The 108,195-nt window shown below is 38.2% G+C and overlaps 4 protein-coding genes and 2 long non-coding RNA genes across 13 annotated transcripts; 2 read left to right on the top strand and 4 right to left on the bottom strand.

Moving 5' to 3' along the window:
- Positions 1–5,006: 5,006 nt before the first annotated feature.
- On the bottom strand, positions 5,007–41,416 carry ttc9b (tetratricopeptide repeat domain 9B). Its single transcript, XM_082182633.1, has 3 exons — positions 38,487–41,416; positions 12,583–12,765; positions 5,007–9,208 (listed from the first exon to the last, which is right to left on the bottom strand). Exons 1-3 carry the CDS (start codon positions 38,929–38,931, stop codon positions 9,114–9,116), a joined length of 723 nt encoding a protein of 240 aa, XP_082038759.1. The 5' UTR covers positions 38,932–41,416; the 3' UTR covers positions 5,007–9,113.
- Positions 41,417–41,562: 146 nt separating this feature from the next.
- On the bottom strand, positions 41,563–49,175 carry cUnh19orf47 (chromosome Un C19orf47 homolog). Of its 3 annotated transcripts, none has more exons than XM_082182588.1 (8): positions 49,067–49,175; positions 46,988–47,075; positions 46,263–46,377; positions 45,834–45,915; positions 45,558–45,671; positions 44,723–44,866; positions 44,503–44,579; positions 41,563–42,470 (listed from the first exon to the last, which is right to left on the bottom strand). In XM_082182588.1, the coding sequence occupies exons 1-8, from the start codon at positions 49,083–49,085 to the stop codon at positions 41,934–41,936; spliced, it is 1,176 nt and encodes a 391-aa protein (XP_082038714.1). In that variant the 5' UTR covers positions 49,086–49,175; the 3' UTR covers positions 41,563–41,933. The 3 variants fall into 3 exon arrangements, with proteins under 3 accessions (XP_082038714.1, XP_082038713.1, XP_082038715.1); XM_082182587.1 differs by having other exon boundaries at positions 44,723–44,872; XM_082182589.1 differs by lacking the exon at positions 44,723–44,866.
- A 701-nt stretch (positions 49,176–49,876) lies between these two features.
- Positions 49,877–57,340, bottom strand: fosb (FBJ murine osteosarcoma viral oncogene homolog B). 5 transcript variants are annotated; one of them, XM_082182569.1, is made up of 6 exons: positions 57,101–57,340; positions 56,775–56,962; positions 54,818–55,150; positions 54,618–54,725; positions 53,841–54,215; positions 49,877–52,988 (listed from the first exon to the last, which is right to left on the bottom strand). In XM_082182569.1, the coding sequence occupies exons 1-6, from the start codon at positions 57,162–57,164 to the stop codon at positions 52,935–52,937; spliced, it is 1,122 nt and encodes a 373-aa protein (XP_082038695.1). In that variant the 5' UTR covers positions 57,165–57,340; the 3' UTR covers positions 49,877–52,934. The 5 variants fall into 5 exon arrangements, with proteins under 5 accessions (XP_082038695.1, XP_082038694.1, XP_082038692.1 ...); XM_082182568.1 differs by having other exon boundaries at positions 49,877–53,701; XM_082182566.1 differs by having other exon boundaries at positions 49,877–54,215.
- A 147-nt stretch (positions 57,341–57,487) lies between these two features.
- On the top strand, positions 57,488–73,768 carry LOC309508109. The gene is made up of 3 exons (XR_014209382.1): positions 57,488–57,544; positions 58,466–65,860; positions 65,941–73,768. It is a non-coding gene; the product is annotated as an uncharacterized lncRNA (long non-coding RNA).
- Positions 73,769–73,929: 161 nt separating this feature from the next.
- Positions 73,930–101,830, bottom strand: capn12 (calpain 12). 2 transcript variants are annotated; one of them, XM_082182510.1, is made up of 21 exons: positions 101,561–101,830; positions 99,499–99,568; positions 96,966–97,084; positions 93,088–93,221; positions 92,684–92,855; positions 92,278–92,361; positions 91,295–91,380; positions 91,003–91,080; positions 90,320–90,495; positions 89,345–89,607; positions 88,572–88,583; positions 88,249–88,451; positions 88,091–88,127; positions 87,903–87,977; positions 87,750–87,795; positions 87,198–87,259; positions 85,410–85,478; positions 85,018–85,096; positions 84,172–84,288; positions 79,221–79,273; positions 73,930–74,719 (listed from the first exon to the last, which is right to left on the bottom strand). In XM_082182510.1, exons 1-21 carry the CDS (start codon positions 101,744–101,746, stop codon positions 74,693–74,695), a joined length of 2,148 nt encoding a protein of 715 aa, XP_082038636.1. In that variant the 5' UTR covers positions 101,747–101,830; the 3' UTR covers positions 73,930–74,692. The 2 variants fall into 2 exon arrangements, with proteins under 2 accessions (XP_082038636.1, XP_082038635.1); XM_082182509.1 differs by having other exon boundaries at positions 88,249–88,457.
- LOC309508130 lies at positions 79,280–83,946 on the top strand. The gene is made up of 2 exons (XR_014209403.1): positions 79,280–79,679; positions 80,237–83,946. It is a non-coding gene; the product is annotated as an uncharacterized lncRNA (long non-coding RNA).
- Positions 101,831–108,195: the final 6,365 nt, after the last annotated feature.

Below are 108,195 nucleotides of genomic sequence, written 5' to 3' on the forward strand. Positions count from 1 at the left end.
AAGTCAAAAAATATGAAATAACACATGAAAAGATGGGAGTATGTTTACTTATATATAAATGTTTACTTTTTTCAATTAGTTTTATTCATAAAAACATTTTATTTGTTTTCAAAATGAACTGAAATATTTAAGCATAAGATTTAAATTTAAAGGTTTTAAAAAAATAAAAAAAATAAAAAACTGTCCAAAGCTAAATTTAACTTTTCACATGTTGTACTAAAAATCTTACAGCAGATCTGTTATGGTGAGGATTTTGTCACATGTCTCAAAATGAAAATGAATTCAAGCCCAATGCATCATTTTATTCCCATAATAAAAAATAAAGCCAGGTCGAGATTTGTTTTAAATGGCCACTAGATGGCGACTAAGTCCCGCGCTGCAAGTTATGACGCAATGGATTCCTAGAATGAATGTTGTTTTGTGCTTGTTTCATGTAAACACAAATACAACAGCCTCATTATTATCAGTTCCGTTTGCTTTTTTTTTTTTTGCTTTAAAACATGACAAACATTTTCAAAGCCAACCCAAAGAAACAGTTTAAATAATGTACCTTTAATAGCATAGCCGTGGACAAAAGCATGACATAAGAAGTTCCATCGTGCACGTGCGCGCGTTCACAGACACTGGTCTGTTTACATCAGCGACTGCTGTGTTCTCTGAGGACAATGGGAAGATCCCACACTGAGGTATTCCTCTCCGCAGAGAGAAACCAATACATTGAGACAAAATTATTTTAAATATATGTTTAATTCATTATAATCCATACCCCCCCCCCAAACTGCTCGATAACAAGACCGACCTAACTGTTACCGTTTTTGAGAATAGACGTGAAAATGCACTATCCATGCTTTGGAATATAGACCTAAGTCTTGTTTTGCTGAAGGGAAATTAAAAGTAGGCTATGGAAAAAGTGATGCTGTAAATCAAGTGTACTGTACTAAACTTTAATACAATATACATTTTTCAAAATAATTTTTACTATAAAATTATTATAAAATCAAAGCCATAATTATATCTAACCAAGTTGTGTTCCAAATTTGAAGTTGATATCACAAAAATTGTAGTTCCTATGAGATTTTGTACCAAAAATAGCCGCCGGGTGTAACCCTCATTCCATTGATTATTATTAGATGCATTCTCCTGTAACAAATTAATACATTTCTGTCCAAATATAACTTCTAACACAAAATAGTAGCCAAATATGGAACCTTGAGACTTGGAAACTTGAGATCTTTCCAACAATATGTTTTTTTGTCAAGATTGGAAAAGGTTTTGATTATAAAGTATTTATAATAAATTTTGTAATATGAAACCTGACACCGCCCACTAGAGGAGGAGCCCACTAAAAGAATTTAAAGTACCAATTTCAAAATGGTTTTCACAGGATGAATTTTTAGTTTGTAAGCTTTCAAATGAGACCTAATTTATGATGATTACTAAAATATGTGATAAAAAAAAAGGCAATAATAAAAAGAGCGCCAGTTGTCCCCCTAGTGGGACGGTGGTCGTCAAGGGGTTAAAGGGTTAGATCACCCAAAAATGAAAATTCTGTCATTAATTGCTCGCCTTCGTGTCGTTCCAAACCTGTAAGACTTTCGTACACATCTTCAGAACACAAATTAAGATCTTTTTTATGAAATCTGAGAGCTTTGATTAACAGGTAGTAAAGAAGACATCATAAAAGTAATCCATGTGACTCAAGTGGTTTAACCTCAATTTTATGAGTGCTATGTTTGTGCATATAATTTTTTTCGACCTCTTTATTTACAAAATATTAATCTCCAAAGCGTGCATCTCATTTGTTCCAGAAACATTTTTGTTATGCTGGTTGAAAGTCTCTTCACATCCTGATCAATCTATCAAGTTAAGTGGTCTAAATGTATTTATATGGATGTATATCGTCTATGGAAGGCGTAGAGCAATAAAATGTTCGTCCAATCATTGCATTCGGTCTGCTCGCGTCGACATCACACGTCATCAGCGCGTTTCATGAGTTAGACAGACGTCAGTCATCGAGCACCACAACCGAAACAGCAGCCGCCGTTACAGTTCCTCCTGAACCCAAACAACCAGCTTATGCTGCGCTCACGCCATAAATACTTACGAAGAGATGGAAACCCGTGACGTTATACTCAGAGCGGTTTGCGTTTCAATGGCAACACTATCAACAGAGAAATGAATCTGCAGCAGTCAGGTGGTACAGGTCAGAGCTCTTTAAGTTGTTTATGTTATTATTATTGTAATATTATGTGCTTTGAGACATACGCCGTCTCTCGTCTCGTGATGCTTTGCAAACTCTTCTGTCATGTGCTTTGAAGAAGGCATGGCTTTGGAGACGCTCTGAAGAGAGGGTGGGATTTCATGCTTTGAAAGCTAACTGGCTATTGCTAGCCTCTCCAAAATTACCAACCCTACCTTTAATATTTATAACGACATGAGAGTGAGTAATTAATGCACGAATTTTCATTTTTTGGTGAACTAACACTTTAAATGCTAAAATTGGGCCTGACTAAAGAAAAAGCTGACCAGTAAAAGATCTGACCAACGTTGTTTTCATACAATAAACTACACTCACCGCTGCTCACCACACACTCAAACACTTACATAGCTTTGCTCTCGTCTGAGAAAGCAGAAGCAGACGCCAGCCAGTTACTAAGCAACCACTATTCACTTCCATGGCAATGCTATAAAAAGCAACAACAAAGAAAAAAACGGGAAGATGGTGATCACGGCAGAAATGTGTTAGGGAGTGTGTCAAAAGAATTACACACAAGAACCTATTTTGACCTCCACAGATGTACTGTGCATTGAATATTAGATTTAGCATGCCTTATTTACAGTCTTCTGCTGTAAAACGTTGTTTTAAGGATAACATAATTTCCAGTCAATAAAGTATTCCTCTCTGATTCCTAATATAATATACAAACTGGCCATCCATAACTGATCAGCATCCTCTTTTTTGATAATACAAAGGATTTTGTCAGTGTAACGATATGCAATTAAGGTCTGCTCTGTAATTGCTTCTTCATAGATTTCCTTTCCCATAATTTATTTCCCCCCTGCTTTTGTTCAAGTATTCAGATAGTTTTTTCTCTCACCTTTTACATTCACAGCCCTGGATGTCATTATGGAAGGAAGTCAATGGTGACAGACACAGCATGTCCCGCTGAGAGAGAGAGAGAGAGAGAGAGAGAGAGAGAGAGAGAGAGAGAGAGAGAGAGGAGAGAGAGAGAGAGAGAGAGAGAGAGAGAGAGAGAGAGAGAGAGAGAGAGAGAGAGAGAGAGAGAGAGAGAGAGAGAGAGAGAGAGAGAGAGAGAGAGAGAGAGGAGAGAGAGAGAAGCTGATGGATACAGATGCGACACCTCGACTGTTTGCACATTAAAGCAATAGTTCACCAAAAAATGTATATTCTGGCATCATTTACTCACCCTCATGTCGACCTTTATGAACACAAAGATTGTTTGTAAATTGTCCAAACTGCTCTCCATCGGCATACCAGGGGTTGTCAAGCTTAACATGTACAAACAGTATGATAAAAGTATAGTCAATATAACTCATGCACCATATTAAAAGCCTTCCAAAGCCATCTGATAGTTCTGTGTGAGGTGCAGACCAACATTTTAGCTTTCATTTCTCATTCATTTACAATGTCGTGTCATGTGTGGGATGCTGCAAAAGACACCAGACGTGAGCATAATGTTCAAAGACACTTATCAAGTGAATGTTTACATAGACAAACAATTAAAAAGTTGCTTGAAAATGATGCAGGGCAGTGGAGGTACGACGCAAGGTCTCAACTCGCTCAACTCGAAGAAAAAAGACGCTTTTTTTTTTAAGTTAGGGGCTGTTCCCACAAGAGTGCATTTTTGCATTCCACTGCAGCATTTTCTATTGTTTTTCTATGTAAACATGCGTTAGACAGACACGTTCGACCATTGAGCTTGCATCTTTTTCGGCATCTCGTGTATGACCCAACATTATAAAAATACTGCGCTCAAGTTAAAGGTGCACGGTTATAAAACAAAAGCGTATGCATTATGCAGAAGAACATTGTTTTGGTTGCGCTTCGGCTCTACATGACTGTGCGGATGAATATGGTTCTTTCTCATAACTAAAAAAAGAGAGAGATTATCCTTCTGCTCATAAAACTAACTACAGGCTTCCAGTTTAGATTCGAAAGGATCTCAAGCTGACTAGCTGAAGACATTACTGTAGCTTTACCCATTAGTAGACCTTGAAAATAAACTCCAGCACAGCGCTACAACAACCATAATGAAACAGCCTTCCACAATATATAATGATTTACAGTGAACTCTGTTAGAGAGCTACATATGGCAATTTAACGGTTCAATAAACTATCTTACTCGCCTGTTGAGTAAGAAAAACTCCATCTCTGCGTCGCTTTTACAACATTTAAAATCCCTCAGTTCTCGCCATCTCCGTAAACCCAAGCTAATGTTGATTCTTGTATTATTACGAGCTCTGTCGTTCTCTTTTCTCCAGCAGACTCTCCTCTGTTCAGCGTTTGTTTTTAAAAGGTGTTTCTCCTGAGGTTGGAGATTTAGCTGCTCCATGTCAAGCTTTCTCACTCTTTGTGACAACTAACCTCTGCCATTCCCACACCAGACACACACACACACACACACAGAGCAACTTTTCTCTATTTACTGATATAACGAGGCGCACGGACAAGTGACGTATGTATGCAATTCCCTGTCCCCGACTGGTCTAGAATATAAACACTTATAATAGGCTTACCATAGTGAATCAGGGTAAGACAAAAACATGTTTTGGAAGAAGGATTGATGATATATTGACTTAAATTTTGTTCATTTTAAAGACAGTGGTTCAACAGTAATAGTTCAGTTCTCATAATGAGAAAATGGGACATCAGAATGTCATTTACCTTTTGTTGGATTTGTATGGGCTGTAGTTTCCTTGTCATTGTGATTCTACTCTAAATGTTTGGTTTTGCATACAAAAAATACACTTACAAAAGTTTCTCTTTTTAAACTTTATTTGTAGACTTCATAAACCAATCAATAGTGCATTCCTGGACTGACTTGCAGGTAAACGTTTGCAGTTCGCAGGTCTTCTGATGTCCGGTGGAAGCATGTACAGTACTTCCCAAAAGAGGCATTGAATGACTGCAGTAATGCATTAACATTGTAGTAACCGGAACAACCAGAGGGTCCAAGTCTCTCTCTCCAGAACAGGCAAGAAAAAAAGGAAAAAGAAACCAGTGGATTTGTCTCTCTCTTTCAGGACAGTAGGGTACCCTCACCCCTTCTTCCTCTTCAGCGAAATCCCTATTGCAATTCTCTCCAGACACATCCCAGACGACCTTTCTTTCTGGAGGTCAAAGGGCAAACCCTGAATCCTTGGACTGGCAATCAGACAAAAAAAACAAGGCTAAGACATCACAAATAAGTCAAGATACAAGAGGAAAACTCAACATATACACAGGTACAAAGCTGCCCCTCACAATGTTAAATATATTTTCCATAAATCTTCTTTATGTATCCTTCTCATTTTCTCTCTCACATATTGATAAAAAAAACTATTTAATAAAGTAAAGCTTTCGACAACCATTTTAATATGTCTTTAAACCGCACAAGTCTACTTTGACATTCAACAAACACATACCTCAAGTGACATCCAAGAAAAAGTAAAGTACAGTTAAGTTTATTTGCTTGTCCATAAACCAGTTTGTGCTTTTGTTGTTGTCTATTGACAACAGTCAGATTTAATGTTTCTCCATCTGTGCAGAAAGAGATCCAGCACATGGGGACATATGGACCACAGCTGAAAGAAGCAAAGGTGTTGACCGATATTCCATACAGGACATTGTCAGCATTGCTCGGTTACAGACGAAATGACCTTTATCATGTACAGAAATCCAAAGAACATATCAAAGGTAAGGTGGAGAGAGAACGGCCACAAAACAGAGGAGACAAGAGACACAGCTGGAAAGAAGGAAAGAGTCAGAACAGCCAACACACTCTCATGGCAATTCGTAACCACTTTACATTTTGGTGTATGAATTTGTACAATGTCATTTGTAGGTTTTCGTACGATATGCGTAAGCCCCACTGAAGGTTAGGGTTTAGGGGTCGGGTTAGAGGATGACCTTCATGCTTACTTTTTTCAGAAAAATCATACGTTTCCGTACAAATCACATCATACAAAATTGCCACCACGCAAAATAGTTACATTATCTCATGAGGATCGGGTTGGAACAGCACAGAAATTGATCACTGGATTTCTCATGCCAATTTGTTCATGACTACATTATCAAGAGTTGATTTGAGCATTAAAAGGTGCACTAAGTAAGCTTTTAGGTTACACTTTATTTTGACGGTCACCTTTAGACATTCTGTTGACTGTAAGTACCGTTATACCTACATGTCAACTAACTCTCTTTAGTGTATTAGGGTGTGTTCACACTTGTAGTTCAGTTCGTTTGGACATTTGTCCTGGTCCACTTAGGAGTTCACATTGGCATTTTAACACCGAAGCTAAAGGCATAGGGATGTGTTCACAACCTTATTGGACGGCTTTTATTTAGTATATTTCACGGCAGAACTTACCGAACATCCAAAACAATGCTGTACTCTGAGCTAAATGCGCTCGTTGTATGTGCGTAGGCTACATATGATGGTATTTTGGCCAGCTGAGAACTCATGAAGAGCTTATAAAATGTGTAAAGGAGTTAAAACAGCGGCAGGAATCCCTCCATCACACACACACACACACACACACACACACACAGATCTGCTGCGAGGAGACGCGGTTCTGATGCCTGTACTGATCTGTGATGGGCAACATCGCGACTATGAAAAGAAAAAACAGGTGTGCTTAAGCATTCTGTCCTTTTTAGGGTCGCATCTTGTGACATCATGTCCCGTTTTTGGTTTGTTTACATGTCTTTGGTCCGCGTTGTGTTCATGTTTCATTCTAAACGCACAAGTTTGTTTGGAAGCGGACCGAGGCCGCTGAAAAGCTTGTTTGTTGTACACCAGGGTTCGGATGGCAGCGTTCACACTTATTCAAATGAACCTCACTAACAGAGCAATCACACCAGGGTTCGTTTTAATCCAACCAAACATGCCAAGTGTGAACACACTCTTAGTTGAGTATTAGTAGACTGTTAGGGGTGGGGATAGGGGTAGTAGAATAAGCTGACAAAGCTATACTTGCAAACTGACTTATAGTCAGTAGAAAGTCTGTTGGAGAACGATCACAGTAAAGCAGATATTAAGCAGACACTCCACTAATAATCTAATGAGAGTTAGTTGACATGTTGGTGCAACGTATAGTCAACAGAATATCTAAAGGGGACCATCAAAATAAAGTGTTACCAGTTTTTGTTTTTATTCATCCCAGAGAAGTATATACTGACACCTACTGGTGAGGATGTATGATATTTATGTATTCATTTGTTTATGTTTTGTGAAGTGCATTGAGCACTGAAAAAGTACTATAATATAATGAACATATTATTATTATTATTGATATTGTTGTCTTTATTACTATTAGACATGTTGATCTGAACATGGCGGCCCCTATGAGTGGGCAACCCACTCCATGTGGAATAAATCAGCTTTTATTAGACTACTGATATTACTGGAGTCTTGATTGCATGTGAGTATTCATAATTTTTATTATATAAACTAAATAAAAGTTCTGCTCAGTGTAGGTATTAAACTTTTGAATGAAGAAAATATAACAATGCACCTTATTTTATCAGTGCCACTGCAATAAAGAGATTAACTAGTTTTGAATCTCATCAGTGCGTCTTCTCATCTGAATCCCCAGAGTCCCACTGACACAATTAAATCTGCCTGATATTAGGTCAGATTTATAATTTCATCTGTCTTCCCCCATCTTCTCAAAGCCATTAATCCAAACTAGACTGACATGAGCTGTCAAAGGCATCTGCACATTCAAATGCATTCAACAAAAGATCATCAAGAGTTTTCATAACAAACCATGAAGAGGAGGACAAACACGTAATGCTTTTGTGAAACATTAATGGTTGTCACAACTACAATTCTCAGAGTTTTACTTATCGCTATTTTGTAACACTGATGTTTGGGGTGAATATATAATAAGTTTCACAGACCTTATCAAGCACTTCGTATGTTGTGGATCCCGTTTCTTGCGGAAACACAAGCATTTCAATATGGCTCCATTAGTTATTAATATTCCCACAGGCTGCATAACCATTGTGACATCATCAGGAAGCTCTTAAAGGGGAGGGGCTAAGCGACAGTCCAATACGAGGGAAATGGACAACGAGGTTCACAAAACACCTGCTAACATTAGTACGGACAATGTTGTACCTTTGAGAAAGGGAAAGATAACAACTTCCTCAAACCACTATAGTACAGCAAACTGAGAGGAAAAACAAAATCGATATCAAAGGACAAATTACAAACACTTGAATTAGCCCTTGAATTGAAACAGTTCAGAAATTGAGTTGAGATATGCCCAAATTCAAGAGAGAGAAAAAGGAGACGAAGTAACAAGCGTTGGCAGGCGAGCGTGAGATCTAGTTGTGAAACATTGCTTTTTTCTCTGTATTGAGTAGAGAGGGTATTTCTCAATGGATCAGAGTGAGTTCAAAGGTCACTAGCCTAATCGTTGACCTTCATCATCTGCAAGTATAAGTAGCAGTGTGGCTTTGATACGTGTGCTTTCCTTTCACTCTATTCTTTACCTATAGACTCAATTCAGCCACCCATGTTTTTCATTATGCACATTTTAATATCCTTATTCGATCATGTCATTTTAAATTCTAATGTCAGATCCCCCCCAGTGTTTATACAATTATAATAGAGCATTTCCTCTTTTCATCAGTCAGATTCTCAATACCTGGGAAATGAAAGCACCGGGGACGTTGGATTTAAAGGGACAGAGCGAGAAAAGACAGTCGCTGGGTGCTGTGCTGTAGCTGTGCCCGTTTCAGTCCGCTTTCAGAGGGGGCGCGGCACATGTGTCCTGGTTGTCCACGGGATGGGGGGCATTGTGGGAAAAGGGGGAGAGACTCGAGAGGAGAGGTTTTCTATCAGGGTTAGAGCGAGGCATGAGGGGCGGAGCAGTGGGCGTCTTTAACCCAAGGACTCTTTCCCGCTCTCACGCACCTGATGACTGCTCTTACTCATCTTCATCTCCGTCAGCTGGATGTATCGCAGCACGTTTGTGTCTGGATAGAGAGAAGATGAAGTACAGAATATAAGAAGGGAGGAAGAAATAAAGACACCAGCATCAAAGCTGCGTTCACACTGCCAGTGACTTTGGCCCTTTTACACCTGGGGCCCTATCTTATTCCTATTTTGCACCCGACGCACAGCGGACTTTTCCCTCCACAGACGCACGTCGGTAAATTAGGAAATTAACTTGCGCTCCCGGGGGCGGTTCAGCGAAAAGAGGAGGCGTGTTCCGGCGCAAACGTTCCCTGGTGCTATTTTGCAGGTTTAGAAAACAATTCCGCCACTGACCAGGAAAAACCTAGTCTAAAGTCAGTGGCACGTTGCGCATGTTATTCATATGCTATTTCAAGGGCGCATGCTTGGCCATAACCAATGTAGCGTGTGCACAACGCGCATGCACTTTGCTTCTCTCATCTAGCCTACACACAGACGCAGCAGTTCTCATTCTTGGAAAACCATACATTATTACAGGGAAAAATATTAACACACGAGAGAAATCATTGTGGTGTCCATGAAGATGTGAAAAAATAGGCATAAATCTAGCTTACACATTCACCCAAATTATTATACGCCTGTTTAACCGAAGCTAATTTGGGTGGGTTTCTCCCGTCCCCATACAACGTCACTTCTCTGTCTTTTATGGCCCTGACGAGAACGTCGGTCTCCTCGGCTGTGAACCGCTCCTGGCAAATCCGCCGTTATAATAGCAATCCGCCATGGAACAAGCGCGCCTGCTCTTAAAGGGAATGTGAGATGACGCTCTGATTGGTTTATTTCACGTTACGCCCAAACCACACCTGAGTAATGTAGCTACTTCAGACCAACACATTTTAGATTTGCGTCGGGCGCAAGAGTCATTTATCCCGCCGGTATAATAGCAACAGCGGCTGAGATCCGCCCACAAAGTTACTTGTGTTTCGCGCTTGATACTTGCGTTTCAGATCGTTAAAATAGGGCCCCTGGTGTTAAGATTTAATACCAGGTTAATCGTTTTGTTTGATCGCATCACAGGTAGACGAGGGAAACATACACTATAAACAATTATCGTGATTTTAACAGTAAAAGACTGTAAAAATGCTACGGTGAAAAACTGTTAATTGGTTAACAGAAAGTTTCCGCACTATATACGGTGAATAATTGTGATATATCTAACCGTACATTTAATGTATTTTTACAGTAAATTCGGTTACATTTATAGTTTTTGGAAGTGAAAAAGAAACAAGTCATTGTATAATTTACAGTGAAAAACCATAAATTGACATTCCCACAATTCCTTGCGTGACACTTCACATTTGATGCATTTTTAGTTTTTCTTTGTTTTTCTAATCGGTTATGTACATTAGGGTTTTATGTTACATTTAATGTTGTTAAATGAATGTTTATGGCGTTTTTTTCATTTTATGTGTGTTTAGTGTGTGTGTGGATGACACTGTGCAGCTTCTATACATTAGTATTAACTTTCTTGTGTATAAGCTGCTTGTGATGAGCTTTGATTTATCATGTGACTCTTATCTCCGCTGTGATTGGTGGATGTCAGTGTATTACAATGGTACAAAACAGAAATTAGTACTTCAATAGGTGGGTAAATTAACATTATAGCAGATAATGAAATATGTTTTTTACTGTAAATTTAAGTTAAGCCTGTAAAACCTAAAATGTTGCTACCGTATTTTACGGTAAATTTTTGGCAACCACAGCTGCTGTTTTTTACCGTAAATTTTTTTTTACAGCGTAGATGAGTAGGCGTCTTTTGCAGCTGTTTGATCACATGAGCTTTAACACTACGAAAGCAATCTGGTCGGATTTCGAGTGGACAAGCTCAAAACATTTAAGACCCCGTTTACACCTGTATTTAGCGTCGTCCACTTGTGACACGATCGACCAAAACGCATCTTAATACCAGGTGTAAACAGGGTCTTTGTTACTGCATGTTGCCAGTGGCTGGTGGAGAGATCGCCTGCTGCTAAAAAACATGTTGGAGGGAAAAGACTAAATATTTATGAAATCAGAACATGCTTAATATTATGAAAATGCATGAACGAGAAACAACGAGTGCTCTTTGCCATCGCGGCCATTTATCTGCAGTGAAAGTGCAAGCGTTGGTCTATTTGGGTTCACAAAACCATTTAGGCTCGTACCACTTTCACTGTATGTACACAGAAACATATAATAAATTATAGGAAAGTTGCTGACCGCTAAAATAACTTTTTCTACATCACACCGCCAACACTCTCCACTACAGGATGTATAGATGGATCACATGTGCTCCACTGACTCCTATTGGTTGTTGCTCCCAAAAGCCGCTCTTCATTTGCATAAAGATAAACATAACTTTGTTGCATCGCCAACGGTCACTGTCAGAAATCGCCAGCTCTCTATTGAAAATCAATGTCGCTGCGTGTCGCTGGCAGTGTGAACGCAGCTTAAGACTAACCCTTCTTAAAATCTTTAGTTGCTTCAGTAAGCATGCACATGAACAAACATAAATACAGGTCAATGGTTTATAACATAACAGCCATAATATAACACTAGACATGCACATATTCTATATATCAGTGGTTCTGAACGTTTGGGTCGCAGAAGATTCGTTATTGTTAACTAAAACTATTATTATTGAAATTGAAATAAGCTGAAATAAAATAAAAATGTAATATTAGGTGAAAAACTAACTGAAATAAAACAAGTTGTTATAAATTACTAAAATTACTAAAGTAAAAAAAAAAAATTATAATTTAAGAAATAATAAAAATAACAAAAGCATAAATTACTGAAAATATAAAAAAATAAAAGCTAATTCAAAATATTAATAAATAACATAACTGTATATAAATAATACTAAAATAACAGTGGGTCGTGGCTGTTTTGGAGCAAATAGTATATTAATAAATATTATGCATAATTAATAATAATATACAGTGTTGGATTTAAAGGGCATTTTGGTTTACTTTTGTAAAATAAACTTTATAAAAATTGTTTTAATTCATGCATGCTCATTTCTCATATATTTTTATAATTACATTACCTCCGCATCACCTAACACTCACCTAACACTCAAGTTAATCTTCAAAAACATTCATAATTTTATAACACAGTTAAATGTAAAATCTCAAAGATGAATATCATTTTTCAATGTTATAAGTTTTGTATCTAATTTCACTGGTGGCATTTAAAAAAAAATGTATTTAGACAAAACAGAGAATATTGGCCACAGCATGAAGATAATTAGCAGCTAATCAGCCAGAATTGCAATATTGTTGAATCCCTAATACACAATTTAGTGTTGAGTCACAGTTTAGTGTTGAGTCACAATGCAAAAGCATTTGAGAAGCGCCACTGTATATGATATTAAGGCGATCATAAAGCCCACCTGTGGGTTCACGGCACTTGGCATCGCGTAGGTAACGCAGGGCACACTCGTAGTCTCCGAGGTGGTAGAAGGCAATCCCAGCACGGTACATGGCCTTAAAGTGATCCTGCTGGTGTCCGAGGACCTTCAAACAGTATTCCTTAACCCGCTCATAATTCACCAGCTCCGACTGCAGCAAGCAGGCTATGAGGAACGAGAGAAACAGAAGAAAGGGGAATTAGTACGATGAAAAGGACACGACTAAACAATAACAACAAACAGCTAGGGAGAAAAATAGACATGAAATATATTGGTCCAAAACCCTGGTGTGAGAGATGAAGCAGAATTAAAGGGCAGTGTGTTTTCTCACAGTCATCAGTTGCACTGAAGTTCTGAGAGCAGCAGTTTTTAATGCCATTGGTTTCAGATAACCACATTAGCACAAAGTGAAGGTCTAATTGCATCTTTTAGCCACTCTAGGCTCAGTGACACAGATGAAGTAATTGTTTTATCTGCCGTCTAAAGAGAAAATAAACCAAACGAGACACATCCTAATCTGCTTAAAAGTGTTGGATGTGTCTGAAAATGTGCATGCTGTGTATCTAACAGGGGCGCAGGTCTAAAGGGTTTATATATAACCACAATAATAAAAAAATATTTGATGAATCTAATGACAGATCAGATATAGCAGATAATTATATGAAAATTTTCCACATCCATTTTTAATATGTCATTGAATTAATTAAATGTTGGAGTAAAAAAAAAAAAAAAAAAACGCAGCTAATTAGAAGCATTGGCCCTGAAAGAACATCTGCACAGCAAATGAATTACTGCGGCGCCTGCTAGGCAGCTGGTGTGTGTTTTCAACCCTTCATCCAATGACGGTTATTTATTCCAACAGCAGATGACATGGCTGGACACTGATGGCAGGGGCTGGGAAACTCAATTTCATATTTCAGTGTTAGCTCACTGGTTGTGTTGTGTGTGTTTAGCATGTGTTCAGGAGTTTAACACCCTGCAATTCAGTTGATCTCTTGCATGAGCTCACTTCTAATTATGACCTGAATTCACCTCTCACGTTATTTTTATGCACCAGCTAAATTAAGGAATGATGTACCACAGTCTTATGCTAAGGCTCCATTTATTTAATACAGTAAAAACAGTAATATTGTGAAATATTATTTCAATTAAAAATAAATGTTTTCTATTGCAGTATCTTTTAAAATGTAATTTATTCCTGTGATCAAAGCTGAATTTTCAGCATCCTTACTCCAGTCTACAGTGTCACATGATCCTTCAGAAATCATTCTAATATTCTGATTTGCTGCTCAAGAAACATTTTTTTATTGTTATAAATGTTGAAAAAAAGTTGTGCTGCTTAATATTTTTGTGGAAACCATGATAAAAAAAAATTCAGGATTCTTTGATAAATAGAGAGTTTAAAAAAATGCAATTTATTTGAAATAGAAATTTGCTTGTTTGACTGCCACTTTTGATCAATTTAATGCATCCTTGGTGAATAAAATGTAATTTCAAGAAATGTGTTTACCCCAAACTTTTTCAACAATATATATATATATATATATATATATATATATATATATATATATATATATATATATATATATATATATATATATAAGAAGATTTCAGATGCAAAAGCCTCTAAGTGCCATTTGAAATTTCCATCTAGAATGATCATTTTTATCATTTTTATCAAGCTTATATATTTATGTTCACTTATTTCACTTTAATGGCAGTGAAAATTACCTATTAATTGTCATTTAAGTGAAATTACTGAACTTAAATATACGAGCTTGATAAAAAAAAACCTCATATATATATACTCATATCAAAAACATATATATATATTTTTTTTTAATTTTAAGATTTAATTTGATATTTATTTATATAATTAAGGTTTATAGGGTTCATTTGAACTATTAATTATTGCCATCATCAAATATCAAAGTACAGTGAAACCACAGTAAAAATCTATGATCTTGCTGTATCTCATAAATGTGTATCTAGTTCAACACCTGTTTACAGCATCAGTGCGGCGCCACTCTTGAGGTCTGACCCTCGCCAAGGTTAATGTCTGTCAGTGCGGAGCCTGCTGACCAACACACACACACACACACTGACAAAAGATGCAGCTTTATACTGACAATCTCACTCTGTCCTTCCCTGTTACCTTCCACTAACCATCACTCATCCTGTCACTGAAACCCATGTGAAAGTCCTGAGTCAGGGATTTCTGCAGGACATCAGTAGTGACCGAGCACTGGACAGAAAACATCAGTCCATGACGATTTCTCACCACACATATTCTACACTGAAAGTGCCAAACCAGCACAATTTGGATTGAACTCGACACAACCATCTGTAAAAATCACAATTAAATGAGTGACGGACCAATATACGGGTCAGGATCAGGATGATTTATTCAGTACCCAGAAAATGCAGATCGCAGAGAAAAGGAAGGCCGTGTCGTGTGCTGCTGTAGAGACATAAACTAATATAAAGCAAACATCTGCTGACGGCTGTTAACAGCTGTTAAATCAGACACGTATAGTCAGTGGAGGAAAAGGAGAGAAAAACATGTTTTGCCGAACCTAATGAAGGTTATAAAGACAGAAGGACTAACTAATAAGAGCAGCCGTGAGATAAACGATGATTAGATGACAAATTAAAAGCTTTGAGGGAGAAAAATCTCATCTAAATGAGTTCATTATGGCTGAAATTTCATTCCAACTAGAGTTCATCAATCCTTTCTCTCCCACTATATTTTTTGGCTTTTTTCATTTGTTATAATTTCCCTCAAGATAACACAGTACACATTTCAGGACACAAAACGTCACATTTGGCTTTAAGGTTTGTATTGAGTTTCCCTCCTAAGACAATACAGAAATGTACTTATAGATTAAAAGTGCAGTAAGTGATTTCTGAGAAACGCTGTTGAACGTGTATCAGACCGAGCGCCAAAACACACTTGTAGCCAATCAGCAGTAAGGGGCGTGTCCACTCATTAGGGGGAGGTGCCTGTGTTGGGGGCGGGGCTATTGATATAGGGGTCTGACCATTTTGGGTCGGGGAGTGTTTGTTTTTCAGAACAACGTTTCTCAGAAATCACTTTCTGCAGCTTTAAGGGTGTCATTTCATGCGTCTTAACCGTGATCTCCAGTGATTAACTGGGCAGGCATGCCTCTTTTGTTCTGGGATGGAGAGAGAGAGAGAGAGAGAGAGAGAGAGAGAAACTGCCTTTCGGCACACCACCATCACGCTCATCGAGCGTCCTGTCCATCTTCATTCTGGGCAACTGAAACCCTGGCGAGCGCTCAGTGTATTCAGTTTCAGGCAATAATGGTCTAATGGATCCTAACTATTGTGATATCCTGATCTTTCTCTCTGGGCCTTTCTCTCTTTCCACAACACACCTACAAGCGCACACACACTCTGCAGCCTGATTCATCACACAAATGGATAAGGTGTGGCGTTGTGGATATTGAGGACTGCACTTAAGTGTCTGCTGAGTGGCTCTATGCGTGTAATAATGATGGCATCACATATTAATGGACCCGATGCTCTTTATGCTACATCATAGTTATATGAGAACATAACTGCACAGCTTAAACCAGAGCTGGTCCTCAAACACTAACAGGGTCAATCTCGAAATAATCCAACTTCACTGAGGGGGTTTGATAGATTTGTCACCCTTGATGAAGAATCACAAATCTGCTCTGCTATTTATTGACATAGAGAGAAGTCGGTTCTCTTTCATGGTTTGTTAGTTTTCAATCAAAGATCGATTCTTGTGCAAAGAACCCCAAAAAATGGTATGTAACCCAAAAGCGCTGGCAACAGTGGTTCGGCCACGTATACCGAATGAACGAACAACACTTACTTTACCGACTACTCATGCGAACTGGAAGGCCCAACTAATGGCGTCTAAGAAACCTTGGTTAAAAAGATAGAGGCTGACCCCAAAAACTAAATGATGCTTAAATGCAAAGCTTTCAACCGCCAAACTATTATACAAAACTTTTGCAATCCAGCGGCACCAAGAGCAACGCATTGGTTTAGGGACAAATCTCGTCCAAACGTTTGCTAAGGGACTCGCTAAGAGAATGTTTATTTTTGGATGATTTCGAAGATTATTGGCTAGAGTTTTCCAAAAACTGAACAGGTGCAGGGACAGCTGTTGTGTGTGTGTGTGGGAGAGAGAAAGACGTAGGATCGGTTAGCAAATGTTCAGGATTCCCCTCATTTTTACACCTTCACATGAGCAGAAAAGCTACCGGTTAGTCAGTAGAAAGGAAGGGAAATGAGCGAAGCAGGAACGCTGTGGTTTGTGGAGCGCAGAGAATAGCAACAAGGTGAGGGAGTGAGAGCTGGAGGGTAATCGATTTCAAACGCCTCCTACAGGAACATCCATCTCTCTCTCTTTTTTGCACTTTTTGTTATCTTCTCTCCCTCTCTGAGCTGTTTTCCTCTATTGACAGGTGCGGGGCTGACAGCATCAGGTGGAGGAGTGGAACGGTGTTGGTTTGTGGTGATTACCCTGCTGTCACTCGGGTGGTAATTAGTTCTCTCAGTGCTTAATGGCTGATGCAGGGACCCATCAGTCTGAATGACATCGTCCCTCCCTCTGTGTCCTTTCTCACCCGCATCCCGACCTCGTCTTGATCCTCCGCTTCACCTACGCCACTGATTAACACCTACTCTCAACATAGCCAGGCCTTTTACTAAACGGCAAAGGTCTGGTCCCCACCGCAGCTTATTCTGAACAAGAAACAACATGAACAAACTTTGAAATGATGGATGGGTGGATGGATGGATGGATGGGTGGATGGATGGATGGATGGATGGATGGATGGATGGATGGATGGGTGGGTGGGTGGATGGATGGATGGATGGATGGATGGATGGATGGATGGATGGATGGGTGGGTGGGTGGATGGATGGATGGATGGATGGATGGATACATAAACAAACACAACTTTATTTCCAGAATTTCTCATAAAAAAATATACCGGACGTTACATAACGACATCCAATCAGAAAAGAGCTTGCCAGATCGAGATCTGAAGCTGGGACTAAAAATCATCCTCTCCTCCATCTCACCTAGTGATCTAGTCAGATCTAGTCAGCACAAGCAACCACATATGACATCGCACATTAATGTGTTCACAGTTTACAGTGCAATGCTAAACACATGACTCATTTTGCCCATTTTAGCATGATGCGTTTGCTTGTTTACTTAATTAGTCACATGATTTCAATATCATATAAAACACAGCAGTATAAGCTTCCCTCCTCATGCAGTTTTTAATAAGGCAGTAGTTCAACTCTTAGCAAACAAAACATATCAACCCTAAACAGAAACAGTGACAGACTGCTTTAAAAGCAACAATAGCCGGTCTCAGAATAGTTTAGCAGCGGATGAGCTTGAGAGGGTTTTCAGCCTTATTTAACAAGGCTGAGGGACCCTGAGCTCACATGTATAATTCAAACATTAGCAACTGCAAAGTGCTAGTTCCTCTCCCTGCACTGAAGCCTGTTGATAATGGCCTTGTCAGTCGGTGCACTGTGGCTTGAAGGACGCTGCCCTAAATCATGACTTAGCAGCCACTATCGACTGTCTTTTCACCCATCCATCCCTCTATCCCTCCCTCCTCCTCCTCTCCACAGCTTCTCCTCTTTAGCTCACTATTTCTGATTAGGAGAAAATTACCTATTCATATTGAATGAATCTCATTTCCTCTCCGAGTCTGGCAACCGCATAGTCACTTTACCCATTTTCATTTATCATATCGCATACAAAATCATCTTCCTTTCACAGTCTTTCTTCTTATTATATTCACATTTACCACAAATGTAATACGTTTCTAACAGTTTACAGGTGCTATAAATAAATGTCCATGTATAACAGGCAAACATACGCATAACACACCTGACAGATATCACTGGATGAAAAGAGAAACCAGAAAACTAGCCAATCACAATCATTTTTCACATTCGCAAACCAGTACAAGAGTGTTCGTCCACTTTTAGCAGGCTTGGTTCCGGAAGTATTTTCCCCATTCATTTAGACTTTATTAAAGAGTTATAAGCCATGAAGCAAACTTTTGAAAAGGGATTTCAAAATTCAGGTTTTTGGAAGTCGTCTCCGTGTAAACTACAAAAGCACAAATTTGTGAAAACAGTGGCATCATGCGTATGAGTATTACATGTTCAGACTATAGGCAGGCGCAAGTTCTTTACTTGTGGACTCCCAGTCCACATTTTTCTGACATTTTGCCGCTTTATAGCCCGCATGTAGTAATAAACCAACATTATTATCCTTCCAGACAAGATGGCTCAGTGGCAATGCTTTCGACATCTTGCTTGTTTGTATTCACCGTTCTGTAGAAGAACACATAGATGCGCAGGCGTGTAGAGTTTCTTTACAAAGTGACATCGCCATCTACTGGCCTGGCAGCACAATACAGCGTTTTAGACCCTGTTTACACCTGGTATTAAGATGTGTTTTGGTCGATCGGATCACACGTGGATGACGCTAAATACAGGTGTAAACGGGGTCTAAAATGTTTTGAGCTTGTCCACTTTCCACCACTTCCAGAGGTAGTCGAAAACACATCCGACCGGATTGCTTTGGTAGTGTAAACGCTCATGTGGTCGAATGTGATCAAACATCCACAAAAGACTGTCTGCTCTCCACCTACTGATCTAATGCATATGGGACGAGCTCTAGCCAGACGGGATTTAAACTTTGTCGGCTGGAGACTCAAGTTTGGTTTGAAGATGAAAAATGTACCAAGCACAATGTTCTCTCAGCATTCCTGATTTCTAACACACACTCACAGCGATAGGCTGGTGTGACAGAGTGACCTTGAGGTTGCAGAGCAGACACTAAAGCTGATGCTCTCCGTGTGTTTTCTGTCGTCTCCAGTCGCGTTCATTTGTAAATTGCATGAGCTTATTTTGTCCATTAGATTGAAAGATCTAAAAAAAAAACTTTACATTTACCCGCCCATAGAGCCTCCCCTCAAAGAAATCAGGACAGAAGTGGTTGAAAGTGGACAAAAGAGACGGATTAAAACATCAGGTGTAAACGGGAATGTGTCTCCCTCGTCTACTTGTGATCCGATTGAACAAAACGCATATTAATACCAGCTGTAAACATGGCCATAGTCGTTTTCGCTGATCCGCGTGAACGGGAATCGTTTTGAACACAAAACTTTTCAAAAAGGCGAAGGAAAAACTTTCCGTTTTTAGTACATCATTGTCGTGTAAATGTACCCTTAAAAAACAGTTTCTTTCATTGAAAGATATATTTCTTTATTTTTCTACGAGTGACTACGCTTGTTAATTTCTTAGTGTTGCATTGTACATTTTTTATTCACAAAAACAAATTTCTCAATACTTTGCCTAGATTTGATGTCTTTATCGCTGAGATCTCCCTTTTTGTAAAATCTCTTAAACTCATTGACAACAATAAGAAAAACAAGTTTCTTAAGAACTATATATTATTCTTACTGGTTGAGGTGTCACTAGGCATGTTTCAATTACAGATTTGCGCAAAACTTTTGCGATTTTTTCTAAATGTCGACAAAAAACAATTTCGAAATGACGGCGTTTCCATTAACCGATGTTATGCGACTAAAACTTCGTTTTTTCCTCTCGCGATCAGTAAAATCATTCCAAAAATCATGGCAACGGACGTTGGTAGGTTTCCCAGCCACTGCACTAGCCATTATTATTAATCGAAGGAGAAGTATGTGTGTTTTCAAAGCATTAATGGTAAGGAATGACCCTTATTATACTTGAGAGCGGCTCATATGAGGTGTTTCTGGGTGTTTCTCCCTCATTTCTGCTTCGAGGTCTTGATTTTGGCATTTATTTAAGGTTTAGAATCCATTATTCCTGTAATTCTTTTGTCTTTTATGAATTTAATAAAGAACTCTGTCTCGTATTCTGTCCAAACACACCGCGTCATCTACGTCAGGTGACCTGCAAATGCGCAAAAACTGTTTCCATTGCTGTTTTGCGAAATATTTCTTTTTCGTATTGCCTGAAAAACCACCTCATGCGAGCGTAAAAACTTTTTTTGCGATAAATGCGAGTTTTTGTGAAATTGACGTGTTTCCATTGGGCGTAATTTTCAATTCGCAATTTCATTTTTGCGCAATTTGAAGGGTAATGGAAACGCGGCTACTGTTATTTCTCTGTATTGTTTTTTTTTCCCTTTTCTTTTCTTTGCATTTTATGTTAATGTATTCAATGCAGTGCTGTTTCTTTTCTTGCAATTAAAAAAACAAACAGTTTCTCTATGGAGAAAACGAATGTGAATGTTACTGGTGGAAGGGGTGGGGTTTGGAGAAAGCTCTTTAGTAAGAGACTGAAGTAACAGTGATTGCTTGAGTGTGTGATGGTGAAGTCTGCGGTCATGCACTGAACACTGAGCTCACTGCTGCTCTCTGAAGGGACTCGATGAAGCCCACTCACCATATTTTGCTTACCACCCCCTTCCCCCTCTTGTCTTTTCCCTCTGCCTTTCTCTCTCTCTCTGACCATCTGTAATCACAGAACGACAGCCTTGATCACCACACCATGCACATATACTCCGGGGGAGCGGACAGCATATATGACTCTGCAGTTTTTGACCTAATGAGAAAAAACAACCATCTCAGATCCTTATTTCACATTAGTACAGAAAATTACCACCACTTTTGACATCTCAAGCAGACAAAAAACACATTTTGCAGGTATATATGCATTAAATAGTCCCTGGAAAGTGGGCCAGAAATACTGATGATTCATCTTCTCCACATGGGTGTACACAAATGTTTGTCCATTGGGGCGTGTAAAAATGCTCTCTGGAATGAGAATGTCCTTGTCACCTTAATTATAAATAAAAAATCACTGTTGCAACTGATCTAAAGCTGTTAAAGACTGTGATATTTCCCTCCTCTTCCCACAAAACCCTCACAGTCATTGTTGTCTATGGAAAACAGCCTCACATCACCCCTATCTGCAGGGATTACCCACAGTGCAACATGGTTTGCGGGAAGAAAAAGCCTAGATTGCACAGTTAGATCTGCTCGTAAGCTCCAGAAAACATCTCAGAAGAGAGAGAATCGTTGAGCATGTTTAAGAGGAGAGGATGAAATATTAATGCAGCTCACTCCCATAATTCCCCCAAACACCATATGCACATGCTGACTGTAATCAAAACATCCCGGTATGGGCACTTGATCGTATGCCTGTGATTTGAAATGTGCAGAGATAGTTTTTTTTATATATATATATATTCCTTGATTGAATTTTGATGCTGATGTTAGAGGATGATGCTGGCTGGATTTCCAGTCGAAAGCCCTTAAGCGATGCACTTATCACCAGAAGTTTCAGTAAACCATTATGACTGTATGGAAACATCACGATGTAACTTCACTTAGACAAGGGCATTAACAGAGACTTGATGAATAAGCATAATAGCGGAAAGAGATTGATATAGATCCTTAGAGAGCTCCCTTAAAGGGATGGTTCGGAGTAAAATCAACCTAGGGTCCTTTGCACCATGACCTCGAGCCAAACACCGGATGGCGAGGTCACTTCCGTGATTTGGGAAAAGCCCGTAAAAGTCCTGGCAGAAAGCGATGCATAAGAATGTAGTGTAACGTCGAAATTATTATTTTTTCCAAAGTGTTGACAACTTAGTGTTTACTAATAATTGTTATAAACTGGTACTACCAACAAAATATTAGTGCATTCCTGGAACTGAGCGTCGTTACACTGAATCCTTATGCATCGCTTTCTGCCAAGACTTTTACAGGCTTTTTTTACGGGCTCATGTTAGCGGTAGCATGAGCCGTCAGGCAAGTGTTATTTAAATAAACTCCTGATGTACTTACAAACTTTCCAATGCCTCGTTTTATGAGTACAGAACCTATTTGCACTACTGTAGAAGTTTGGGACCATTCTGGGCATTATTAGTGGGGTAATTTACGAGATACAACCTTGGATCCATTAGCGCCTGCATTAAGCCATTTGGCTGATATCTCTAAATAAGCTCTAACTTTAATAATGTTCAACCAAGTGAAAAAAAGGCTTCTGGGGGGGTGTTTGGCTCGAGGTCATGGTGCAAAGGACCCTAGGTTGAAATTACTCCGAACCATCCCATGAATACTACTTTCTGTGATTTTTGTTTTTTTGGGCGAACATTTTCAAAATGCTTACGCACTGATTCATTTCTTATATTCAAATATTCAATATATGGTTTTGAAACTGATTACTTGTATTCGACTTGATGGCTTTAAAAATGCTAAAGTCTGGTGGTTGTGCATAATTACCAGCATTTTCTTAATCAGGATATCTGAATCATAAACTGTTGTACTGTTATATATATATATATATTTATTAGTTAACATGAACTAAAACTAAACAATACTTATAAAGAATTTATTAATTGTAGTTAATGTTAATTTCTACATTTAATAATACATTATTAAAATCAAAAGTTGTATCTGTTAACATTAATTAATGCACTTTGAAATAATATGAACAAACACTGAAGAATTGTATTTTTATTAACTAACATTAACAAAGGTTAATAAATGCTGTAAAATACATATTTCTCAAAGTAAGTTCATGTTAACTATAATGCATTAACTAATGTTAAGAAATGAGACCTGATATTTTTTACTTTTTTTGCAGTGTATTTTCTATGGCATCAGAAAACAGGACAAATGAACTTTTGGTCACACTTTAGTTTAGGGTCCAATTCTCACTATTAACTTACTATTAACTACGACTTTTGCCTTGATAAACTCCTAATTACTGCTTATTAATAGTTAGTAAGGTAGTTGTTAAGTTTAGGTATTGGGCTACAGCTAAGGGATGTAGAATATGGTCATGCAGAATTAGGCATTAATATGTGCTAATAAACAGCCAATATCCTAGTAATACACATGCTAATAAGCAACTAGTTAATAGTGAGAACTGAAACCTAAACTAAAGTGTTACCGAGGTATGTAGGACTATACTTAAGGTACTACTATGGACCCTTTAGAAGTAAATAAGGCACATTTAAAGCGTCCTGCCCCACTGACAGCTATACTGAGTGAGTGTAAATCAGAGATTTGAGAATTAATGACTGCAACACAGGGAGGTTTTCACTTCGACATCTCCAGGCAGAAAAGTGTTGTGTCTCGGACCCGTCGGGTTGAATTAAATGAGGAGGGCTGAGGACTGTCCCTGAACGACTCCGCGTCCTAGAAATGGCCAACGGTGAATCAGCGGTACAGCGGTCGCACACGGCTCGCATTCAGAGGACAAACACCACCAGACAACAGCTTTCTGCCATGACTAGGCAGGGAATATTACAACCTCCACTAAAGACAGCATCATTACAACTCTGTGAACAACTCACGCACCAGGAACTATAATCATCCTGGACGTTCATGGTTATGCAGACTCGAGTAGACATGCCCTGTTTTGCTATAGTGATATATCCAAGTTCTCAGGACCATCACCAATGATCTTAAAATATTCTTGGTGCCCCACTGAGGGTTAGGTTCATGCTTAGTTTTTTCCAAATATTCTCTAATCATATGAATTCGCACACCAATACGCCAGAACCTAAAATAGTTATGTTTTTTTATGAGATCATGTTGTGTTTTACATGCAATTATAATAAATGTGGACTGAAGTGTTCAAGCTGCATCATCATAAAAATATCACAAAAGTCGTCCAAGCGAATCATGCACCATATTCCAATTCTTCTGAAGCTGATTATATTTAAGCTTTCGAATTCATGTTGTGTTCATTTGTGAAGATTATCGCGATGAAAAAAAACTAGTAAGAATCAAAAGCTTTGCAAAAGCCAATGGTAAAATCCTACTGGGTTTTTGTCGAGAGAAAAACGAACTTCTGGATTGACCAACAAAAAGACTTCATCCCAGCACCCCTTTATTGCATTGTAAAGCTGGTGAAATGCAGCGAAATGAGGGTGAATACATAATGTCAGAACTTTCTCTTTACGAATTTGACTTATTTTTAACTTATGTTTTTAAGGAAAATCCTGTTTCTGTTTGAGATAGCAATGCCACACTGGACTTTTCCAGGGTTTTTCCATTTTAAACCCTGCACACAAATGCTGCATCTGGAGCTGTGTGCTGCTGTCAGCATCATTACAACCATCTCGAGCTGAAACCTACAGTATCTATCTACAACACATTCACATAAATGTGCAAGCTCGCATGTAAGGGTGCAGAGCTTCCCCAAGGCGCATCAAAGATTAAAATATACAACATCACAGAGACAAACTATCCTTAACGTCCCCCTGTGGTGAAAATCCAGCTTTTAATGTTGTTTATATGTCTATGGGGTGTTTTTAATGTGCTTTAAGCCAAACCATGTGTAAATTCATAAGTCGACACCATTGCTGAGTATTTTCTCTTTAAATCTGCAGTGAATCAAAGAAATCGCTGGTGTTTCTGACGTCACAAACTTGTAACCAATCAGATCAACGTGTGCTCGTCAATCAGTGGATCTCTGAGCTGTGTGAGTGAGTGGAGGCGGGGCTCATTTGCATATTCATAGAACCGCGTATACTAAATTAGGCAAGGGTGTCGAGTTACATACAATCTATTTTAAAGGCATGACGATTTTGTTTTCAAGGAAAAAACGTTTAAATATGTAATTTTGGTGATCAAAGATGAGTTTTCAGGGATAAAATTGTTGACTACAAAGGGATACTGCACTTTTTTGGGGAAATAGGCTCATTTTACAACTCCCCCAGAGTTAAACAGTTGAGTTTTACCGTTTTCGAATCCATTCAGCCGATCTCCGGGTCTGGGGGTCCCACTTTTAGCATAGCTTAGCATAGATAATTGAATCGGACAGGACCATTAGCATCTCTCTCAAAAAAATGACCAAAGAGTTTCGATATTTTTCCTATTTAAAACTTGACTCTTCTGTAGTTACATCGTGTACTAAGACCGACGGAAAATGTAAAGTTGCGATTTTCTAGGCTGATATGGCTAGGAACTATACTCTCATTCCTGCGTAATAATCAAGAAACTTTGCTGCCCTACCGTGAGTGCAGCAGGCGTAATTATATGACGCAGCGCCTGAAAATAGTCCCCAGCTCGGTAGACTATAGGGTCGACTATTTTCAGGCGCTGCGTCATATCATAACGCCTGCTGGACCCAGTAAAATGAGTTGTAAAATGAGCTTATTTCCAAAAAAAAGTGGAGTATCCCTTTAAGTGTAAGTAAAATCATGACAGAATTTTTGGTTGAACTATGCCTTTAATTTCGAGACACTTTGGTGGCTTCTCACTCCACTAACCTGTTTACACAGTATTGTTTGAGGTCAAGATAAGCCTTAAGTGGCCCTTGGAGAGGTTATCTTAGCGTTGTGTTGACGCACAGGGGTGTGCTCCCTCTCTCCCTCTCGCAAACACCCATCAGTACATGACTCAGCATCATTAGACATTGCCGGGAGTTGCTAGAGTCCTTACGGGAGAGCTTTCTGTTTTTATGACATGCTTACAATAGGTTTCAACACTAACCGTTCAACAATAACCACTGCATTGCAGGATATAAAACTGCAGCAGCATGTAAGAGCTATTACTATTAAAATATCAGCTGGGGTCAGAAATATTTCATTATTTATTTATTTATTTTTAAATAAATAATTTTAATTTGCAAGGATGCATGATCAAAAGTGACAGTAAAGACATTTGTAATGTTACAAAGATTTATATTAAAAACAAATGCTGTTCTTTTACACGTTCTGTTGTATCTCAGTTTACCACAAATACATTATAATGAATATTGAGCAGTTTGAACACTGTTAATAATTAGAAATGTTTCTCAAGCAGCAAATCAGCATATTAAAATGATTTCTGAAGGATCATGTGACACTGAAGACTGGAGTAATGATGCTGAAAATCCAGGAAATCCAGGAATAAATTACATTTTAATATATATTAAGATAGAAATCTGGGCCCGTATTCATAAAGATTCTAAGAATCCTCTCAGAAAACTCTTAATTTAGCTTAAAAACTTTTACGTAGGAGTCTTAGCTTAAGAGCAATTCGGGACTGATCTGAGAGCAACTCTGAGTAAGGAAAAGACAAAAACTTTCATCTTAGTAAGGAGGCGGGGTTGACCCCGTTGCTATGTATGACACAATCTTTTGACGACTGTGATTGGTTGGTTGTCCAAGAAGAAAAAAAAAAAGTGATTTTAAGTATAGGGTCTATTCTAAGCCTTCACTTTGAAATTACATGCGTAATTTTTCCTATTTGACCGTTCTCTCTCACACACACACACACACACACACACACACACACACACACACACACACACACACACACACATTATATATGTGTAGCCTATATAAATCCTTTTTATTTTTATTTACCATGCTGTTCATTTCCTATAAGGTATTTGATTGGCTTAGAATGATAAAAATTGTTCCACTCTTTCCAATTACACTGATTGCTGGCATGTCTATTTAAGTGGTGGTTTGAATGTTGGTTTTAATGTATCAAACATGGAATTTTCCCAGTTGCCAAATATCGTAATGTAGTGATTACTTTCATTTCTGGCGCTATGGCATATGCGCTGTATCGGATATTAGCGTGTCTCTAATAAGATCAGTCACAAACATGATCCCTGCACGATCTAATCTATAGCGTCTTATTAACTCACTGTTATTCATTGTCTGCAACACATTTCTTCTCCCTCTTCATCTTTCTGCCATTTTCTCCTCTGCTAAAGAAACTCTTAAGCCTCTTAAAAGTCCTCGTCCGTGCTCCTAACAATTTTGACCTTAAGACCTCTTTTAAGGGTTAAGATGCTTTCTGAATTACTTTTTTCTTTACTAGGATTTTTTCTTTAATTTTAAGAGTAAACGCCCACATTTCTAAGAATTTTCTTAGAATTTTGTCACTAGGAGCTACTCTTTGCATTAAGATTCTTTATGAATACGGGCCCAGTTGTTTTAGATTGTAATAATATTTTACAATATTACAGTTTTTATTGTCTTTTTGATCAGCCTTGGTGAGAAATATTACTGACCCCAAACTTTTTAATAGTTGTGCATGTTATATATTGCTTATGTTATTCATATAATCTCTCCACTGAGTTTTAGAGAGGAGGGATGTCACTGCACGTAGAAAGCTGAGCTCATTCTAGACATTTTAATTGCATTATCTATCATAATCTCGAACCTTTTTCACCTTGATACGAGTCGTCTGGCCTGAAAATATTCCACACTGATTTGGCATTTAGATATAATATCGAGCCAGTTTTACATTTACCCAGATATTTCTGTATGATCTTTTAATACTAATAAATAATGAATCCAGATATTGAGCTCATCTCATCTCTTGAGCTCATCTCTGTGGAAAACAAGTGAACATATCAAACAAATATGCTTTTAACGCAAGCATATTTACCAGCCAAGTAACTCTGGTTGCCTAAAGCGCTCATATTCTGCATTTATTTCTTCATACCACTTGTTCTCTCAACCAACTTAGTTGCAGTTTAAGCAGTTCTTACGGATGCCTTGCAAGCATTCTTAGCTTTGTTGGCCAACGATGAAAAATGGCCCAAAACTTGAGAGTGCAGAGGGACCTAAACAACATGTTCAGGTTCTAGACCCAGAATAGGGAAGCAGGCATTCAGTCTCTCTACGCACACACACACACACACTGCCAAACCTCCTCTCATCCAGTACTTTATGATCTCTCTCATTTTCTCCTCCATCCCCCCAGGTCGTGGCAGAGCGCTATAACATAATACAATGTACTGTACAGTAAGTAAAGCCTGTGCCCAGAGGAACCCTATGGCGATGCCATGCCATCTGCGGGCCTGGCACCAGCTCAACAACCACCATGATAATAACAGACACCCCACCCCGTCACATGTCTATACTCTTCACCTCGCGTTTGTCCCCAATGCACATCATCAGACAGTCTTCCAGACCGAGAGTCATCTGACAGATGAAAAGAGCGTGTTTAATATAGCTTTCCTTTTTAAGCGTTTGCCTATCGGGACAGTGATAAGACCTTGAGTTGATGAATGTAACGCAAACCACTATCAGGACTCTCCAGAGTCAGCCAAGCATAGAAAGAGAGGAATACGGAGAGGAAGTCTTGATTTCAGTTTAACACGGCCGCTTCTAATTGGACATCAGGGTTGAGAAGTTCATTGATTGCCGCTGTCAGTTGTAATGAGAGAGCAAAAGGTCAGTGAGAGTTATATACGCATGATTTCTCCAAGGCCTTATGTGAGGAAAAGAATACTGAAATATACCGTATCAAACGTTTTCAACATCGATTATAATAATCAGCATATAATAATGATTTCAGAAGGATCATGTGACACTGAAGACTGGAGTAATGATGCTGAAAGTTGCCTTACATTTACTTTACAAGTACAATCAACTTGGATGTTGAAGTTATTTCAACTTAAATTATATTAAATTATATTATTATTATATTAAACTGACTTAAAAAAAAAGAGTTGAATCTTGTATAACTTATAAAAGAAAGTTGAAAATTGCTTAACTTATTTTGATTAGTTAAAGCAATGTAAAAACATAACTGATTGATCATATATTTTTTACAGTCACATGAATAAATTATATATATATATATATATATATATATATATATATATATATATATATATATATATATATATATATATATATTCAAATAGAAAACTCTTATTTTAAATTATCACCATGTTACTGTTTTACTCCATTTTGATAAATATGAGACTTCTTTCCAAAAACGCACCAAGCCCAAACTTTTAGAGAAAAATAAATTTAGTTTTTTTAAAGTCACCATGATATCGAAATTGACAATCATTTTTTTACAGAATGTACATTTTTAATTTTATTTTTTATTCATGTGCGAATGTAATCTTTAAATGAAAAACGTTAACCTCCCCTCCCCCCCAGACAACATCTGTTCTCTTATAGGACTCTGCAGAGGAAGGGGCTTTATATCCTCCAATACTGACTGCACAGGCCCTGTCCCGAATGGCCCACTTCATTTGTCTATCCTCGTTTCCTTTCCTCGCGTCTCAGCTCCACCCCTGTAGGATGCGAGGGAAGGCTGGAAGGAAAGAAAATGAGGACGGAGGAATCGAATGAAAGCTTTTTTGGACATACATTGGAACACTTGATCACTCGAGCGTCACTTCACAGCGTCATCAGCGGCGCTCAAAGGATCTGCCCTTATGTTGTATTAGTTTGGTTATTTAATAAATTCACAATAAATAATAATAAAGCAAGATGCCCTGTTGAAATATGTGAGATGTGTGGTTTATATAAACGTGTAAAGTATAAATTAAAATTATTGTGACCGATGTGGAGGGGGAGGAGAAATTATATGTGCGTCACGTTTAGTCAATAAAACTCTTCCGCATAGGAAACACCCGTGTATCCTCGCTCTCATGACTCCTCGGGAAGCTTCCTCACTCCTCGCCTCGGTGCAATCATACTGTCTATGGGTGCAATTAGAGAATTGAGATGTCCTTCAAGATGGCTGAGCTCGATCGGTTTCCGGGTCATAGGATTGAGGACGGAGGAGAGAGGAGACGAGGAGGGATATTGAGAAGCACCCGAGGTCTGAGGACTTCACAATGGCCGCCGCGTGAGCATCAGAGCGCTAATATTTCCTCCAGAGCGACTTTCTGAAGATTCTGGCCGCTTCACCCAGAACGCCCTTTGGTTCGAGAACAATAAGCAATAGGTCTAAGGTTATGGAGTTCAAATATTGTTTTCATGAAGTTGCAAACCTTATACAAAAAGTTAAGAACGAAGGAGAAGAAATTGAAAGAGAGTGTGGAGAAACCAAGTTAGCAAAGATTAATTTTGTTATATACTCACAGAACAGTTTTTTTTCTTTTCTTTGCTTAGGGGTAAAAATAAGTTTGAAATACCTTTGCAGTTAACCAACATCCCGACCCCGTCTACACCGCTGAGAGCGATGTGGAGATGAACATGTTTCTCAATAACACAATAAACAACACAAATAACAGCCAGAAGGATGAAATCAAGTCCCATCCTACATTTTTTTTTTCTTTAAGTAAATTCATCTTGTTTAAAATTGCTTAGATATTAATACTGAAAAACAAGATGAAAATTTTAATGAAAACGTGTCAAAACACAAGCTTGATAAAAGCACAAAAGCTGGTTTTGTGAGTAATAATAAAATAAAAGCTTATCCAATTCTACTCACACTAGTATTATTGTTTTAGTCATCTCTAATAATACAGCTTGAAATGTGCTAAAATTACAGTGTTGATTTTATGACTTTTAGTGACTTCAAAATATCTCGGTTTCAGCACTTATATCTGGCACTGCCTCTAAATGAATGCAATATAAATCACTACACATTCCCAAACATCCACTATTCCCACCATTACCACCATACACTATTGAAGAACATGTTAGTCAGAACATGTTTGTCATGTTAGTCTAACCCTAACAATAGTTTAGCTGTGGTCAGTAGATGCTGGAAACTAAATCCAAAAGTGTACATATATATATATAGAGAATACATTATATATACAATATATTATTATTCATAATTTCTGGCTTCAGTGAAAGGCTACCCAAAAGCTAGTCAGGGTGTGTGCTGGAAAAGTAAATCAGAGTTTCTGCGTATCTTGCATAACTGCACAACCAAAAAAGAAGTTTCAATGTAGACATAACCCACTTAGAAATCCTGTTTTGTCGTCTCGGGAATTCTCGGCTTAGACGTGGTGTTTTGAAGCAGCATGGCAAATAAACCATTCATCTTCTTGCTGTCCAGACAGATTTAGAAAACTGTACTTGGCACATGTATTTCTTGATTTTTGTTTATCATATGAATAATGCAAAAGGTTTTCACCTGTACTTTCTTGTAAGCTATCTTCCTCTCTCTTTCGTAACGTCTCTTTGCTCAGCTGCTTTGACATCTTCCTCTTTCAGTTGAGTTTCAGATATAGAATTTTGTGCGGTCTCTTGGTCCTGTCGAGACTGACTTATGCCACCTTGCTGAGCTAAGACTCGTGTGTTCGCTAGCGGCGACTCAGCAGGCTTTAGAAGAGAGAGAGTGGTGCAGAAGTTGCTGTGGCTGGCTGAAGTTGAACAATACAGATGGAAGGCCTGGCCTTGTCACAACAAACCCGAGTTTAGAGGGCCGTTTCCCTCACGCAAACACACAACAGCCTCGTTCAGATTCGCAGAACACACAGTAGGCTATTCATCTGTCTCTCTCTCTCTCTCTCTCTCCTCATCACCCTTTACTTGGCAACACACAGAACAATCGCTGAGGACAGCGAGAGAGTCACGTGATTGTTGCAAACAGAACGCCATCTACGCACAATACAGAAATACAAAATCAGTTGTGTTATGGATCAAGGATTGTGCTGTGGTAGGGCTGTGAAACGATTAATCGTGATTAATCGCATCCAGAATAAAAGTTTGTGTTTACATAGGCTAATATATGTGTGTGTAATGTGCGTAATTATTTTGTATATATCAGTAGGGTTATGGATCAGTAGGGTTATGGACACATGCATGTATATATTTATAAAAAAAAATTATTTATATATAAAATATTTATATTTATATATAATACAAATTATATATGAAGAGTTCAGATTCAAAAGCCTCTAAGTGCCATCTGAAATTTTCTTCTAGAATGATCATTTTTATCAAGCTCGTATATTTAAGTTCAGTAATTTCACTTAAATGACAATTAATAGGTCATTTTCATTGGCATTTAAGTGAAATTACTGAACTTAAATATACAAGCTTGATACAAATGATCATTCTAGAAGAAAATTTCAGATGGCACTTTGGAACTCTTCATATATATATATATATATATATATATATATATTGTACATATATACAGTATGTATAAGCAACTATTTCTTAAATATATGCATGTGTGTATATTTATATATACAAAATAATTATGCACATTACACACACATATATTATGTAAACACAAACTTTTATTTTGGATGCGATTAATCGCGATTAATCGTTTCACAGCCCTAAGATAATTCTGAGAACGATCTATTAAAACTAGCATGACTTTACATGTCGTCCAAGGACCTGATGAGAGAAATCAAAGAACGAACTGGTGTGACGTTATTTTGAACAAATTCAGGCAAATATGTAGGGCTGTACTCAACCAAAGAAAATCTTGGTCGACTGAAGTCCTGAAATTTTCGACTAAAAATCGACTAAAATCGACTAAAAATGACGTTAGAAAAAAAAAACGTTAAATTAATTAGATGCGCACTGTGCGCAGTACTTGGTAGCCTTGTTGTCCGCCTAAATGAATTATAAATAAACAAACAACTAGTAGGCTATTTGCAGTATATTAAATCGTTTTTGACCTAATTATTTTGCACTGAAATGAGTCTGACACTTGAGTCTGTCAGCTCTGACAGCGCTGCATCACCTGCGCAATATCATAGCTTATGATTTCCGAAAATAGTACTATGTTGTCAACTAGTGATATCATCACAAGAACTGTTGAGGAATATACAACATAATTTAGACAATTATTTTTGTCATATGTTATAATAATAAGTTATTATTAGTCAGACACTATCATTTCACCGTGCATGTCCTCGCACCGAGCGAGGCTGATGAGCTTAACGTTAGCTTCGCAGCTGAGACACGAATAGACTATTAACTTAAAGCTTTTACTCTTAATAAACACAAAAGGCACGTCCACTTTAATAAAAAAATTATATTTATTAAACAAACCAGATCAAGAGCAGAAACGAAATAAAGTGCATAACTGAAAAATAAAGCATCCTAGGCTCAAAACTAACAACCAACAGCAGCAGGGCCGGCCCTGACCAATTTGCTGCCCTAGGCAAGATTTTACCTGGCGCCCCATGCATCACAGCCCATTTCACCCCGTCATTGTGTTCATGATTTAGCATATATTATATATATATATATATATATATATATATATATATATATATATATATATATATATATATATATATATATATATATATATATGCCTATATATACACACACACACACACACATTACAGCCTAAACACAAATACCAAGAGCATTACATAGCATTCAAGTCAAGTCCCCATTATCTTTTATAGCACGATTTACAATAAAGATTTAATGTGAACTTTGCTATTTTGAATAAACCTGTAAATAAATATCATTACTATGCCATAAAATGTACAGGCCGAAAGTTTGGAAACATTACTATTTTTAAAAGAAATTTCTTCTGCTCATCAAGCCTGCATTTATTTGATAAAAAATACAGAAAAAAATTTAATATTGTGATATATTATTACAATTTAAAATAATTGGTTTTCAATTTATTATACTTTAAATTATCATTTATTTCTGTGATGCAAAGCTGAATGTTCAGCATCATTACTCCAGTCTTCAGTGTCACATGTGACATCCGGTCTATCACATGATCCTTTAAAAATCATTCTAATATGATGATTCATTATCAAAGTTGGAAACAGTTCTGCTGCTTAATATTTTTTCATAACCTGTGATACTTTTTTAGGATACTTTGATAAATAAATAGTAAAAAAATTTTTTTTTAAATGTTTTAAAAATAGAAATCTTTTGTAACAACAATATACACTACAAAATCAATACTTTTATTCAGCAAGGATGTGTTAAATTGATAAAAAGTGATCGTAAAGATGATTTATATAATTAGAAAATATTTTTATTTTATTTTAAATAAATGCAGTTCTTTTTAACATTTTATTCATCAAATATATTAGGCAGCAGAACTGTGTCCAACACTCATAATACATCAGAATATTAGAATGATTTCTAAAGGATCATGTGATAGACTGGATGTCACATGTGACACTGAAGACTGGAGTAATGATGCTGAAAATTCAGCTTTGCATCACAGAAATAAATGATAATTTAAAGTATAATAAATTGAAAACCAATTATTTTAAATTGTAATAATATATCACAATATTTATAATTTTTTCTGTATTTTTGATCAAATAAATGCAGGCTTGATGAGCAGAAGAAACTTTTTTCAAAAACATTAAAAATAGTAATGTTTCCAAACTTTTGGCCTGTACTGTATCCCCACAACTGCACAACTGTAGAGTAAAACATAAATAAAAAAGTGATAATAAAAAATGCGTCTTAAAACTGACATGATTGTTACAAAACCACACAGTCTGGGGACTCTGGAGAACTCAGAACAACTGCTAACATTAAGTTTAAGGTAAAAATAACTGCCATGAAATTATAGTATTACTCCTATGCCATAAATTGTTCATTCACTACATCACTTTACCTCTGTCTTTATCCCCTTTTATCCTCTTCTCTTCTTTTTGGCACTGTATCTATCGCAGACTATGCTCATTTATAATGTGTCATGTAAATTCGGCCTTCCGTCACAATCAGGAAACTTTCACCGCGTCTAGAACTGGCGCGAGCTGCCAGGCCCGTTTCTACGAGCTGTGTGTTAACAAAAGCAGTGCTGTCTACATTGGATGCGGAGTCGCGCACGCTACACAACAAATTACCAACAACTGATCGCGCGCGCGCTCTGTTTCTGACGCACTTCAAGCACTCGATGGGCGGGGGACGAATGGTGAGCCGGACTTTTTTTTTTTTTGGTAGTATTTCGAATTAATGGTTTTAAAATAGTATTATATATAAAAAAAATAATAATGTAAAAAAAAAAAAAAAAAATTCACTCGTTCACTCATTCTGGCGCCCCTATGGATGAGTGGCGCCCCTAGCATTTGCCTATACCGCCTATGCCGCGGGCCGGCCCTGAACAGCACAGCGCAATTGCGCATTAGGCTCCAAATAAAAAATAAAAAAGTTAGGTTATCACACTAAAACATTGAAATATGCAAATTCTGATATGTTCATAGCTTACTCAAAACAGACAGGGCAAGCTAACGCAGACAAGTGAGCTTACCACTTTTACAGTAGATGATATGTCATGTTTGTCGTCAAGCTGTGGAAAACTGTTGCTTGCAAACTTTGCATTCAACCTTTTTCCTGTTATCAATTTTAACAAAATGCTGCCACACTGTCGATTTCTTTGTTGTTGACATGTTAGAAGAGGACTGACTATTAAACGCTCTCACAATTAAATAAATAATATTCAGCATCAAACCTACTACGCTCGACGCTCTCTCTTGGGTTGGACTAATCCAAAAAAGGTGAAAACAAGGGGGGTGTTTTGAAGACAGACTGTTACAGTGAAACAAGGGTATTCTGAAAACACCCCCATTAGCAGTTAGTGCTTTCCACCTGATGAAATGAGCGCGCCTCAGCGCGGCAAAACTGATGAAATAAACGCGGCAGAAAATCGACCAATCAGAATTTTGGTCGAACCAGAACGTATCGACCAACTAATCGACTAGTCGACTAGGACAGTACAGCCCTACAAATATGAAGTTCCTTTGGAGTTCATTTTGGGAGCCAAAGTGAATTTTCTGGAAAAGTTTGCTCCAGTGGGTAAACAACTATGACGTGGAAATCTTCTCCAGTTCAGTCCATCGAGGTCAGACGTCCACGAGTAAAGACATGAACACACTGGAGAGTCGCTTCATAGTAGAAATTGAAGCTGTACTTCTAACTGAAAGTGACACTGCCACTGTTTTTCATGTTTAATACTGTAAAGCTGTCTAAATGTGCGTTAAAATAAACGTGGAAAGCGTGCGGAACATATTTACATATTCCTCTAAACACTGCTCTCAGCAGTGTGGATGGTGTCGGGATGTTTGTTAATTGCAAAGATGTTTCAAACTTCTTTTTACCCCTAAGTGAAGAACTTTGCCGTGAGTTTTTCAAGGCCTTAAAGTCTTGAATGGGAGATACACATATAACTGATAAAAACTAGACGAAACACAAAACTCTGTTTGCATCCTTGCACCTCAACGAGCCTTAATACAGTATGACACTATAAAATCCATCTTTATGTAAGCATTTATATAAGTTCTCTCTATATATTTCCGGCTCATCCATCATCATGACTGCAGGAGGACAAACAAAAGAAGGTGACGGAGGGAGGGAATTCACACAAATGGAAATTTTGCAGAGTTTAGACTCTTTCACGCCTTGATGCTTCCCCCAGCGGGCCTGAAGTGTTCGCCACTTTTGTGACATTCAAGCCGAACCTCAAATCGAGCCCCGTGTGAGACCGCTAGAGACATCAAGGGCCACAAACACCAGGCATCACACACACTTCCAGATCGAGCAGATGAGCAGGAGTATTAACCAATATTCTCTCAGTGAGCGAACACAGTTAGCATCTGTGATTTTATGTTGTTATCCCCTCTTTATCGACAACTAAACTGACTAAATTTACTTCAAATGACTTTTGGGTAACAGTGTGTAATCACATAGAGAGGGTGTGTTTATTATAATGGATATCATTTACAGATTGTAGACACAACTAACGCTTGGAGAGTGTATCAGCTACACAAAGCCATAGTAAAATAATACTCATTAGACTATGATTTTGAAGCCATATCAATATGGTTTTAATTGTTTTCTGAATGAAAAATGTTGTAATTCTCCATAAGCTTTAATTTTGCTAACATGTATCAACAAACACTAAAACTACCACAAAGAAATTAATTCATGTTCTTGAAAATGTAACATTTGTTGCAGGTTTAAAAAAAAAAAAAAAATTTGATTTATGGGGAATTTCAACATTTTCCATCCACAAAACAAACAGCAGCATGCTTTTACACCAGAGATATGTATGATGTTGAGTCATTATAGTTGTTGAACAAAGCGTGAAAGTCTCTTCAGGTGGCTTTATTCCTCTCAATGGATATGGAATCTTATAGAACTGACACTCCAACCTTTTACCTCACATCACCAAGAATTTGAAAGAAAAAAATTAATAAAGAGATTAGCATACTAGGCTACGTATCAAAATATTAGTTCACGTGGTGCGTTTAATCTGCTTGCTCTCTCAAATAAAAGCAACGTGACATTAAATGAGCTTGGATTATTATGACACTGGCTGAATCTCACTGGCTCAGGAACAATGAAGGCCAAACAACCCAGCACACAAATAACGTTCCCCCTAACGTTAGTATCTGGTTCCCATTTGGCATTTTCCCATATTTTTATTTTTTTGGAACCAAATAATAACGTTCTAGGAATGTTCTTTTTAGGTTTTTTTTTTTTTTCAACCATAAAATAACATTCCCAGAACGTCGTAGGTGTTTACTTTTAAAACCTAAAAATAACTTATAGGCTAAAGAACGTTCCTTCATGGTTATTTTAATGGTTATTATTAAACGTTGCGTGTGTTTTTGTGTAAAGATATATCTAGAGCTCTGAAATAAGTGTAATAGGCTATGCGTTAATGTTGAAATGAGATAAATCAAAAAGCGTTATAACGATCATATAAATCCAACTTTATAGCTAAAATATTAAGCCAGGGTTAAGCATATGTGAAATCCACAGAAATCACAGTAAAGATATCGGAGTCGCTACAGAGGTTTGGGGAACGTTACAGAAACGTTAGAATAACGTTCTACAAACCAAAAACGAACGTTCCATTTCCGTTAAGAAAACTTTCCTGGCAAACCATAAACAAACCTTAATAGAACCTTCTGAGAACCAAACACTAACGTTCTGGGAACCCGAAATTGCTGGGAAAGGCTTGATCGATTGTTTTCAGTCTTGTCTGTATAAAAAGACAATCGTTTTCTTGCTGTGGAATTACATCTATATTTATAGTTAAGCCCTTTATTAGCCCCCTGGTCCTCTATGTAGCCTCCAGCACCTTCCCCTTATCAACAGCATCTCAGAGTGGCTTCAGCCTCATGCAACCTCCAGCGAGCGGTTCAGAACAATGGCAGCGGCCGTTCCCGAGTCTCACCTGTCAGGCTGTCGTAGCACTCGATCTCGGTGCTCTCCACCGCTCTCCTCTGCTCTTCTGTCAGCTTGGCAGCGGCTTGGTTGAGGAGGTTCACCTCAGATCCGGTGGTCCCGTCGACGACATGGACCCCTTTCAGTTGCAGCAGTGCCCTGTGATATTTCCCAATAGCTTCCCGGAATTTCTTCTCCTTGTAGCATCGGTGACCCTCCACTTTGAAGTCGATTGCTTTCTGTATTTTCGCCTCCATATCAATCTCCGCGCCGCCGACGCGATACCCTCCGCCGTCTCCACCCGCCGCCGCCGCCAGACTCCGGCCCCCAGCCTCCGGGTAGCTCTTCAGGCTCTTGATCGAGTGCTGCTTCGCTTCCATCTCGCTCAGGAAGCCATGCTGGTCCGACACGGGTGCCTGTGTTCGCTTTAAGGGCTGGAGCAGCGTGCTGTGCATAAAGGATGCGAGCCAAACGAGCGGCGAAAAACGCAGGCGCGACCGGATAGTAGGAAGTAAATACAACACTAAAGATTCCCGGCTGTAAAACGCGTAAAAGAGACAAAGAACTTTAAACAAATAGATGACGGGTGTCTCTGGTAACGTGGAGGAGAAGCTGGAGAAGGAGGAGGAGGAGGACTCGTGCCGCCGGCCAGAGCAGCTTCAGCACCACAGACAGCGACAACGAGAGCGAGGCATTATGGGAAGGATTTAATCGTGGCGAGATGATGCTGCTACTGGTGGATCATGATTACATTAAAGAGGAAAATCTACATGCGTAAAGCCAAACATGAATTTAAAAAAATGCAAAGGCTGCCCATCTTTATGTCATTATCGTTAAAAAGCAAAAGCAAAAGCGAGGCAATACAGCTCATCTGGTGACTGTTTTGGATATAGCTGCTTGATCAAACATGTAATAAAAGTAAATGAATAAAATCAATGCAAACCACGTTAAGATTGTATGACCAGCTGGTTTGTTGCGGGTCGCTATATTAAAAAACACCCGGTTCATGAAGCATGTCAAATATGCCCTTAAATTGTCTCCCAGATCCAAGTGGAATTAATCTCCCTGGGAGCTTGAATGATTAATTTTCCTGGCGAAACACCCAAGTCTGCTGAAGCTGAAGAGATAATTTACTAACACACATCTAAAGGCTGAATTGTTGTGTATCCAAAAGATATATTACTTTGCTTTTAATCTATTACTAACAACATAAAAAGACAAGTGAATCTCTTTGGTGTTAGTAATACATTGTAATTAATAACAGAAAACACCGAGTCAGCATTAAGAGCCAAATGTTGAACAGTGATGAAGTGCTGAAGTCGTTGTACAACACTATAGACACAAGGGCTTGTGTAGTCCTCGCCATCTGTCATTTACTAGAGCATGCATTAAACACACTTCAGTGCAACGCTTTTTCTGCAAGCACATCAGTTTCGACTCATCTATCCTTTCATTTTGGAGAAACTATAAAAATTGGGGGAAAAAAAAATTCATTCTCTCTAAGTGACCTTCTTTATCAAACTAATTATGCAGTAAACGTCTTTAAAGGGACAGTTCCCCCAAAAATGAAAATTCTGTCATTAATTACTCCTAACGTCGTAACAAACACGTAAAATGTTCATTTCATTTTCATTTGTATTCTGAAGATGAACGAATTGTATGTTTGTAACGACATGATAGGTTATACATTTTTTTTGAAATTTTCATTTTAAGTGAAATATCCCTTTAAACGCTTTCAAGCGTATATTGCGCCGATCAGTTTCTCCCATTGTGAAATGCACTCAAATTCAGATATGATTATAATGACGGCCCATCAAACCGCCAAGATACAGTAATAAGCATGATGTAACTATAATATGCTCTAAAACCCAGCTCAATGTATATATTCATGCATTTCACATGCCATTTGAAAAATAAAAGACACAATTCAAGGTTTTTTTCTGTTTTATCTTTTTATATTCAATCCATTCCAAAAAACAAATAATCTTAATATTTTATAAACTTACCCAGTTAAAATGTTTTCTCAGTTATTTTTCCTTAAAACAATCTAACTTAAATTCTGCATTTGAGATGCTTCAAATTAAAATATTTATAAAAACAGAATAACCATGACAGAAAACACAGAAAGTGAAGGTGAATACCCATAAGAACAGGATGATAAGTGGATACTGTAGTAAACGGTGTAAAGGAGTGAAAACGTACACAAGACACAAGGGTCCACCTCCACGTGTGTTGCTTGGCAACAGCATGCTATTACCAATGCTATATTTGCTCTGCTTGCCCAAGTACATCACAAATTTCCATTGGGTGGCATTTCAAATGTGGAAATTTGATAGCAGAGGCTCTTTTACACACGGACTGTGTAATTTCAAGCAAAGTAACAGTTGTGGTCATAAAGGGGCGGAGTCACACGACACTTAAATTCGAATCATATGCATGCGAATGTGGGAGAAGTTTTACATTTTGTTACATGGCGTTCAAAAGCCCAACTTTGGGGAACATGATTCTTTGAGTTTGTATGGTAAAGACATGCCACGTCACGGCGTGACCTCTTAGCTCTTTGCAAGGAACACAAACGTTCAAGCTGCAGGTTTATATGCATATTTATAGATCACTTGTTAAATATTGAATTTTCTTTTTTTAAAGTCCAGTGTGACCACAGCTTAAGGCGCATTAAAAGGCTTTTCTGATCCTTTAAGTTAAAGGGATAGGTTACCAAAAAAAAAGCACAATTCTGTCGTCATTTACACACCCTCATGTCCAAACCTGTATGACTTATTTTCTTTTTTGTTCCGCAGAAGTATGTTGATAACCAAAATCATTTAAATGTCCACTATTTAATCAACAAAAATACATTTCTTAAACGTCTTTTGTGTTCCACAGAAGGAAGTCAGAGTTTTGAAATGAGTAAATGGGTGAGTAAATGATGACAATAGTCATTTTTAGGTGAACTATCTCTTCAAAAACAGGAGGAGGTAAGAGGATGGTTGAACATGAGCTTTCTTCATGGAGGTGTTTGTGGTAAACAGAGCACATGCTTTCACTTACGTCTCTTAGCTACTTGTAGTAAAAAAAAAAAAAAAAAGATATTTCGAGCATTTGATGCTGGGCGCCATGCATTTTAAAATCTTCATTATAAACCCCTTTAATGTGGGGAAATGTTTCACTCACAGGGGCGCAGGAGAGTAGCTATCAAAGTAGGAAAGCAGGATAAAGAATGATTCCTACAACCAAAAATCAGGTATGTCCACACACACACTGACATTTAACATATTGCAGCCGTCCCTTTTCGTCCCCTAATATCATAACGCTTAATGAGGTACAGCATATCGACTTCCCAATCCATCAAGGGTGGTCCTAGTGTTTCTCCACTCACTCAAAGGGAAATTCAGGTGGGTTTTAGGTTATAAAAGGAGCAAGCAGGATAAAAAGGGTGCCCTTTTCAAGTTTTTGTGCATTAAGTTTTCCGGGTGCCCAGCCTCTTAAATACACTGACTGCCCCAGCGTCCATCTGAGCCCCGTGAGTGTCACCTGTGCTGCTACTGACCTTAGGGCTGGCCAGAGCGAAGCTGCCCTGGGCTTTGCTTCTGCTACTCGTGACTCGACTGTCCTGCGTGTCTGCAGGCTGACTGACTAGAGGAGTAGAGGAGGTAGGGTTGACTGACGGGGCCTTTCCCAGTCTCTGCAGCACACCCAGTTTAGGTGTCCCCTCCTGGATGGAGGAGGAGGTAGAGGATATAGGTGGTGTACCTTCAGATGGGGGGAGTTTGTACTTGTGGCCCAGTCGACGCAGAGTGAGAGGTTTTGATTTGGTGTTTACAGTCTCTTTTTTAGAAGAAGGTGGAAGTCGTTTGAGGACGCCGGCATACTGCAGCACTGAGCCTTCATCATCGCTTTCATTGTCCTCGAAGGAGTCAGTGACATTAACGGTCTTCACTCTACCCTCTTCATCCTCCTCTGCTTCACCCAGTCGGCTAAACACACCTGTTGGCTGCTGCACGACAAAAGAGACAGGAAGACAATGATGCAAAAAAGTTCTTTTTTGAAACACTTTATAATTAGTTCACATTAGTTAATGCATTAGCGATCACGAACGAACAACAAATAATACTCTTCTGAATACCTTATTCGATAATAAATTATCATCCCATATACAGAGGCAGACACAGTCACTCCTCATGTTTGCTGGATAGCAGCTGATCCAGGGGATAGCATGATATTACGCATAAACCTCTAAAATTCCTACGCTATAAACATAGTAATGAGTGTGTGAAGTGAAAGTGTAAACTACATGAATGAAATGATGCGCAAATATATACGTGGCCCTGGATGACAAAACCAGTCACATGGGTCAATTTTTTGAAATTGAGATTTATACATCATATGAAAGCTGGATAAATAAGCTTTCCATTGATGTATGGTTTGTTAGAATAGGACAATATTTGAAAATCTGAAATCTGAGGGTGCAAAAAAAATCGAAACATTGAGAAAATCTCCTTTAAAGTGGTCCATTTATGTTGGCGATTGTGCTGCATTCACTCACAAAAATAAATGTTTTATATATTTACGGTATGAAATTTACAAAATATCTTCATGGAACATGATCTTTACTTAATATCCTAATGATTTTTGGCATAAAAGAAAAAATCTATTATTTTGACCCATAAAATGTATTGTTGGCTATTGCCACAAATATACCCGTGCGACTTATGACTGGTTTTGTGATCCAGGGTCACATATAGCTGTATTGCTGTCTTCTGTGTGTCTCTCAGAAATCAGACCTTTGTCAAGAGTAATATCAGCTAAAATACTGAATCATACACATTTTCGACCATTTGATATGTCTATTTAAATGTTGTAAACTTTGTATAATTTGATACAAAATACGTTTCTCTGTCTCACTCTCTCCCAGAGCCAGCAAGCATTATATAATCTTTATAATTTGTTCAAATTTGCATTTATTAAGCATAGTAAAGTTAGCAATTTTCAAACACTGAATATTTTCTTTTTACTTCATTTTATATAATCATCTATTTTTACACAGAGTCCTATTATGAGGTTGTGGATAACTGCCTTCACATAACTCTGTACACAAAGTATTGGGGGGGGGGGGCGAAAAGATTTTTCCCCTTTTATTTATAAGAACTATATGTAGAATTCAGAAACACTTGATATTAGCGACACTGGTGGCCGTTGAGCAAACAGCAAATTGTTGTTTAGGGGTAAAAAGAAGTTGGAAATACCCTTAACAAACATAGACACCGTTCATTCTGCTGAGAGCGACGTTTAGATAATAATGTAAAAATGTCCTGTACGCTTTACTCTCAATAACAAAATAACAACAAAAATAACAGCGGTGAGAAAGCAGCAGTTTAGAAAGCATCTGATCATAGCGATGTGGATGTTTGCACCAGCTCATCATGCATCATGTCAGCAGATCAGGTCATTAAAATTACACTATTATGATAGTTTGATTATTAAGTATATTTGAGACTATATAGAGCTGGCAATGTGTGAGACTATAGTGAATGAATCTCTTTACAGTGCATCACAGCACAGAATGGCTCTATCCTGAACATTAAGAATTAATTTCATGTGTCACTGAATGGAAGAGAGGCACTCGGGAGCGTAAACGTCACATGCTTTTGAATTTCCTGGCAAAAACGACCCGAATCCTTCACATAAAAATCAGTCTACAGGCTTTCATAGACAAGCTAAGAAGTCGGGTAAGGTCTTGTTTTTAAAGTTTCGTTACAAGCTGCTCACACATTGGCAATAAAAAAAAAGAGATTAATAAATGAACATTCTTACATAGGCTATTGCTCGTTTAAAATTTAGCAATGATGTAAAAAAAAAAAAAAAAAAAGTTTCATGAGACCCAATACATTAACTAATGTGAACTACATGAACATTGTAGTGTTACAGAGTCAATAAACAACAATGTGTGTAATAAAGAGAAATCAATGATCAGTGTATGGGTTCATGCTCTCGTTTATCTGATAGGCAAAATCAATACAATTTCTCACCTTACTGGCCGAGACGGTGTCAGTCTTAGACTCTGCCCCGAGTCTGTCAAACACTGAAGTACGCTTTAAAACCTTGGCTGTGGCAATGAAAGGGAAGATGATAAGATTAAATCAATCTCATCTGTACCAACTGCAAATTTTCAGTTTGGCATGTCTTAAAATTACAGTAATAATAATATATAAAGCTCTAAGCCTCAACAAATATACTATGTCAGGGCACCTTTCTTGGCCTGCTGTGCCAGGATGCGTCGGGTGCGATCGGTCGTGCCTTTTGGCATGTTTATGATATATTTCCCCTCCATTTCTCTAGTGACTCGCCGGCGCTTCTTTTGCAACCCATTTTCTTCTGCTGGCTTGCTGGGAACTAAAACTGGGAAAGTTTTAAATCATCCCATTCCATTTAAAGAGTTCATCCAAACTCATCTACTCTACTGTTCAAAGGCTTGGGGTCAATGCTGGGGTTTTTTAAAGAAAGAAAGAAAGAAAGATGCATTCAATTGATCAAAAGTGAAATATTTGAATATGTAAATAAATACTTTTGCATTGTTACAAGGAATTTCTATTTCAAGTTTTCAAATAAATGTTGTTCATTTGAATTTTTCATTTTCAGGATTCATCAACAATCCTGAAAATAAAATGTGTCACGGTATTCCACAAATATATTGTGCAGCAGCTTCTAACATGGATAATAATTAGAAATATTTCTTGAGCATCAAATCAGCATATTAGAATGAGACAGAATCACATAAATTACATTTTAAAATATTAAAATAGAAAACAGTTATTTTAAATTATTCTAATATTCCCACAATTACTGTTAGTACTATATTTTGATCAAATAAATGCATCCTTGGTGAACATAACAGACTTCTATGAATTATATATTTTTTCAAATCTTACCAAACCCAATTTTTTGAACAATAGTGTAAATAATAAATAATATTTATAATTTCTGTGTCCTGTAATAATCTGAGCAGTTAAAGACTAGCAAGGTGCATTCACTAAACCCTTGCCTGTCGTCTCTACTGATCAACATAAAGTTCAATCACCGGTACCTGGTTTGGCACTGGCGTTGGAGACCGTCACTGATATCCGGTTGTCAGGGCGCCGGGCAGGAGTGCTTGGCGGGGAGTCCCGACTCAGAGCATTGGCAATCATGCGTGTGGCAGCTGTCAGAGTAACATGAACATTACCAGAGCTACAGCTTCAGCCCATTCAGACAAAGATAAATCACTCCCTGTATGAGCAACCAGTAAAGAACTGCAGGGAAACTGTCAATTAAGGACATGAGGAACAAGTAAGCAAAACAACTTAATACTTAAAATACTTACGAGTGTTAGCGGTACGTCTCAGTTCAGCCTGTACACTAGTTTGCCCAGCCGTAATGGCCTCAGTTGCCATTTTACACATATCCTGTATTAAGAGAAAGGAAGAGTAGCTCACATTCACCAAACTTTAGTGGTCAACAAATACTGATACCAATATCTAGAGACCAGGGTTTCTGATTGCTGCTGATTTATGTACTATATTATTTTATCTATTTTATTCCAAATTGACATTTAAAAATTAAATCTATTAACAATTCTGTCTGTAAATATTGGAACACTTACGTTAACCTGCCAAGCATAGATAGTCAACAGTCAATAATGTCAAACTGCCCAAAATATTGGCACATTTATTAGGGTTTTACTAAAAGACCCATTTCACTTTTTGAAACATTTACAGATGCAAATACATCAAAATCCAGCATTTGCACTAACCTGTCTATACACTTGCTTTGCATGTTTGAGAATAGCTATGATGTCCCCGATGACTGTGATTCCCAAGTCCATCATTATTTCTTTACTGAGGTCCATGAGCATGTTTTTCTGGATTCTGGCAAGAAAAAAAAGGTACTTTGAGACATTTGCAGCTTCCAGTTGTTTGTTCACATTTCAGAGCAGATCAGATCCTGACCTTTCAAAATAGTGAAAAACATCCAGCAAATTAAAGCACACATAAGCAGGCTGAGATCAATCCTTTTTTGAACAGTCTCTTAAAAACAGGCAATGTTGGGGGTAGTAATGCATTACAAGTAACGTGAGTTACGTAATCAGTCACAAGTAACTCATTACTTTCAAATTTACAACAAAATATCAGTGTTACTTTTTCAAATAAGTAATGCAAGTTACGCTGTTTTCCCATGTATTGACTGACAACTCTCCTGTCCTGATGTAGAGAGAAATCAGGAGTGAGTGCAGAGGAGTTGTGTGTGAACATGATGGGTATTGTAGATTAAGAGTAAATGCGTGCATGCATTTACTCATCTTACTTGCACAAACACAGATTCAGTATTCCTCAAAATGAATAAAAAAAATGAATCAAACCAACAAAAAAAAACAAGCAAGCCCAGCAGAAAAAGTAAGCAAGTAAAAGTAACTTTCCCCAACAGTAACAGTACAGATGTTCATGATCACTACATTAAAAGGCAATCATTTGTTTTTACCTGTTATCAACAAATGACACGGCATAGTTGACAGCCAGTCCAGGAGGGATCCCAGCATCTTTGAAGAACTGGATCCATTCTGAGGTGGCTAAAAGACCAAGGAAAACACAGTGATTATATACATTACGAAAAATTTGAATTCACAAGTTGTCTCTGAAATGATGCACTATACACTTACTTAACTGTGTAGTGTATGAATTTTATAAGGAGACTGATATAGCACCTCCCTATCAGCTACGTGAGGGAAACTGCGACGGTTAAGTGCATAAAGTGCCCAAAAATTCCACACTTGTTGTTTACAGTTAATTAAATTCATCATCCATATATTTAGAGCGCACTTTTTCTTTTTGGAATTTTCAGTGTGAACATATTAATCGCAGTATTTATACAACAAAACACTCAGTATTGATCAGTGCATAAGAATGCAAACTGGAATGCACTTAATGAGAAATGTGTGCATTTTTTTTATGTTACAAATGATTGTAAAAAGAAAGCAATCAGTACAGCAGTTTTACACTATCTTATTTGTTTAGCATGGCTTTTAGATTTGACTATTTAATGTCTCAGAGGAAAGTGTTGATGAATGTGCAAATAAAAAAAAATGATATTATATATTATATTATATTGCACAGATTGAGAATTTATTTTAATTTGCATATTTGGCATTAAGTGGATAATTGATTATGGAAAAACACCCTCATAAAGGTAAAAATAGGCACAGAAAATCCATTATATGGGGCAAAACTAAAAAAAATGGGTGTAGACCCAACTCAACATGGAAAAGAGGTCAGCAGCATATAGGATATGAACGACAAAGAGAGGACACATGGTCAGCCAGAGCAGCTGCATGGGTGTTATTTTTAAAGCTGTGAGTCTTGTGTCAGTAACTGAAGGTCATTCACAAGCTTAAAGGGATAGTTCACCCATCATTTACTCACCCTCAAGTTGTGTCAAACCTGTATGAATTTCTTTCTTCTGCTGAAAACAAAAAAGAATGTCTGTAACTAGACATCTCTTGGGATCCCACTGACATCCATAGTATTTTTTCCATAATATGGAAGTCAATGGGATCCATCAACTGTTTGGTTACCCATATTCTTAAAAATATTTTCTTTTGTGTTCAGCAGAAGACAGAAACTCATACAGGTTTGACACAACTTGAGAGTTGTTGACAAAACTAGCTGTTTGGATATGGTCAAAATATTTTTTTTATATTGAAACAAAAATAAACTAAAAGGGGTCTAAGGTTTTATTTCTATTTAGGATTAACCTGCCAGTGTTCAGTATGTCAGTCGTATTACTGGTCCACACTAGAGTATAGTCTAAACCCGGCTGAAAAACGCATTAAAATGGTTTGCTGGTCGTAGTTGATCTCAAAAGACTGACCAAGCTGGTTTAGCTGGTCAGAAAGCTGGTCTCACAGCTGAAAAGGTGCAAAAATCCTTCATAAATCAGCCAACATCACCAGGCACAGAGACTAGATAAGAACAACAAACCAGTTTATTATTTTTTTAGTGGAGTATCAAACAATTATTACTTTTTCTCATACAGAAAGGCACAATTATTTTAAGGGAATTGTTCTATAAACATACAGTAATACCAAAATGACTGAAAATGGTTTTAGAATAAAAAGCATAAATGTCTGTTGACATCTAGACATTCTTTTAAAAATACTAACGTTACTAATAAACAGGCTAATGTAACAGACAGCCTTATATTAACTGTTACGTATATTATATTACAAAAATGCCTATTAACAGTGTACACTAAACTTCACAACACAAACATATTTTACTCTACTCGCTAATAAGATATATTAAAGCAAGTTTGAGGGATATAAATAGCATATTAATAGCAATGTTGTGTAAAAACGAGACAATAGTCATACAGCGCGGGCCTGTTTCATTGAACCCAGCTGCTGTTCCTGCGCTTTAGCCCTTCGTGGAGACCAAACGTTAACCTCTCCGAGCCATTCCCCTCTGAATGTCCCACCACAGAAAGCTAAATGTTGATTTAAGCCGCTTTACGGACCTGTACAGTCACCTTATTCCAAAAATAAGGGTCATTTCTTTCTCTTACCTGTTGTGACGGTCGCCATCTTGCCAGGGAAAAACCGACGCGTTGCGGAAATCTTGTGACGTCACATCCTCTCCGTCTTCGGAACGAATCGGCTGACCGGAATGTTCCGAGTGAACTGAGCGATCCCTGGCTCCAAAACATGTTTTATTTAACGTTTTGTTGCTCCAGTGGGTCAATTTGTGTGCAATTACTGGTACAACTGGAAGGTTGTTATTAAGCGGAATTTTCCATGATAACATCAGTCGCCATTCATTACATGGAAAAGAGATGCAATGCTAGTTAATGGTGTAATTCTGTCTTACTCATCTGTTTTTCACCTGTGAAAGAACGCCTTCCAGCTTTATAAACAACAAAAGGGTTAGTACATTTATGATAATACTGTATTTTTGGGGGGGGGGGGGGGGGGGGGGGGGGGTTGAACTATCTCTCTGATTTTACAACTGTTTCTATTGTATCCACTAGATGGCGTTAAAAGCTCATTAATAACATATCTATATGAAATCATGTATGTTTGAGTGTCTAAGCTAAGGGTTTTCAGATGCCACAGACCCCAAAATATGGTTACACTTTATTTTAACGTGTGCCGGTTACATTGTAGTTATACATTTAAGTACTGAGTAATATTAATTAATTACATGTAGCCTACTTACTATAGGGTTAGAGTGGTTTGTTTAGGGTTAGTTGCAATTATGCCTAATTTATAGTTATTACAATAGGAAATACATGTACCATGTGTAACAAGAAAACATAAAAATATTCAATTTATACCATGAAAAAAAAATATTATAATATGTTTGAAAAACTAACAGATAGAGTCTTTGTGAATATGTTTATTTTGTAGACATTTCCTTTACAAGAAAAATTGGACGTCATACAAAGATATTATAAGATAGGACAGTACACCAAGATTTCACAGTCTAACAATATGAAATGCCATTCTCCATTCATTAAAGGGCTAGAAATATAGCATAATGGAGAAAGGGTGAAAAGAGAGAGAGTGTAGAACGTCAGATTATATAATTCACAAGGGTTGTTCAGTATGTATTAAATATGCTGTTCAATATGAGAACTCTGAAACTCACTCTGCAAAGCACTCTGAAATCATGAGTGTCCTGAACCAACAACCTCATATCTCCAACGACACGTCTGTCATCAGCTTTCTTAGTCAAGAATATACAAACAGTATTGAAAAAGCACCATATTATTTTCAGTTTGAAATGTTTTGTGATGATTCTTGTCACACCCAACTTTGATGATATAGGAGAAATAGCTCTTTAACAAGTAGATCTATTTCACTCATACTGAAGGCAATCTTAAAATGTGCATTAGAAAGTGAAACAGTTCACTTATCAATCCGTGCACTGACATACATCCTCGCAATGCATCACTGAGGTCTCAGCAGAGTAAACCATACACAAGGTAAACTGGAAAGACAAACCAAGTTGTCTCAAATCTTCACTGTGACACTGTAGCATCAGAAAGGACTTTTATCATATACAATTCGCTTGATTTGCTACATGGTTCAGAGTATCTGATATATTGCATTGCACCGTGTCAATTCAAAGCACTGTGAATTTGAAAATACCTAGGATGACCATAGCTAGAACAGCTTAATCTTAGCAAAGAGCTTCTGCAAAGTGGAAGACCACAGAGTCACTGATACTGTATCATTTAACCGACATCTCCTTATGCTATAATATCAGAGACAGATCATATTCGTAAAGATACAGTAATAATATGTTTTTGGTGCAGGAGGAACAAAAGCACCAACAGCTGAAAAATCAAAACAACATAAAACTGTTGTGACACACACGTTTGACAATGTGCTTTCTGATATCATATAATGTCCCACTTTGTGAAATCACAGCTCTGCCTTCGTTACGTCACTCTTTGAGACGCCATAATTCGGTTTTCAATGCTAAATGAGAAGAGAACGTAATTTCATAAAATGGCTCTGTTGGAAAGAGCTCATTCTCTGCTTATATTTGAACCTCTGGGTCTAAATTTGACCAACAAGGCATTGGTGCACTTGTGTATATAAATGTAGCAAGAAAAGGCATTTCGATTTAAACAACTGTACAGATATTGTTTCCACCCCGTAAAATATCCCACATGAAGAAGTCAATGAGAACAATGGACCTCGTCTGTTTGCAAAATACTTCCCATCTCTGTGATCATATCCGTATAACATTAATTTATTAGGGCTGGTTAAAAGTTGTCCATCAAGCCCGGATTATCACACACACACACGCACGCACGCACGCGCACACACACACACAAGCCAAAGGGCAGACAGCACACACTGGACATGATAAATCAATGCAACGTCACTGCTTGAGAAACACAGCTGAATATCATATGCTCATCTAGAATACATTGAGACACTCAATTCATTTCTTCTTTTTCTTTATAGCATATTTATTGATCTGTTTATGCATTTATAGATATTTTGCGTCCAGTGTGTTTTGTCCACAGGGTTTGATGAACAAGGGCTGTGGGACCAACCTCATTGACAAGTCAAGCACAGCACAAACCTGTGATACATATACGTGCACCACAGTTTCAATACAGTCATCATACATATTACACGTTTCCAATGAAAGGCAGTGACAATGCTTTTCATATTAAGGTAAAGCGGGGCTGTTATTGTTTATTATAATATATTTTTGTTCTTTTAGAAAAATATCTATATTTAAACCAAAGCCAAGTGCATCAAGCTCTCCCTTCTGTCTTCATTGACAAAAATAACATTTTCTGAACATTCATATATTACATTACAATCATTGTGTATATATATACACTGAATATGTATATATATATATATGCATACATAATAGATATTTATATATATATAGTTTTAGACATAAAAAAGGTTCATAGTGCACAACATGCCTTTTTAGTTGCCAACATGAGATAATTATGAAATAATAATAATAATAACCATAATAACAATATTCGTGATAACTGCAGAAAGACAACAGTAACAGATAGAAGGAGCAGCTAAAAGCCCCACAAAATTCTTCCATTTGGCAGCAACGGCACAATCAAGAGCAAAAGAGAAAAAGCGTCATAAAAAAAAAAAAAAAAAAACAGTAACTCAAAACATCAAAAACATTCACAGGAGAGTAAACAGTTCATATTCAAAAGCACATCCCGTCCTTTGGGTAGGTCACCGTTACGTGTTCCTTCCCTCTGCTGCCGACATTTGTGCTTTTTCCATTTTAACAACAACAACAACAACAAGAACAAGAACAACCCCCTAAAGAAAGAAATCAACTGGACATGTAGTCCTCTGTGGCTTCCATTCACAATCAAAGCCTAGAGGCCTCAACTCAAGGACAATGTCAAGGACTTTTAGAAGCACAGAGGCCACTCATCCAAAACCATGAGGTTGTCCTTTTTTTTCTCTTTATTTTTTGTTTTGTTTTGGGTCAACTCATTATAATGCTCTTCAAACCCAGAGTGTAGATCCACTCTCATATGCGATCATCAGATAAGCCGCTTTTTGAGATAATACTATCGTTGAAACACAGAACGAAACCCCAAGAAAGGGGAAAGGGGCGTAACACGGTGTGAAAGCTCTCAGTGGAGCATGACCAATGTCGAATACTCTCATCATCTCATACCTCCAGATCCTCTGTTGGCCTTGCTGAGGTCTAGCTAGTGTGTTTCCTCCGCTCATCCGAAATCAAATCCTCAGCGCTGAGGAGGAGTAAAGAGTCCCGTTCCTTTAGCCTGTGTGGTGGCATCTGAGACGGCGTTTGATCTGCGCGCTGTGGCTGGTTCGTTTAGTTGTCCGCTCATTGTGAAGTTCCTCTGTGGGCCGGTCCGTGCGAGGGGGGCGGGGGTTTGTGGTGTCGGATGGCGCTCACTCAAGGCTCCATGGGTTTTCAGGGTCCAACGGACTCTCGGGGGCTGAAGGCTTCAGTGAGAACCAGAGGTACATAAAGACAGGAGAGAGGAGAAACAGATGTGGAGATGGACAACGGAGGGAGAAAAAAAAAGAGAGATAGCTAGGTAGGTAGAGAGTGTGTGGTCATGTTCTTTTGTCATAGGAAGACGTCAGAAGAGGTGTGGATGAACTGGATGGAGACAGAAAGGGTAGCAAGGTAGCCCAAAACAAAACCCACAAAGCAGTTCTTTGCCCCCCTTAGACAAATACACAGCAGGCACCAGGCGTGAAGAGAGAGAAGGAGGGAGATGGTGCACCAATGTAAGCTGGAGCGAGAAAAAGATAAAAGATGTACTTGCATTGATATGTGTCAAACGGATTTAAATGTCTATGACAATTTAAGTGTGTGTGTGTGTGTGTGTGTGTGTGGGCAACTGACTCATCTTGATATTAAGCCTGAATTCATTGTGAATTAATATACACTTACATCATCTGATGAAGTCACTCAGACACTAACGCATCTGGGCCTCGCAGGGCTTAACTGTAAACGATCAATGCGATGTCTGAGAGGTGTTATGGTGGACGTTTGAATGTGTATGTACATATGTGGTGCTGTCGATAGGCAAGCAGAGGCAGAGAGACGCAGAGCTCTCAGAGTGCAAGAAGCGAGGGTGAGTTCAGGGAATCAGACGACTGATCGCTGCTGCTGGTTCGCTGGTTAGCGCTGGCCCCGCAGGCTCCCTCTGGGTAGGTGAACACAAATGAAGATGTGTATGAGGGGATGTAGCTGCCGGCGTCAGGGTTACCGCCACCGTCGGCAACAAGACACGGGCCGTCCGGCGCCGGCTGGCCCTGCCCATAGAAAGAACTAGAAAAGGCTACCTCCTGCATCATCCCTGGCTGCTGTTGTTGTGCTGGGGCCGGCTGTGTCTGCGTGGGCTGTGGAACCGGGATGTGCTGTTGCTGTTGTTGGTGGTGGTGTTGTTGTTGTTGGTGTTGGTGGTGGTGGTGGTGGTGGTGGGACGAGTAGGCGGGCGGCAGGTAGAAAGAGTCCTCCTTCACAGTCAAACCCACCACGGAGACAGAAGGCGCCTGTGGGGACGTCTGCGGCAGCGGAGCGGGGGGCTGGTCCTGATAGGGCATTTTGCAACCGGGTTGGTGGGCGACCAGGACGAACTCCAGACGCTCCTTCTCCTTCTGCAGCTCGGATATTTCCGCCTCTAGCTCGGCCTTCTCCTCCTCCAAAATGTCTGTCTCCTTATGTTGGAGAGACAAGAGGAGAGGGACACAAGGGCACAGAGATTATATGATCACATGAAATGAGCACAAAAACAAGGGTTTCCTTATAGCACTACATCAAAGTACGTGTTGCTATAGTTTCAGAGAGCAACAACACAAATAAACTTTACTTTCTTAATTGCGAAATTGCTAAACTCTGTTCCCACAGTATAATTACGGCGGGTTTATATGCTCTTTGTTCAAACTAGCCCTTTCAAATTACAATGCACATGTGTGTTGGTATCATTTACAAACTATCATTGTAAAGAGCAGAATGGCATGTTATGAATCCAGTAATTATGATGCCTGTTATCATGGATCAAATATTGTATGGGATGTAATGTAACAAGTGTAATTATATGTGAGTACAGCATCGCTCACCGACTGTAACCTGTCTGTGAGCTCACGCCGTCGGTTCCTACACTTAGCGGCGGCCAGTTTATTTCTCTCTCGTCTCACACGTCTTTTCTCCTCCTCCTCAGGGGTCAGCTGGAAACAGAACAAATTCAGTATCTTATTAAACCTTGTTTTAGGCTTTTCGAATCAAACGACTAACCATGCCGTCATGGTCCCCCACTCACCGCTTCATCCCGCGCACGACGGCGGCTCCGAGACTGTCGCACCGGGCCAGGAGTATCCGAGCTTGGTGGGGTGAAGCTTCCCGGGGATGAAAAGCTCGGGCCTGGGAGGTCGTAAGGATCCAAGGCAACAGGCTGTGTCATGGTGCTGGAGCCCGAGCCGCTTTGCCCCGGGGCCATGGAGGAGATGAGAGTGGGCTGCACCATCCACTGCAGATCCTGGCTGGTGGTGATGGCCGTCACTGTGGGTACAAATGAGCTGGGCATTTCCACCCCTGCCCCGGTGCCGGTCGACCCTCCACCCAACGCTACCCCGCCAGTGGCTGATACACACTCCTGGAATCAGAAGAAATAAGCAGCATAAAACTATGGGCCTCACCAACTTGGCATCCACAGGATTAATATTGTTAACTAAAACATAAAAAATTTAAACAAATTGAATGTTAACTGAAATAAAATTATTTCAGCTAAGGCAACACTTTCTCATTTTCATTTAGTTTAACTTGAAATGCTAAAATAACTAAAATGGGTTACACCTTATTTTGAGTTGGTGTAGTTATACATTGAAGTACTAAGTAATATAAGTTAACTACATGTACTTACTATAGGGTTAGGGTAGGATTAGGGTTTGTTTTAGGGTTAGTTGCATGCAATTATGCATATGTAAAATACACTGTAAAATAAAGTGTTTCCCTAAAATGAAATACTAAAATAAAAATGTATACAAACTACACTGTAGAAATAATTTTTCGAAGTTGGGAATGCAACAAAGATTATTGCAGTATGTTTTACAGGAAAATACCATTTCAATCGTTTTGAAACATACTTCAAAATGCCATGTTTAATTCAATGTGTTACTTGCAGTTCCTTTGTAATTAATTGTAAAATTTACTAGCAATTTCCGAGTGAAAACGAAAATAGTTTCTACGCTTAAGTATGAAGAAAAAAAACTAAGTCTAATTCAAAATATTAACAAAAACTATAATAGAATATCATGATATGAAAATAACACTGCGGTAAAGCTGGACTTTCCAGTGCCTCCACATAACTAAACATTATGAAAATAGAATCAAACAAACAACAAACATTTTAAAAAACATGGATCCTTATCAGAGCTTTCAGTTTTGTGAGAAAGAGTTCCAGTGACTATTTAGCCATTTAATAAATTATCTGTGCATAACTATTAAAGGGAAAGTTCGTTCAAAAATTAATGAACTATCACTCCATCAATGTATGAATGCTACATCATTTACTCACCCTCACGAACACAGAAGTCAATGGCTACCGTCAAATACATTCTTAAAAAAATCTTCTTCTATGTTCACCAGAAGAAAGAAACTCATACAGGTTTAGAACAACATGAGAGTGAGTAAATGATGACACAGTTTTCATTTTTGGGTGAACTATCTCTTTAAAACATATTTAGGAGACAAAACTATATTAGTACGGTTTCTTTTTTCAGTGATGCCAGTTGCGAGTCCAAAGTTCATTAATATTCATATGAAAGCGTGTTAGGCAGAGCGTGCGCAGTGTGACGCAGCCAATCAGCGGCCTAGAGTCGCCCTCCCGTGCCTGTTCCTCCGCCCCCGTCACACCCCCGGTGTTCCCCTTAGCAACCCAACGTAACACTCCAAAATAGAACGCATTGACGTCACGCAGTGAGCGCGAGGCGGAGCTTCGAGTGCGCGAGTCGGAGAGTTCCACAGTTTGTCATCTGTTTCTCGGCGTGCTGCTGTAAACCCACCACGTTGCTACCGGCCTGATTCCGCGCGCATGCTGACATGTCAGTATTCTATTCAATTCTATTCCGACTTTACACATCTAAACACACGCAAAACAACTCAAATGCATACCCTTTGCAGCTTCACTCAGACACAAATCTCGCAGCGACCGTGCTGTTTAGCAAAACAATTATTTGTAGCTACATGATGATTAAATGCGTTTAAATACTGTGACTTACTTGCGGTGCGCTGGTGGTGGGCGGACTCCCGAAGGATTCCACGGAAGACAGGTACTGAGATTCAAGAGAAGGAGATGAGCTTCCACGGGAGCCGGTGTCGGGGTCTCCGGGGAACCCCTGAAACATCTCCCCGGTGGAGCCGAAAGAAGCCGAAACACCTAGTGTGCCCGGTGAGAACGGGTAGTCACCTGTCACGCAACACAAGACACACTGAAGCGTTTTGGGCATTAACTATTTGCTTTTGTAATCCGTAATGCACTATAAAAGCGAAAACCGGGTGCGTTGTATTTAAATATGTTTTATTAGCCTATATTAAAGTCACCTACCGTAACCAGCTTTATTTTGAGTCTTCGTGAAGATGCCCTTGGTCTCTTTCCAAAATAGTTGCATTAAGACATCAATCCAGTTCCCTGCTGGAGGAAACTTCTATATTCCAATCTCTCCTTGGATAACACTTCCCCCAGGTCTTGGTACAATCCGTGAAATGTGCATTTATAAATCCATAAAAATAATCCGGCATGTGTTTATTATAAACGGGAGTAGAAAGTGTGCGGTGTTTCGGCAGCAGCGAAGCGCTCTTGTGAATGAAGCCTGAGAACGCATTGTAAAGTAGGGAGTCCTGGCTCCTCCTCTTCGCGGTGTTCCGCTGACGTAGATGCCCATATATGGTCTAAAAGCACTGTTTTTGTTTTCGGTATCTAAGCAATATGACGTGTAAGGGATTCCCTCACCCACAGAAAGAGACGAGAAGAGCTCGCGGTCAAGAATAGGTACGTTTACTATTGCTTCCACAAGATATTTTTAAGTGTTACATGGTTTTCACGGACAATATTTAGAAACGACACGGTTTGCACATATTTTGCCTAAAAATGCGTTATGTTTAACTGTTGCTTTATGTAATTTCTATGTCACTATATCAGCTCTAAATAAACAATTTTCTCTCCTAAATTATTTGACCTGTTTTCTCTCCTGCATTACTGGCCTAACATGCTTTATGTTTAACTGTAGCTTTATGTTATTTATATATCAGGTTTACATAAACCATTTTCTCTCCTAAATTATTTTACTATACACTGATTTAAATTACACTTAAAAAGTAGACATTAAAATATTAAAGAAAAGAGATCGGAACAGAATAATAAAACAAATTTAAAAACCTTGTTTCTGTTTAGAGCTATGAAAACTATACGCTGTACAAAACTTAAATTTTATAGTGTAATATCATATTCAATAGTCACAATAATTTGCCATGTCTACTCGATTTTAGTCAGTTTTTATTTTGCATGTTTTAACTTTCGCACAACATTTACTTAGTTGAATTAACAGTTGAACTTAAGTTTTTCAGTTTAATATTATTTATAGTGCATATATGTATATGTGTGCGTGTGTGTGTGTGTGTGTGTGTGTGTTTATATATACAGTAGGCCTATATATATATATATAGCCTACTGTAAAAAAAAAAAAGTTGCTGCCTTAAATTTTTAAGTACAGTCAACTTGAATGTTTAAGTCATTTCATCTTACATTACATTATACTGACTCAAAAAAGATGTGCATATGCATATGGCACACCTATATAAAACACCTGAGCAATCGTAAAGCTAATTTAAGAAGGCTATTTTGCTGAGGTAAGCAGGAGCACACGAGGGAAACCCTCTTTCAGCTGTTTTGACTCACTTGTAAACTTCTCAGCGACACGCCCCGCGGATTCCCCGATACACTGGATCTTCATTCGCTGCTAACAGTCTTGAGAACCGGTCGGTGCAGTGATTTACATTGCCTGTTTTCTGTTGTGGGTAAGTTTGGGAACTATATGCATCTATCTCTTTGTTATTATCATGTTATATAAATATGTTATAATTACAGTTGTTATATTCAATGACATTTTTTTTTTAAATCCTAATTTTAAGACAATTTCTTATGCTTAAAATGATAATGCACGGCGATCAGTGGGATCTGCAGGATTGCTCAGCAAACAAAGCGCTCATTATTATGGCTGATACCCTCGCCATTTACAAGAAGCATGTGTAGTACAAGTTCCAGGCCGGGCAGTGGGACGTAGTGACGGAAGTCATAGTGAGTGTCACATAGGCTACTGTCACATTTCACTTCATGTAGGAACAAAGGTGATTCATTGCTCTGTGTGTGCAGGGAAACGAGCGTGGCTTATTAGTAAGGTAACGCACTCAAATAAACGCGGTATAATAGGCAAGGTAAAACGGTGTACTACTAACCAATACCTTAGGCTATATCTCGACGGTGGGGAAGGAAAGGAAGGGTGGGGAAAACAACAATTAGTCAGCAGCTCTTGAGCGTCACCGGCGGAGAACGCCGTGTCCTGAACTAGACGTTATAACGACCGAACAAGAATGACTAATGCGGAGTAGGATACTTCAAACATTTTACCCAAATCCGTCAGATCCACGTTAAAACGTCAGAGGAATTATATGTGGGATGCTTAAAGATGACCTAGATAAGGAGACGCATCTAAAGCGTTACAACTGTGTGACAGGTGCTTTAGGTGGCCCACTGGTTAATGCAAATAACATGTTAGTTTGATAACTTGGAAAGTTTGAGACTTAGCTGTGACTGAGGTGAAAAGTCATCATTTATTTTAAATTACTCACCAAACCCTTTCCCCCGTTTTTCTGTGGACCACAGAATGTGATGTTAGACTGGATAACAGTCACCATTCATTTTTATTGTTGTGGAAGTGAATGCATTCTGGAAATGCTGGGTTGTCAGCTTGTCTATGCTGGGACAAATCCATATTTTACCGTTGAAACAACCCTGCATTTTTCCAGAATGCATTAACTTTCACTACAATAAAATTGAATGGTGACTGTTATCCTGTCTGACATTGTGGTGACTGAGGCTGACAGTCCCTTGTTTAACAAGCGAAATTAATTAATTAACACTAAAGTATTTTAGTTTAACAATCAAAAGAAATGCATACTGTGTTGGAACGACATCAGGAATTAGTACATTGTGACTTTTCATTTTGAGTGAACGGTCTCTTTAAATTCCGTTGATCTGCATTATAACATTTCCATTCCAGTCAAGAAATGTACAGACCAAGGGAAACAATACGATCATAATAATAAACAAACTCCTGTTAACCGTCTCACATTCTATGGTTTAATGCAAAACCAAGTAAACGGATTCTTTAAAGCAAACAATCCCGCGACGTTTACAACCAAACCTGCGTATGTATACAACGTCTCGTCGCCGAGGAAACGGCGTTCCCGCGCGTCTGACGCAAGGACGTCACGACGATTGGTACTTTTTTGTTTTTGCTGCGTAGCAACCGGTTTCCGCGGTAACCCTTAAAGGGGCGGCACAGTCAGTCACACACACAGTGGTTAAACTGTGAGAGTTTTGCCTGTGGGAAAGCGCGCTTTCAGTTGTGTGTGTGTGTGTGTTTACATTCTTGTGACTTTTACAAGATATTAAAAGACGCATAGTTACATGTTTTAGTTTATTATGAGTAGACCACACGTAGGCTTTTTTTAGTCGTCGTTTATTTTTGTAGTTAGTCCCATTAGCTTTAGCTAGCGTGCTAATCGTCCCGTATACATAACCGTGCAGCTGTTGCAGACGGATAGTAGCTGTTATGTTAGTAACAAAATTAATGATTTCCAAACCACGCTCGAGGCTACTCGAAATGTGTATAATCTGTTAGATAGTTAGTTGCCTGTTATAGTCCACAATAAGTCATACTTCTTGGATCTTTTACACAATTTTATGCCAACTAGTATGTTTATGTCTGTTGAGTAACTCTAGGTTTGCATAAACACAAAAGACTGTGGCTGGTGTCTATTTTACTTAGGCTTCTTTTAAGTAGTTGATATTCTATAAAACAACAAGCCACCGATATTAAATCAGGTTTAAGGTTTTTAGATCCAGTTATGCACAATAGTTACTTGCATTATTATTCTTAACTAAAAAAGAAACATAGTTTTTAAATAATTGAAACGTGTTGCTTACACAGCAGGAAATCCAGGTGTAACTGGTTTAATTCAATGTACAAACTATTGGCTGAATGTGGACAACTTGAACATAGTGTCATATTTTTTATTAAGACATTATTAATGTCCTCTTATTACTGTAATTAACTAAATTTATTATACAGCTTATTTAAAAAAGATTTAGCAGTTAATTGAAATGTAATGCACTCCTCTTTATACATCAAGCATTCTTTAATCTGTTATCAAAGTTATCTTTGATCTGTTATCCCCCCAAAATGCATGTTTGAGTTGTTTTAACTGAAAGCAACTTGGCCTGTCATATCTTAAAATATATCAGTGCCATTGTTTTGTCACAAGAAAGATGCACTTTTTTTTTTCTAAGGCAAGTTTATAAAAGCTACTTAAATATCCTAACTAAACTAAGGCCTAATCCTGGCTTAATCTAAGTCATGTCTGTGAAACCAGGCCTACATGTTATAAGGTTCTGATTTTTTAAAATACAGAGTAGATTTGGTTGCTATTGTACGAGGAAATTGTTTCATGTTTTACAGGATACATAATTGCATCTAATTATCCACAATCAATAGCAAAGAAATAGTGCAATTCATTTGGAAATTAAATAGAAATAACAAGATTTAAAAAAAAAAATTCAATAAATCATGCCATTAGAGCCCAGAATCACCATTGGTGCATTAAAAGTGTGACATAGACAGGGTTCTTGACAGCGTTTTAAAGATGTGACAGCAATGGCATGAAACAGTAAAATTAATTATGCAAATGTTATAAAAGGTAATGATCATATATAGGCCTACATCAAGTTATGAAATTCTTACTTAACTGTTGTATTTTGTGTATAATGTTTACAGTTGTCTTTATGCCGATACTACAATAAAGTTGTTTTTAAAATACTCAACTAGTAAAACTCTGTACATACTTAGTTTTCAATGCTATGCCTTATGTATTCAACACATGTCAGTGCATGGATCCCCAGCACGACTGAACATCACTGATTTAAGAGGTGCGGACTCTGCAGTAAATCAACTGGACAAACCGACAAAACCAGAAAGTGGATGAACTACAACAGAATATTAATTAAAAATTCAGTTAATGCATTGACAGTCTAGCTGTTCCAAAGACAGAAGCTGTGGTGTGAAGTACAAAAAATAACTCAGAATTGATTGACACTGCAAGTCATTAAAGCTCTAGTAAAAGACTGTGATGATATGGAAGTGTAAAAAAATCTCGATCTCTAGAACAGGACTAAAACAGGCAGCCTAACATTTAGTGTGTTCTATACATATGTGTATAAGGTTATTTTTACATTTGTTTAATTGTTTTAATGTTCATTTTTTTATTAATACTTTATAATATTTTGAATGCTTTTTAATATATAAATAGCTTGTGCACCTATGCTATATTAGAAGTTTGCTCCTTTTTTTAAGTTTTTATTAAACGTATCAGCGGTTTTAAACATGCTGAAATACAAATGTATGTCTCTCTTAGTTAATTAAGCTAACCCAAGAGATACAAGCATGTCATTTAGCGTGCAAATCATCCTGTAATCACAAACTCGCATGCACAAAGAGTTAACTCAGGCGATCGGCACGTGTTTTGTTGTTTCTATACGTGACTACAGTTGCTGCAGTTTGTGAGTTACTGGCAGAACAATGAATAGGAAAATATGTTTATTTGCATTTCAGTTCAAACAGCCAAACTGCGCTCCCGGGTCTTGGGTGTTCTCATGCATTCATTTGGCTTTATGCAAAAAAAAAGCTTAGTTGTCCTCTTTTGCCACTACTTGAGAGCCATATTGTCTGCCTTGTTTTTTTTAATTAACCCTTGCCATCTTGCTCCAAAAAAAAAAAAAAGTTCCATAATGCAGGGGAGGGCCGTGTGTTTTGTTTTCTCTCTCTGTTTTTCTCTCTCTGTTCTTTGTACAACTTGAACCCCTGCATCAATCACGAGAGTGTCTTGTTTCCTGGAGAGGCGGGACATGTTTGCCTGGTTCCCTGCCCAAAATATTTGTAACCAGGCAACAGCAAGGCCCATCCCACAATAGCTCTGTGTTGTTGACACCCATCTTGGCATCCTCACCCTAACAGCGTTGCATAACCTCTTTCTCTAACTTCCAAATGAGCCGAAACGGTCTCATAATACTCGAAGAAAACTGCACAACAGTGTGTCATTGCATTTTATACATCTGTGGTTATTGCCCTGGACCTTCGTTTACTTTCTGGGTTTAAACGACTGTGTTTGCACAGACGGACGGAGTTGCAGAGAACCGGAACATCTGCAGCTGAACTGAAACTGACTGTCTGCTGCTGTATCCTCCATTAACACAGGCTTCCCTGCGGACATGTTGTGAAGTTAAGAAAACAATACTTGCATTAAAGCATAAAGTACAGTGAGTGCAATGCTAATGTGTAAGGAAATAGTCTCTGTTGTGAAGATGAGCTTAAATCTTAAAATCTCCCTACTGAAAAATCATTGTAAACCACCATGGCTGGTTTTAGAGCAGTGGTTCTCAACCTTTTTGACCCACAAGGACCTTTTTCACATTTCCGGGGTTCCCAGAAGCGGAAGTCGTCGTAGTTGGGTAAACTTCTATAATGGTGAGATTTCCCATTTGCTCCAATAGCAATGGATAAAATGCATGATAGCTTTTCCACGACTTTCCAAAAGAGGGAATAAATATCGAGAGATTGTTCAGTCAGAAGAGAGAATTATGAGAAATTTGCTGTCACTCTATTAGCCATCGTATTATAAACACGCAGTGTGTGTTAATTTTTTTATACCAAACACAAAGCGTTATAAATGGATACTAAATGTATTATGAAAATGTGAAAAACTTGGATTTGTGATGCTGATAACTGTGGAAATGCACAGTCTGTGAAAAGGGTCAACAATAATAGTAATAGTTTTGTTTTCCTTTTGTTTTATTTTTATTTAAAGACACTATGGCCTGGTTTTACAGACAGGGTTTAGATTAAGACAAGATTCGGCCTCAGTTCAATTAGGACATTTAAGTGGCTTTTTATAAAACTGACTTTAAAAATTACTGATGTGCATCTCAAGACAAAACAATGACTCTAACATAATAAGTTGCTTTCAGTTAAAACAACTCAAACATGCATTTTAGTCTGAGACTAGTTTAAGCATTGTCTGTGAAACCAAGTATCCATAGAAACTAACTTAATAATTATAATTAAAATAAGTTTCAGAATTCCAGAAGTTTTAAAAGCGGAATGTTCATATGAGGGTTTTTAAAAAATATTTTTTTTAAATTTTAATTTAAATTGCATCACAATTTATGCTCTGTAAAATATTTTAGAACTTAAAATGTATATAATCCTGGTTCTTCAAAAAAAACATTTGTTTAGGGTGTGAATTAGATCTTGATTTTTTTATCTTATGCCCCGCTTTAAAGTTTGATGAGGTCACCAAGTGTGTTTGGAGGGGTTTGTACTCTGATCTAACACTAAATCTAAATCTAAACCAGCTCAATTTAGGCTGGTTTATTTTCAAGTTGTACCTTACCATGTGGGAACTTCGGTAATCACTGATCTTTCACATTTTTTAACATATGTTAAACATTTGGGGAAGTTGTCCCGTTTCCAGATTGGATTCTTTTGGATATCTACATATTATAACATATTATCTTTATCCATCACACCCCATAAAGAAACGAGTCTCCTTTTTTTCTCCCTTTGCTTCTGTCTGGTAAATGGGGAAACTCTCAGTCGTGTCTGGAAACATCTGGAGGGGCAGACAGCATGAGGTCATTGCTCTACCTCCCCTGTGTTCTCATCGTCCGGGTTCGCCACGCGTGTACGTCTGTCTGCTCCCAAAGAATGCGAGAGAGAAGCTGCGGAATTTAGAGTCACGTGATTCGCTCCCCTGCATCTATGTGCTTTTTTCCCCCTGATAACTTGTTTAGACAAACTGGACTTTAAAGGAATAGTTCACTTAAAAAAAGAAAATTCTGTCATCATTTACTCACCCTCAAGTTGTTTCAAACCTGTAGGAATTTCTTTCTTCTGCTGAACACAAAGAAAGATATTTTGAAGAATTGTCAGTTGATGGACCACATTGACTTCCATAGTATTATTTTCCTACTATGGAAGTCAATGGGGTCCATCAACTGTCTGGAAGCAGAAGAAAGCAATTCATACAGGTTTGAAACAACTTGAGGGTGAGTAAATGATAAAAGAATGTTCATTTTTAAGTGAACTATCCTCTTTAAGTTGTTGCTTTAACAAATCCCATGTAGCTGAGGGCACAACATAAGGAAATACTGTATTGGCCTACTGTTCTGTATTGGCATCTATGGTTCCATGAAGAACTTTTCACATCCACTTTCCATTGCACAAAAGGTTCTTTAGATTATTAAAATTAAGAAAACAAGGGTTCTTTTAGGAACTGTTCTCTGAAAGCTTATTTGGGGAACACAACATGGTTCTTCTATATGGCATCGCCGTTAAAACCCAGTTTTGGAACCCTAATAGTTCTTCATAAACATCCTAAAGGTATAACAGCGTGGTCTGGTCTGAGTGACCCTGACCAACACAATCAAATATTTTTGATTGCCCAATATTAGACCGCAGAGCAGTGACGGGAGTTATGTGATTCTCCATTACATTCACAACTTCCCGTCAGGATTCCCGTCTGAGTGTTCGAGGAAACCGTAAAGGAAAAGGAAACTGCGTGCTGTCTTTGATAATCCCGCGGCACGATGGAACTTTTTTCCGCATTCAGAACAAATCAGACCTCTGGAATGTGTTTTAGGAAATAAACACTGATAAGTGCTTGAACAGAACCGTTTTTTAAAATAAATAAAAAGTTAAATCTGACGTGAACGTCACGCCGTAATTTAAATTAAACGTCGCCAATTGTCTGTCTAAATCCAGCTATCACTGTCATTCCATTGTGTAGAAGAACATGAATTGCCATTTTGTTCAATGCAAGACTGTGCAATCCGGCGGCCTCAAGCATTACAGAAATGCAATCAGTGGGTTTAGTATTCAGCAGCGTAGTGTGACTCAGACAGCGTAAACCTCAAGCGCGTCAAACATAGCCTACTTTCAGCAGGCCGCATGCCAGACAGAGAGACACAGCGCTGGTTTAGAGAGAGAGAGAGAGAGAGAGAGAGAGAGAGAGAGAGAGAGAGAGAGAGAGAGAGAGAGAGAGAGAGAGAGAGAGAGAGAGAGAGAGAGAGAGAGAGAGATTGTATCCTTTCTCTTCCACCTCTGTGCATATCCATCAGTCTCCAGCAATTCTTTCTCTCAACCCCCACATTCTCTCCTGCTCTTCGCATCCGTCTCCCCCACTCCTCCAATGCTTATGCAACAGTTGCCCTATTTTAATGCGGGAGGTTGTGAGGGAAGAGAGATGGAAAGAGCAGGTGGGAGGCAATGATGGAGAAAGGAGGAAGGGGGGTCCAGGAGTGCTGTCTGAGAGCTCTGCAAACGTCAGGTGAACGACAAACTGTCCCTTTCTGACTCCCCCGACCGCCCCCCTCCCCCTCACCGCTCACCCGCAGTCGAGTCTAGACAAGCCTCGTTCTCAGAAACACTCGCGAGAGATTGTTGTGGGACTCCAAATAAAAATGTTACAAAAAGGTTACTTTGAACTCGTATTTTAATGAATGTCACTTAGGACTATGCTTGACAAAACTGGAAGGGAAAAATATTCAGTTTTAAATAGTTACATACTAATAAACATTCATGCATCAGCTGTGGTAAACGGAAGTATGTTCACGTGAGAACCAATGAGATTCATTCTCGTGTTACGCAGCACGTTTGAGCCTCAGCAAGAGTTTGTTCTCTTGCATCAAGCAGGTTCATTTGAGCTTCCGCTTATCAATGTTTATATGTGAATAAAAGCCTAAATTCAATCTGTTCATCATATAAAGCGATTGAGTCTCTTCAGAAAATTTGGACTAAACCTCATATGGATTAGTTTTGAAATCTCTTTATGAACTTTTTGAAGAGTCAAAGTGGAAGTTGTGTATCTGTCAATGGAGGGACAGAAAGCTCTCAGATTTCATCAAAAAGATCTTCATTTGTGTTCTGAGTAAGAATGAAAGTCTTACAGGTTTGGAACAATATGAGGGTGTGTAATTAATGACAGAATTTAAATTTTTGGGTGAACTATCTCTTTAAATGAAAAAACTTTAAGACTATGGGAGGAAAAACAGACTTAAGAAACAGTCATATTTACCATTGCTCTGTGAAATTTTACAAAATCCAGTCATTCCAATAGGAATCCGTCCAATCGGGAGTTTAGCGTATAGGGCAAAACATTTCCTTCACAAATTTCACTCATGGTCAAGTTGGTCATGTCAAATTGCCACGTTGACCAACAGAAATATGATTAGTTTGAAACAAAGTGATTTTGATGTGAGAAGTGCTTCATACATCTCTTGTCAATGGACCATTTTTTGCCTGTGAAAATTCACTAATGTGACTGCACCTTTAAAAGGATAGTTTACCCCCAAATCAAATCATTACTCCTGTATGTCTTGGTGTTTTTTTTAATACAATAAAAGTAAATTGGGTGGTCCAGCATTCTTCATAATATCCTCTTTTGTGTTCGTAAAGGTTCGGAACGATATGAGGATGAATAAATGGCAGAATTTTCATTTTTTGGATAAACCTCTCCCTCTAAGTAAGTAGCTTCCTCTCCTTTGAAGAAACACTCAAGCTTGTTTGTCTATCAAAATCTTAGTATCATCACAAATGTCACCAAGAAGTGAAACACACCCTCATTTGAATTTCATTACTGTAGAGTGTGTGTTTGCATCTCCTGTGCATTTTGATGCAAAATCTGTGTTTGATATTTTAGAACTGCATATCATTTTGGTTTCTGTGCTCTGATTGGCTCAGACTTGTGCTGGGAGAAGAAAAGAGCGTGGTGTTGTCTTGAAAACAAGAGGGGTGCGAGTGAGATGAGTGAACAGCACTGTGCAGAAAACCACCTCTGGCATCTTTATACAGTATATATAAGTCAAATATTTCTGTTTTATAGGTTTATAAACTAATATCAAAATCAGGCAAAGAGCCTTCATCTATATGAATTATATTTAAAAATATGTTGAAAATAATTGTAATATTATTAATAATATTATAATTAAATATAAGGGGAAAATCTTGTATATGAGTTTGTCAGTAAATCTGTATATGATATAATCTTGGAATTTTAAAAAGTCTGAATTGTGAGATATAAACTTGCAAGTACGAGAAAAAATTACATTTTAAATTACATTTTGAGTTATATCTCACAAATCTGAATTTTCTGTTGCAGCTCCTCTCTTCCCAGTCTGTCAGTAACACTGTTCAGTTCCTGTCTCTATGAAGCCCCTCCTTCTGAAAAGCACAATGTGCTCTGATTGGTCAGCTGGACCAGTGTTTTGTGATTGGTCAACCACTTTGAGCTGGGAAATGTCCCTTACTATAACCATGAGTTTTAACACACTACTAACTCACTCACCCAGGCATCGTCCACCCTTATTTGGGAATGCTTTGGGCAGAAATGTTTTGACGTTTTTGTTGCCGGAAGAAAACTCAAGACTACCCTGGGTTTTCAGTGTGCACTGATATAGAGAATGACTCCCTTTGGTGTGACTTTGAGCTTTGAAACTTCGCAGACCTTTTTTCTTGCTCAAACAGCAACACACTAAATAAAGTTGAACGTAAAAAAAGCATAGTATGACCCATTTAATTTGACACAAATGAAAACGAGGTTGAGGGGTACACAACACTATGACATATTAAACAAACCGAACACGTGTCCCTTTCAGCCCTGTTTTTATTAGCTTCAGATTAAATATGGCCTTTACTCTAACAAAGGTCCATAGAGTAGTGATGAGCTGAATCCCACTCATTCAGGTGAATTTGGCCTGTCTCTGACTAGAGCAGTGGTTCCCAAGTAATTCTAATCTAAAATAAAATGCTAAAAATACACGTCAAGTCAAGTCACCTTCATTATTTAACAATATAGATTGTTTCAAAGCAGCTTTACAGTGGAAATTAAAGTAACAGAGATTGTTTTGGCTTTATAGAATAAAGTTATTATCCAGCTAAAGTTAGTTTGATTGATTCACTTCCGTCGCAACAGTTATTAACTTAGGGGCCGCTAACACGACACCGTTCTAACAGAAAACCCTGAAGTTCTCTCTGCGCAAACTTTAAAAACGCATGAATGCATATTACGTGTTTAGTCTATAGGTATGCGCGTTTGAATATACTGTATATATGCACAGGCGTGTAGTCCTTCTTTACAAACCAACCCTCAACAAACTACTTGTCTGGCCTTAAAATTTATAATAAAATAATTTTTACACATCACATCAAGCACATACACATTGATGTCAAGCAATTGATGTCAAGCAATTTCTCTAAATAACGTTGCCTGGCGTTGTTATTTAGTCTCTCCCGATACAGCCTCTTTTTCCTTTCGCTCCCTCCTTCTCCATTTATTCCCGAGAAACTGTGTCGTATCGCAAAATGCGAACAAATACCAAGCTGCTCTCTCTGTCGCTATTTCTCTCTGTCGAAGTAACCATGGCAACGGATAGCGTATCCTCCTAATATGGCGGCGCCTTCCCGAAATGCAACGCGGCGTGAAAACATTGTGACGTAACTCCTCATTATCTATAGCTACGTTAAAGATACAATATGTAATTTTTTATGTACATTTGCTCACCTATGTAAGAGCTCTGTCAAGTCGAAGTTAGTTGCAGACGTGGAGCTCTCGGCATCTCGAAAACGCCACGCTGATATTGATCCTTGCTTTAGTTCTCCTTTTTTCCCAAGATCCATAATGTTTGAACGAAACAACAACAACAGCGTGAGCGTGCCGCTAAACATAACGCTGTTGTCCACGTCTGTCGCCATGGTTACTATGGCAGTACAAGCGGAAACCAGGGATAACGCGGATATTACGTCAGTGACAGGCGACAAGTGAACAGGGATTCCGGGACGGCCAATTATTTAAAATTGGAATTTCTCTGAAATTAAAAATCTTTGGGAACTTTTGGGATATTGTAAGTACACAACTGCAGGAAAAATATCACACTGTGCAAGTGATTTTGGGATATTTTATTATAAAATTCTTACATATTGTACCTTTAAATGTCCCGAACTGTTTTTAGCATATGGAGAGAGATCACCTAATCTTACATTTTAATCAGGCAAAAGTGATTTTGGAGATAACAGCTGAGTGAATCACAAATTAAGGTCGAGATGAAATTTAAAGCGTCTGTCAGATAGAAATAGCTAGCTTCGTAGGGTAACACAAATTGAAGAGTTTTCAGTTTCTTTAGTTCTAAGACACAAGCCTGGAGATGTTTACTGATGGCCCAAGGCATTATGGTTGTAGAAGGTTGACATTTAATGCCGGAAGATTCATTCCTCAGAGATTTGAAGCTTCTTTGAGTGCCTGGTTCAGACAAAGCATTCAGACTTGTGAAATAGACTGTAATCGGGCATATGCATGTAGCCTAAATAATTGAGCAATTTAGGCAAAACTGCACTTTTCTCATTATACTGAACTAAAGGCACTTCAGTCTTTAATTATATAGCATTAACGTACCTTTACCAGTGCAATTATGAGCAATTATCGTAGTTGTTATTCGATAAATACAGATGTAAGTTAGCAATTAGAACAGGGCTGAGAAAAGAAATCTACCTGCTGATTATCAGCCTATTACTTTGATATCATATTACTCTTTTCCTCCTGCACATGCAACCTCACTGCAGTGGGCGCACAAATACCAACACCATCCTGCCAATTTATCGGCATGTATTTTTAAAACATGCATAAAAAAGTATAAAGTTCACCCCAGTTTCATTAATGCGTCAGCCCCTAATGAGTTGACGTAAACGTGAACACATTTAACAAAGTAGTCAGTGTGGGGGCAAACAGTCAAATGCAGTTTGAGTGACGCATTAGTCAATGTGTGATGCACTCACACCCAAAGAGTTGACATTTTACCCATATTGTTGTTGTTCATAGGCACTGACTCCCAAACGCTCACTTCATTTACTTAGCGTGAAAACGTCCGTTTGACTGATACATATTCTCAGGGTGATGAAGCTCAAGAGACAGCCTGAAATGACACAATTGCGTCATATTCAAATATTTCAGGTAAATATCTATAAATACATCCAGTGACATCAATTTCAGTAGTATTGTGTTCTCCAGCCAGGTCTAAATATGCATCTTGGCAGTCAACTTGAAGAAGGCACCTTCCTTACGGAGCTTCCACTCTGGAAAACGCTCCCACACACGCTACAACTCTGGAGCTATTCCTGTCGCCACCCCCATACAACTGTACCAAATTACCAAGTGTCGGCAAGAAATAGAGGCAAAACATGTCACTGCTGCGCACCAATGGGATCAATGGGGGAATGAAGCGAGGGGGTGACGGAGAAAAGAATGATAACATGAGCACAGATGGAGGGAGGTGGAGAAAAGGTTGGAGGAATCAGTCACACAGACACATGTTCGGCAAGCTGCTGTGCCACTTTCCTCCTTACTAATTAGATTCAATCAAAGTAAATGTTCTGCCAGATACTCCGATGCTAATTCTTTTGGTTATTTTAGTCCTTTCTCAGAAAACCCCCATACAGAATTTGATATTTACGGCCATCTGTCATCTTGGCCTGTACATATTCATGTAGGCAAACTTTTTAATAGGTATTTCTAAACAAGTCAGCTTTATCTGATTAGAACGCAAATCTTGGTTTAAAACATCAGTCATTGCGTCAGAGACAGATTTCACATCTCAGTTAAAGGGAGAATCTTTGTTCTAAAATTATAATAATTAGTATTAATGTTATTATTAAATACTGCTGAATTTTTCAAATGGTCAACGAATGAATATTTCTTCAAAACTTTTAAAGTCAAATGCAATATTTGTACGGAAGCCACTGTGTCTGTGTGAATAACCTTGATCTGCAGTGTCGTTGGCAGACGCTCATTCTGTCCACAGGAAAACACTAACCTTTTAATGCTTCTATTTTAGTGCAGATCACTCTGATAAAACATTGCGACTGCTTTAAAATGGTGTGTATTTGGTGGCATGGGCACGTCTTTTGCAGTTTTATAGTGTGGAATTCAGTGATTTTATTCTTACATTGAGGATAAGTGACATTCATGGGTTAGATATTTGATTCGAGTCTTAGTTTTTCATTGGCAGACAGAACATATAAATATATATTTATTATTTAAATGCAAGAATGTGTCCTATAGTAGATGCCGTAACTACACTATTTGGGCCACAAAAGCAACTTTTAGCTAGCCTGGGAAAACCCAGACAACTTCCGGCAAATTTAGATTTGCTCTGCAAGTAGTCTGGCAAAGAGCTCATTCAAGGCCATTTCTAATCCCTCGAAATCGCGGCACCAATCAGAAACGTTGAGGCGGGCTTTACACGATGACGATCGCTCTGATTGGTTTTAGGTCTATCCAATTGCGCCCAGAGGCATTTGAGCGATGTCCGTTGGTGAAGCACAGCAACTTTTAAATGCATTATTATATTAAAATTGCAAACACATGAGGACAGTCTCCATGAAAGACCCACTGGCAGATGAACGTGCTTCTACATTTCTCTCCGAAACGGTAGGAAATGAAATTAGATTTAATAGAGGATTTTAACTGTGACAAGATGATTGACAGGGCAGTTTAAGTGACAGATCCATCCGATAAAGATGACGAAGTAGTATGTCCCAAAGCTTGCCTACTTTTTTGCTACACATTCAAAAGTAAAAACCTTTTCTTCACAAAAAGAGTACATACTTTTATGGCGTAGTGTAACTTAGGCGAATTGGGACGCAGCATATGGCTTTACACGATGGCGATCGCTCTGATTGGTTTTAGGTCTATCCAATTGCGCCCAGAGGCATTTGAGCGACGTCCGTTGGTGACGCCCCTTTGGAAATGAGTTATTAATGAAGCTTTGCCAGACCATAACTCAGTTACTACTGAGAATGGTCTGGTTTTAACCAGGCTAACTTTTAGCTACATTTTCATCCAAAGTTGCTAAATTAACTTATGCGCAAAAGTGGAATATCACAAAAAACATTGGCGAATAGAGCACCATTTCCATACAGTTTTTTATGCACATTCTTTTAATTTATGTGCATCTTGGGGTTTCCATCCAGTGTAATTTTATGTGATATCCCAAAAATGCAAATAAAAATAGGTGGATGGAAACAGTATTTAAAATTAGGTGAGTTGTATATGCCCAATATTTCATTCTAGGGAATGTTTTACCAGTGCCTAATGCTGATTTTCACATCCGAGTTCAGGATTTGGGATTGTTAGCGTTCTTATGTCGCCATCCGCCAATCAACTCTAGAGTAATCAGTCACATGGCATTTGCAACTCAAGTGATTGGTCCAAAAAACCAAGTAGCCGAAATGAGCGTCCATGAGCAAAGATGGCCGATTTCAAAACGCATTAGGTCAACAATAATGGATAACTTTCTCCAGATATTATTAAAAAGTTATTCCTCACAGACAGACAGAGAGCAGGACGGGCAGACAGGGATAACCGAGTCAAGAGTAGCTTTTAGAAAAGCCAATACACGAAGGGATTATGCCCTAAAAAGTACAAGATGTAACTGGCAAAGTATGGAAGAGGAAGTGATCAAGAGAGCAATGACAGACATGTGTGGACTGTTGCTGGGGGCAACCTCTGTTCGGTCACCTTACGACAGGGAGGAAGCATTGTGTGAGGTTTCTATTAATAGGAGCAGCGGGAGAGAGGACAAGAGCGTACGAGTGTGTGTGTGTGTGAGCATGAGCATACGCGCATGTGTGAGCAAGCGAGCGAGCGCAAGGTACGCGAGGAGGAGGAAGCAGATAGTGAGAATGAGACAGTTACTAGAGAGAGAGCTGGAGGGAGGGATGCAGGGAGAGCGTAGCGGAGGAGGGAGCGATGGCGTGATGACGCTGTGCGTGGCGTCAGAGCGATAAGAATAGAGCCGGTGCGTGCAGGGCTGCTGAGACATCGCTTTTAATACCCACAGCTACTATCTCGCTCTCTGAACAATGTGTGTGTGTGAGAGAGTGTGTGTGTGTGTGTGTGTGTGGAGGTGTAGGTATACGCACAGAAAATATTTAATATAGAAATGCCCTGTGATGAAAGATTATGACTTGGTGCTTTTATATTTGGAAGCAAAAAAACATTCTTGACTTTTAATGACATTAAGCAGAGAGACATAATGTTCATAAGAGGGAAAAAGTACAAGAGGAAGTACGAGTCATGCTGTACGAATGAAAAATAAATGCACGTACGCTGCTTGTTACTAGGGATATATCAGCATTTGCTGCCACTAAATCACAGGTTAAATTGGCAGCTCTTTTAATAAAATGTATAGATGTGTTACAATGCTTTTTAGATATAGATTGATTTTTTTTTTTTTTTTTAATTTTTTTTTACATTTTGTCATCATTTGCTTTCATTACAAACCCGTATGTATTTCTTTCATTTGTGGAAGACAAAAGTAGATATTTAGCAGAATGTCCAAGCTGCTCTTTTCCTTGCAATGAAAGTGAATGGTGATCACAACTGTAGCAAAAATAGCAACTTGGACATTCTGCTTAAATTACTTCTTTTGGTCCACAGAAGAAAAAGTGTTATATGGGATTGGAACGACATGAGTGTGAGTAAATGATGACAGAATGTACATATTTCATGTAAAATATCCCTTTAAAATATCTTAAATGTGAATGTATATGCAAGGGGGGTGAAATGTTGTGTATCCGGGCAGTGTTGACCAACTGATGGAGCAGTGAGTGGGTTGATGCAACTGCAGGGCAAAGGTCCACAGATCACAAATGAGATAGAAGGGGGGAGATGTAGGAGACGTGGACCCAGGTGGATGACGTCAGAGTAGTCTTGGCCTAGCAGAACTGTCCCGCTGAGGTGTCGGGTCTGGACAGGCTCACACAGCCAACAGCCTGAGCAGCCACTGCACAGAGATCAGAGAAACTATTCAGTAAATGTGCTGTGCACACTAATAAATATATGCTTATATTGTACATACATGCTATAGATATACATATAACCTTAGGGATAGTTCACCTAAAAATGTCATTTCTGTCATGACAACTCTCGGGGTGTTTGGCATGGTAATGGATATGACAATGTTGATATATTTGGTCTTGGCGAAATAGATCTGCTGCAATGCTGCAGATCAAGTACAGGACTTGCTACTGCTGTACAATATAGTGTACATAAATTACCAGTAGCAGATTTATACAGGTGGAGCTGGGGAAGGTGGAGGGTTTCAGAAAGTGCGCTGCAACTGCTATATTTCTGTTATTTCTATGCAAATGCTGACCAAGTGTTTGAAGGTTGAGCAGCGAGCTCATTGGCTACTGATACAGCAGGAACCAATCAGCTGTGCCCTATAGAGAATGATGTAACTGCAAGAAGATTGAGTTAAGGACCTATTAGCCTGTGACATCTAGAGTTACATGACAGAACTTTGAATTTTCTCTGGTGCTCTTTGGTTATGTTTTTATTTTATTTTTATTACTTCATCAGCTTGGTATGAAACTTGGTTAAGGTTTTGGCACTTGCTATGTGAACACACACACACACACACACTGGAAAAAAATAAGTCACACTTGTACTTCTCGTGGTCAAAAATGATGGCATTGAAAATGATTTGGAAATAATTTCATCTAGTTTAAACGTTTGGTACTCCACCCAAACAAAATCTTACTGAAAGCTATTTTTGGGGGAGAAATTAACCCAAAATTAACTAAAAAAAAAGAAGATTTTTTGATGTTGTTCACTTTGTTTAAACCATTCATTTTGATTTAACACCATTGTATCAGGTTTCATGTTCAGACACTATTGCATCATTGGCTTAACTCGATGTTTTCATTTTGAAAGAACGTTTCAATCAAGTAACTCAGAAATGTATTTAATCTAGGATCTTTAACTATGCCTGACCACAAAATATTTAAATGTAATTTGAATTTACTCCATGGTTTCTAATTTCTTTTAAATAATTTTCTCTGAGAAATTACGTTTGTATGGCTATAGGGTTCGTTTTATTATGAGGTTTTCTTTCATAACTAAACTAAAAGCTAATCAAATAAAACCATAAACAATAGTTAATACTAGTGGTGGGCCGTTATCGGCGTTAACGTGCTGCGTTAACGCGAGACTCTTATCGCGCGATAAAAAAAATATCGCCGTTAATCTATTCTCCAAGTTGGGTTGGGAGATGGCTCTATACTACACAAGCTATGATGACGCAATCTACCCGCGGCCGCGAGGTAAACCCGGCTGCAACGCATATTCGTCGTCATCTTAAGTAAACACGGCTGAAAGTGAAAGCTGGTGAAAAAGATCGGTGCAAGTTGCAACATCCATTATTTGGACTTGGTTCGGGTTTAAGCCGTCAGACGAGCAGCAGCAAACTATATACAGAGTGTGTGGGGTAACAGTTCGGTAAGTTAACACACGACTAATCCGTTCGACCACCTCAAATTCAAACCGAAACATGATATCACTGAATACCAGCGCGCGCGTTATTATTCCCATTCCAATATATCTTAGTGCAGGGCCGGATCTACCATATGGGCAATCTGGGCACGTGCCCAGGGGCCCTTGCGCAGAGAGGGGCCCTCCGTGATCGGAGTTTTTTTTTTTTTTTGCCACGTTCGCTGCTACATAAAAATAGTATACACAAGGCTTTGCCTCGATCTTGATAATTATCCAATCAGAATTTTAAAAAAGTGTATATTACATTATATGATCTCTTATTCATGCAAATACTTTTAAACAATTCATGTGCGACAAGACAAAAGTCTGACTGTGACACACACACACACACACACACACAGACACAGAAAGACGCGCGCGCGCCAGTATCGTGCGCACAGACAGCACGCCAGAATACAGTTATCTTTCGTGCTTGAACTTACAATAACACACACAATTATGCCAAAATGTCCGTTTTGTCGAGTATCTTCATAACATAAGAGCTGTCTTATGATGAACGTCAAGAGTTGTGAAAGAATGAGGCGCGTGCGAGAGCCGCGTCTCCGTCAGCTGGTCTTAAAGAGACAGCAGCCAATAAAGCTTTCTGTCAGTAAAGTTAATCAAAGAACAAAAAGAACAGAGAAAATGACTCACTGCTGTTGACTAAAGTTTTTTTTTTTTTTTTTTTTGCTATAATAAGGATTAGTCTATATTTAATTTATAATTTATGCAGTGCAGTTTGACAATTTCGGTATATGTCCTAGGTCTACTTGTTTGACAGGCACAGGTAAATATGACATTTATTTTTAACTCTTGTATTATTGAGACAAATAACAATATTGAATTTATTTTAATTTGAAAACACAGTGCATTTAGTTGTTGTTTCTAGTTTGAGTTGAGAAATGGGCTACAAATTTCAGCATTATCACTAATCTGTGTGTGCATTTTACTTGAGAAATAAGCAAGTTAACTCATGAAACCATTTGTTTACTATATCGCAATCGCATATCGCAAGATTGACCTCAATAATCACAATATGACATTTTCCCCAAATCGTGCAGCCATACTTTTCAGAAAAATGTATTTCGTATCATTGTCTTGTGAACTAGTCATTCAGCTTTTGATCAATAGTGATTGGCATGTTAAATCCCACACCTGGTGTGTGTTCCTTTGGAGGGTGTGGTTGTCAGGTAGGGGAGGGGGCCCATGAGCTTCAGTGCCCAGGGGCCCCTGGGGGTACTAATCCAGCCTTGCTTAGTGGTGTAGCACATCATCTCGATTTTAAGAATCGTTGTTGTGTTTCTTTTTAACTGAAAAGACATCAGTTAGACAATATTCTAATTTTAAATTTGGGGTTTCATAAGCTCCAAGCCATAATAAACATTAGACCTACTTAAGTCTCTGCAGCTAGTGTACTTAAATTTTATTTATCTGCAAAATTATGTTGTATACTTACAGTTTTGCACAATATATGTTCTCAAAACTACATACACCCTTTAAAAAAAAATACATTTAGCAGTTGTTTAGCATGGGTCTGTGTAATCTGTTCTGAAATGGTTTTATTATAATACACTGTATATCGTTATCGCAAGAGGCTGCAATGTATATCACAATATAGATTTTAGGCCATATCGCCCATCCCTAATTGATAGCCTATAGTAGTTGATAATAACATAGGCCTACCTAATGTTGCCTACGGACGGTAACAGTACAGTAGTAACCTTTTACAGTCTATGAGTAGAACAGCTTTCTCAAGCAGTTTATGATGCATTTTGGAAACAGGAGATGAGCCCCTGGTCTAATGCGCCACCTGGCTTGAGAAACCCGTTCTCAAAGACTTAGTTTTATAGTCATTATTTGGGTAGCACACATATTCTGAATGCCTTCGGCAGAATTCAAATGAGCCATTTTAATCTAGATTAATCTAGATTAATTTCAAAATTAATCTAGATTAATCTAGATTAAAAAAATTAATCTATGCCCACCTCTAGTTAATACATAAATCTATATCAAGCGTACATTAAGCCTTAAATACAAGGCTAATAACTTGATTCAATCGTGTCCAAATAACTTAATTCAATCACGTGGAACCACTGTCCGTGACTGAATCATGTTCAACCAAAGAGCCATTTTTTTTGAGTGTTGGAACACAACTTTGATTTGATTATCTCGCGGTTTTAGAGTAAAACATGTTTTGGAAAATACATATTTCATATACAAATTTTAAATAGTATTTTTGTGTGTCTTCTTTAAAGTGTCGGAAAGTGTTAAAGTGTTAAATTGGAAATTTCATTTTCAGGTCTATGCTCAAAAAGTGAATTAATGGATAACTATATCATCAGATAATTATATAACATAAATATAATTTAGTACCATAAAACCCCCACAAAACATACAAAATATTAAATAAAAAACATTATCGAATTAAAATATGGCTCATTTATTTCATAAAAAAAAAAAAAGTTCATTCTTGAGCGCCACGTGAAAAGTTTTTTTTTTACTCACATGTTGATCTAAACCTGTATTACTTTCTTTCTTCTGTGGAATATAAAAATATTTTGAAAAATGTTAGTAACCAGAAAAAAACCGAAGAGACATTTCTCAAAATTGTCTTTTATGTCCCACATAAGAAAGAAATACAGAATGACATGAGGTAAAATTATGACAGAATTTTGGGTGAACTATCCTTTTAAACCATCTCTAGGATTGAAGAAATCAAAATAGGATTTATTTATTTTAGTATTAATATTAATAATATACATTTAAAAAAAAAAAAAAAAAAAAAATCACACAGCTTGCCTTTTATTGACTATAAATATCTGTAAGACACATTTATATCAAATTAATCTTGACTATACCTGGACATGCTGTGTGTGTGATTGATATTATTATTTAGTGTTAATCATTTTAACATCAGTCAGAGGGGATTCGAAGATGGTTTTGACAAACAAGGCAGTTGGAGAAGATCTTACAGCGTTGATGCCCTTGTCCTTCACCTCTGGGTTGGTCTCCGACTCATAAAGATCTGAGAAGACACAATCAGCAAGCTGAATCCTCCCAATTAACATGTTTACAGACAATGCGCGCACACTCGCATCACCGATAATGACGTCACGGGCATCATCTCGACAGCTTTGAAGCCTGCCAATAAACATCATGATGAGATGCAGTGCTACATGATTATATTTACACTGGATGCAGATAGCGATAACCATATGGAAATGGTCATACCGTAAATTCAATCTAAACAAAATGACTACATATAATCAGTGCCTACTTTAAAAGGCACAAATTTCTAATAAGTAGCTTAGGAAAAAGTGCCATTTATGCATAAAAAGCGGGTTTTGTATTCAACCCTTTATAAAAGTGACGTATCTGATTGAATTTTCCTTTTGTTTGTGTATGTGTGTGTTTGATTGAGCAGCATTCCTGTGCTTAAATACCCTGGTAAACCAGAGTTCTCGCGAGAGCACAAGTTGAATTTGCTCAGCGAGTTACTCTGGTGTCGAGCAATGGAGCTCATTAAATATGTCCCTCGATCTGAGCTGCACCAATCACATCGGGTTATCTGATATAGGCGGGCCAGAGGCGAGCTAAACAGATGACGACAGCGCTGTGACGTCGAAGTCATCAGTAAACATTGCAAGATGGCTGTGGATAAATAGCAGTGGTTTGAAACGGCTTTGGCCGCTACAATGAACGAGTTAGACTTGGCTTTTTCCCAAAAGAGGAACAGAAGACGGCGCTCGAATCGTTCCTTTGCAAGAAGGGTGTTTTTGCTGTTTTGCCGACCGGAAGAGTCTAATCTACCAGTTAGCTCTGCTGGTAGCTAAGCGTATGGGGTTTATTGTTGTGATTGGTCGTAGTGTTATCCAATTGCGTGCTGTGAGATTTTCAAATGCATGATTGGTGCCGCCCCTCGAGCTGGCCGATTTTCATTGATCGACACCAGACCATTAATCTTTTAGATTTAGGTCTGGATTTCCAGGCTAGTGCTTAAAGGCGAAGGATGCATAAGCAGATCCATCAGATGAAGGTATCTCAGGCCCTGTTTACACCTGGTATTAAGATGCGTTTTGGTCGATCGGATCACAAGTGGGCAATGATAAATATGGGGTCTAAAACAACACTTCTTCTAGTGTTGATTGATGGTCAGCAGGTCTGGTTATCCTAAATTAGATTTATTTGCTTTAAAGGGGTGATGAACTGAGAAATAAAATTTTCCTTGAGCTTTTGACATATAAGAGGTCATCATACTAAAAGAATAGTAATACCTATCCAGTAAGTTTCAGAACTGAAATCTTCCTTGTTAGTCCAATAAGAGCTTTAATTGGCACAGCAAAAGCCAGGTTTTTCAAAGTGGGGATCAATGATGTCAAAGGGTATCAAACACCACCTCCGATCAACGCCTACTTCAACACTTCCTGTTTAGCCCCGCCCACCGATTCACGCATTAAATGAAACTCATTAAAATATGCAAAACTGTTATCCAATCATAACAGTGGGTGTTTACTTCCAAGTCTTCAGTGCGGCACACACATAAAAACGAGCGTTTCAGGAGCTAGGCTCAAAACCAGGGTAGAAAATAGCCTATTACTTATTCATTTGGATGTTTTTTTTTATGTAAAAACCAAGCGAACGTCATAAGTTATATAACAATATAAAAAAATTTAAAAAGCCAGTTCATGACCCCTTTAAATTAGTGTTTGCATATGCCAACTGACTGTGTGAGCTTGCTGCAAACTACTTTCCCAATGGGGATAAATAAACATATACTAGGTAGTCGAAAACGTATTCTACCGGATTGCTTTCGTAGTGTAAACGCTCATGTGGTCGAATAGCCGCAAAAGACGCCTACTCTCCGTCTACTGACCTAATGCATAAAACTTGATGGGAAGCGACTAGCCAGACGGGATTTAAACTTTGTCGGCTGGAGACTCAAGTTTGGTTGGAAGACGAAAAATGTACCAAGCACAATGTTCTCTCACCATTCCTGATTTCTAACACACATTCACAGCTGGTCTTGGAAACTAAAGCTGCTGCTCTCCGTGTGTTTTTGTCATCACCGCTTGTGTTCATATGTAAATTGCATGAGCTTATTTTTGTCCATTAGATTGAAAGATCTGAAAAAGCCTGTACATTTACCCACCCATAGACCCTCCACTCGAAGAAATCAGGACAGAAGTGTTTGAAAGTGGACAAAAGAGATTGAAACAACGGGAATGTGTCTCCCTCGTCTACTTGTGATCCAATCGACCAAAACGCATCTTAATACCAGCTGTAAACAGGGCCTCGGTAAACAGGTCACGATCATTGGATTCGGATGTGTGCCTTCCTACCTCTGTACGCTGCCATAGATTCACACTGTCCACAATAAACTTTGACCCCTTCATCTGAAAGGACTCTTTAGACCAGGAAATGTTTTTCCAGTCTTCTACTGACAAGTTCTGGTGAGTTTGTGTCCTATTCTTATATGACAGGAGCAGAACATGATCTTCTGCTGCTGAACTGCCACATTTGACATACGGTGTGTGTTCAGAAAGGCGCTGCTGTAACATGTGGTTATTTCAGTTACTGGCACCTTCCTGTCCGCTTGATCCAGTCTGGTCATTCCCCTCTGACCTCTCTGAATAAATAGGCATTTGTGTCCACAGCACTGGATGTTTTTGTGTTTCTTACACCATTCTCTGCAGATTATAGAGACCGCCGTGAACCAAAAATCCGCAGGATTTGAAAAACTAAAACCATTGCGTCTCATACGAGCAATCATTTTTACGGTCAAAGTCACTTTATTCCTTTCATATTCTGTTTTTTAGTTTGAACAACAACTGATTGTCATTCAAATGTGTGAATGCCTTTATGCACTGATACGCTGTTGCATGATTGGCTGTTTTATTAATATTTGCATAGGTGTATCTCATAAAGTGTCCACTGAGTTCACATGTATTATAAATAGACACACCCTACTGTTCAAAAGTTTGGGGCTGGTACAATTTTTTTAAAATTGTTTTTGAGGTCTCTTATGCTCACCAAGGATGCAATTATTTGATCAAATGAGTACAGTAAAAACAGTAATATTGTGAAATATTATTACAATATTATTACTGTGATGCGAAGCTTAATTTTCAGCATCATTCAGAAATCATTCTAATATGCTGATTTGAAACATTTCTTATTATTATCGATGTTGAAAACAATCGTGCTGCTTAAAGGTGCAGTGTGTAAGAATGACAACTAGTGGTCGAAATAGGTAATGCAGTCGGATTCAAAATATCGGAGATCGTGGTTTCTCCGGCCACCTGCTCCTCAGACTGGACGGCGCTCACACGGGTTGCCAGTTTGAGCACATGCAACAGGAACGAGCGCAATGGACAATGAAAATTGGCAAATTGGCAACAGACCAAAACAATAAAACACATTCCAGCCTGAAAACGCACATTTCATGGTAAAATAACTGGCTGTAGAAGTGTTTTTCAGAGAAACGAGTATGTGAAGTTAGCATGTTTCCTCAATATATGCAAACATATTATTGTCATGATTCTGCCATCTTGTTCTTGATTTTCTCTCGTCTTGCGGCAGAATCATGACAGACCCATGTTTTCATGTGCAGCACATGGCCATTTGTTTGGGCCGTTGTCTCGTTTCTAACCCCGCCCCCTTGTTATCCTCGTTTTGTAAATATTACCGTATTAGTTTCACCTGTTGTGTTCATTTTTAGCCTCCCTTTATAACCCCCTTGTGTTTCTCTATCCTTTGTCGGTTCATTGTCAAACACTGTTAATTGTTGCTTGTCTATCTTTATGATATACCTCTGTGAGTACTTTGTCTGGAATCCTGTTTAACGTATAGTGAGATATGTTTTGCTGTTAGTTACTGTCTAGTCATCGTCAAGGTTAAGTCGAGTCTTAGTCAAGGCTAATTGCCTCTTGTCTTGTTTTGCCTCCTCGTGGGTTTTGTTTTCTCTGTTTTGTCTACAATAAATTGTGTGTGAGCATTCAGTCTGCTTTTGGGTTCGTCTACCTTCATCCTCATGACAATTATGGTATTTTTGTGCTTTAGTAGAGTGAAAAGGTTACATACTGCACCTTTTAATATTATCTTAATACTTTGATGAACAGAAAGTTCATTTATTTGAAATAGAAATCTTTTGAAAGATTCTAAATGTTTTTACTGTCACATTTGATCAGTTTATTGCGTCCTCGCTGAGTAAAACATTACACAAACACAAAAACATTTGAACAGTATTGTATACTACCTTCAAATTACATCGAGTCACTTTCTGAATTTTAGGCATTTTAATTTAAAAATCATACCAGTTCTGATCCTAAATCATTTAAAAGGCTATAAAAATTAGTCAGAATGCATTTTGTTTACTGTTGATAAAGAATGGAAATAAAGGTTTCCAGAAAACACTACTCGCATGACGAAAATACACTGTAAGGAAAAAAATCTATAGAAAAATGGAAAACAGACATTTCCTTTAACCCTCAAAAAATTCAAAATACGAGTAAAACACCAGTGAAAAATTTATATTAACACATATATACACTTCCCATCATTCTCTGTGAAAGCAAAAGAATGATATAAAACATATCATCAATGAAACACCTAATGTACATCCTTTACTTTTCATTATGATGCATTAGAAATCCTCTCATCTCTGTCAGGAAGGGTGAACATTTAATTAATTGCTCAAAATGTTTTATGTTTTATCCATTTTTTATCCTAACCAAAATTGTTTTGGCGGGACTTGTTTTTGGCCATTTCATACAAAAATAAGAATTGTCAATTTGGTGACTTTAAGTAGTAGACCCTTTCCAGCACAAATAGACACATTTTAAGTTCCCAGTAAATATGGGCGGTTATCTATTTATTTTTGACTATAGATGACAGTGTGGTCTCTCTGGTCGTGGAAGGACTTACCGAAGAGCACCTGCAGTCTGGCAACACAAGACACAAAGCTACAGAAGGGCAGGTACTGTTCACCAGCGCCAAACCTCTCCCACAACATCTGCTCCACAACACTGTCACACTCCACACCTGAGGGTTAGAACGGACACAGAGAGAGGGGGAGGGAGAGTGTAGAGAAAGTACATTTCTCTTTGTATATAAGCACAGGGTGTGGTCTTTGTGTATGGCTACTGGCTACATTCACACTGTCAGTTTTTGGGATTGACAACCGCATTTACTTACAGGTGTGTCTCGAAATGTCCCGTTCATGTAGCGTCTCGAATACTGTCTGTATGAACGTGCAACGGGAGTCAAGCCTGTGTTCTCGAACCAGTAACCATTGCGACAAGTAATATCAAAGATGGCGACGTCCATAAAACTGAAAGTCTTGATACGACGAGAGTCTATGAGACTCGAGCCACGAGTTCACCCGTCAATCTTCCAGTGTTTATATCTGGTGGAGATCGGAGCATTTGAGTCATGAGTAGAACTGAAATCTGAGAGAAGCAGCTGCGGTTGATCTAAAAGCCTTGTATCTTCTCCATCACACTCAGCAAAACCACACATGAAAACCCACAACACTCTTTAGACACGTGTTTGTGCAGCAGAGCGGCTCTCTCGCACTGTAGGACGTCACCGAAAACTACTCGTCCAGGCCGGTTCTGTTCACTAAGCACAGGTTTTCTGAGAATACCTGAAAATTTACGGGTGTGAGTTTGGTTAATGCGGTTGTCACTCCCATAAATAACTGAACTGTGTGTGAACGTAACCGTATTAAGGACTCTGTATTCTGTATTCTGCTGTTGTGTGTGTGCTCACCTGCAGCATTCAGAGCCAAACTGAGTTCAAACGGACTCATAGTTCCTGACGAATCCTCATCAAACTGAAAAAAGATAGACTGTGGAAGAAGAAGAAATGTCAGCAAGTAATTTCCCCATGTTTTCTCGGCACTTGAAAGGAAGCCAGTGATCGGGATTTAGCTTCAATATGACACTGGCACAGAGCTCTAAAGCAATTGAGTTTGTCAACAGGACAAACAACAACAACAACAACAACAACAACAACAACATTTCAAGGTCTTTTTGTCTGTGCAAGACGAGCTCCGTGTAACCAAACCCAACCTGATAATTGTCACAGCTCAGTGTCCTCAGTGTTCTCTAACACTGTGCCAAAGCTGAGAGTGACCTTTTCACGCATGAGAACTGAGATACCTGCAGATTGCGTAGGGAGGTGAGCAGCTTCTCTGCTTGAGCTCTGTTCAGACGGCCTCTGCCTCCGGTCTACACACCGCCGTTAAGAATATACACAAATAATGGGAGAAACACTAAAAAGTTCATAATATACACTACCGTTCAAAAGTTTGGGGTCAGTAAGATTTTTTTTATGTTTTTAAAATAAGTATCTTCTGCTCACCAAGGCTGCATTTATTTGATAAAAAAAAATAAAAAAAAATAGAAAACAATCATTTTAAATTGTCATAATATTTCACAATATTACGACAATTTAAAATGATTGTTTTCTATTTTAATATATTTTAAACTGTAATTTATTCCTGTGATCAAAGCTGAATTTTCAGCATCATTACTCCAGTCTTCAGTGTCACATGATCCCTCAGAAATCATTCTAATATGATGATTTGCTGATCAAGAAACATGAATTATTATTATCAGTGTGGAAAACAGTCGTGTACAATTTTTTTCAAAATTCTTTGATGAATAGAAAGTTCAAAAGAACAGCATTTATTTAAAATAGAATATTTTCTAACATTATAAATGTCTTTACTGTAACTGTTGATCAGTTTAACTCATCCTTCATGAATAAAAGTATTGATTTATTTCATTTCTGTCCCCCAAAAATAAAATTAAAATTCTTACTGACCCCAAACTTTTGAACGGTAGTGTATATATATGTGAGCACAGGTGAGACCTGAACAGCACATGTTACTATCTGTGTTTAACATGTTACTAAACTCATTTAAGTCTTGCCAATTTAAACATTCAAGCACAAGACAAGAAAGTGCACAAATATTGAGTTCTCCTTTAAGTCTTGCGCTTTAACTTCACACAAAAATGATGTCAACATGCCGGTCTTGGCAAGTATCCTAGCAAACATAGTAGGTTATGTCTTAAGTGAATGTAAACAGTCGATAACCAACTCATGTGTATCTAATATTTAATAATGATTCATCTTTATTTAATTTACCCAGTGAAGATTATATGCAATGTTGTTTTACATTTGATTACTTTATTCAATTTCTGTACCTGAAAAGCACTATTTATTTTATTTGTATCTAATTTGTGCTGTTGCTTGTAGTTTGAGTATTTATTATGTTCTTTATTTTTATTTGACAGTTGTCCTTTTCCCCTGAACATAGCACATACCGAACTGTACCAAAACCATGACACTTAAACCATGATAAAAACCAAACCGTGAGTAATTTAACCCGTTACACCCCTACACACACACACACACACACACACACACACACACACACACACACACACACACACACACACACACACACACACACACACACACACACACACACACACACACACACAAAACAGCTCAAAAGTTCAGGTTCAGGGTCATTTAATAAAAATGTAAGATAACTTTTTTCTGTTTTAATATATTTTAAATGTAACTTATTCCAGTCTTCAGTGTCACATGATCCTTCAGAAATCATTCTAATATGCTGTTTTGCTGCTCTAGAAATATTTATTAATAACATTGTTGAAAAAGCTGTGCCACAAAGATTTTTGTGGAAACAATGATAAAACGATTTTAAACTAAAAATTCAGAAAGAACAGCATTGATTTGAAATAGAAATCTTTTGTAACATTATAAATGTCTTTCATGTCACTTTTGATTAGTTTAATGCATCCTTGCTGAATAAAAGCATACATTTTTTTTTTATAAAAAAAATCTTATTGACCATAACCTTTTAAACAGTAATGTATATTAAACATAATAAAAACATTGATCAAGATGAAGGATACGTCTTCTCCAAAGATGAGCTGTCTGCAGGTCTCCAGAGGAAGTTCATAGTCTTTTTCCAGCACTAAAACATAATTAAAACACATAAACAGGAATAAGATTTTATAAAGCACTTGTTTTTAAGAGGTTTTGGAGAGACTATTCTGGCACTTGTTGTGAACCAGAAGCAAACATATGTGTTTACTAATATCATCAGAGGAATACTGTTTTTGCAGATGTATTTTTGTCACAAGTGATTTATTCTGAAACTGAATGTGTGTCTGATAATAGGGGGTTTATCACGTCATGTCAACCTATCCCATGTCAAATAAAAGAGCTAGTAACTGATGTTAGTGTCATTTGAGTGTACAACATATTTGTATACAGTCATTTATTTAAGGATAAAACATTTTTACAGGCTAAAAAGTACTTTTTTCTTATAGTGAGTGAATATATAGTGCAGCTTGAGTTTATTCCAGGTGGCACTAAAAGACACTTCCACCTTGTGGCCATTAATGGTACAGCAACCATGTTTGCTTGACTGACAGCTTGTGCTAAAATGTGTAAATCCTGACCTGAATTCATCAGATTCATAAATTGCACAGCATTCACTCTGTCATCCTGGAAAGTGGAAAAATAATGACGTATTTGAAGACAACAGTTGTATTTACTAATAAACACTGAATCCCACAAATATTCACACAGGCACTAGGGATTGAGATGCTTACAGATCCAGCCTTTTCATCAAACCACTTCTGCACCCGAAACTGGTCCTCAGGTAAGGCTGGCTTTGACATGACCATCTATGGACAGACAAATACACACAAAATGCAGCCAGTCACACACAGAATAATATCATATTTACACTCAGACGGTTGTTCTTCTTTCTCTTTTCAGTCAGTACATTCTGTCTTACCACAGAGTAGTTGTTGGTGCAGGGGAAATCCTGGAATCTGTAAAGCAGATTTGAAACTTTCATACGGTTAACCACTGGACAGACATAAACACATAATCACAACAGAGAGCTGACAGAAACATAAGCTGTTTGTTGTTGTTGTTGTTGTTGTTTCGTACCCCTGTATGTTGCCGGTTTTGGTGTAAATGCGGAGGAAGAACTCCCCCTGCTGGTTGGGCCTGAAAGTGGAGGCTAGGATGGCGTAACTTCCAGGCTCCAGGTGAACCTTCCTCCACACGCTCCTGATGCTCCGGTACTTTCCAGAGCGAGCAACCACACGGTTGTTGGAGAAGAACTGCTGGTCCAGAGATCCTGGTTTTTCCTGCAGCTAAATGAAGAAAAGATGTGAAAGAGCGTGTATGTGTTTACATCTCAATAGCATCATGTATTAAGAAATGTTTTAGATGAGTGTTTTGTATTCATTATTCATTCAGCCGCTCACCTCAGAGGGGACCTGAAAGAGAGAATGAAGAGGTAAGACGAGGGGGAATACAAAAGGGCCAGCTGAATGTGCAACTAGAGCAGAGGCCTTTAACTCTTTCCCCGCCAGCGCTCAATGACAAAAAAGTTTCCAGCCAAAGCCGCCATTTTGATCATTTTGGCCCCCAGAATATTTAGCTGTATGAATATGTGAACAAACAATATATCTAAAGAAAGAACAGAGCCTCTGCTCATTCTTTTATCAACACTTAAATGTGGGTAAGTTTAATAAAAAAGCAACATTTTGAACAAAATGCTGAGAAAATCTACGCATTGATGATCAAAAAATAGTTTGAGTAGATTGAGTCCATCAACACACTCAAAGCCTCACAGACCCATACCTCGTACTGGGTCGACATTTCATTCAGTTTTAATTTATATGCTGTTTAATGTTTGATGATCGCATTATTTTACATGTGCGTTAGCAATGCTTATATTGCTTGATTCTGCTTCTTCTTCTCCTGTGTTTTTGATCCAGAAACTGTATTTTTTTTTGTAGATGTGTAACAGCGCCCCCTACTGTATAACAGTGAAAACATGGATTGCTGGAAAATTCTGTCAATGGCGGGAAAGAGTTAAAATGGGGTCCGCAGTGGTACTGCAGGTCTGCTAGTAACTGATCTCAAACTAATTTAAAAACATTAACCAAACCATTAACTAACTTCAACCAAAAGCTAACAGGCGCCCTACTCCATCTCTAACGGTTAAAGACCCTCAACATTATAATTCTCTTACTTTGTAGATGTGAAATGCGATGTAGAGGAAGTTGATTTTATCTTTCTGTCTGCGGTATTTCTGGAGAAGCTCCACCAGAATCGTGCACTTCTTCTTCTTCTTCTCTCCCTGTTTCCCAGGCTTGCTCACAGGAGCCACTAAACTGACGTCTTCATCCTCTTCTCCATCCCCTTCCTCCCCTTCCTCATCATCTCCATAGTCTTTGTCATCCACATCTTTTTCAGACAGAATCATCTGGAACTGAGGGTTTTTCCAGAAAGATCCTGCAGGGATGAAATGTAAAGGAGGAATACAGGGAGAAGAGGAAGAAATTACAGTAAAAAATATTCTTAAAGCAAATAATAACCAAACATTTACTTTATTTTTGTCTGAGTGTATATTATATTGTATTATATTATATTATACTCTCCCATGCTCATCTTTTTTGACTCCAAGGACCCTCAATAAAATATTATAGAGCTTGGCATAACTAGAACAACTTGAATGTATGCTCATTATAAAAATGCCCATGGATTTTAGCAAGATTTTAATAATTTACATTACTTTTTCAGGTCTAGAAATAACACTTTTAAAATTAGACTGAGCACTCTTAAAACAAGCTTCAATGAGCTTCTATATAGAACCCTAGTGTTCTAGACTCAATTTTAAAGAACCCTTAATGCCAAAAAGGTTCTATATAATGACAAATCTCTTAAATGATTGAATTATACTTTTATGTTTAATAAGTTATTTCAATTATTTCTAGTAATAAAGTATGTTTACAAGCCGTTTATTTTATAAAATGTAATAAATAAAAAAAATGGATTAAAAAATAAATTAGAATTAAATCCATAAAATGAATGAAGGTTCTATATATGAAGCTCCTGACGGATGTTTTGTCTAAATCATTTTAAGTCACCTTGAGACTCCCTTGGAAGTTTGCTGAGGCCCCCTAGTGGGATGAGAGCCGCTGATATATAATAAACATGCACTTACTGGGGTATTTTCGGCTGCCCCCTGCAGAGCACATTGGGACCCAGGTGCCTTGATGTGAGCTCAGTGTCCAGGACGGGGTGGCCGTGTCATCACTCGCCTCCCCCGACATGGAGTCCGGATTCACACTGCACATTTCCACTGTATTAAACAGACGGCAAAAGTCCTCTACTCCAATCCTGAAAAACACAAGTGCTTATGAAGTCCAGACACAGGCAGATTTGAACTAGATGGCCTGTTAAGGGGAAGCGTTGACTCACTGTAGTGGCAATTATTATTATTAGTAGTCTTAGTAGTGTTATATACTGCAATTCTTGGCATTTAATTGATTTAGGTCTGGTAATGCTCCACAATAATAAGAGATAGAGAGATAGATATGTGTGTGTGTGTGTGTGTGTGTGTGTGTGTGTGTGTGTGTGTGTGTGTGTGTGTGTGTGTGTGTGTGTGTGTGTGTGTGTGTGTGTGTGATACAATCAATAGCGCTATCTAAACCGGAAGCATGGGTTGCGTCTTCAGATAATGATCATCCTGTTTCTATTTTTGACGTTCTGCAGAGCTACTAAAGCCACTTTATCTTTCCCATTTGTCTGAAATACAATGTTTTTATTTGACAAATATATGTTTGTGTGCATGTCCCAAGATGAAATTCTACAGGAGAACAGTGGGAAAGTGTCTTGTGTCCCTACCAGAATTCTCCATCTTCAGCTTTGGCCAACTCAAGTTTGGCCTTCTGAGCATTGTCTATAAAGTCCCAGTCTTTACACCTGCAAACACACACACACACACACACACACACACACACACACACACACACACACACACACACACACACACACACACACACACACACACACACACACACACACACACACACACACACACACACACACACACACACACACACACACAAGTGCCCAGTCTTTAGCAGTTCTGAGATGCAGTGCTGGTAACAACATGTTCTGCTTTAGTCTTTCTCACTTGTCACTCCAGGGTCCACAGTACTCAACAAACCCCCAGGGGTTACGCAGCCTCAGCAGGAAGACCTCTTCAGACGCCTTCTGGACCTACACACACACACACACACACACACACACACACACACACACACACACACACACACACACACATTGGGTTTTCATGTTATATGGGGACTTTCCATAGTCATGATGATTTTTTATACTGTACAAACCGAATATTCTATCCCTTAACCCTAACCACACCCCTAAACACAACCCTCACAGAAAACGTTCTGCATTTTTACATTTTCAAAAAACATTATTCTGTATGATTTATAAGCTGTTTTTCTCATTGGGGACCAAAAAATGTCCCCACAAGGTCAAAGATTTCTGGTATTACTATCTTTCTGGGAACATTTTGTCCCCACAACATAGGGTTTACCAGGCCAGACACACACACACACACATTGCGTTTTCATGTTTTATGGTGACTTTCCATAGACATAATGATTTTTATACTAAATTTCCTGCATTTTTACATTTTCAAAAAACATCACTCCACAATTTATAAGCTTACAAAAAATGTCCCCACAAGGTCAAGGACTTTGGAAATTGCCATCTCTGCGCACACACACACACACACACACACACACACACACACACACACACGCACACACACACACACACACACACACACACACACACACACACACACACACACACACACACAACAGACCATGTGAAAACCTATTTGGTATTTATTAGGCTCTTAATCTACTAACAAACAGAAATATTTACCAAAAGCTATTAAAAAAACACTAATTGTATAAATCATTCAAAAACTGTGATGAAACATCCAGATCATATTTCACCCCAAATTCAAAAGAAACAAATTCAAAAGAAAATAGTCACAGTTAAAAGAAAAATATCTTAAATATTTTTCTTTGTGAAATTCCTACAATGTTCATGTTCGTGAAATCGTGTGTATTTGCCTTATTCCCATACCTTATCTGTATCAGTGATGGCATAAGCATGACCTTTGATGAGACCCTCTGATGTCACAATGCCAATGTCCTTCACACTGGTAGCCTGCACACAAAACATACAGTATTGTACACACCCTGCTGAAAAATCCAGCATAAAATTGCATGTTGGTCCAGGCTGGTTAGATCTCCATAAATCCTATAGTGTAGTACAGTATATAGTGTAGTAACCGTATAGTCCTGGTGGACCAGCACAGTCATACTGTTCTCAAGCAAAACTGATAGCTCCTGCTTCACAAGCTGGTCCTTTAGCATGCAAAACATACCTTATGCTAGTGACCAGCAATGCTGGATTTTTCAGCAGGGAAATCATGGATAGGATTAGGATTATGGTCATAAACTGAGCCGATGTGTATATGTGTCTGTACATGTATGAAGCAGCTGATCAGACTGCTCCTGGCCAGGGCAGCAGTGATGGCTCTCCAGAGCATCCGTGGGGGTCGAGAAGACACCGGGAGGGAGTAGGCAATACCCCCCGTGAAATCCTCCATTCCCTCCGAGATAATCCCCCCTTTCAGACTGCCATAAGAACCAATCAGCCTTTAAGAACAGACAGACACACATTAATAATTGGCTTCTATTGGTTGGATTGATTCCACATTAATTACTCCACATCCATTGACTGTATTTGATGATTTCTCATAACTGGATGTTTTTGTCTAAAAATATCAGTCCTTAAATAACGCAAAGGAACAATGGCCTTCACGTGAGCAGTGTCACTAATGAATAGTCACAGGCCCACACAGTCGAGGACACATATGCTGGAACTGACTTGGCATAAGCTTTCTCCACCAGGGCGCTCCAGAACTCGTTGGTGGTGCGAGAGTAGCTGAAAAGCAGACGGCCCTCTCTCACAGGCAGCCTGTCATCCACTACCACCTCCACCCACTCACCATACTGCCAGAACTACACCACACACAGAGACACACACAGAGAGAGAGAGAGAGAGAGCAGGGTGACATTTGCTCTGTACAAGCACATTCGGGTGCTGATGCACCTGAGAAAGTGGGATGCTTTTCTGCTTTATGGGTCTCCAAAGTATCTTTTCAGTTTGAGCCAGAATTTTTCCTCTGTTTTAAATGAGTCATATTATTAGGAGAATCGAACATTTAATTGAAAATTTGCACTATCTTGGTTGGTAAGATTTGTATGTTTTCATATAAAAAAAAGAGTCTTATGATTGCAAAGGCTGCATTTATTTAAAAAAAATTAAATTAAAAATTAAAACTGTAAAATTGTGAAATATTATTACAATTTAAAGGTTCACTATCTCGTCATGCATTTTGTGGAAGAACATTGTTTTGGTTGTGCTTCAGCTCAAAAGTTGTGCTGGTTAATATTTTTGTGGAAACCATAATGTATATATTTTTTCTATTTATCTTTGATGAATAGAAAGTTTAAAAGAACAGCATTTATTTGAAAGAGAAATCTTGTGTCATTTATTTAATGTCACTTTTGGTTGATTTAATGCATCCTTGCCGAATCAAAAAAGCCTTAATTTAATTCTTTCTTTAAAAAAAAAAAAAATACTGACCCAAACGTTAGAACGATAGTGTACTTTAATTTACATAAAAGACATAAAGGCACAGCAACAAAAACAGACTATTTAGGGTGGAAAATATCAATATGTTTTGGTGTAAAACACTTTATTCATATTAATAATGAAAGTAATTAAACTGTATGAATTGTAAACATTATGAATGACCCCTTAAATGTGAAGCTGAAAGACTTTATGTGATGTTAGAACATGTCAGCCTGCAGGTAGCACTGCACTGTGTGTGTGTGTGTGTGTGTGTGTGTGTGTGTGTGTGTGTGTGTGTGTGTGTGTGTCCACATGTCTGTGTCCATGTCCTTGGGCTATACAGTAACAAGCCTAGACATTTCAGGAATTGTCCACCAATCAACAGTCCTCTAACTCCTTGTTTTCCCATTTCTCTCCTGTCACTCTCTTTCCTTCCTCAGCTCTCTAACCCTCATGGATCAGGTCAAGTCATGTTGCACATACCTGTTTAGCCTCCGGATGTAATACTACGGCAGGTGGAATGTAAGCATATAATGAGAATGGCATAACAATTACATAACGCTGAGCAACCTTCCATAAGAGCTCTTCAGTGCTAATATGTTTTGATTGTTTAATTAACTGTGCCGTTATCTCACAGGTTTAACCTCAGCTCATAACCACGCACACGACAGCACCGAAGCCACGAGAGCTGTAGTGGCTTGTTTTACTGCGAGGCTTCAAGGTGAACTCTCTGAAACAAATAACATTGCAGTAATAATTACAGACAACTCGCAGTAGTTTATCCATCACTTTGTGCTTCAGAACAAAAAACCCTGAGGAGTAGGAGAGAAAAATGTTCTTAATCACATATACCGTGTCTCATTGTATAACATAAACCTGTTATTGAAAGATGCACGTGAAAAAGTGAACAGCTAAGATTTTATTTTGTGTGGGTTTTTGTTTTATTTTTTCAATTTTTTACATGGTGTTTGAAGTGAAATTTGTCGGTGAACTTATCGAAGTCTAAAAATATACAGTACTGTGCAAAAGTCTTAGGCATGTTAATCCCCCCCCCCCCCCACCACCAACAAAAAATGGTTTTAAGTCAGTTATTTATATCTTTTGCTGTAGTGTGTCTGTAGGAAATATCAGTTTACATTTCCAAACATTCTTTTTGCCATTAATTGTAATAATCCAGTGAGATTTGTGTATGCACAAGGAGTCTGACAACAGCCGGTATGATCTGATCTCACCATCATCGAGTCCGTCTGTGATTACATGAAGAAACAGAAAAAACTGAGACAGACTAAATCCAGAAGAACTGCGGGAACGTCTCCGAGATGCTTGAAGAAACCTTCCTGCAAAGCTCCCTGAAAAACTATGCGCAAGTGTACCTGGACAAAAGCCGTTTTAAACGCAAAGGTTCGTTACACCATATATTGATTTGAATTAGTTAATAGAAGTTAAATCATAAATAAATTCAATTTGTGATTTTATTTTTGAAAGCATTCTCACTTTACAGCATTTTAACACGAGTGCCAGTGCTTTACACAGTCCTGTAGCTTTGCAGGAAGGTTTCTTCAAGCGTCTCGGAGACGTTCCCGCAGTTCTTCTGGATTTAGTTTGTCTCAGTTTTTTCTGTTTCTTCATGTAATCACAGACGGACTCGATGATGGTGAGATCAGATCATACCGGCTGCTGTCAGACTCCTTGTGCATACACAAATCTCACTGGATTATTACAATTAATGGCAAAAAGAATGTTTGGAAATGTAAACTGATATTTCCTACTGACACACTACAGCAAAAGATATAAATAACTGACTTAAAATCGTTTCTTTTTTTGGTGGTGGGGGGGGGGGGGGGGGCACTAACACACACTAATTATGCATTAGTAAATGTTTTTGTTTTTCTAATTTACTATTTAAATATGAGCCTATTATTTTCCTCCGTCTCATTTATCTTTTTCTAGAGAACAGCTTAAAGGAGCCGTATATGAACATGTGTGAACAGCTTGTAACGAAACTTTAAAAAACTAGACCTTCCCAGCTTGTCTATGAAAGCCTGTAGACTGATTTTTGCCGGGAAAATCAAAAGCATGTGTTGTTTATGCGCTCCTGGAGCCTCTCTTCCGTTCAGTGACATGAAATGAATTCTTAATGTTCAGGATAATGCTGAAAGATCCATTCTGTGCTGTAATACACTGTAAAGAGATTCATCCACTATAGTCTCACATAGCCAGATCTATATAGTCTATAGTCTATACTTTATAATCAAACTGTGATAACTGTGTAATTTTAATGAGCTCATCTGTCGGCATGATGATGGTGTATTGCAGAGCTACTATCGTGTTGTCTCACAGTGGGCCTCTTTTTCCAGGCTACCAATATAAGTGTAAGTTATAAGTTATATTTTAGTGAGTTTATCTCTCTCTGGTGGTTCCTGCCCAGTAACAAGATGGACAGGATTCCTGAGGGGTGGACAAATTCTGGCTGTTTGTTCTCAATAACGGTGAGTTTTAACATTAATACATGAAAAGTTGGCAACTTTATGCTCATTGTAATCATTCCAAACTTTGGATTTTATTGACCAATCTGATCAAGCAAATAGGTTTAAGGCTGATTTTAAAGGGGCCTGCGACAAATATACAAACAGAAACACAACGTTCTTTCTCTGTGAATGAAAAACAGACAACTGAATTATGATAATTTGTGCCAATGCGGTGCATGTTTAAAGGGGGAGGGACATGCAGATGTACATGTCATCGGGACAAAGGGAAGATGACAGGAGCTGTTTCTGGAATGAACCTCAGCTGTTAGTGATGGTAAGGTCAAACAAGACTGATTTTAATTACCATTCCCGAGGACGTACGTACATTCAAACGAGGATATAAATTCTAGCCTGATTCGACCCTCTCTCAAAATGGACATTATAAAAAATGGACCGCTTTATGTAAAATTCATGGGTTCTTTCATGCTTTCCCTATCAATCACTCATTACAGTCACTGATCTAGTTTTATATAAGATTAAATAGTAACTGTGGAAGAAAAGCATGACGTATTTAACTATTTCAAAAGACTAATCTCATAAATTTGTGATTGCATCTCATTACTGTCATTTTTTTTATTGTCGGTTTCTTGCTCTCCTTACCCTGAAACGGAAGATGCCGGCGTAGGATTCGCTCAGGCTTTGTCCACAGGGAACCACTTTGACAAACAGAGTCGGGTGCATGGTGAGACAGGACAGGGCCGCCAGCAGCCAGCAGTTACCTGAAGTGGGACACCAAGACAGCACTGTTACACAATCCTCTCAACATTTATGACCACAGCCTCAAACACAAAGTGGAAGGTCAAGCTTTGAAGAAGCAGGAGACATGCTGTGTGTCACACGCACTGAGACATTCCTCTGTAACAGGTAACAGATGTTCGTTTGCTCCGTGTGGGAGAAACAACACATCACAAAAAACAATACTTAACCCACCAACTCCCATAGGAATAACCCCAAACAGAGCTCTACAACTGAGTACGTCCAATTAATCTTCCGACCGCTAGAAAACGGCCTGGATTTGTTGATGTGGAAAGTCACTTGAAAACAAATAATTAAAATTTCTGCTTGAAGTGCCAAGAATAAGGCATTATTTGGGTAGATTTCCATTCAAATGAGATTATTTACATGCGTTTGTTATTCTAGTTATGCGTTGCGATGTTCATTTATTATTTAGAGAGGCCATCCAAATCCTGAGTGGCAAACGCACACTTCATGATTTAAGCTCAGATCCGACTGCTTTGATACAACATGCCCACAGTTGGGCACAAGAACACTCAGAAATGTTGAGTTTCGCAATAAATGGTAGCCAGATGTTCCTGTGACAATGATAATTATTGATACGTATCTCTTAAATGGTACTGTATCCTGGGGGATACCAAAAGAGAAGCAGATTTTTACTGGTATATTATGTGTGAAAAGGAACTTTGTGAAAACATGAAATGCAGGGCAACTATATAGCATGTGAAAAACAGTACGCCAAAAGAGTACTATGTCCGAATACATAGTATTAAAAAAAACGACTCCCCGGATGACCTACTACTTCTGCCGAGCATTCGATGGACACTTTACTATCCCATGAGGCCACAGGAGGGGATTTGTGAATGGAAGTGAAGTGACGCTACTGATGCTGGTAGGTCACATGACGGTAACAACATGGTGGATGTAGTACGTCTGAATTTCATTCGTTCTACCCATATTCATACTCTATATAACACACTTTTTTAATGGTTGCAAAGTAAACTCAAATGTAGTACCTACTCAGACAGTGCGTGATTTCGGACGCAGCAAATGTCTAAAGAGGACATTTTTAAAAGTCGAACTTTTAACTTGAGCTTTCATATTTGTAGAATGGCGTGTCATGTGTGAGACATTGCAAAGGACACGAGCGCAACTAATTTCTGAGAAAAATGCTGAAAAATTCAACATTAAATTATGCATAATTACATGCAACTAACCCTAAACCAAACCCTCATCCTAACCCTAACCCTATAGTAAGTACATGTAGTTAATTATGTTATTATTACTAATTAAACTGTAACATGGACACCTTAAAATAAAGGGTAACACTTTATTTTACAGTGTCCTTTTTACACATGTTACATGTACTTACTATAGTAATAACAGTAAATTATGCATAATTACATGCAACTAACCCTAAAACCAAACCCTAACCCTATAGTAAATACATGTAGTTAGTTAATATTACTCAGTACTTCAATGTATAATTACACTGTAACAAGTACACATTAAAATAAAGCGTAATCAGATAAAGTGTAACTGAAAAAATCTTTGATTTTGTTGTTACATTCATCAAAATGCATGTTAAATGAAACACTGAATTCATTCGGCAAAAACTATTACCCATATTATTAATAATAAGACATCTTATTTACCTATTCATGTAAATTATGATTTCACTGTATACTTTGTTGAGTTTAAAAGGCACACATTTTTGGTTTGCTGTTGATAAAGAGGTACTTGACCCTTTCTGGTGGATCTTTGGGGGTACAGAAGACAAAAAAAAAGGTTGGGAAACACTGAATAAAGCTGAGTATGTAAATGTTGAACATTGTACGTCAACAAAAACACTTTCCATCAGCACCAAATCGACGCCATATGTGCAGAGGAAGAGAGAGGCAAAACAATAAAACAATCCCCGCTGCGCACAATAATTGTTATTCTTTAGGTGGGTGGAAACGGGGGACGGGTGAGGGAGGGGGGTACAGATGATGCCAACCCAACCTCTCGCTCCCTCCTTCTTCCCTCTGCTTTCATCCCTCCCTGTCTCTAGTACATTTGTGGTGTTTTTGATGTGCGTTGCCTGCGGCGGCTCGTGTTGCGTCTCTCAGCGGGGACTCAGAGATCCGCGCAGTGTCTCGCGGCTACAAGGGCTAGAATAGGGACAGAACATTAAGCATGATGAGGAAGATCTGGGTGGAAGGAGATGGGGGAGGGCATCTGCATGATAAGGAGAGGAAGAGTGGGAGCGTTGCCAAAGACGGATATTTCTCTGATAGCCCTCAAGCCTTGAGGGTGCTTTCGGGTGATTTGGTTTCTGAGAGGTGCAGTAAGGCGTTATCCCATTATCCTGGCATGAAGTATGAACAAGCGTGCGCTAACACGAGCATGCACTCACCCAGCTGGCCCTGGCAGATATCGGTGGTGCCCATGGTGCCCTCAACAAAGACAGCATTACTGGTGATTTCCTGAAGAGGGGGAGAGGAGATGGGTGTGAGCCAAAAACAATTTGCAAGTACATGCGATGGGTTGATCAGAACATCTGAAAGCATATGCATGCGTAGGAGAACTTTTCAGGTTCAGGGTCTGGCTGACTGTCTTAAAGGGATAGTTCACACCAAAATGAAAATTCTGTCATCATTTATTCACCCTCATGTCATTCCAGACCTGTATGACTTTCTTTCTTCTGCTGAACACAAAAGAAGATATTCTGAAGAATGTTTGTAACTAAACTGTTTCGTTTCTCATTGACTTCCATTGTATGGGAACTGAAATGCTTTGGTTATCAACATTCTTCTAAATATCTTCTTTTGGGTTCCACACAGGTTTGGAATGACATGAGGGGGATTAAATGGTCCCCCCAAATCTTCTCATTGCACTCTTGAGTATTTTTAAAGGAATTTAAAAAACATTCTATGAATTCACTTTGATAAATGCCCCATTTTTTGGCCTTTTTAATATATATACATATATACAGTACTCTGCAAAAGTCTTAGGCATGTTAATATATCCCCCCCCCCCCCCCCCACACACACACACAAAAAGGTTTTAAGTCAGTTATTTATATCTTTTGCTGTAGTGTGTCAGTAGGAAATATCAGTTTACATTTCCAAACATTCTTTTTGCCATTAATTGTAATAATCCAGTGAGATTTGTGTATGCACAAGGAGTCTGACAACAGCCGGTATGATCTGATCTCACCATCATCGAGTCCGTCTGTGATTACATGAAGAAACAGAAAAAACTGAGACAGAATAAATCCAGAAGAACTGCGGGAACGTCTCCGAGACGCTTGAAGAAACCTTCCTGCAAAGCTACAGGACTGTGAAAAGTACTGGCACTCGTGTTAAAATGCTGTAAAGTGAGAATGCTTTCAAAAACAAAATCACAAATTGAATTTATTTATGATTTAACTTCTATTAACTAATTCAAATCAATATATGGTGAAACGACCCTTTGCGTTTAAAACGGCTTTTGTCCAGGTACACTTGCGCATAGTTTTTCAGGGAGCTTTGCAGGAAGGTTTCTTCAAGCGTCTCGGAGACGTTCCCGCAGTTCTTCTGGATTTATTCTGTCTCAGTTTTTTTCTGTTTCTTCATGTAATCACAGACGGACTCGATGATGGTGAGATCAGATCATACCGGCTGTTGTCAGACTCCTTGTGCATACACAAATCTCACTGGATTATTACAATTAATGGCAAAAAGAATGTTTGGAAATGTAAACTGATATTTCCTACTGACACACTACAGCAAAAGATATAAATAACTGACTTAAAACCATTTTTAATATGGTATTAACATGCCTAAGACTTTTGCACAGTACTGTATATATATAAGCTTTTTTTCATCCATTTAACTTTTCTGTTGATTCTACTGAATGTGTCGTCATATATTCTTTAACCATAAATACATTCAAAAAGTGGTTGAAAATAATGCAGGTTGTATTTGTGATTTTACCTTAAATATTTAAGGCAGAGTAACTGAATTTCCCCCTGAGGTGCAACATCACCTTTAATGACCCCATAAAGTTCTGTGGGCTTTACTAGCTTGTTATCAATGACAATTCCTCCTGTTTTCTGCATCACTCTCTTATGTGTCTTTAAATTAAATTAAATTAAATTAAATTAAATTAAATTAAATTAAATTAAATAGTAATTTATTGTAAAATATGGTCAATAATTACTTTTATACACTGTAAAAAAATCAATAAAAAAAATCAATAAGTTATGACAAAATATGTTTTTACATTGCTTAATGTAATTTAATTTGAATTGACTTAAACACCCAAGTTAATTGCACTCCATTTAAGGCAGCAACTTTTTCTTACAGTGGATGCTGTTATCAATTAAATCAATCTGCTGCAAATTAAAGGCATAGAAACAATCTGAACCTATAACACTCTTTCTGATAAATCAAGCCCATCTGATGATTAAAAAAAGACCATTCATGATAAGTTACCTTTGGGCGCAGCCACTTTACTGCTTTTTTAGGATCAGGATCCGCAGGAATCCCGAGGGAGCTTTGGTTCGCTGCAAACACCGTGTCTGAGAAGAGAAGGGCAGATTTCAGACACTTCTGCAGCAGGAAGTCATAGTCTTGATCCTTGAACTTCACCGGATTATCAATGGAGCCTAACTCAGACATCTCTTCAGAATCAGATCGCGTCAGTCCTGTCACTCACAGCCTGTGCTCAACTTTCTGAATCTGGGCTTTAGCTCAGAAAAGTTTGGAGCTGCACATCCCACCCAATCCCAATCCCCACCCTCCCGAGTTTACTGGCCTGGGAGGCGTAGAAACCTGAGACGTAGAATAGCCTAAATGATAATGTCACTATCTTGTATTCCTGGGCTGCTAATCGATCTAAATTAGTCGTGCTAATATTTAGAAAATTCTATTGTCTGTTGTTAGCAAATGAAATACGTTTCGATATCAACATAGCAAGCCATTGAGGGATATTTTTGGACAAAAAAACAAAACAAAAAAAGATAGGTGTCGACGAATATATTCTTTCATTTATACAACGGGGAGTTTTATTCAAACAAACCAACAAATTAACATTGTTATATGTGTGACTGTGAAATAACACATTCACCACTAGATGGCACTGCGATGTCACTACCTCAGTTATTCCTACATTATCCAGAATAAACACGATAAACTCAAATTATTCCCAGCTATGTTTTAATAGCCTAATAAAGAGACCTCCGTACCTTTTCTATTTATAAAATCACAACTGCAGAGTCATTCATTATTGCATAAGATCCAATTAGAAAGGAAGTGTTAAAGGAAGTGTTTATTTTTAAAGGAAGTGATAATCTAATAATAAATGTGTATTCACTTATTTTTACCCTTGTTTAAATTGTTTTACAATCTACAATGTTTGAGTCTATCATGACGTTTTATGATAGGCCTACTTCCCTATAACGAGTTTTGACCAGACAGTGGCATGTCTGAAACCGAAGGCAAATGCCTGTCACTCAAGCGAGCCTTAGAGATAACTAAGAAAATATTTGATGATTACAATGCTTATTTCTAGATAGAAATGAAGTCATAAATTTTATAAAATGAAAGCCTATTCATTTTATAGCTGCTCGGTCAGATGCCATTTTTATTCGTTCCACCTACAGTCAAACCACACAGGATTGTGGGACATCATATTTTAGAAACTGACCTCAGTCACACAACAACACAAGTACTTACGGCTAAAAACAAAACAAAAATTCATCTTACAATTCTGACTTTTCCCCCCTTACAATTATGAGTTTATAGGCTATATCTTGCAATTGTGACTTTTGCGAGTTTATATTCCGCAATTCGGACTTTTTGCCCTTACAATTAGGAGTTTAAATCTCACAATTCTAACTTTTTTCTCACAATTACAAGTTTATATCTTGCAATTATGACTTTTTTCTCGCAATGACTAATTTGTATCTCGCAATTTGTACTTTTTTCTCACAAATACAAGTTTTTATCTCACAATTCTGACTTTTTTTCTGACAATTACAAGTTTATATCTTGCAATTCTGACTTTTTCCTGCAACTACAAGTTTATATCCCGCAATTATTACTTTTTTTCTAACAATTGCGAGTTTATGTCTCGCAATTCTGACTTTTTTCATGCAATTGCGAGTTTATATTCCACAATTCTGAGAAAAAAAAATTCAGTGGTGGAAACAAGCTTCCATACAAAACACTTTTGCTGTAAATTGAGGTGGGATGCGGTTAGCACAGGTTTGGTGGTATGGGTAGATTGGGGGGGGGGGGGGGGGGGGGGTAAGGGGGAGTTAAGGGGTATGGGAAGGATCAACAGTGTAATTACATGCAGTTTTAAAAAAATATATATGTACAATCTAAAAACATGCATGTACAAAATAAGTGCATTATATCAAATTATGTCAATTCTAGTACATCAAGACACTTAATTTGAAGCTGAACCTCAAACTAAGGTTTGGTCACAAAAGTAAGCAGTGATACTAAATAGGTTAATTTGAAGGTAAACATAGTGGAAATAAATCCATTACCAATCAAATCACCTGACCTCGAAACAGCACTTTGCCTTTCTTTCACTGGCTGCCCGCGCCTTGCTAAAGACATTCAGACAAGCTTACAGGGGCTAAACAAACACCTCTCATAATGAGACGGATGTGAACAAGCGCTCACGAGTAACTGGTGTTATTGGTGCTTATATGTTCTGTGAGCTACATATGGTCTTTCAGTTCGAGAGGATTATGTGGTAACGACAAAGGTTGCTGACCCGCCCAGAACATTATTACACTCCCGGCACGTCCACGACCCCTACTGCTCCCACGACCCAAACCCAGAGTCTATCTGCTCACTGGCATCAATTAACACCAGTCGTTCCCAGGCACCGCAGTGGTGCCCGATGGAAGGATGCATGAAAAAAGGTCAGGAGGTCAAGAACAGAAAGACAATTACTCTATATCTTGCTATTTAACTATCCTGCCTCAATACGTCGCTTGCCATCAGTATTTACTCTTTATATTTGTGTCTCCCTATTTTCACTCTCGCTATTTAAACACATGCATATGTAGAAAGAACTGATGTCCAAATGCTATTCAGTCACGCAATGCACTCAAATGAATAGAAACACTTTACATTTACTCTCCTTTCCTAGAGGAAGAAGGAAGAACATGCTCCTTCTTTCTGTGGAAGACACCGAAAAAGGTGTAATTTTCTGGGGGGCGAAGGACAAGTCAGTTAAGTCATAAGTATGGGTTGATCCCTCAGGGCAGGTCACAGTATTGTGGACATGACAATGAGACCTGTGAGCTCTGCTCTGGAGTAAAGGCTAGTTTAAGCTGTCTGTCCGGCGTCAGGCGGCTGTTTTGACCTGTTTCTTGCTCAATGTGTGAGAGTAAAGGTCACCAGGTGCTGTGTGATTTCCCCCCTGTTTCTCAGTATCACATGCAGATCGTTTGAGAGGGTATGAAGGAGTGGCATAGAACGCTTGTGTGTGTGTGTGTGTGTGTGTGTGTGTGTGTCTCTGTGAAAGCAGAGGTGTTGCCTGGATTTTCTTTCACCTAATTTGTGTCACATTTGTTCCAAGGCTAGAACAATGTAAAGTCTTACCACAGTTTATATATAGTCCGTTTCTCTATATAGCTAATTTACATTTCAAAAGTAAAAATAATAATAATAATAACACTTTGATCAAAAGTGACATTAAAGACATTACTAAAGATTTCTGTCAAATAAATGCTGTTCTTTTGAACTTCCCACCAAAATGTTAAGCTGCTCAACTGTTTTCAACATTGATAATAAAAATGTTTCTTGAGCAGAAAATCAGCAAACTACGGTTTCTGAAGGATCATGTGACACTGAAGACTGAAGCAATGATGCAAAAACTAGCTAGGCTTTAAATTCATTTTGAATCACATTATATCAGTCAGTCATTATTGGTTTAAAGGGATAGTTCACCCAAAAATTACAAGAAAGTTCAGATTTAAACTTCATTTCACCAGGTTTAATGTAGGTTTGATCTCTACATTAAGCTTTCCAACAAAAAATATTTCCCCCTGAAAATAGAAAAGCATACTGGTAAATAATGACAGTAGTTTCATTTTTAGTTGAACTGTTCCTTTAAAATCCATTTTGTTCAAACTGATCGAAGCAGCTGCATTACGGAGCCCGTGAAGGGACAAGCTGATGGAAACAAATATAAGATGGGAGAAAAACACTCGCTCTACACTCGTAAAACACTTTACTCTAAAGTTGGCGAATGAACGCAAACGTTTCTGAGGGGAACTCAAATGTTGGGTGAGCGAAGGTAGAGTTTCTCGGGGAATGCAAACGTTTTGTGAGTGAACGCAAAAGTTCTAAAATATATTTTTTCTACTACCATATCTCAAAGTTTAGGGGCTCCGTAGTGATGGGTGATGGGATAAAATTGAAATCTGAGAACGTAAAAGTTTTGCGAGCGAAAAATTTTGGAAATATATTTTTTCCGTTCTACGTGAAGAAAAATAATTGATGATTGGATTTTGTTTGGAATGATCACATTGAAATGAGAATATGAAATTCCAAACCTCTTCCACCACAGCCGCTGGGAATGTGACCATTCGGGAGCATTAACAGGATTATCAGCTTGTTTTTTGTGGTGAGATGGTCATGTTTTAACCCTTATTTGTGGCCGCTCCCTCCATCCAGCACAGTATTAGCGGACAGCTGGACTGTTGTCTTCCTCTCACACGCAAGGCCACTACAACATCACTGAGGCAGGGGGTAATTTTAGGGTTCAGGTTTCTCTCTGTGGTCCTTGCGGAGGAAAGGAGGGACGTTACCACAAGGAGGAGGAGGAGGATATTGGATGCAGGGTTGGGAACAAGGATAAAAAAAAAAAAACACTTGAGAGCCTTTCTGTGGTTTATCCCATTCACACAACCTTCCTTTGCTCATTCCCTCCATCTCATTGATTCTGTCACACCAGAAATTGTCCTGTGGGAAGAAAGACGAGGAATTCAGTGGCACTTCTTTATAAAATGTAATTAACAGGTTTTTAAAATGTAAAATAATAGGTCTATATCATATTTTTTATATATAGGCTACTGTCTTTATTAAGCTTGGCCAACAGTAGACCTCCGTCAGTAATCCACATTAAATGAATAGCTAGCTCACCCAAAAATTTAAATAATTTACTCTCCCTCAAGTTGTTTCAAACATGTATGAGTTTCTTTCTTCTGCTGAACACAAAAGAAGATATTTTGACGAATGTCAGTGACCCCATTGAGTTGATGGACCCCATTGACTGCCATAGTATTTTTTCCCATGGAAAGGAAGAATAAGGTGTTCAGCAGAAGAAACACATACAGGTTTGGAACAACTTAAGGGTGAGTAAATGAGGAAAGAATTTTCATTTTTGAGTGAACTATCCCTTTAAATGCAATTTAGCACAACCCTAATAATGCAGTGATATGCAGCGGTTTAATAGCATACAGATGTGTATGTCAAGATCTTTTATCTGTAAATCTACCAGTCTGACAATCACCAACCGTCTTACTATTCACATCAGGTTTCATGAGAACTGGTATTGCATGATTTGATCTTGCAATGAGAGAAAGCGATTTCAGCAGCAGTTACAGCGGAAGTCCATGACCTCTAGAGAGTGTGCTGTGTTACTGCAGAGGGCCTGCCAAATATTGTTGATATGAAACAAATATTTGTGGAAAAACATTACAGTATGTGCTAAAAATACATTATTGAGGTTTAAAAATTCAGCTAAATGTTGTTTCTCCTACATTGTATTTTTACGTTAAATTGTTAATAAATAATCATTTTAAAAGATGAAAAATGAAATTATAAATATTTAAACTGCAGTGTAATCATTATAAAATAGTTAAATATAATAATCTTATTAATTATAAAAAAAATTATACATAACTTATGAACAATAAAATCTATGAACATTTCAATAAAATAAAATAAAATACATGTACCCGTATTCTAACCCATAATAAATCAGTGGATACAAACATATTATTTTAATGAATATGGTTTAAACATCACAACACATGTAAAACATTAATAAATCATAATCCAAATATATGAAAATTAAAATAATTAAATAAATTACCCTAATCATTACAGGTGATAAATCAATATGAATAAAAAGTATTATGTTTATGCATATGCAATGTAATCCTCATAACCTAAATCTAAAAATATTTATAAAAAATAAAACAAAAAATTATGAAAAACACATTATTTTAATGCATATGAAATTTAAACAATTTAACACAATATGTAAATATGAATATGGTTCTATATTTTAAAAGACAGAAAGATCTGCTTTATACCACCGGGGCGTCTCTTCTCTGTCTCTCTATCCAAAGGGGTTCTTGGCTTAATCTCCCATTAGGGACGTCTTGAGAGCATTGTGAAGGCATAAGGTAAATAAATAAACATGGTTACGAATAAATCAATTCAGAAAACTCCCACCCTGAGAAGACATGCAGATGTCTTGAAACCCCCAAACCACAAACTTTCTCTCTTTTCACCCGGAAACAGTGCTAGTTATTGTGGTCTGTGCTTAAACTCAAAACACACCTCAAAGTCCATGTGCGTCTGCAGGTTTGAACGGTCAGTTACCCGTCACCACACCCTGATAGGAACGGGACGTCGTGATTGGTCAGTGAAGATAAACACAGGCCAGTCCTGTGTGCAGAGAAAAGGTGCAGAGAGGCGGCCAAAAGAGACAAAGGGCACCTGGGAATGTTTTCATCAGCCAGAGGCCATCTTAGCTCGTGTTACATTATGCAATTGGGACCGTGTGCCACCAAATGGTGCGCGGCTGAGGTGGGTGTATAAGGTTTTGATAGAGCAGAAGCGATGGAGGTCCCAGGGCGATCACCTGTGATTCAGAGAATCAAGAATTTCTTCTGAACTACCAGTTAAATGTCGCTTTAGAGCCCTCCCTTACGCCTCGCTATCTTTCTCTCGTTCCCCGAAACGGCGATAATTGGAGATGGGGTGAGAGCTACATATGGTCCCTTCAATCCAACCTCCCCCAGCCCAGGCTGAAAGCTCATTAAAAAGGTTGCTTGTTAATAAGCTATAGGGATCATAGAGCGTCCCAC

Source organism: Leuciscus leuciscus (assembly GCF_965113295.1).
Source record: "Leuciscus leuciscus genome assembly, chromosome: 10".
NCBI classification, from domain to species: Eukaryota; Metazoa; Chordata; class Actinopteri; order Cypriniformes; family Leuciscidae; genus Leuciscus; species Leuciscus leuciscus.

Excerpts from the sequence above, each read along its gene's own strand:
- capn12 (XM_082182509.1), bottom strand. The coding sequence starts at position 101,746 with ATGTCTGAGTTAGGCTCCATTGATAATCCGGTGAAGTTCAAGGATCAA. Across the intron at positions 87,796-87,902 it reads TTGATGAAAAGGCTGGATCT|GATGACAGAGTGAATGCTGT; the intron begins GTAAGCATCTCA and ends TCCACTTTCCAG. Across the intron at positions 87,260-87,749 it reads TATGAATCTGATGAATTCAG|TGCTGGAAAAAGACTATGAA; the intron begins GTCAGGATTTAC and ends ATTATGTTTTAG.
- fosb (XM_082182566.1), bottom strand. The coding sequence starts at position 57,164 with ATGCAACTATTTTGGAAAGAGACCAAGGGCATCTTCACGAAGACTCAA. Across the intron at positions 56,963-57,100 it reads TCAAAATAAAGCTGGTTACG|GTGACTACCCGTTCTCACCG; the intron begins GTAGGTGACTTT and ends GTTGCGTGACAG. Across the intron at positions 55,151-56,774 it reads CCACCACCAGCGCACCGCAA|GAGTGTGTATCAGCCACTGG; the intron begins GTAAGTCACAGT and ends TTCTGATTCCAG.
- cUnh19orf47 (XM_082182587.1), bottom strand. Across the intron at positions 45,672-45,833 it reads GAGACGTACCGCTAACACTC|CTGCCACACGCATGATTGCC; the intron begins GTAAGTATTTTA and ends TTACTCTGACAG. Across the intron at positions 44,580-44,722 it reads GGCACAGCAGGCCAAGAAAG|CCAAGGTTTTAAAGCGTACT; the intron begins GTGCCCTGACAT and ends TCATTGCCACAG.
- ttc9b (XM_082182633.1), bottom strand. The coding sequence starts at position 38,931 with ATGCACAGCACGCTGCTCCAGCCCTTAAAGCGAACACAGGCACCCGTG. Across the intron at positions 12,766-38,486 it reads GTGCTACGACAGCCTGACAG|CCTGCTTGCTGCAGTCGGAG; the intron begins GTGAGACTCGGG and ends CGTTCCTCATAG. Across the intron at positions 9,209-12,582 it reads CAAGTGCCGTGAACCCACAG|ACACAAACGTGCTGCGATAC; the intron begins GTGGGCTTTATG and ends CTCTCTATCCAG.